At 44.3% G+C, this 144179-nt stretch overlaps 1 protein-coding gene across 2 annotated transcripts; it reads left to right on the top strand.

The window, feature by feature from the left end:
• The first annotated feature begins 22820 nt into the window (after positions 1–22820).
• EPHX4 (epoxide hydrolase 4) lies at positions 22821–140033 on the top strand. 2 transcript variants are annotated; one of them, XR_011022006.1, is made up of 8 exons: positions 22821–23070; positions 61258–61343; positions 83699–83856; positions 102186–102314; positions 114311–114414; positions 121166–121314; positions 136287–136502; positions 139742–139830. XR_011022006.1 is itself a non-coding variant. In XM_068239803.1 (7 exons), the coding sequence occupies exons 1-7, from the start codon at positions 22834–22836 to the stop codon at positions 139974–139976; spliced, it is 1098 nt and encodes a 365-aa protein (XP_068095904.1). In that variant the 5' UTR covers positions 22821–22833; the 3' UTR covers positions 139977–140033. The 2 variants fall into 2 exon arrangements, 1 of the variants encoding a protein (XP_068095904.1); XM_068239803.1 differs by lacking the exon at positions 136287–136502 and having other exon boundaries at positions 139742–140033.
• Positions 140034–144179: the final 4146 nt, after the last annotated feature.

Raw genomic sequence — 144179 nt, 5'->3', positions numbered from 1 at the left:
CTTGACCAAAGTACAGTGTTTAGAAGAAGGCATGTGCCATCAACCCCAATATTCTCAGGACGTAGTTGACTATTTAACACAGAACACCTCATCTTTCTCAGCATCCGCACGGAAGCGTGACATATCTTCCTCCTCCTGCTCTGATTCTGGCACCCACTTAACACTCAGTCAGCCGTCACCACCAAAGTGCCATCACCCCAGGGCTCAGCGGTGTGGACATTTTTTTGTGTGTCTGCCTCAGATGAGAGCAATGCCATCTGTACTCTCTGCCATTGAAAATTAAGCCGTGGAAAGACCAAGACCCGCGTAGGGACAACTACCTTACAAAGGCACATGATTACAAAGCACAAACTGCAATGGGATGACCACCTGAGGAAAAGCAGCACACAAAAGCAAAGCCACACATCGCAGTGGAAGATACCAGGCTGCAATTATTTCTCAAAAAAGGCGATACCTAAACTGTACCGTGATGTTGAAAGGCAGGTGGTGACATCTCTGGCACACAGCGTTGGGTCAAGGGTCCATCTGACCACGGATGCCTGGTCTGCAAAGCATGCTCAGGCCTGCCCGAAGACTAAGTCAGTCCCCACACACAGCATCTCTGCCTGCACGCCGTGTGACTGACTGCCCCAAGACTAAGTCACTCCCCACACAGCATCTCTGCCTGCAGGCTGCTTGACTGCCTTCTCCATCACCACCAACAGGGTCCACCAGGATTCCAGGTGGATTCCTGAATTTTTAAGCCGCTATAATAATTTTTCTGGTGCGTGTACATGCCTGCCTAATTTTTCTGGCTGCACTGCAACAACAAAACAAAAGGCATGTACATGTTATTTCCCCTTCGTGATTGTTACCTTGCCGCGGTGAAGGGGCTTGCGTATCACAATGAAGCAATGACCGACGGCTATATGAGTGTCTCGGGGGGAGGGGGCATACCCAAGATAATAAGGTCATTGCTTCATTGTGGACAGACCAAATTCAATCAGCTGGACAGTCACTGTTCCGTCATTGACCTACCTCAGCCCTGCGACCATATGGGCTTGAAAACCGCCATGGCCTGCACTCTGGCCATGGTGCCCACCAGTCCAGCATGGCCGTCACTACACAAACAGCTTTTTGCGGTGCGTTACACAGTGAGTTTGGTCTGTCAGTGTGAAGCAGTACTCTAATTACACTCCCTGATTGATGTATACACATGCAAGATGTTTTAAAGCACTTTAGGCCTCCAATTTAGCATGCAATGTGATTTCTGCCCTTAAAACGCTGCTTTGAGTCAAATCCAGATTTTTCCCGGCACTTTTGGCGTCTATCCCACTCATCCATGCAAAAACTCAGATGTTAGACCCCTTGAAACATCTTTTCCATCACTTTTGTGGCCAGCATAAATGTTTCTAGTTTTCAAAGTTCGCCTCCCCATTGAAGTCTATTGCGGTACGCAAAAGTTTGCATGTTCGCAAACTTTTGCGGAGGCTCGCGAACGCGGTTCGCAAACCAAAAAATGGAGGTTCGGGCCATCTCTGGTGATCATTGATCACAGGCACTTAGATTGGTGAATGGGAACTGTGTAAATATTGTGTAGAAATGGGCAGCAGCAAGACCGCAAGGATACACAGGCGTGTGCTGCTTGCAATCGTGGCGGCAGACATATATTTACACCACTGGGCAAGAACTGAAGTCCTGCAGGATGTAGATATATTGCCGAGGACTGTATAAGTAAACAGAAGACAAAAAATATCTCCTAGGAAAAAACTTAGTAGGAAAAGGCCCTTTTTAATCAATTTTCTCCAAAGTTTTTTCCTTGGAGATAATTTTTCGTCTTCTGTTTAAAATAACTTTTCCCCACTCTGCAATTGAAAAAGTAGGTGAAAAAGTAATGTGAAAATTATTCTGAGTATTTTCTTGCTTGGTGGTGACAAACACCTAGAATAATAAAACCAAAAAATTATAGCGATCGATACTAATTGAAAAAGAAGATAAGTGTAGGCTAAACCTTAGTGAGTTCACTGAACATAACATTTAGACTTTTATTTTGCACAACAATGGCAATGCGTTTCTTGGCCTACAGCCCCTTCATCAGGTCAATAAACAGTGCAAGGTTTGTAGTAGTGACCAGCTCTCATCTGGTGACTCTACATTTTGCTGATAAGGGCCCATATGCAATACAATTTTTCTCCTGCGTTTTCTCCTAGGTGATATTTTTAGACTTGTCAATAAAATACATTTTAAATCATCAGCAAGAAAATACTTAGAATCATTTTTGACATTATTTTATCACCTACGTTGTGGTACCTTTTCAATTGCAAAGTGCTGAAAAGTTATTTTAAATAGAAGATGAAAAATAATCTCCTAGGAGAAAACTCAGGAGAAAAAGTTAATTGCATATGGGCCTTTGTGCCTAACTCTAACCCTCCTCTCTCCATAATATTCTCTGACCTACCTAACCCGATAAATCACTGATACTTTGGGGTGGTTTGTAGCACCTTCAGATAAAATGTTACTTCCACCCACTGTAAACTCCTTTCTCCAACCATCTTAGACTGGGGTCCAATTACAGCTACATTCCCACCATCGATATCTACCACCGTTTTATCACCCTTTCTATTATTTTTCTAAGATGTGCCTTGCCTGCAGAAAAGTGTTGCTGGAAGTGGCAGTAGCGATGGCACTATACATTCATAAATATATTGAAAGACACTTAAAGCTGAACTTAAAACACAGCAGGCTGCCAGAACGTGTCTTTAAGAGCTATTTTTATAGGTTTTAGGATATTATATAGTGGATGGGAAGTAGTTCCCTGTGCTTTGTCTCACAGGCAAGATCTAATGATGTAATTAACCTCAGAGGAATCAGGACTTGATGAAAGCACTGAATACAGACTCTGGGTGACAAGGGCACTGCATCACTTGCGCATTCAATTTTTACTTCTTTAGCTTTCACAAAGAATTTTATTGAGTTTTAAGAGGTAAGAAAGGTCTTATAAATAAGTATCAAACCAGATACTATGAGATAAATAAAGGCAGATCACGTACATATAAATGAGAGCACAGCTAGTTTTTTAGCAAATTATTAAAAAGAGGACTTTCTCCAACCAACCTATGCTATATTTATTGAGTTCATAATACAGTCCTATCAAGGAGATTATGGGTCAGTAATGCTATAAAAAATGTTAAGAGGAATACATAATATAGCAGTCATTTATATTAAGGGGGGAGGAGGTGGAAAGTGAGCGAAATTCTACAGCGAGCTCAAAGTACAAAAGGCTGCAAAGGTAAATAGTGCAAAAAAGGTTTTAACCGTTGTTTTATGACACCTGTCAAGCAAGAAGTGCAGAGTCTCTGGTGAGGACCCAATAATATCTCAAACATGGATCTACAGCTGTCAAGTGGTAACCTAGTTCCCCCTTTCAGAATCTACAGCAGTAATTAATCTCCAAATATTCAGGACTTTAGTATTAAAATATATTACTGGCAATTTACTGTGTTTAAAGTGACTCAAAGCGGAAATTGAAAATAGATACATCAGTAGAGGAAAGCTTCTGGATAGTCTAGAGAGGCATGTCCTAGGCCCAATTGTCCTATGGCACACCATTCCAACACTGGGTCCCTCTAAGCATAAAGGGACTGAATCATATGATACAGGTGGTTTTGTGGTAGGTCCGCCCCTACTTGTTACTGAGTGTCCTCAGAGGAGCTCTCAATGTAACGCCTACCATAGTTACAGTCTTAGTTCCCCATCATAGTCTAAGGCCGAGTTTTGGAAGGGACCAACTAACTTATCTGTATGTTTCCTTTACATCGTATGACTTAAACTGATGTCTGCAAAAGTCCTTCCATGGGGTAGGCAGAAAATGATGAGCAGCTTGTGCATAGTTTTTCATCTTCTGGAGCTTAGTGGTTAATGTGTCAACTGTCCTTCAGTCCTCCAGCTCTTTAACTCTCTGTTCTGGACCCAACTTAAACCTCCTGCATCAGAAAACGGTATGATAATGTACCATGGCATTTATGTCCACAGGGCCTGCTGAATGCCTGTAGGTATGAACCAATTATATTCCACCTCTAGAGGGTGACATCTCCAGGAAAACATTGTCACTTTGCCTCATGGAGAAACAGCCAATCGGTTGCTCGTCACGAGCTCGTGATCATGAGTAACTCGTGATCATGAGTCATTTTTGCCAATCACAAGCTCATAATCAGCAATCGTGATCGGCTCTCGATCACGATTGCCGGTCACGAATGCACCTGTGATTGCACTTGTGATTACGAGTTACTCGTGATCACGAGGTTCGTGAGCGTAGAAGTCAGGGAAATTACGTTGTATGACGTTGTTGGGCCAATCAGAGGGCCCCCAGTCGAGGCCCTAGCAACCAATCAGAGGAGGGGAGCCTGGCCCTCCCCTCCTCTATATAATCCGGCGGCCATCTTGAGGATCTCGTCCTTGCTTGTAACTTGTGGTACTGAGAGCATCTCCAGTCTTAATAAGAGTGCTCCAGTGTAATTAACTGAAAGCCGTCACTCTAGTAAAGCTCTTTAGAGGAGCCTACAAACATTATCATTACGACTCTCTTACCAGTCAAGGATCTTCTGATATCTGTTCCTGAGTTCCACTCTACATTAACACTCAACACACAGAGTGATTTGTTAGGTATCTTTCTGTATGAGTAGGATGTCCCTGCATGGTGCGTGTTTCTAACACTTGGCACTGTTTCAAGATGGCAGCACCCATATGTAGTGTGCTGAGATGTGGCTCTATGGCAATACTGTGGCATGGCTTAGACAACTTAGGCAACGGTAAAAGTTATTACCAATGCAATTCAAATCCAATGGGCTCGATTTACTAAAGCGTGAGCTGCCGCACGCAAACCTTCACTTATCAAAGTAACGCTATTTGCAAAGGTTTGCGCGTGGCAGCTCCCGTGATAACTGCTGTGATAGCAGTTATCACACTTTAGTGAATCGAGCCCAATGAGTGTAAAGCTTAGAAAAGACTACAGTTAATATCATAAGTAGATCCATGAAAGATACAACATGGGTTAGAATTAAAGCTAATTTTTATGTTTTATCTAAATAAGTGGGAATGCGTAAGTGAGCTACCATGAAATATATGCGTACAAAGATGAAAAAATAAGGAACTAATACAAAGGGTTTGTATGTTCTCCCCATCTCTGCGTGGGTTGCCTGCATGCACTCTGGTTTCCTCCCACATTCCAAAAACGTATAAATAATTCAATTGGCTTCCCCCTAAATTGTGCCTAGAATACAAAGGACATGTGACTATGTGACATGTGACTAAAAGATGTCACCGCTATATAAATACTAAATAATAATAAACTGGCTACAATGCATAGCTTCAATAGATTTTACCAGATATGATTATGCAGTGTAGAAATATGTTTTCAAAAACTCAGGTAGGATGAACATTAATATTCTTCAGAGCACAACTTATACAAAGTGAATAAGCAAGAAGCATTTTTGATAAGATTCTAAATATGATGGCATGGGTAGATAAGAAATCACGGCATAACGTTCTTTAGAAGGGCATAAGAACATGTAGTGTCCTGTCAGACACATATACAAAGCAAGTCATTTTGGTGCTGGTGTGGTGCCAAAATTGGCAGATATTGGGGCGGGGGGGGGGGGGGGGGATTCATGTGAGGAATAGAGAGAGGATTCAAGTGAGAGTAAGGTTAAGTTTAATGAATGTAAAATATCAGTAAAGATTACCAATATTCTACGATTGTATTACCCATTGCCCAATAGTAGAATATAGCTAATGTTGCCAAGTGATTAAATTACCACAGCGCCCTTGGACTTCATATATAGATGCTTTGGAAAAGTTAGAACCATGAAAATCTAGAGAATCAGAACTCTATAAGCTAGCACACAATGTGCACAAAATGCTGAATACTCATCTAGTCACTGAGTGTGGATTTCATTCTTGGTGAGGAAGCATCATTTTGGAGCACCACAGTTACGGGAGCTTAACTACGCAACCAGGAACTAGGGAAAGCAGCACGGCGGCGTCCCATGAGAGTGAAAGCCATGAGCAGCGCGCACTGACGGCGGAACTAAGTGGGACTACAAGGATCAGCCAGCCGGTGGCCAACAAAGCGGGGGAGAGCCCGTACTGAAGAAAAAACTCTATGTGCTTATATCCTCTGGGAAAGTGTGAGTGCAATATCTTTTTATTTACAATAAATTTGAGACGGTTTTACGCTATGAGAGGCTTCTTATTGAGTTTTAGACACTGTATGCTGAGCGTAAGGATGACATCATAGAGTGGTGGAGTTTTATCCAGTATTATGCCAGAGTGGTGGGGGACGACCCGGGAACGGTCCCAATGCTGCAATAGACCCATCTGAGGGTCTTCATAGACGGTGAGTCAGGCACCCAAGGGTGAGGTGGAGGCTGTTCTATTGGATGTCTGCCTGGCACATGTGAATACCAAGTTTTGTCTCTATCTGTGGATGCAATGAGAAACTGTTTCCTATGACACTGCATTGAACTGCCTATACCACATGGACTATATGATTGAAATAGTACCATAGAGAACTATTTTGACATATGAGGTCTTGATAGAGGATCTTACCTTGCTTTTTAATATTGATGTGCAATACATGTTTTTCCAGAGTGTTTTATGATTCTAGTGCTTCGTGCATATTGTTCATTTAATACCTGAGTGCGCCACCTCTGTACATTGTTTTACTTATATATATATTTATTTTCTTTTTATGTACATTTTTTCCCCCCTTTATAAATAAAAAAAAAGTTTGGGTACTATGGGAGGTCGTGGGAGGGAAATAGTTAATTTTAACAGTCAGTGTAGGGATTTTTATTAAGCAAAAATGAAATTTGGTGAAATATACTATTTGGCCACAAGATGTCCTCAGTCATTATTTCCGATTCACGTATGTAAGCACGTGAATCGGAAGTAATGCGTACCAGTGTAACAACATGAAGATACAATGAATGCTGGCGTCTCGTAGACGCCGGTATTCATTGAATCGGGGACTAAGATTTATGAATGGGACCTGCATTCATTAACTCCCCCTCTAAGCGTCGGTAACCACGGTGCGTGGCTGCATGCCGCTGCAGATTTGTATTCACGGCCCTGGTGCATCCTGTCAATTTTGCAGGGCCGTGAATATACTGCACGGCATGCAGCAAGTAGTTAAGCAACATGTTTAAAAAAAATCAGGTAGAAGTGGTGAATAGTATACAGTGAATCAATGTGTTTTATCTGCTCGGTGGCTCAAGGTGGATAAGTGCTCAGCTATAGCCGATTGCTGGGCATTGGTTACAGCGGTTTCCCCAAATGATCCACCTGGCCAGCGCTTGGCCAAGGTCGCCCAGGCCAAAATTTATTGATACAGAAAACTGATACAGAAAACTTTCTGCATTGCAAATTATGATACATTCCACACAATGGGCCTGATTCATTAACTAGTGCCAACCTAGTTAGCGCGGCTAAAGGCTTTGGGCGTGCTAACTAGGGTGCTAAGTAGTTATCGCGCACCAAGCAAAAGCAGATCGTGTGCAAAGTATCTCACAAAACTTTGCGTGCACAAAGCCCGGTGCGTGCAAAACGTTGCAGCGGGTGCGCCGAAAACTGCGCACACGATGCGCCTATAACGGCGCATTGGGTGCGCCCTAAACGTTGCACCCATGTGACGTTTAGGGCGCACCCAATGCGGCGTTATAGGCTCATCTGATGCGCCATTTTTTGCGCGCACCGGGCAGGGCTAAACTTTGCACACGTGAGCTAATTAGCGTGTGCAAAGTATGTTTAGGTGTGATAAGAGGCTTTTCACAAGCGTGCTAACAGTTAACACCGCTTTGTGAATCAGGCCCAATATGCATTAAAAATGCAAGCCTGGACTGAGGCATTCAGCGTAAACCCAGTAATGACTCACAAACACACCCCTTAGAGACTTGGGCCGTGGTGCTACTCGTATTTGCCTAAGAAGGGCTTTATTTTAGGACTTTATTTTTCATATGGTGCATTAGTAATGGGAGTTGGGTGGACATAAAGGAGGATAAGGTATGGAGATGTCTGTCCATACTGAGGCAGGGATCATATTTGTCTTTTGGATTTTGCTTTTATTTTCCGTTTTTCTGGTGTTCTGGGATCGCGTTTTCCACAAACAATTTTCTGTCTTCATTTGCAATTTTTTGGATTGCAGGAAAAAAAATTGTAATTGGAAACACACGCGCATTGTGCTAAAAAAAAAGCAGAAGGTCGTCTGATTTTTAAATGTGGAATGAAATGCGAGAACGGAACACAGATGAACACTAGAAATCAGCGATTCCGGAATGTCCCATTGACTTTGATAACCTACGCTGTGAACCAAATAGGATTGCAGCCATGTACATATTAGCGTGTGCTACTTTGGGCCCAAGGAGAAGCCGAAAGATGCCTCTCACTGCTCTAGGTAATCTTGGGGTACATAACTAATATGTTCCCCTGCTGATTACATATTTTTTTCCTTCGACTTCTTAATTCGGGGTTTTGCTATTACCGGCACCTGAATTAAAGTGATTTTATCGTAAATGGTGCTGCGGTGCTATAGCCATAATTACCATTACAGCCTATGGTGGTACCCAAATACGGTGCAGCGTTGGCGCCAAAATGTCCTGTCTCGGTGCTTCCTGCCTTAGGCTTTGGAGCTTATGCTGTTTTCCATTTGAATGTCCAAATACTGCATATTCATTATGTATTTATTTGCGTATTGCTGTATTCCACTCAGTTTACACTTCACAAAGTAATTCTCTGATGTTTTGTCACAAACTGCAACCTAGAGTGGACATATGTATCTCTCCTTCACTCGTCCTCTGGAGAGTTCCTGAACATCTGCCATGAAGGAAGTACAATATGGGCTGTACCAGTCTGCCAACTGTACAAAACCTGCTGTACAACAGAAATATATTCTGCTGTACAGAAATCAATCTAGTTGTCCGCACTAGCTGTACTTTGAGTTGAAATATTTCTCTCGGTTCTGCAGACCCTCAATTCAGGCAGTTTTCAGAACATCATTTTAACCCCTTAAAGAGAATCTGTATTGTTAAAATCGCACAAAAGTAAACATACCAGTGCGTTAGGGGACATCTCCTATTCCCCTCTGTCACAATTTCGCCGCTCCCCGCCGCATTAAAAGTGGTTAAAAACTGTTTTAAAAAGTTTGTATATAAACAAACAAAATGGCCACCAAAACAGGAAGTAGGTTGATGTACAGTATGTCCACACATAGAAAATACATTCATACACATGCAGGATGTATACACCCTTCCTTTTGAATCTCAAGAGATCATTTGTGTGTTTCTTTCCCCCTGCATCTCTCATGCACTGAAGTTTCAGTCTGCTCTTTTCTTCCTGCAAACAGCTTTGCCCTTGTCTGTAACTCCTCAGTATGTGAAAGCCCAGCCAGCTCAGAGGACGATTTATCCAGCTTGTAAAAGATAAGAGAGAAGAGAGAAGCTGCTCTAATCTAAATAACACACAGGCAGTGTGCATAGAGGGGCCTGGAAGGGGGAGTTCATAGCAGAACCACAACACTGAAGAACTTGGCAGCCTTCCAGACACAGGCCGACAAGTCTGACAGGGGAAAGATACATTGATTTATTACAGAGACTGTGATAGTACAAAGTGCTGCAGTAAGCCAGAACACATTAGAATAGCTTTTGGAACTTGTAGGATGATAAAAAACAGGATGCAATTTTTGTTACGGAGTCTCTTTAAGGACCCCCCCCCCCCCCCCTTTTCAGCCCACCAACAGAGCTTTCTGTTGGTCGGCTCTGATTGCTGCTGCACTATGTATTTTTTTTATTATTAATTTCTTTCTTTTCTTTTTTTTTGAATAAAAGTGTTCAATTTTTTTTTTACTTATCCCTCCCCCCAGCAGCCAATCACAGCGATCAGCTCTCATAGACATCAGCCTATGAGAGCCGATTGCTCTCTGAGTCTCTAAGGGGGACAGACGAGTGTCACGGCTGTCCCCAGTACACCGCTGCCATAGATCGCAGCACTGTACAATGTAAATAGGCACCGGTTGCTGCTGGGAGTTTGAAGGCGGAGCGCAGCATCGTCAATCAAGCTGGGATGCGCGCATTGGCTCGCACGATCCCCTGCAAAACCCCGCCCCAGGACTTGGCGCCAATCGGCGTTAGGTAGTCCTGGGGCTGCCACCTTGCGACCACCAGTTAGTTAGGCGGTCGCAAGGAGGTTAAATGAATAATGCAAAAAAAAAAAAGTTTAGGAAAAAAAAAAGTTTTTTTACAAAATGGAAATGTAAATACCTGCGCACCCCTAAATACATGTTGCAATTGAATGGTTAATCGCACAGGCATACACTGCCTCTGCCAGACTGAAAAATGCATGCCCTGCATCCAAGACAAGTGCTAACATTTATTAAACTAGGAGGAACTTTAGCTTCCAATATTGTTTGCATGCAAAGTATATTATACTAGGGCATGCATTTTTCAGTCTGGCAGAGGCGGTGTATGCCTGTGTGATTAATCATTCAATTGCAACATGTGTCTAGGGATGTGCAGCCTTTCCCCCCACCTTTCCTAACTTTGTAACTATGTAACTGTCAGGTTAGCTGCTCCCAGCCCCTCCTCCCGAGTTTCCTGTTTGCATGATAAGTAGTAGCAGATTTGCATATGATTTGCATCTGAATTGAATGCGAAGTGTGCAGAAAATCTATTTAGGTGCTTCACACTGAGCTGGTGGTCATTTCAGATGCAGCCTTAGTGGTATGCGCTGGCGTTCTCCTCGCTAAATGTAAATACCTGCTGCACCAGTTTATGGATCCCTAACCCATCCTCAGTAACCTCTTTTTGCAATGTGAGGGGAAGTGTAGTACTGTGGGGCAAATTATAAAGTGGCATTTTAAAGCACAACTAATTTGTGCTAACATTTTCAACCTAAAAAGATGGTGGGTTAGAGTGTCGACTATTCACCATCTTCATTCTGCTCCAGGCCCGGATTTACAGCACAGGAGCCTATAGGCACAGATGTCTTGGCACCCTAGACTTCGCGCTCCTTAAATCCACAAACCCCCGACCGATCCGCACTGCAAGTGTGCTGGCTGGCCCAGCTGTCACTTCTGCCTCGTTTCCCTTGCCCGTCATGGGTAGCTACAGGTGCCCCTTAGTGTTAGGTAGCCGGAAATATCCTCAGTATCAAGTTGCATAGGGAAGGAGGGAGGAAGGTACTCGCAGAGCAGAGTGCACCACCTTTTTATCATTAGGTGCCTGATGATAGAAAGTGCCTTATGGTAAATCCGGCCCTGTTCTGCTCATTGTCTCCAGGGTCCCTCCCGCCAGCCATTTTAGGTCCTCTTCCCCCCGCAGCCTCCCAGATATTCACATGAGTGGTGAATGAGCGATTTTGAGCTGCACAGGATCCAAATTGCGCTGTGAAAGAAAGCGCTTGTGCACTACTTTGTTTTGTACAGGTGTGTTTCCTTCTGCTGCGCATACATAATTTGGAACCTACATATGAGCAGTTCTGAATCCCTTGTTCATGGCCATGGGCACTCACTTCCTACGGACTATGCAACTGAGGGAGCGCGTCAAATATGAAGGGGACAGGGAATGGGGAATAAGAGGGATCCAGAAGACCACCAGCAGCATGAAGATAGTCACCAGCAGATAATCTAGCCCATAATAGGCTTAAAGGACAACTAAAGTGAGAAGAATATGGAGGTTGCCATATTAATTTATTTTTAAACAATACCAATTGCCTGGCAGCCCTGTTGATCTATTCGGGTCAGTGAAAAATGGCGCCCAGCACCATTAGATAAAAATGGCGCCCCATTCACTTACATTATCAAACGATATTTATCGTTTTAAAAGGTTAAAAAATGGCGCCGACCTTTTGAACGAAATTTATCGTTTTAAAACTTTTTTTTTTGTCCTGCCTGAACGATATTTATCGTTTTAACCCCTGCTTTGCTGCCGTTTGGAAAATATCTGCCCGCCGGCTTTAATGTTTAATAGCAAAGCCCCCTTAAAAGCTAAAAACACCAAATTTGCAGGGAATGTTAAGAAGAAAATTGTGAACAAGAGCAAATTTTTTTTTTCAAAAAGACCTTATAGTTTTTGAGAAAATCGATTTTGAATATTCTTCTTCTGACCATGGGAAAATTAAACGCCCGCCGACTTTAGCGGTTAATAGCAAAGCCCCTTTAAATGCCAGAAACACCAAATGTGTAGGGAATGTTAAAAAGAATAGTGGGAACACGAAGAAAAAAAAATGTTCAAAAAGACCTTATAGTTTTTGAGAAAATCGATTTTAAATCTTCAAAGAGGAAAATGTATCTATTTAAATCACGCAATGACATTTCCGTGGAAACAATTCCCGCCGACTTTAGCAGTTAATAGCAAAGTCCCCTTAAATCCTAGCAACACCAAATTTGCAGGATATTTTAAAAAAGATACTGGGAAACATTATTTAAAAAAAAAATTGACAAATTTTATTTATTTTTGTTTTAAATTTAAATTTTTGGTATATGTTCAGAGTGTGGGAATTTTTTTGAAAAAAATGACGTGGCCCCCCCCCCCCCCCCCGAGCCTCTGTAACCCCTTGTCCCCCATGCAGGCTGGGATAGCCATAATGCGGAGCCCCGGCCGACTGGGGCTTCACACCCTGAGCTATACCAGCCTGCATGGTCAATGGTATGGGGGGCTTCGGGGGGGGGGGGGGGCGGCCAAGCCTTCCCCTCCCCCCCGGAGCCCTTGTCCAATCCATGGAGGTGGGGGCGATGATTCCCTGGGGGGTTCATGGTGGCATCTGGGAGTCCCCTTTAAGAAGGGGAACCCAGATGCCTGCCCCCCTTACCCATTTCCATAAAGGGTTAAATGAAATAAAAACGCAATAACGAGAAAGGTCCTTTAATGTTCTAAATTAACCAGAAATACTTACCTGTACCTTTAAAAAAAAATTGCCACGCCAATTAGGACCCACGACAGTATCCTCCATCTTGCGATCTTCAGAAATACTTACCTGTACCTTTAAGAAAAAAATCCCACGTCAATTAGGTCCCACGACAGTATCCTCCATCTTGCGACCTTCTGATACATCTTGATTGAAGATCTCCGCCTCCCCGACGCCACACACGCCGCCTCCGCCGCACTGCTCTCAACTATACTTAGTATAGCTAAGAGCAAAAAAGCATCTTTAAATTTTAGCTCCAATGGTCCCCATTAGTTCCTTAACAGACCAATGGGGATCAGGAGGATCCCCATTGGTCGATAAGGAACCAATGGGGAGCCTTGGAGCCAAAGTTTAAAGATGCTTTTTTGCTCTCAGCTATACTAAGTATAGCTGAGAGTGCATCTATACAGACGCATTACCACTGGCTGCCGCTGCTCTCCCTGCCTCTCTCACACCTGTCACCCTCACCCATGCTGGCACCCATGGGTGCATTGGGTGCCAGCATGGGTGAGGGTGACAGGTGGGGGGAGGCAGGGAGGGCAGCGGCAGCCAGTGGTAATGCGTCTGTATAGACGCACTCTCAGCTATACTCAGTATAGCTGAGAGCAGTGCGGCGGGGGCGGCGTGTGTGGCGTCGGGGCGGCGGAGATCTTCAATCAAGATGTATCAGAAGGTCGCAAGATGGAGGATACTGTCGTAGGATCTAATTGGCGTGGGATTTTTTTCTTAAAGGTACAGGTAAGTATTTGTGGTTAATTTACATAAATGAGACGGTTCTTTTTGTATTGAATCAAATGAATCGATTCATTTGATTCAATACAAAAAGAACCGGCTCATTTATGAGCCGGTTACTATACCTTAGGATGCGTCCTGTGCGGACGTATAGCTGCCGGCTCCGCAATCTCTCCCCACCTGCCTGCACCTGTCACCCTCACCTAGGGTGGCACCCGGTGCACCCATGGGTGCACCAGGTGCCAGGCTAGGAGAGGATGACAGGTGAGGAGGCGGGGAGGACAGCGGGAGCCGTGCTATGCGTCTCTACGCAGGACGCATTGTAAGGTATAGTATTCTAATTGGCGTGGGAGATCTTCAATCAAGTTAATTGAAGATCGCAAGATAAGAGGATGTTGTTAGTCGTTGGATCATTTCCGAGGATATATTTGCGTGGGAACATTTTTTTAAAGGTACAGGTAAGTATTTGTGGTTAATTAAGATTATTAAACTACTTTTCTCGTGGTTGTGTTTTTATTTCCTTTAACCCTTTGTGGAAATGGGTAAGGGGTACTTTGTACCCCTATACTCATTTCTCCTGGGAGGGAGGGGAGCATCTGGGGGTCCCATTCTTAAAGGGGACTCCAAGATGCCACCATGAAACCCCCCCAGGGAGTCGTCGCCCCCACCTCCTCCTGGGGCACCGGAGGTGGGGAAGAGCCCCTTGTCCATGGATTGGACAAGGGCTCCGGGGGGGGAGGGGGAGGCTTGGCCGCCCCTCCCCCCCAGAGCCCCCCCATACCATGGACGATGCGGGCTGGTATAGCTCAGGGTGCGAAGCCCCAGTCGGCCAGGGCTCCGCATTCTGGCTATCCCAGCCTGCATGGGAGACAAGGGGTTACAGAGGCTCATGAGGGGGAACCCCACATCGTTTTTTTAAAAATGTATTTCCCACACTCAGAACATTAAAAAAAAATTGATAGCAAATGTTAAAAAAAAGACGTGGGGTCCCCCCTCCCGAGCCTCTGTAACCCCTTGTCCCCCATGCAGGCTTGGATAGCCAGAATGCGGAGCCCCGGCTGACTGGGGCTTCGCACCCTGAGCTATACCAGCCCGCATGGTCCATGGTATGGGGAGCTCCGGTGGGGGAAGGGGCGGCCAAGCCTCCCCCTACAAGGGGCTTTTCCCCGCCTCTCTTGCCCCAGGTGGAGGCGGGGGCGACGACTCCCTGGGGAGGGGGGTTCATGGTGGCATCTGGGAGTCCCCTTTAAGAAGGGGGCCCCCAGATGCCCCCCCCTCCCAGGAGAAATGAGTATAGGGGTACAAAGTACCCCTTACCCATTTCCACAAAGGGTTAAATGAAATAAAAACACAACCACTAGAAAAGTATTTTAATAATCCTAATTAACCACAAATACTTACCTGTACCTTTAAGAAAAAAATCCCACGCCAATTAGATCCCACGACAGTATCCTCCATCTTGCGACCTTCTGATACATCTTGATTGAAGATCTCCGCCGCCCCGACGCCACACACGCCGCACTGCTCTCAGCTATACTGAGTATAGCTGAGAGTGCGTCTATACAGACGCATTACCACTGGCTGCTGCTGCCATCCCTGCCTCCCCCCACCTGTCACCCTTACCCATGCTGGCACCCAATGCACCCATGGGTGCCAGCATGGGTGAGGGTGACAGGTGTGAGAGAGGCAGGGAGAGCAGCGGCAGCCAGTGGTAATGCGCCTGTATAGATGCACTCTCAGCTATACTTAGTATAGCTGAGAGCAAAAAAGCATCTTTAAACTTTGGCTCCAAGGCTCCCCATTGGTTCCTTATCGACCAATGGGGATCCTCCTGATCCCCATTGGTCTGTTAAGGAACCAATGGGGACCATTAAAGCTAAAATTTAAAGATGCTTTTTTGCTCTTAGCTATACTAAGTATAGCTGAGAGCAGTGCGGCGGAGGTGGCGTATGTGGCGTCGGGGAGGCGGAGATCTTCAATCAAGATGTATCAGAAGGTCGCAAGATGGAGGATACTGTCGTGGAACCTAATTGACGTGGGATTTTTTTCTTAAAGGTACAGGTAAGTATTTCTGAAGATCGCAAGACAGAGGATACTGTCGTCGTGGGACATAACAGATTATAGCGCGGGACCTTTTCTGAGGATAATGGCGTGGGATTTTTTTCTTAAAGGTACAGGTAAGTATTTCTGAAGATCGCAAGATGGAGGATACTGTCGTGGGACATAATTGGCGTGGCAATTTTTTCTTAAAGGTACAGGTAAGTATTTCTGGTTAATTTAGAACATTAAAGGACTTTTCTCGTTGTTGCGTTTTTATTTCATTTAACCCTTTATGGAAATGGGTAAGGGGTACTTTGCACCCCTATACTCATTTGTCCTGGGAGGGGGGCAGGCATCTGGCTTCCCCTTCTTAAAGGGGACTCCCAGATGCCACCATGAACCCCCCCCCCCCAGGGAGTCGTTGCCCCCACCTCCTCCTAGGGCACCAGAGGTGGGGAAGAGCCCCTTGTCCATGGATTGGACAAGGGCTCCGAGGGGGGGGAAGGCTTGGCCACCCCTCCCCCCCGAAGCCCCCCCATACCATGGACCATGCGGGCTGGTATAGCTCAGGGTGCGAAGCCCCAGTCGGCCGGGGCTCCGCATTCTGGCTATACCAGCCTGCATGGGGGACAAGGGGTTACAGAGGCTCGGTAGGGGGGCCCCCATGTCATTTTTTTCAAAAAATTTCCCACACTCTGAACATATACCAAAAATTTAAATTAAAAAAAAAATAATGTTTCCCAGTATCTTTTTAACATATCCTGCAAATTTGGTGTTGCTAGGATTTAAGGGGACTTTGCTATTAACTGCTAAAGTCGGCGGGAATTGTTTCCACGGAAATGTCATTGCGCGATTTAAATAGATACATTTTCCTCTTTGAAGATTTAAAATCGATTTTCTCAAAAACTATAAGGTCTTTTTCAACAATTTTTTTTCTTCGTGTTCCCACTATTCTTCTTAACATTCCCTACACATTTGGTGTTTCTGGCATTTAAAGGGGCTTTGCTATTAACCGCTAAAATCGGCGGGCGTTTAATTTTCCCATGGTCAGAAGAAGAATATTCAAAATCGATTTTCTCAAAAACTATAAGGTCTTTTTGAAAAAATGTTTTTTCCTCTTGTTCACAATTTTCTTCTTAACATACCCTGCAAATTTGGTGTTTTTGGTGTTTTTAGCTTTTAAGGGGGCTTTGCTATTAAACATTAAAGCCGGCGGGCAGATATTTTCCAAACAGCAGCAAAGCAGCGGTTAAAACGATAAATATCGTTCAGGCAGGACAAAAAAAAAAATGTTTTAAAACAATAAATTTAGTTCAAAAGGTCTGCACTATTTTAACCTTTAAAACGATAAATATCGTTTTAAACATATATCGGGCAGAAGGGGGCGCCATTTTTTTGCCTACGCCATTTTTCACTAGACGCGATCTATTTGGCTGCAGTAGTGTCTGAATAACACCAGAAACAAGCATGCAGCTAATCTTGTCAGATTTGACAATTTCAGAAACACCTGATCTGCTGCATGCTTGTTCAGGGTCTATGGCTAAATGTACTAAGGGCAGAGGATCAGCAGGACAACCAGGCAATTTGCATTGTTTAAAAGGAAATAAATATGGCAGCCTTCATATCCGTCTTGCTTTAGTTGTCCTTTAACGTGAACCCATTTTTTTAGTTCAGGGTTACTTGAACATTGCCTTTTAAGTAAATGCTGGACTATCTCCTTTTTAGCAGCCTGTTTTTTGCAAATAATTTAACCAGGCAACCCTTTTTGCAAATGTTGGTCAGAAAAACGTATTATATTATAATGATACGTTCACATCAACACGTTATCAGCGCAGTGTGATGGAATCCATTGAAGTAACACGATGCATGCAGTGCGGTACATTATAACATGCTCGATAACAGTATTTAGTACCAACTATATCAGCACCAAAAAGTAATGATGAGAATGTTTGGTGCCGAAATCCAGAGGATAAACTTGAAATGGGGCCCTAGTCAAGATGCTAGTTGAGCCTCACTGTTGGTCATCTGGCTTCTTTGGTAAGGTAAGATGAGGGAGGTTAGTCAGCAAAGGTGCCAGCCAGGCCCATAGGACCCATCAGGCTCTAGGCACCTGCCTACGTTGCCTTGTGAATGATCTGGCTTTGCTAAAATCACTGCACCCAATCCTCTTGGTCTGCAGTCTGTTTGCTGCACTGTCATCATCTTTGGGGGAGATGGGACACAGAGGCATGTCATCTGCCTAATGACACGGCTCTGTGTCCCCCAACCGCCACTCTCCCCCCCCCCCCCCCCCGCTGCGCTATAGCCCCCCCCCCCCCCCCCAAGTTTAGCAACAAGATTTGTTGCTAACTCAGATGTAAACATGAGGGAGAGGAAGTCTATCAGTGATTTTGGCACCAAACATTCTCATCATTACTTTTTAGTACTGATATACTTGGTACTGAATAAGACATGTTTAGGATTTTAGAATCTAACAATATTCAGGGCAGATCAGTGTTAACACAATGAAGGGTAAAAGTCACATGACGTATTCTACATGCAGTGCAACACATGTGGTGAAGCATACAGTACATACAATGTATGCTTCACTGCAACTGCTAATGTGCACTTAATGCTGTACCACCCTGCATGCATCGTGTTACTCCAACAGATTCCATCAAACCGCACTGCTAGCTGCTTGATGTGAATATAGCATAATAACTATTACCGTATATTGTCCGAAGCAAAATGTAACTTTGAAGGTAACCTTAAAGGTTGCCTGCAGGGAAAAATTGGTGGGTACTCACCTTGGGACAGTCTGACAGACCCAATTAGGCTCGGCTTTTTCCGTCAAAGCCCGAGCGTATTTGAGCTACTGGGCAGGAGTTGTGCAGCCACTATCTTCGGGGGTCTCAGCACTGGAGCGGCCTGGCGGAGGAGGATAGGGGAAGCCTCTGGAGAATCCAGAGCCCTTACTCTCCTGACGTAAGTATCCAAAATCCCTTCTTCTGGTTCAGACAGTACCCATGATTCTTTTCTTTATGTTTCACTTTTCGATGCTCGTGCTCACACACTTTCTCTGCTCTAGGTGGTTATCCCTGGGAGAGAGAGCAAGACCTCTTGGCCTCCTTTTAACCAGGCTCTCTGGGGATGCCCTACTTAGCATGTGCTAAATCTTGGGTTTCGGCACCAATTGTAATAAATATTTGTTGGTTGCTATTGGCAACAACACTACACCTTCGTTCGGCACCATATCACAGGAAGTGTGATAACTTGACACTCATCCCAGCAAACAGCATAGGAGATAGAACTTCTTAGACGTCGTCAAAGGTTCAAGAGTTTATTTGTAAAACTAATATACAGATGTGTTCAGTAGCAATATCTTCACTACAGGTTAACCTTGGAAAAGCAAAACGGTCTGTAAAATCTTATGCATTCCTTGCATACTTGATCTATCCCTAATAGCTAGATCAGGCTTCTATTTGTTACATCTATGCTAATTGCACTTAGCCTATATACAGCATACAGATAATGTAGAATTAAAGTAGAAACAGGAGTGAATAAAGTCATCAGTCAGAAGTAGTCCCTCGGGAGCCTATATTGGCTCTTGTTATACTGACCTCTGAAGAGTTAAATGTGACATCATCCGAGCATGGAAGGATCAATAACTCATCGCCTGCTAGTATAGCTTCCATGTACTTAGAGAGTGGTTGGGGAGGGGGGAATGGAGGGTGAGCTAAGAAGGGAGGGGTTATATCACACCGTTTGTATTGGTGCATGTTGCAACTGTTCTCAGGGTGGTTCTAGACTTTTCGCTGCCTGAGGCAAAATGTGCGAGGATGCGCCCCCCCCCTTCCCCCCTCCCGAATTGGAATGATCACACAGCACCCGACAGTTTGCACTGCATGTTATAGCTGCGGTGAGTCCCCCAAAAAACACCCTCAGTATACATAGGTAGCCAGTTATAGGTGCCCCCAGTATAGGTTAGCCAGGCATTCTCTTCACTTTCTGTTTCTGCCTGGTGCTGCCCCCAGATTTCTGCGCCTGAGGAAGTCACCTCACTTGACATCATGGGCGGACCAGGCCTGACTGTTCTTTGTTAACTGTAAAAAAACACACAACTTTTTATTGAAAATCATTAAAAACACTTTAAAAAAAACAACAAATGTACTTTAATGGGGTGCCACTTCAAATGACTTAATATGAGGATCTATTTGGAAGGAAATGTAAAATAACACTGTTTCACTCCAATGTCCTTTATCTTCAGTAAATTAGAACAGACAAGTGCTGAGAGTCAATTTGCAACTGTACAAGCAGAGAGGGCAGTTTCAAAATACACTATTCAAGCAGTGAGCAGCACACACTGCAGCTTGTTTACTATCAGTATAAGCCCATTATAACACAACCTACACTGTACATCCTAGAGGTGACGAACCTTTGTTGTAAAAAGAGGACAAAAAAAAATAATTCAAGTATGCTTCATTACTGATCAGGACTCATTTTAAAGGCTCTTTTTAAGATTCAAGCACTTTATTGTTTAACACAAGGAAATTACCGTACTATTCATGACAACCCCATGGTGCATATAGGTAACATGGTGATAGTAACAAAAGTAGAAATAGAAGAAATTATACAAGTATGCCAGTTATTACGGATATTTAAACAATTTGCACACAGTGTTAATTATTTCAGAGGGGATTCAGAGTTCAACAACTTTATGGCGGATGGGAAAAAGCTGTTTTTCAGTCTGTTTGTTTGTATGCGGATTGATCTGAAATGTCTACCTGATGGAAGGAGCTCAAAAAAGGTGAGTGTGAGTGTTGTCCTTGATAAAGTTTTTGTCCTTGATAATGTTTTTGGCCCTTCTCATACAGAGAGTCTTATACAGGAGTTCCAGTGATGGTAGTTCAGTGCCGATAATGGCTTCTGCTGATGAAACAACTCGCTGCAGGGCTTCTCTAGTAGCCTTGGTGCAGCTGTTGTACCAGGCTGTCATGTAATTGGTGAAAACACTTTCTATAGTGCATCTGTGGAAATTAACCAGCAGCTTCTATGGAAAGTTAACGCTCCTTAGAAATGTATTGCTGTAAGCTGTTCTTATCTAAGAGCACCAAGATATTTTAATTACACCTTTGTATATATAAAAGTATATAAAAAGTTATTTAGACACTTTACATTTCTGTCGCCTAAAGAGATCATTACTGATTATTTCATGTGACAGTTTGGGAATGATCACTGTACAGGCATCCTGCTCAGCTCCTGTCCTATAAACACTATTTGGGTAAAAGAGGCGCCCTGGGCAGAGCATCTGTGGTTTACCACGGTTAGGATCTGCTTCCTGTGTTTCTTCAAGGAGAGCGACCGCACCCAGGTCCCCGGTGACCTCCCCGAGTGGAGTCGGGTTAATTGTCTCCACCTGCTTCTCATGGTCGGTTGCCCCTCTGCATCCCACCTTTGTGAGTAGTTCTTATTACCATTTTTCATTCATCTACTTGCTGTGATATACTACACCATTGGGCTCCCTTTTTGTCTCCTGTGCCTTTTTCTAGAGGATGCTTTGACACCCACACTTCAACACCTGTCCTATAAAGAGAGGGGGGCAAGCAAGAGGTGCCCCACTGCTGGAAGTTCAGTAGAAGTGCCCACAAGAAAAACAAAGGTTTGTTGTTAGCAAACAAATAAGTATTTGGGGGTGACAAAAAAAAAATCGAATGTTGTGTATGTAACATTGCACTTTACCATTCATTAAATTCATTAAGTAAAGCCACGGTGTTTTCTAACCTGTCTATTAATAGCAATTAACAGTCTTCTGCAGAAGCTGAATTAAAGGTCTAACACAAAAAAAATAGCACAAAAAAAAAACAACAAAATGTAAAATGCATGTGAACACTTACTTATACGAAGTGCATTTACCCCAAAGTAAAATGCACTGTACATTACTTTTCTCCTATGTTGCTGTCACTTACTAAAAGGAGTACTGCAAGGATACAAAAAAATTAGTTTAACTTACCTGGGGCTTCTAAAGATAAAAAGGGGATTTTCTTATCAGTGAGGGTCACACTGTAGTCACTTCCTGTCTGAGTCAGGACTGAGTCAGCCACTTACATACCTGATATTTAACTGTTTCAGGCAGAGAAAGTAAAAAAGGAACACAGCATAGTTATTTGTGTGCTAGGCACTGTACATACCCATGTCTATCTCATCATGTCACATGTCACTTCGGGTATCCTTTAATGTCACAAGTCATTGCACCTGCGTGGCTCTCGCTGTGCACGTCCTCTCTCCCGCTGACGTCACCTGGAGTTTACTACGCAGGCGCAGTAGTGTACTGCATCTGCACAGTACACTCCAGGTGACGTCAGCGAGAGAGAGGACGTGTACCGCGAGGGCTGCACAGGCGCAGTGACGTGCAATATTAAAGTCGCACATTCCAGAAGTGAGCCGGCAGTGTGTCCCGGAGGATTGTTTTACCCCCGCGCAGGCACAGGACGCCTGCGGGGGGCCGTTAGAAGTTAAACTCATTTTTTTAGTACCCTTACAGTACTCCTTTAATGTTGTTGTCCCTGAGAATCCTCCATGAGGAGATGGACTAGTCCAAAACACGTCATATATGTCAGAATTAGGGATATTTTACACTACATGCAAATCCAATTACATGCAATTCCGATTCCTGGAGTGATTAAAAAAAATTGTCTGCGTTTTTCTTCTTGTGTTGCTAGCATCCAGTGAAAATCACAAATAGGAATCACAAATGCGAATTGCAAATTGCAGTGTAAAATAAGTCTAATACTGCTTACTGTGACAGGAACATAGGAGGAAAGTAATGTATAGTGCATTTCGATCTGAGAGAAATGTACTTCTTTTACTCATGTATTTAATTTTTTTGTGATAGTGGTCCTTTAAATATAAACGTAGCTTAAGTAGTTTGCTGGAGTATTGCCACAATGACAACAGAACACGCAGCCAAGGTTGCATCCTCGTCATCTGTGTGTGTTCCCTTTAAGAGGCAGCATCAGCATCAGTCAGGGCGCTGAGCTCCAGTCACTCCCTCACATCCCTCATCCCTCCTCCTCTCTCTTTTCTTCCCCTTGTTTCCATGACTTCTCGCACAGCTCTCCTTGCCACTTGAGGGTGTCCTCTCCAAGCTGGATGCCTAGGCACAGCATGGCGCTGTTTGTGGCCAGCATGCCGGGCTGCCTGCGTGCTGCAGCCTTCTGGACGCTGGTGTACTCCTATTGCCTGCTCGGCGCCTGCACTGCGTTCATCAAACTTTTCTGCAGCATCCTAATCAGGCCAAGGAGGACCTTCCAGCGGATCCCCCGGGAGGTCACACCAGGCTGCCTGAATGACCCTTTCCTGGGCACACACTGCTATGTGCGGATCAAGGTAAACCCATTGTTCTGGATTGTCCACAACTTCCATCCATCCGTGCTACCCTGGCGACAGCACAGCTGCCTTAATTGGCATGCTGGATCATTTCTTACTCACCTTGTGCTTATACCTAGAAAACACTGGAGTAACTTCAAACTTGGCTTCAGCATGGCAGCAATTAATTCTCACTCCTGTAAGCAGGCTGGCCAGGGCTGCAGCCTCTAGTGTGTATTATCACACATTATCTGCAGCTGATACATATACACACACCAGACACAGGATCAGTCATCACAGGCTGTTATTCTGCAGAGCAGACAGTTACTGCTTTTACAAGCGTTGTTATTATTCAGTGCTACATTGATACATGTGACTGCTATGCTAACAAGGGTTAAATATTAATAGGTTTCCCCATACATCATTTTGGGTGTGGAATTCATTTGATGAGCATTTCTTGCCAGTTGCCATCACTGGTGACTTCAGAGTGAAATAAAGACCCTTAAAGAGAGACATGCTGTTATTTACAGAGATAGTAGCTGTTTGGGGTAATTGGGGTCTGCCTGGTTAAGGGATCACCTATTGCCTTGCTGGAAAAACATGTGGAAGCTTCATTCATGAATCGCCTATATGGCATGTTGGTCATTTACTCACTTTCTGTAGTAATTGCAGATAACTGTATGAGGGCTGCTGCTGGTGCCTCTAAAGTCAATACACATAACGAATAGGCTTGGTGCTACTTTGTGCTCAACACTCATCTATATGCCAAATAACAATGACTCTGAGTCCTGATGGTATCATTCAGCATCTCACACTGTCACACTGTGCTGTCAGATGACCATGTGCATTTTTGCATATCATCTGTCACTAGTGTGTGCGTGACAATATGTATGTGTTTGTTTATGTATTGCTTCTGTTCCCTACATCCCCTCCCCAAATAGGTGTTTATTTTCTTCCGTCTCACATCACCGACAGTAGGTAATAGTTTAACTCTTAAAACACCATCAGAACACGGTCTGTTGACCTCCGCGGCGGAGAACACAATGCCATTTATTCCGTCAGGAGTGTGTTTCCCATTTCATTGTCTCTGCCTGGCGTTTGTATTGTGTAAGATTCCCTTCTCTCCTCTGAGCACGTAGCAGTTTTGCAGGTCACCTTCTTTCCCTGTGTGTTTCATGCCACGTTAGTGGAATAACAATTCACACTGCCAAGTTGAGTGTAAACATGGAGCTAGCCTTCTCATCCAGGCAATTACTGCACCTTAATAGTAATTATCCGTTCAACTGGCATCACAAGTGGAATCTAGAGCCCATGAAATGATTAAGCACTTGAGTGAAATTATTAGAAGGCATGATAGGGCTTTGTATGGTGGCGGTTAGTAAATACACCTCATTCTTTCAAGGTTACTTGTGTATTAAAAGGCATTTCATTGTCTGCTTTTTAAGCATCCTCTGGGAGAAGTGTTGAATATGCTAAATAGCCATTCTATACATAGAATCTGTGAGCGGTTCTTTTGCCAGAAACAGATAAAATGTGGCAGAGCTACAGCCGGCGTGTATATCTGGACCCAATTATAGCAGCGTAGGATGGGCAGTGGACCAAATTATTGGGAGCCAAAATGTAAACTTTCATCAGTGTCCTCTAGGAATGTTCAGTTGTTTGCGTCCTTGAGTTAGACTCTTACATAGTTACATAGTTATTTTGGTTGAAAAAAGACATACGTCCATCAAGTTCAACCAGTACAAAGTACAACACCAGCCTGCTCCCTCACATATCCCTGTTGATCCAGAGGAAGGCGAAAAAACCCTTACAAGGCATGGTCCAATTAGCCCCAAAAGGGAAAAATTCCTTCCCGACTCCAGATGGCAATCAGATAAAATCCCTGGATCAACACCATTAGGCATAACCTAGTAATTGTAGCCATGGATGTCTTTCAATGCAAGGAAAGCATCTAAGCCCCCTTATTACCGGTATGTTGTATTTTCATTTGGATACTAGAAAGTAAAAACATTGGCAAAGTCCTCATTGTTGATAACGTTATAGTGGCTAGCCTTGGGCAAACAAGAAGCTTGGGAGGGGGGGGGGGGGGTATTCTTGGTATTGCCATGTTTATGAGTGTGTTGAAGAGGGTGTCTCCCCTATGACAGTCCTTGCCTGCAGCAGAGGAAAAGTACAGACAAGTGTTGTATAATAATACCCCCTGCATGTGTGTGGGGCTCTACATGAGAAGTAGGGGTTGTTTGACTTCTGTCATGTTTTTCCATACATTGCCTTCTGTTGTTTGTTGCTGTAGCCAGAACTTTTTTTTTTAAAATAAGGCAGCAGGCTGATTATAATGTCCAGCTTGGCAGTCTTTAAAACCATCTGCAGAGGTGACCACCCATTCAGGAGATATACCCAGTCACTGTTTACAGTAGTCATGACCTCTTCTAAATCTCTGCACATACGCTCAACCACCATCAGTAAAAAATGAGCGGTCCCCATGTGATGAATGAATGACGTCTGACAGCAACATAACGGTAGTACATCTGAATTCAGATCGGATTGTTAGCGGGAGGTCAAAACTAAGGACCCAGAAGTATGACACCAGCTACACAAAAGGTTTTTGAATGGAGTGAACATTTATCATTGTCCAATGCGAACAACTCTAAACCAACTACCATTAACACCAATCATTGTTGAAACGGATCCACCAGGATCATACCTGGATGATATTCATTGTCTTTTTTCATAGTTGTATCTCTTTTTTTCAATAATACTTGGCCAACCCATCGTTCCTCACTCATAACAGACGACAAGAGTCAAACACGTGTATGAGACCTTAAAGCGGATCTGAGATGAAAAACTAACTATAACAAGTAACTTGTCTATATAACTTATCTAAAATTTAGATAGTTTACACAGCAAATCTGGCTGCACACAGCTTCAACAGTTTATGATGATTTAATCCTGTGATACAATGAGAGCGGCCTAGTTATGTTTGTCATCATTACACAGGTAATCTGCAACTGCATCTCCACCCCTCAGCCTGGTTTAATTTTTTTTATCTAATAGCCTATTTACTTCTTCTTGCCCTACTCTCTCCATAGGGCAGTGTATGAAGCCCAGTTAAGTCAAGTGCTCATGAACTATCACAGATTGCCAGCAGACAGTCAGCTGAAACAGTCATGAGTGAACGATATTGACCAGCAAAAGTCTAAAGTCTGTACAGGACGTTAAAGCCTGACTCTGGACACGTGTGTTCTTAGAACTGTGTAGGCATTCAGTAGTAAAGCTCTTTGATTATTTTGTCAGAAAAATCAAAAAGTAACTGTACAGAAGTCCAGTCACTGTTCAATCTATGCAGCACAGACTGTTGTTGTCACTGTTCAATCTATGCAGCACAGACTGTTGCTGTCACTGTTCAATCTATAATCTATGCAGCACAGAATGTTGTTGTCACTGTTCAATCTATGCAGCACAGACTGTTGTTGTCACTGTTCAATCTATGCAGCACAGACTGTTGTTGTCACTGTTCAATCTGTGCAGCACAGACTGTTGTTGTCACTGTTCAATCTATGCAGCACAGACTGTTGTTGTCAGTGTTCAATCTGTGCAGCACAGACTGTTGTTGTCACTGTTCAATTTATGCAGCAGAGTGTTGTTGTCACTGTTCAATCTATGCAGCACAGACTGTTGTTGTCACTGTTCAATCTGTGCAGCACAGACTGTTGTTGTCACTGTTCAATTTATGCAGCACAGACTGTTGTTGTCACTGTTCAATCTATGCAGCACAGACTGTTGTTGTCACTGTTCAATCTATGCAGCACAGACAGTGTTTGTCACTGTTCAATCTATGCAGCACAGACTGTTGTTATAGGCTGCAATCTCCTCACAGAGATTCAGTCTGTGTCCGCTCATTTAATGCTGAAGCCCACTAGGGCTCATATGCAATTAACTTTTTCTCCTGAGTTTTCTCCTGGGTTTCAAACTTTTCAATAAAATGCAGTGGCGTACCTACCATAAGGCTGCAGGTGCTCACAGCACCGGGTGTAGCCATGGCTAGGGGTGCCACTGTGATGCGCAGTCACTGTGTTCTTCCACCTGGGACCTTTTTTCATAGTTTGGGCAACATTCAGCGGCAGGCAGTGCAGGGGACTGTACTACTTCCTGCACTAGATGTAGCACCCCTCCCCCTTCCTGTCCCATGGGCAATGTGTCTCCTCGCTCTCTACACACAGCCTGCAGTGAGTGACTGTGCAGAGCAGCAGGGTGAGTGGAGAGAATGATTGCTGTGCTGCAGCTGGGACAGTAGCAGGGAGAGGTGGCAGAATGTGTTTAGTGCTTCAGAAGTTGCCTGTCATTAGTAGCCATGTGCACCGGCTGTTGTAATACCAGAGTGCCCTGGACTATTGCTTATTTATCCTGATCAGAGTAATTAATCAATAAAGCGGTGCAGTCTGCTGTTGCAGAAGACATCGTCTGCAGCACTGTATAGAGTACAGAGTTTCATAACGGTTAGCTCCGTCCACATCCTGATGACCCCCTTTCCCCAAAAAGTCGGCACCCCAACTCTTCAACCCTCCCATCAAAAATTGGTTGTTTTTGGGGGTGTCTGTAAATAATCAGCACCAGGTGTCAAATTCCCTAGGTACGCCACTGACAAAATGCCCTTTAAACGTCCAGCCATCAATAAAATACTCAAAATAATTTTGATAGTACTTTTTTACCAAATTTTTGGCACTTTTTCAATAGCAGAAACATTATTTTAAATAGAAGATGAAAAATTATCTCCTTGGGGAAAACACAGGAGAAAAAGCTAATTGCATCAGGCCCCAGGAGGGATTTTCAGCAATTAGCAGTGGAACCCAATGAGGGTGATTTTACTAGAGCGCTTGCAATTTTCATAAATTGCATGCAGCATTTCGGAGCCAATGTGATTGAAGGAATGCAGGCATTCTTTCAAATCACTCTTGCTACGCCAATCGCATACACTAACGTTTGAGTTTTCTAGTGGATCCCAGGCCTTAAAGTGTACCAGAGCTGCATTACACTAAACGTTTTATACATACCTGCTGCTTCCTCCAGCCCCATACGCCCCGATCGCTCCCACGCCACTGTCCTCAGTCTGCTGCAGTGCTGGTACTGGGTCCCCGCACTTCCGTCAGTCAGAGCCAGTCTGACGTAAGAGAAGTGCGCTCTTTGTGTATCTCTCCAGCAGCCACTGGAGAGATACGTAGAGGGCACACTTCTCCTGCGAAGCAAGAGCGTCCAAGCGTAGTGCTTGCTAGGTGTATGGGGATAATACAGTCAATGCCGAATCGCAACCCCACCATGGGATTTTTAAATAAGCCAGACAGAGGACACCAAGCACTCACAATGAAGTATCCAGAGTTAGTGAGGGGTAGTGCCTAATTGCAGCACATTTCAAACTGTATCATCAGCAACTAGGCAAGTTCAAAGGAATAAAGTTCAACATGGATTGGTCCTACCAGATCCTGTAGTGACCGGTCACTCTGATATGGACAGTGTCCAGAATAGAGGCTTGTGGTTGTCCATGGAGGTGCTGACTTCAGTGTCATACGGCTAATTTTCCACATGAGGGTACAAAGAATGCTTGGTGGAGTACAGTTGTGGGTCTGTGGCAGGGTCAGGCCTGCACAGGCGGGTAGTCACTGACTGAAAGCGGTGTACATGTTTCGCCGGGATCTCCCCTCATTAGGACTGCGTAACTCTGAACTGAACTGAAAGTTCTAGTTTAGTAGCCTCAGTGTTCGGCTGTATATGTTCCAAGGATTAATGGTAAACAGTTTTTAACTTGATTACTTTTTATATGCATATAATATTGCAAAAAAGCAAAAAGTCAGCTAAACCACTGTAGAGATCAAAATCTTTATTCCTTACAATCTGCTAAATACATAAAAATAAATTGAGTCATCATCGGTTTATTTTCAGTGAGATGCAAAGCACAGCTAAAAGTACTTAAAAAAAAGTAAGGGAGCTCACTAATTTAATATCCGTTGGGTCTGTGCCAATACCAATAACTGATACTATAGCAGAAAAAAGTGTATGTGTGTATAGGAAAATCTGCCAAATAAAGAAACATGCAAACAGTTCTAAATGTTATAGCACAGTGCCCTAATAAAGTGAGAATCGTCATATATGAAAAGTCTATTCAACATGTCCTAACATAGATCATGAATAAAGTGCTGTTGTGTTGAAAATACTAGAAATACTGGTAATAAATATTACAAGTAACATACCTCAGGAAGACCTGACCACTAGTGCTGTGGATAGAGATGGAGCACCAGGCCTGATGCATATCATGGTGCATTACCGCCTCAAACTTCCATAGCTGAGAAAATCCTGAAAGGCAAAAAATCCTTACAAAGGTTTAAATAACAAAGGAAAGGGCTGGTTCACACTGCAGCCCAAATGTAACAAAGCATGTGTCTTTGGTGCACTTGCATTTGTCAGTTCTCTGGCTACCCATAGGACGTAATATAAGTTTGTAAGCAGAGGGGAAGGCTAGTGTTAGGAGAGGGGAAGGCTAGTGTTAGGAGAGGGGAAGGTTAGTGTTAGGAGAGGGGAAAGTTAGTGTTAGGAGAGGGGAAGGTTAGTATTAGGAGAGGGGAAGGCTAGTGGTAGGAAAGGGGAAGGCTAGTGTTAGGAGAGGGGAAGGATAGTGCTATGAGAGGGGAGGGCTAGTGTTAGGAGAGGGGAAGGTTAGTGTTAGGAGAGGGAAAGGTTAGTGTTAGGAGAGGGGAAGGCTAGTGTTAGGAGAGGGGAATGATTAGTGCTATGAGAGGGGAAGAATAGTGTAAGGAGAGGGGAAGGATTAGTGCTATGAGAGGGGAAGAATAGTGTAAGGAGAGGGGAAGAATAGTGTAAGGAGAGGGGAAGGCTAGTGTTAGGAGAGGGGAAGAATAGTGTAAGGAGAGGGGAAGGCTAGTGTTAGGAGAGGGGAAGGCTAGTGTTAGGAGAGGGGTAGGCTAGTGTTAGGAGAGGGGAAGGCTAGTGTTAAGAGAGGGAAAGGCTAGTGTTAGGAGAGGGGAAGGATAGTATTAGGAGAGGGGAATGATTAGTGCTATGAGAGGGGAAGAATAGTGTAAGGAGAGGAGAAGGATTAGTGCTATGAGAGGGGAAGGATAGTGTTAGGAGAGGGGAAGGTTAGTGTTAGGAGAGGGGAAGGCTAGTGTTAGGAGAGGGGAAGGTTAGTGTTAGGAGAGGGGAAGGATAGTGTTAGGAGAGGGGAAGGATAGTATTAGGAGAGGGGAAGGTTAGTATTAGGAGAGGGGAAGGCTAGTGTTAGGAGAGGGGAAGGCTAGTGTTAGGAGAGGGGAAGGTTAGTGTTAGGAGAGGGGAAGGATAGTGTTAGGAGAGGGGAAGGATAGTATTAGGAGAGGGGAATGATTAGTGCTATGAGAGGGGAAGAATAGTGTAAGGAGAGGGGAAGGTTTAGTGCTATGAGAAGGGAAGAATAGTGTAAGGAGAGGGGAAGAATAGTGTAAGGAGAGGGGAAGGCTAGTGTTAGGAGAGGGGAAGGATTAGTGCTATGAGAGAGGAAGGTTAGTGTTAGGAGAGGGGAAGGCTAGTGTTAGAAGAGGGGAAGGATTAGTGCTATGAGAGGGGAAAGTTAGTGTTAGGAGAGGGGAAGGTTAGTATTAGGAAAGGAGAAGGATTAGTGCTATGAGAGGGGAAAGTTAGTATTAGGAGAGGGGAAGGATTAGTGCTATGAGAGGGGAAGGCTAGTGTTAGGAGAAGGGAAGGTTAGTGTTAGGAGAGGGGAAGGTTAGTGTTAGGAGAGGGGAAGGTTAGTGTTAGGAGAGGGGAAGGATTAGTGCTATGAGAGGGGAAGGTTAGTGTTAGAGAGGGGAAGGCTAGTGTTAGGAGAGGGAAGGATTAGTGCTATGAGAGGGGAAGGTTAGTGTTAGGAAAGGGGAAGGATAGTGTTAGGAGAGGGAAAGGCTAGTGTTAGGAGAGGGGAAAGTTAGTGTTAGGAGAGGGGAAAGTTAGTGTTAGGAGAGGGGAAGGCTAGTGTTAGGAGAGGGGAAAGCTAGTGTTAGGAGAGGGGAAGGTTAGTATTAGGAAAGGAGTAGGATTAGTGCTATGAGAGGGGAGGGCTAGTGTTAGGAGAGGGGAAGGTTAGTGTTAGGAGAGGGGAAGGCTAGTGTTAGGAGAGGGGAAGGTTAGTGTTAGGAGAGGGGAAGGCTAGTGTTAGGAGAGGGGAAGGTTAGTGTTAGGAGAGGGGAAGGATAGTATTAGGAGAGGGGAATGATTAGCGCTATGAGAGGGGAAGAATAGTGTAAGGAGAGGGGAAGAATAGTGTTAGGAAAGGGGAAGGATAGTGTTAGGAGAGGGGAAGGTTAGTATTAGGAGAAGGGAAGGTTAGTGCTAGGAGAGGGGAAGGCTAGTGTTAGGAGAGGGTAAGGTTAGTGTTAGGAGAGGGGAAGGCAAGTGTTAGGAGAGGGGAAGGATAGTATTAGGAGAGGGGAATGATTAGTGCTATGAGAGGGGAAGAATAGTGTAAGGAGAGGGGAAGGATTAGTGCTATGAGAAGGGAAGAATAGTGTAAGGAGAGGGGAAGAATAGTGTAAGGAGAGGGGAAGGCTAGTGTTAGGAGAGCGGAAGGATTAGTGCTATGAGAGGGGAAGAATAGTGTAAGGAGAGGGGAAGGATTAGTGCTATGAGAAGGGAAGAATAGTGTTAGGAGAGGGGAAGAATAATGTAAGGAGAGGGGAAGGCTAGTGTTAGGAGAGGGGAAGGCTAGTGTTAGGAGAGGGGAAAGTTAGTGTTAGGAGAGGGGAAGGCTAGTGTTAGGAGAGGGGAAAGTTAGTGGTAGGAGAGGGGAAGGTTAGTATTAGGAAAGGAGAAGGATTAGTGCTATGAGAGGGGAGGGCTAGTGTTAGGAGAGGGGAAGGATTAGTGCTATGAGAGGGGAAGGTTAGTGTTAGGAGAGGGGAAGGTTAATGTTAGGAGAGGGGAAGGTTAGTGTTAGGAGCGGGGAACGTTAGTGTTAGAAGAGGGGAAGGATTAGTGCTATGAGAGGGGAAGGTTAGTGTTAGGAGAGGGGAAGGATTAGTGCTATGAGAGGGGAAGGTTAGTGTTAGGAGAGGGGAAGGATAGTGTTAGGAGAGGGGAAGGCTAGTGTTAGGAGAGGGGAAAGTTAGTGTTAGGAGAGGGGAAGGCTAGTGTTAGGAGAGGGGAAAGTTAGTGTTAGGAGAGGGGAAGGTTAGTATTAGGAAAGGAGAAGGATTAGTGCTATGAGAGGGGAGGGCTAGTGTTAGGAGAGGGGAAGGCTAGTGTTAGAAGAGGGGAAGGCTAGTGTTAGGAGAGGGGGAGGATAGTGTTAGGAGAGGGCACAGTTAGTGTTAGGAGAGGGGAAGGTTAGTATTAGGAAAGGAGAAGGATTAGTGCTATGAGAGGGGAGGGCTAGTGTTAGGAGAGGGGAAAGTTAGTGTTAGGAGAGGGGAAGGTTAGTATTAGGAAAGGAGAAGGATTAGTGCTATGAGAGGGGAGGGCTAGTGTTAGGAGAGGGGAAAGTTAGTGTTAGGAGAGGGGAAGGCTAGTGTTAGGAGAGGGGAAAGTTAGTGTTAGGAGAGGGGAAGGTTAGTATTAGGAAAGGAGAAGGATTAGTGCTATGAGAGGGGAAGGTTAGTGTTAGGAGAGGGGAAAGTTAGTGTTAGGAGCGGGGAACGTTAGTGTTAGAAGAGGGGAAGGATTAGTGCTATGAGAGGGGAAGGTTAGTGTTAGGAGAGGGGAAGGATTAGTGCTATGAGAGGGGAAGGTTAGTGTTAGGAGAGGGGAAGGATAGTGTTAGAACAGGGGAAGGATAGTGTTAGGAGAGGGGAAAGTTAGTGTTAGGAGAGGGGAAGGCTAGTGTTAGGAGAGGGGAAAGTTAGTGTTAGGAGAGGGGAAGGTTAGTATTAGGAAAGGAGAAGGATTAATGCTATGAGAGAGGAGGGCTAGTGTTAGGAGAGGGGAAGGCTAGTGTTAGGAGAGGGGAAGGCTAGTGTTAGGAGAGGGGGAGGATAGTGTTAGGAGAGGGCAAAGTTAGTGTTAGGAGAGGGGAAGGTTAGTATTAGGAAAGGAGAAGGATTAGTGCTATGAGAGGGGAGGGCTAGTGTTAGGAGAGGGGAAGGATGAGTGCTATGAGAGTGGAAGGCTAGTGTTAGGAGAGGGGAAGGTTAGTGTTAGGAGAGGGGAAGGTAAGTGTTAGGAGAGGGGAAAGTTAGTGTTAGGAGAGGGGAAGGATTAGTGCTATGAGAGGGGAAGGCTAGTGATAGGATAGGGGAAGGCGAGAATAGGAAAAAGGGAGGGAATGTAATAGAGATATTGCCAAAAAAAGTAATCTTGACAAAAAAAACAAAACCCATGTGATGGTAACAAATGAATGCTAGATGGAACCCCTTCCCATAGCAAACAAACGTACATGTCACCATCCTACCTAATAATCTCCTGCGTCCGTGTCACCCGAGTATGCATGTGCAGGGCTGTGGCCGTTGCTGCGCGGGGGCGTTGCCCGCCCGTCACGGGTGCAGACTGAGAGGTACTGCTCTCTAGAGCCCGTCATGCAATGGGCTAAATTACTAGTATCCTATGTTTACAGTGCACTCTGTTCACACACGTTCGTTTTGTCTGTGTTACGTGTAAAAAGAACACAAAGTCCTGACCAGCACAACTTCTCCAGATACCGGATGGAACATGTACATGCTATCTGCTGTGTAATATGTTGGCATTTATAAATACAATAAATAAATCATAAAATCTGACATCACCATTACAACAGACACCAACACGTGTGAACAGACACAGACGATCATACATGGGATCCACTATGACTGTCTATGTAGTGGTTATGGTATAGCAGTGATGGCTAACCTAGGCACTCCAACTTTGACAAAACTACAAATCCCATCATGCCTCTGCCTCCCAGAGTTATGCTTAGTGCTGTAAGAGTATTGCAATGCCTCATGGGACTTGTAGTCAGGGGAGCCTCTAGGCATAGGCAGTACAGGCCATTGCCTGGAGTGCCATTGGTCCTGGGGGGCGCTATGTTGCTGGATTAAGCCACGCCCCCAAATTAATCCCCACCCCCAGGACTAAGCCCCACCCCCGTGGTTGTTCTATTACTTGCTTCTGCTGTATTTGCTTAGCGTAAGTTGCAGGCAGCTGCCACCTGTGCCTTGTGCATCCTTCTCCCCCCCTTTGTGCCTCCTTCTGTCCCTTTTGTGCCTTCTTTTGTCTCCTTGTGCCTCCTTCTGTCCCTTGTGCCATGTCTGACCCCCTGTTTGTCCTTCTGTCTCCCTTTGTGCCTCCTTCTGTCCCCCTGTGCCACCTCTGCCTTCTTCTGGGCCGCTTTGTGCCTCCTTCTGTCCCCCTGTGCCTCCTTATGTCTCTTTTATTTGTCCCCTTGTGCTACCTCTGCCCCCTGTTCCTCTTTCAGTCCCACTCTGCCTCCTTCTGTCTCCATGTGCCTCTTCAGTCCCCATGTGTCACCTCTGTCCCCTGCGCCTTCCTCTGTCCTCCTGTGCCTCCTTCTGTGCCCCTTTGGGCCTTCTTCTTTCTCACTGTGGCTTTCTGACCCCCTTTGCCTCCTTCTGTCTACCTGTGCCTCCTTATATCCCCCTCTGCCATCTTCTTCCCCTCTTTTGTGCCTTCTTCTGTCCCCCTTTGTGCCTCCTACTGTCTCCCCGTGCTTCCTTCTGCCCCCTTTGTGCTTTTTTCTGTTCCCCATTGTGCCCCCTTCTGTCTCCTTTGTGTCTCCTGTCCCCCGTGTGCCTTCTTCAGCCTCCCTGTGCCTCCTTCTTTCCTCCTGTGCCTCCTTTTGTCCCCCTTTGTGCCTCAATCTGTCCCCATTGTGCCACCTCCTGCCCCACTTTGTGCTTCCTTCTGCCCCACTTTGTGCCTCCTTCTGCCCACCTGTGTGCCTCCTTCTGTCCCCCTGTCCCTCCTTCTGTCCTCTTTTGTGCCTCCTTCTGGCCCTCATGCCTTCTTCTGTCCCCCTGTACCCCCCGCTGCCCCTCTGTGTACCTCCTGTCCTCCTGTGCCTCCTTCTGTCCTCCTTTGTGTTTCATTCTGCCCCCCATTGTGCCTCCTTTTGTTCCCCATTGTGCCTCATTCTGTCCCCCTGTGTGCCTCATTCTGTCCCCTTGTGCCTACTTCTGTCCTTATTTGACTTCTTCTGACCCTCGTGCCTCCTTCTTTTCCCCTGTGTGCCTTCTTCCTTACATGTATTTTCTTTCTTACATGTATTTTCTGGTGAAACACTGCCACAATAAGTGTAATTTCTGGTGCAACGCTGCTGCATTACAGTTATTTCTTGGTGAAACATTGCCGCATTATGGTTATTTCCTAGTGAAACCCTGCCGCATTTGATTATTTTCATTAGGGGGGGGGGGGGCACAGGTTTTTTCGCCTGGAGTGACAATATGGCTAGAGGCACCCCTGCTTGTAGTTCCACCACAGCTGGAGTGCCAGGGTTAGCTATCACTGGTATAGAGTGAACCAAGCCTAATTAATATCAGTGCCAAGACCAATGATTCTTTATGGATTTCTGCTTTGATATTATTATACTCATATAGTCACATCATATAGTATGACAAAATGTGCCTACTGTACAATACAGACAATACTAATAAAAATACAGACTAGTGAAGATATGTATGTATTTAAAGTATACCCTCTATACAATCATTCTATATGGCAGAAATGTACTTATCAGGAGACCAAGTGCTAATGTGAGCTGATACATTTGGGAACCTTTATGTGTTTAATATGACTGACTATTCAGCAGGAACAGTTTAATGATTAGAAGCTAAATGCTCTCAAAGTGTTCTTCTAGTAGCATTTCCAATCTCTCTCTCCATGGAGTATCCAGCAGGTGGAGGATGACAGTACTGCTGACTCATCACATAACTGTCAGCTTTTTATACTGCACACTGTTATCAGAGCATCTTCCTTTCTGCCACTGTACTGCAGAGGAGGACGGGCTGCTTAGTAATTGCAGTCTCTTGTTCTGTCATCTCCTTTCTTAAAGCCCAACCAAACCACAAATTAAACAAGACACATTCTGTTAGCAGTCAGCTTGATGAGTAAATGCAAACAGTGTATAGAAGAAAGTGGTGGATGGTATGCATTACTCATAGGCTAAATGTGTTTCTCACTGAGGAACAGCTTGTTGTATCCAATTCAGCTGGTGGGTGGGTCAGTTAGATGTGACCAGAGGTGTATCTGGGTAATACGGTGCCTATGGCAAACTCTGAAATTTCACCCCCCTTCCCAGACAGGGCCGGATTACCGACCAGACAACAAAAGCAGTCGCTTGGGGCCCCATTCAGAGTCAAAGGGGCCCCATCAGCACATAAACCAGCCCTCGCCATCCTGTCAGCGGTGGCTGGATGGTATAATGGTTAAAGGGACTCTGAGCAGTGCAGTAACTATGGCATCTTTCCATAGTTACATTGTATTACACAGGACTTTTCTCCAAAGTCGGCAGCTCGATTAAGCACAATGCAATTAAATATAAGGATCCCAGGGGATATAATTACAAACATCATGCTGGTAGGTGTGAGGATGTAATTAATTAGTTGTGGGTATGCTTAAAGGCATACCTGCAGGCACTGCTCGGAGTCCCTTTAAGGGCTCTGCCTCTGACACAGGAGACCAGGGTTTGAATCTCGTCTCTGCCTGTTCAGTAAGCCAGCACCTATTCAGTAGGAGACCTTAGGCAAGTCTCTCTAACACTGCTACTGCCTATAGGGCGCGTCCTAGTGGCTGCGGCTCTGGCGCTTTGAGTCCGCCAGGAGAAAAGCGCAATATAAATGTTATTTGTCTTGTCTTGTCAAATGATGCCGTGCGCTGCTGATTGTCTTCAGAGCCAGGCTCTCCTCCTAGGTCCCACTCCTGCTACTGTGCTCTCTGCCGCTGCCCACTCCTCCCTCCCTTCCCACAGAGAACCACAGCTGCAGCAAGAATGATAGCAGCAGATGGCAAACGCTCACTCACCTATCCATGATCCAAGTGATAGAGATCCCGTCATCTGAAACCCATCTGTCTCTTCTACAGTGCGGCCGCTCGCTCTGAACTTCCTGATTCTCAGATCAGACAGGAAGTAGGAAGTAGAAATAGCAGTAGTAACAGAGCACTCTAGAGAAGACATATGGGCTCCGGATGACGGGACCTCTATTGCTTGGATCGCAATAGATGAATATGAGTCATCTGGTGCTGTCATTCTCCCCCGCTGCGGCTGCCTTCTCTGCTGGACTATTGTATTCACTGGGATGGAGGCTGCATGGTGGCTGTCTAGTTTGGGAGGAAATCGGTTGTTCGGTGGTGGGGGTGGTTATGTAAATCTGTCTGGGGAACAGCTTCCGGTTTGGCGGTGTCCAGAGCTTTCTGTTATTGCCAGGCTGGAGATGCAAGGGGAAAGTGCTGCTGCTGTGATATCTGGCGCCCTCTTCACAGGGGTGCCCCAGTCCCTGAGTGCAAATGTTTCAGCCATTCATCTCTCACTCTGCATTTTGCCGCTGCTATTTCCTGCATTGTGCACCCACAGAGGAAAGCGGGCTGTTGCCCATAGCAACCAGTAGCTCGGCTGCCTAGGTGTGTGCGGCATGTTGCTGTGCAGCTGCATCTTCTGATTCTATTACGACATGATGGGGGGGGGGAGGGCCCAAATCAGTTACTTTGCTTAGGGCCCCATTTAGCCTTAATCCGGCTCTGTTCCCAGAGGGGTGGGTGCTAGCTGGTGCAGGGTGCTGGCTGGGGCAGGGTGCAGTCTGGGGCTGGATGCTGGCTGGGGCACGGTGCTGGCTGTGGAAGGGATGCTGGCTGGGGCAAGGTAATGGCTTGGGCAGGGTGCTGGCTGTGGCAGGGTGCTGGCTGGGGCAAGGTAATGGCTTGGGCAGTGTGCAGACAGGGTGCTGACTGGGGCAGGGTGCAGGCTGGGGAAGGGTGCTGGTTGGGGCAGTGTGCAGGCTGGAGGCAGGGGGTGCCATTACAGACCTCAGATCAGAGGCAACCGCTGGAGCCCGGTCCTCGTCACTGCTGTATCGTGCCAAATCCACTGCCTGAGCCCCCCTTTCCATCACAGTAGCAGACCTCAGATCAGCGGCGCCAGCAAAGACAGTTGATGTCACAGAGGGGGTCTCAAGCAACGGCGGTGTGGGGGTGGCACTGGAAAGGCAGCGCAGCAGACAGGAGTGGCACGGGGACAGTCATGGCACACCTGGTGCAATGGCACCAATGGCACGAGCCATGCCTGCACCCTTCTAGATACGCCACTGGGTGTGAACATGTGACAACCTAAAGTGGCTAGAATAATAGATGCCTGACTACATTTACCAGAATTCCTGCATTAAGGGGCACTATGGTGAAAAAATTGTAATATTTTAAATTTGTGCAAACATATACTTATAAGAAGTACGTTTTTTTCCAGAGTAAAATGAGCCATAAATGACTTTTCTCCTATGTTGCTGTCACTTACAGTAGGTAGTAGAAATCTGACAGAAGCGACAGGTTTTGGGCTAGTCCATCTTTTCAAAGGGGATTCTCAGGGATTTATTTATTTTCAAAAGCACTAAGTGAATGGCAGCTGCTCTGTCAAACTGCCAAAAAATGGTGTAACAAGCAGGGAAGCTGGCCAGCATCATTGTTTAAATCCTTTTTAGGGAATATCTTTATAAAGAATAAAAGCCTTGCTGTGAATCCCCTATGAAGAGATGGACTAGTCCAAAACCTGTCACTTCTGTCAGATTTCTACTACCTACTATAAGTGACAGCAACATAGGAGAAAGTAAGTTATGGCTCATTTTACTCTGGAAAAAAACGTACCTCTTATTTGTCTGTTTACACATATTTTAAATTTTACAACTTTTCGCCATAGTGCCCCTTTACGATATAAACCACATGTCTAAATGAGCAGATGGGATTTGTAGTCACAGCAATTGTAAGACCTCAGTTGGGCAACATGAAGGCTAGAGGCAGGAGAGTTCTTAAGTCTGTACAAAGTTCCTTGCGCTCCCAACCAGTCGACCAGAACCTCCTCTTTGATCTTCGCACTTGTGCTGCTCAAAGTGAGGGCTCAGTACCAATGGATCTATAGAAGGATAGAGCGCTCCATAGTGCAATAATCAAAGGGTAAAAGATTTATTTAAACGATTAAAATATACTCACAAACATGAATAGAAAAAGCGCTTGTCAGCGGTGAGCCAGCCGCTTACGACCGGACAGTGGATGGCAACGCGCTGTGGCCAACAGCGCGATCTCCGTTAGTATGGGCTGCCGTCTCGCTTCCGGGTGGGCGTGGCTTACTGTTAGTGTGCAACCAACGTAGATCTGACGAAGGCGCAGAGCGCCGAAACGCGTCATGACGTTGGTTGCACACTAACAGTAAGCCACGCCCACCCGGAAGCGAGACGGCAGCCCATACTAACGGAGATCGCGCTGTTGGCCACAGCGCGTTGCCATCCACTGTCCGGTCGTAAGCGGCTGGCTCACCGCTGACAAGCGCTTTTTCTATTCATGTTTGTGAGTATATTTTAATCGTTTAAATAAATCTTTTACCCTTTGATTATTGCACTATGGAGCGCTCTATCCTTCTATAGATCCATGAGTTCTTAAGTCTGTATGGTTAGGTGTGAAGCTGCTGTCTAGCAAAGCTGTACACAGGGCCGGCGCTACCATAGAGGCAAAGGAGGCAGCTGCCCCAGGGCCCCAGAGCTTGTAGGGGCCCCCAGTGGCTACAAGAGGAAAAAACAAATTTCAAATCGGCCTTATAGTTTTTGAAAAAATCGATTTTAAAGTTTCAAAGGAAAAAAAATACACATTTAAAAACCTGCCGACTTTAATGGTTAATAGCAAATCCACCTTAAATGCTAGAAACCCTAAATTTGCAGGATATGTTAAGGAGATCATTAGGAATAAGAGGAAAAAACAATTTTTCAAAAAGACCTTATAGTTTTTGAGAAAATCGATTTTAAAGTTTCGAAGGAAAAAAGTATACTTTTTAATGCGGTAAATGTCACTTTTAGTAGCAAACCTAACGGTAGTGTAATTTTACATGCATCAAACGAAAGCGCAATAAATTTCCTGACGGGGTTTCCAGGGGTTCTATACGCAGCCGCAGCGCTTTGGCCAGGGATCGCTACACAGGCCTCAATTCACGGAGCATTATCAAACGTTTATCAAACACTTTATCAAACGTTTGATAATTTACCTCATGGGTAAAAGCTCACTAAGGTGTTATATATTTGTTGAACGTTTTATCGATAAAACATTCGATAAATATATAACACCTTAGTGAATTCAAAATTAGATTTTACCCATGAGGTAATTTATCAAATGTTTATCAAACGTTTGATAAAGTGTTTGATAAAACTCCGTGAATTGAGGCCACTGCCGCAATATGGCTGTATGAAGATCCCTGGCATTTTTTCCTATTTTCCCAATTTTTTTTTATGTTTAGAGTGTGGGAATTAAAAAACAAAAAAAAAACGATGTGGGGTCCCCCCTCCTGAAACTTTTCAACCCCTTGTCCCCCATGCAGGCTGGAATAGCCAGAATGTGGAGCTCCGACCGATTGGGACTTCACACCCTGACTATACCAGCTGCAAAAAAGGTCCCCTAATGCCGATTTTTGTTCCGGGGTATATGTTGGGGGGGCCCCCAGGTTTATTTTGCCCTGGGGCCCCATTGTTGCTTAAACCGGCCCTGGCTGTACAATGGAGGTTTTCAACTCAGACCCAATGCAGAGTGACACTTACACATGCAGGAGGCACCGCAGATTTCCATAGCTGGGCAAATATAGAGAATAACCTGCGGGTAGAAAAGGGCCCTCTTCAAGAAGGTGCCCTCCAGTTCTCCATCCTCCTCGTGGCGTAGCAATAGGGGAGGCAGAGGTTGTGACCGTACCGGGGGCCCTGAACTAGAGGGACCCACTAGGGGCCCTCCTTCATCCAACTTATTAGCTTTTCATTGGTACTATGCTGGTAATGAACACCTCTGTATATGCATTGCATAGTGGTAATCCTTACCAAACTGTTTCCTTACTCTAAACACACTTCTCTGGAAACAGGAAAAAAGCGAATGCGGCAAGTGGACTCAGTGGCGTCCCTACCATGGGGCGGCCAGGAGCGCTCCGCTCCGGGTGTCAGCTAGAGGGGGGGTGTCATCAAGGCCTCCCCAGAAGCCTTGATGACACAGGAGGGGAAGCAGCGCTGAAGGAGGGGTGGCAGCGTCGGCGGGGAGGGGGGAAATACCCCCCCCCCACATCTCCCTCACCTGGGTCCCCTCCTTCGGCGCTTCCCCTCCACGATTGCCGGCAACGGACACTGACAGGGCGGCTAATAGCCGCCCTCAGTTTACCCGAGCAGGGCTACGGGAAGATGGCCGCTGACGCCCGCACTGCAGACAAAAATAGACGGCAAGATGGCCGCCGACGCCATCTTGCTGTCTATTTTTGTCTCCAGTGCGGGCTTCGGCGGCCATCTTCCCGTAGCCCTGCACTGATGACGCAGCAGGAGACGGCGCGGGACATTCAAGAGGAGGTTTCATCTGCAGGTAAGTGAATGGGTTTTTTTTCTTTTACAGGTGCACCGGCCACCCACCGCTGCTGCCCACCTACCCACCACTGCTGCCCACCTACCCAGCAGGCTACCCAGCAGGCTACCCACCACTGCTGCCCACCTACCCACCGCTGCTGCCCACCTACCCACCACTGCTGCCCACCTACCCACCAGGCTACCCAGCAGGCTACCCACCGCTGCTGCCCACCTACCCACCGCTGCTGCCCACCTACCCACCACTGCTGCCCACCTACCCAGCAGGCTACCCAGCAGGCTACCCACCACTGCTGCCCACCTACCCACCACTGCTGCCCACCTACCCACCAGGCTACCCAGCAGGCTACCCACCACTGCTGCCCACCTACCCACCGCTGCTAACCACCTACCCAGCAGGCTACCCAGCAGGCTACCCACCACTGCTGCCCACCTACCCACCACTGCTGCCCACCTACCCACCACTGCTACCCAGCAGGCTGCCCACCTACCCACCAGGCTACCCACCACTGCTGCCCACCTACCCACCACTGCTGCCCACCTATGCACCACTGCTGCCCACCTACCCACCAGGCTACCCAGCAGGCTGCCCACCTACCCACCAGGCTACCCAGCAGGCTGCCCACCTACCCACCACTGCTGCCCACCTACCCACCACTGCTACCCAGCAGGCTGCCCACCTACCTACCAGGCTACCCAGCAGGCTGCCCACCTACCCACCACTGCTGCCCCCCTACCCACCAGGCTACCCACCTACCCACCATGCTACCCACCTACCCACCACTGCTGCCCACCTACCCACCAGGCTGCCCACCTACCCACCAGGCTACCCAGCAGGCTGCCAACATACCCACCACTGCTGCCCCCCTACCCAGCAGGCTGCCCACTAGGCAATCAGGCTGCTCACCCTTCACCACCTACCCACCAGGCTATCAGCTTGCCAACACTCAAATCTACTACCGATATTGTGTATTTTGTGGTCAGATCTGCTACCGACATTGTGTATTTTGTGGTCAGATTAACTGCCGACATTGTGTATTTTGTTGTTAGTTTAACTACCGTCATTGTGTATTTTGTGGTCAGTTTAACTACCGATATTGTGTATTTTGTGGTGAAATCTGGTGCTGACATTGTGTATGTTCTGGTCAAATGTGCCGCAAGATTGAATGTATTTTCTTGTGAAATCTGCTCACATAACGTGTAATGTCTGGTGAAATGTTCTCGCATTACGTGTATTTTATGTTGAAAGCTTCTGACATTTTGTGTATTTTCTGGAGAAAAGCTGCGCAATGATGTGAATTTTCTGGAGAAAGGTTGACTAAAACTTGGGTGCACTTTTAAATTAGCTCCGCCCCATCCGGTCATAGCCACGCCCGGTTTTTTTCGCCGCGGCGCGCTTCGTGCGCCGCAGGTGGTGTACCGTGGGGGGTTGTCTTTCAATACCTAGCACCGGGTGTCAAATGCCCTAGGTACGCCACTGAGTGGACTAATTGGGCACCACCATAGGTGCTAATATAAAATATCAGTATTTGGGAGCCGGAGCGTAAGTTTGGGTCCCCAAAAGCTGATATTTTGCTGTGCCCCACTGATTATTATATTTTTTATTTATTTATGCGGTGAGGAGCGATCATCCCACCCCGGCTAGTGGGGGGGGGGGCGCTCTGTTAGGTAGGTAGTTTGTGCGGTGGGGGGCTGTTAAGGGTTAGGGGTTGGGTAGGTAGTTTGTGGGGGGTGGTTAAGGGTTAGGGGTTAGGTAGGTAGTTTGTGGGTGGTGGTTAAGGGTTAGGGGTTAGGTAGGTAGTTTGTGGGGGGTTAAGGGTTAGGCTATCACGCTGGTGCGTGATGAGGTAACGTACAGATAATACACAACAATAGTACAAGGTATAGTCTAGATCGGTCAGAACTTGTGCACAAGTATATGTCGAAGTACAGAGTCACTGAGCTAATACGTAGTCAATAATCGAGCCGAGTCATACATGTAAATCAGTTGTCAGTTGTATTGAGAGGATCGGGCAGAACAAAGTCAGGTACAGGCCGAGTCGGTAACAAATATCAGATGGCAGCAGTACAGAAGGACTAGACAGGAGCAAGGTCAAAAATGAAAGCGAGAGGTCGGTACACAGAATAAATATACAATCAAGAATATATACGAAAATAACAAACGACTGACTAACTGGAGTACATATATATTGTGCGTCTACACAATATATTAATGTAGCTCAAAGTAGCTAGCTAGACTAAGAACCAGCGAACTGATTAGTATCAAGGTCAGCGAGCACTGAATGCATCTGGCCTTATATACAAAAATACTCAAACAGTAGCCACTCCCATTTGGTGATGTCACCTGCAGTCATCCCTAACCCTCCTCCTGAGCCTATAAGGCTCACTTGAACCCGCGCATGCGCGATTTGACCTTTCTGTCACCCGCGAGCCGGAAGACACCGCCGGAGGGAAGCCGGGGATGCCGCCAGAGGATTCCATTACGGCAGTCCCACCGCTCGCCCGAACCACGCCGCAGACGTCGCGGGACCTACCGCTGGAAGGTAAGCTCATCACATAGGCGTTAGGTAGGTAGTTTGTGCGATGGTGGGCAAATATAGCCAACTATGACCATTAAAAAATAAATGCAGCAACAGTTACCCCAGACACCAGAAAATAAACGCAATGTGGGCAACATTTCAGCAGAAAAAAACGTAATTTGGGCAATATTTTAGCAGAAAACAAACGCAATTTGGGCAACATTTCAGCAGAAAATAAACGCAATTTGTGCAACATTTCAGCAGACAACAAATGCAATTAACATTTCAGCAGAAAATAAAGGCAATTTGGGCAACATTTCAGCAGAAAATAATGCAGTGGGCAACATTTCAGCAGAAAATAACGCAGTGGGCAACATTTCAGCAGAAAATAACGCAATGTGGGCAACATTTTAGCAGAAAATAACGCAATGTGGGCAACATTTTAGCAGAAAATAACGCAATGTGGGCAACATTTCACCTGCAAAAAAAGGAATTTACTCACCTGACAGAAGTCTCCTCTCCCGGCCGGCCTCTGGTGCGCATCTCCCCGGACCATCTTGCTCCTGCATATCTCCCGCGCTGAATGGAATAGCAGGGCTACGGGAAGATGGCGCCTGAAACCCTGTACTGGAGACACAAATAGTCTCCAGTACAGGGCTTCAGACGCCATCTTCCCGTAGCCTTGCTCTGCCTGCCGGAAGACTATGCAGGCTGGAGCGGGGCTGTGGGCTATGAACTGGCGCGGCGTCTATTAGACGCCGCGGCCAGTTCATGCAATCGTACGGTGGCCAGAGTCCTGAGGCTAAAAGCGGGACGTTTCCCGGGACATAGTGCAGCCTGGGACAGGGGACCCCGAATCCGGGACCTGTCCTGGGTAAAGCGGGATGTATGGACTTAAAGAGACTTTGTAACAAATTTTACACCCTTATTTCTCCCATCCTACTTGTTCCAATACCTGTTCTGATCTGATGTGGCTTGCTGCAGTGTGTTTTTCTTCCCCCTTCTCAGTATTGTAGCCACTTTTCTTCCCTTACTGCAGCCACTTTGCTTCCATTGTTAAGCTTTGTGGTGGAAGATCAGCAAGGGGCTGCCACTGCTATAATAGGAGATTAGTTATGCAAGCCCCTGCCACGCCCTCTCTAGTCCTGTGCAAGGCTCACTCCCCTCTGCAGTGTATCTGAGTCATAGACAGTCTCCTGCTCACAGCATGTCTCTGTGAGGTTGAAGGAGCTGTAATTTGCTGAACAAACAGAGCCCAGACAAGTGGCTGTGAAGAACAGCTGAGAGGAGTTGGATTCCCTGCAGTCTTTCATGTTTGAGCAGCATAGAGCCCAGCCAGAGCAGTGACATACTTCCGGGATTGTGGCCATATTTCTTGTTTGCAGACAGTGTATGAAACTGTTGTTTTCTCTGCAGCATTGCTGCTGGGAGCAGCAAAAAAGACACAGAGGGTGCCAGGAGATCACAGGGAACAACAATGTATGCTTATTTTGACAAGAATTTTTCATTACAGATTCTCTTTAAGTGATATGACTATTACTATTATTACGTGCAAAAAACCTGTTGTAAGAATGCTGGCCAGCAGGAAAAATGATTGAAAAGCTCCAAATGTAAGGAGAGTAAAGAGTTGAATATAGCAAGTGAAAGCGTGAACAGAGAAGAGGAGTGCTATCGTAAGAGAAAAGGAAGACAAGGGGCAGCAAAGAGCTGATAAGACTGATAAGAAGTCAATCCAAAACAGTTGGATTGACTTCTTATCAGCTCTTATCAGCTCTATGAACAATAGCAAAAGAGTTTTTTTGAGGTGTTTCAACTTGTTTTATAACAAAAGTTGTGAAAGCATAAAAGACCGCTGTTGAGCATCTGTATGTAGGGGGCTTTAGTCAGTAATTTGGGTGCTGTCAAAAGACGGAGCCCAAATTACTATAAAAATAGCGTATTTCAGCTGCCAATAATACCTGGCAGCCCAATTACGTCTTACCCCAGAGTCCATGGCGGCCTGGATGGGGAATAGTAATTAACCCTGCTAGGGGTTTTGCAGGAGCAGGGTGAGACTTTTTCGGCTTTACCTAGCGCCCAAATTTACCAGCGCCTTAATGACATGTTCAGGCTGGGGATGCCATACTTTCTATAGCTAGTCGCTGTCCTAAGTTAGTTTGGACCATGAATGCATGGGATGCCATACTTTCTATAGCTGGTCGCTGTCCTTAGTTACTTTGGACCATGAGATGCATGGGATGCCATATTTTTATAGCTGCCCCATGTCCTTAGTTACTGTAATGATCGCAGGCAGCTTTTTGACCATTGTTTAGGTTTGCATGCTGCAGGACTCTGGAAAGGAGAGCTTCTGTCAGTTTTGCAGCTTGTGCTTGCTGAGGAATTTGCATTCGTTGTCATGCAAATTGCCTGGCCACATTCATTGGAGGCGTGTACTATAAGTACTATGTGTTTCCCACAATGCTTGGCTGATCATAAGGATTCCTTCCTGTGAAACACTCCTGGAGGAGTGTCAGCCTTACTCTTTGTTTGAAGTTCAGGTTAGAGTAATTTCTGAAACTGCGCTAGGCAAGTTCCCCTAGTGCAGTTAGGATTGCTTATCTGTTTTGTTCTGTTGCGATTGTCCTGTCCCAGTGGTGGTCGACAGGAAATCGTTCTGATCTCTGTTCTTTATTTATTTATTTATTTATTGTATTTATAAAGCGCCAACATATTACGCAGCGCTGTTCTTGGAGTATAGCTGGTGCAGCGGTTGCTACCAGCTATCTCTTCTGATCTGTCTCCTTGGATCGCGCTAGCCTCTTTTCGCTAGTGCTGTGGATCCTTCTGTTCTGCCTCCCTGGATCGCACTAGCATCTTGCGCTAGTGCTGTGGATCCTTCTGTTCTGCTACTCTGTACCTGGATCGCACTAGCATCCTGCGCTAGTGCTGTGGATCCTTCTGTTCTGTCTCCCTGGATCGCACTAGCATCCTGCGCTAGTGCTGTGGATCCTTCTGTTCTGCTACTCTGTACCTGGATCGCACTAGCATCCTGCGCTAGTACTGTGGATCCTTCTGTTCTGTCTTCCTGGATCGCGCTAGCCACTTTCGCTAGTGCTGTGGATCCTATCTCTCGCTTGTCCCTGTTTTCGTGTGTCTGTCTTGTCTGCTACGAACGCTTGCTGGAGGCTCGGTGAGGTATCGTTAAGCAAGCGCTCGCGTCCTCTGTTACATGTTTGTCTGTCGATGGTTAGTTAGGCGTGCTTGTCTCTATTGTGCTTATCACGTGGAGACCGCGCATGAACGCGTGCACTGTTGCGAATGAGTGCGGTGTTCGCGTTCAGTTAGCGTTTGTTATTTTCCATATCTCCTCATTGTATGATTTGCTGTGCCTTTGCTATCCTCGTATTCTGTTCTGATCTGCCTTGTGTCACTTTTGGCAATCGCCTTTCTTGCGGTTGCATTTCTGTTTCGTATCTGCTGTTGTGTGTGCGCTGTCGCGGGGTGGTGACTAGAGTGGCGCACACACATACAACCTGTCCCTTTGCTCGTTCTCATTCGCAATCGCTTCTCTTGCGATTGCGTTCTGCGCTTCGTACAATTCCTGTCTGGCATTTGTGGAGGTACAGAGGATTGGTTCCTCTGCACTCCTCAACGCCATCTGCCGACAGGAATTTCCCTCTACAGGTGCGTAGCACCTTTTGCTGGGTTCCTGCAATTATACGCTTGTGGAGGATTTCCGCCGTATCAGCGCACGCGTTGTGCGCTGATCACGGAGAAAGTTCCACAATCGTTACAGTTACTTTGGACCATGAGATGCATGGGATGCCATATTTTTATAGCTGTCCCATGTCCTAAGTTACTTTGGACCAAGAGATGCATGGGATGCCATACTTTCTATAGCTAGCCCCTGTCCTAAGTTACACCTAAGTTACATCGGACTGTGATGCAGCTCAGGAAGTCAGAAATTACTGGACCGGAGGAAGGCATATACTGTAAGATACCGGCTACTGATTATACCCTATATGGGACACAATAGAGGGAATTTCATTTTACTTACTCTGTCATAGAGGATAATGGCTAACTACAGATTAAAGGAAAGATAATTTCTAATTACATTAAATTAAAATGGCTTTTATAGAAATGATATGCTTGAAGAAGTACTTGGATGGAGGAAGTTGGGAAACATTGGTTTAGTGTAATCAGGCTAATGAATTATGATTGGTTATCTTATGGTTCCTGCACACTGGTACAGTCATTGTGTTATTATGCATTCCAGTCAAACCAGAACATTTTGCATTTTAAACTTACCAGGGGAATACAGGCTTCATGATAAGTGGCTTTCATTTTCATAATGGCATTCATCTGGTGCAGGTGTCTGCCATACTCACTGAGGCTCCCATGTATAATAACTAACTTCCTATTAAGGGCTGGAGTTAGTCACCCATAGATACCAATAAGATTCAGAAATGCAGGGCAGATTTTTATTGGTGGCTGGGGATAAATAAAGCTGGTCACATACTAGCGGTTTATCCTGTGTGCAGATCATTACGTCATTATATCTGCCTGAAATTTCTTGTTTTCCACAGAATTAGTTCATAACGTTTGCTAAACTCTGAACTGAACGCAAAGTCAACTGACTAACATCACCATTAATTATTACACATCTATATAGCAAAACAGGTATTTTTCTTCAGAGCTGTACAGACAATATTATATAGTTCACTGTTGCGATGATTATTATGTACTGTATTTATACAGAGCTGACATTTTTCCATCATGCATAGAACAGCTCATAGTGTAATCTTCCTACACTGGACAAAGTCTAATGTTGCTAACACAGTCCAATTAGGGGGTAATCCAGATAATCTAACAGTATAATTACTTACCGTACAAGCAGGTAATTTGTGTGCACAGCCCGATCAATAAATTAGAGGTTGCCATAGACCACAATGTAATTTGCGGGCAGCGGTAGCAGCGTTGACTGTAAGAGTAACTTGGGCAACAGTGTTTGGCTATTAAATAAGCAGTGTAGCCAAGCTGCAGGTAGCAGCGAAGCTAGTGATGGAAATGAGTAATCAGGCAACCGAGGTTTGGCTGTTATGTAGCCAAACTCCAGTTCGGTTGATGCGTGGCTCTTGGTTAGTGTTAGGCTTAGGTAGGGGGGAGGTTAATGTTAGGTGTAGGTAGGGGGGATTAGTTTTAGGCTTAGGTGCGGGGGAGGTTAGTGTTAGTTGGAGGCAAAGGGAAGTCAGTGTTAGGCTTATATAGGGGGAAGTTAGTGTTAGGTGTAGGTAGAGGGGCGTTAGTGTTAGGCTTAAGGTGGGGGGGGGGGAGTTAGTGTTAGGTATAGGTAGGGGTGAAGTTAGTGTTAGGTGTAGATAGAGGGGAGTTAATGTTAGGCTTATGCAGGGGGAAAGTTAGTGTTGGGTGTAAGTTGGGGGGAGTTAGTGTTAGGTATAGGTAGAGGGGAGTTAGTGTTAGGCTTTGGTAAAGGGAAAGTTAGTGTTAGGTGTAGGTAGAGAGGAGTTATTGTTAGGCTTAGGTAGGGGGAAGTTACTGTTAGGTGTTGGTAGAGGGGAGTTATTGTTAGGCTTAGGTAGGGGGAAGTTACTGTTAGGTGTAGGTAGGGGGAGTTAGTGTTAGGCTTTGGTAAGGGGGAAGTTAGTGATAGGTGTAGGTTTGGAGAAATTAGTGTAATTCTTCAGTAGGGGAGAAGTTAGTGTTAGGTGTAGGTTTGGAGAAATTAATGTAATTCTTCAGTAGGGGAGAAGTTAGTGTTAGGTGTAGGTTTGGAGAAATTAGTGTAAGGCATAGGTAGGGAAGCGTTACTGTGAGGTATAGGGATGCTGAAAGTAGAATATTGGTAACATTAGGGAGCACCTCTTTTAAATGTACACATGTTTTAGTGGGGCTTAATATTAGCCTCATCGTGCTTTAATGTGGATACCAAAACTCTTTACTTAAAACCTCTGATTATTTAAATCCCTGCTAAATCCAAAAATTATATAAGAAGTCATCTTAAATTAGGTAAATGTAAGCAGTTTAAAGAAGCAAATTGGTGAACAGAATATGTTTCATGGCCATACAAGCTTGCTGCTCCAATACAGCTTTCTCCATCTTGGTTCAACTGAGTGGGTAAGTCAGGTGTGACATCTGACACCAGTGGCATCCCTACCACAAGGCTGCAGGTGCTCACAGCACCGGGTGTAGCCATGGCTAGGGGTGCCACTGTGGTGCTCAGTCACTGCGTTCTTCCACCTGGGATCTTTTTTCATAGTTTGGACAACATTTTGAAAAATAGCAGCAGGCAGGCAGTGCATGGGACTGTACTACTTCCTACATTAGATGTAGCACTCCTCCCCCTTCCTGTCCCATGGGCAATGTGTCTCCTCACTCTCTACACACAGCCTGCAGTGAGTGAATGTGCAGAGCAGCAGGGTGAGTGGAGAGAATGATTGCTGTGCTGCAGCTGGGACATTAGTAGGGAGAGGTGGCAGGATGTGTTTAGTGCTTCAAAAGTTGCCTGTCATTATTAGCCATGTGCACTGGCTGTTGTAATACCAGAGTGCCCTGGACTATTGATTATCTATCCTGATCAGAGTAATTAATCAATAATGCAGGGCAGTCTGCTGTTGCAGAAGCCAGTGATACAGGTGCTGAAAGCCGACTTCTGTAGTGAGCAGAGAAGCAAACTCCAGGCAATTTAGATTAGCTTGATTGCAGGTAATCGTATCTCTTTTCCCAGCTCCCCCTCCCACCCTGTTGTCTTTCCCCATGACCCTTTCCTCTTTTCCGATATTAGTGGATTATTTTAACAGCATGTCCTTACCAAAAAGCACTCACTGGTGATGTCTGCAGTCCTGGTGAGAGGTCTTCCTGCCATTTCTCCTCTGTTCTCTGTTGCTCCGTCCATATGCTGATGACTCCTTTTCACTAAAAATCCCCCAAAATTTGCAGGGACATGCTCAGCGCCCCAACCCGTCTGCCCTCCCATCAAAAAATGGGGGTGGGGAGGGGTTTCTGTAATTAATCAGCACCGGGTGTCAAATTATCCAGGTACCCCACTGTCTGGCACCCAAATAGATAGAACAATAGATACCATTTCTCAGAATCCCTGTAGTAGAAACCATATGTAGAGATAAAGAGGTGGGGCCTGTAGTCACAGGAAGTAGGGAGAAACAATTGTAAGACCTCAATTTAGTAACAGGAACCTAGAGGCAGGGGATGTTTTAAGGCTGTATGGATAGAAGCACAGTGATTTTTTTTCAATTTGAAAAGTTCAGTTTTAGAGGTAATACTAAGTTCACCAATCAACATGGCTTCTTTAAGATGTTGCTTTGTTCAGTTTTGGGTATGGTTGGGTTTTAAAAACAAGAAAAGTAACTATGGTGAGCCTGAGGAGCTTGCCATCCAGTCAGTCTCACTCAGAGAAGGATTAAAGCGAAATGGGGACCAAGGCAATGTAGTAGCTTAGGCTCCCCATATTTTCTGGTAAGGTGAGGTAGGAGATGGATCAAAGAAGGTGAAAGCCAGCCTCCCTGACACCTACTAGGCCCCGGCCACTTTCCTAGGTTGCCTTCTGGAGGATCCTGCTCTGATCTCACTGCTGTTTCACTGAGGGGAGGAGTGGCCTGAGCAACAAAGGTGGCATCCAGGCACAGGAAGCCAGTGCTGGTATGGACAGGAATTTGGCATACATTCATCTGGTGCTAACTGCAGGTACTTAAAGGACATCCGAAGTAAAAATTAACTGATGAGAAAAACTTATGTATCTATCCCCCTTCTTCTAAAAATTACTTTTTAGCTATCCCACAGTTTTATTTTATATTTAAATCTAGTTTTTAAGTTTTTACTGTTTCATTGTCTCTGCTCAATGACACCTTCCTTGAAGTATGCTAGAGCTCAAATCTATAAATTATTGACCATTTTTATCTCTTTCCTGCTCTCAGAAGCCATTTACTGACAGGAAAGTATTTTATGGCTGTAATTACTTATCAGTGAGGGTTATGCTATAGTCTGACCCAGTCCCAACCCAGGCAGAAACTGTCACTTGCATACCTGATGTTTAACTCTTTCAGGCAGAGAAAGAAAAAAAGGAACACAGCCTAGTTATTTGTGTGCTTGGCACTATACATACACATGTCTATCTCATTATGTCACATGTTGTCTCTTGGTATGACTGAAAGCATCTGGGGTTGTTATCTAATGTTTGTAGTTTTGTATTGAGAATTTATGTGACTTCTATATGGAGGACGTGTCACCAGCGGAACATGCTCTGATACATTGCCATTAATGAGGTTGTGACTGTTTGTCCAGGCATTACTTATTGTTCGGTGAAGAGCATGAAATGTGAGCCGCTATAAACTTCCCAGGCACTTCACAGGCCGAACTGTAGCGTATTATGGATTGCTGTTATTATGCGGGTCACATGTGCACTTCTCCCTCATGTACTTTAAACTTCAAAGCGCAGCACTTTAGCCTGGAGGCTTCCACCACTTCTTACTCCTGCACAATCACAGTTGGGATCTGACCTACATTTTAATATGATAAAATGAATGAATTAATCTCTTTATCATATTCCCCTATATTTTACAGGACTAGCATCAAGATAAGAAAGATGAATTACTTTCTGGGATAGAAACGTATTAAAAGACATAACTAGCAATTTGATTTATTAAATTATGAACAGAATCATTAAAAAATGTAACGTTGTTCACAGTTTTCAGAGGAGCAGATGTAGAAAGCAAGCCAGGGTTTCTCACGCTTTATTAATCAGCTACCCAGAACGGATATTATTATCCTGGGTGTAAATGGTTAATCCCTAGTTTGGTCTTTACAAATAGATACTATTCTTGTGGTAATGGGAGATACACTAACATGATTATTCCTTATGTTTCATCAAGACATATCTGTATTCATTTAGAAGGAGCTGATTGAAGGTAAGCACAGAGGTATCTTCATGCTGGATCCACATACCTTGGTGTGTTGTCCGTAACTCTTCTTGTTCCCCCTGACCCCAGTAATCACTGCATAAGGAATTTAACTTTTGGCTGAAGTCACATTTTCTGACAGGAAGAGGAAGGCTTGCTGTGACGTTCCCTCCTATCATCCTCCCATTCCCTTCTCTTCCCTGCCCTATCCCGTCCTCTTGAGGGGAGGGAATGGGAGGATGATGTCACAGCAAGCCTGCTTCTTCCTGTGTGAAAATTTGAGTCATTTTTCAAGGAGTGATTACAGGGGTCAGCAGGAACTAGGAGAGGAACTGACAACACACAGAGGTATGTGGATCCAGCATGAACATACCTCTGTGCTTAGATTAGGTAGCTTTGTTGTGGGTCAGGTATCTTTTAAGTACTTTTACTCAGTGGCCTAAAAGTGAACCTGAACTCTTGCTCAGGACACAAGGAAAACATAACAGACATGCAGCCTGTATGTATTTAAAGAGTTTAGCCTGTGTAATTAGCCCTCATTTGTGTCTAATCACTAGTTGTAATTTGATCTCCCCCGTGTCACATGACTGCCTATGGCAGGTAAGCAGATAAGCCAATTTGAAAGTACAGGCTGTAAATAATATGTCTGCTTCCATGAATCAGGAAGTAGAAACTGTGCAGATTTATTTAGGACTTGTATCAGCTGTAACAAAGAAATGTTTTTTTGTTTAAAGGTTATTATGTTGTTGTGTAGCTTTTAGAGCAGAGAGGAGTTCTGAGTTCAGTTCTACATTAGGTGAAAATGTAAGCATACTCTACTGCAGGATGGAATGAAGGAAGCTCCACTAGATAGAGTGACATGTGCATCTAGGGTATCTGTTTAGATAAAGAGGCATATTTGGGGAATTACCAGTACCAATCAGCCTTACCCAATTTCATTTTTTAACAATAAATCCCAATTTCATTTTTAAACCCTAGCCGACCACGTAACACCAATTGGCGAGAACATGGAAGCAGCCCCAGGACCACTCCACGCCAATTGGCGTAAAGTCCTTGGGCGGGGTTTTACAGGAGATTGCGTGCCGATGCTAAAGCTGATCGCTGTCATTGGCTAGTGGGGGGAGGGAAGGTGGGGATAAAACAAATTAACCTATTTTAGTTCCTGGATGTAGAAACTACGTCCAGGAACCATGCGCGCTCTTGTGGCCGATCGCGCGCGTGCACGCACACTCCCGGCCGCGGTTCGTTAGCAAGGCAATCAGTGAATCGGGCTATGGTGCCCGATCACTGATTCCTCTCCCCCGCTGAAAAAGAGGCAGCTTCTGTCGGAAGCTGCGCTTTTTCTGGCTGTAGCGTCCCCCATGCGTCTCTCTAAGCGTATGTTACGCTTAGAGTGACGTCATGTAAACAAACTCATGGCCACCATCTTGTGGCCAAAAAGTAAAACTACAACTAAAAGTAAAAAAAATAAAACTCAACACACATTTACATTATATACCTATTGTTTACATCCCACCCTCCCAAAAATACCCAAATTAAATGTTAAACATAAAAAAAACAAAAAACATTACAATAAAAAAAACAAACCTGTAAATATTTACCTAAGGGTCTAAACTTTTTAAATATCAATCTAAAGATGAAATATTTCTATATTTTTTTATTTTAAACTTGTAAATAGTGATAGATGCAAAACGGAAAAAATGCACCTTTATTTCCAAATAAAATATTGTCGCCATACATTGTGATAGGGACATAATTTTAACGGTGTAATAACTGGGACATATTGGCAAATACAATATGTGAGTTTTAATTATGGAGGCATGTATTATTTTAAAACTATAATGGCTGAAAACTGAGAAATAATGCATTTTTTCCGTTTTTTTCTTATTCTTCCTGTTAAAATGCATTTACAGTAAAGTGGCTCTTAGCAAAATGTACCCCCCAAAGAAAGCCTAATTGGTGGCGGAAAAAACAAGCTATAGATCAGTTCATTGTGATAAGTAGTGATAAAGTTATAGGCTAATGAATGGGAGGTGAACATTTCTCAAGTGAAAACGACCGAACGTGAATGGGTTAAATAAAAAAGTAGTAAATGTATTTAAAGGACTCACAAGGTGACATGTGACATGATGAGGTAGACATGTGTATGTACAGTGCCTCATACACAAATAACTATGCTGTGTACTTTTTTCCTTTCTCTGCCTGAAAAAGTTAAAAATCAGGTATGTAAGTGGCAGTTCCTGTCCAGGTCGGGACCGGGTCGAACTCTAGCGTAACCCTCACTGATGAGGAATTGCAGCCATAAAACACTTTTGTGGCAGTAAATGGCTTCTAAGAGCAGGAAAGAGATAAAAAAGGTCAATAGTTCATATATTGTAGCCCTGGCATACTTCAATTAATGCGTTATTGAAAAAAGGCCATGAAACAGCAAAAGCTTAAAAAGTTGATTTAAATATAAAATAATACTGCGGGATAACGTTAAAAGTCATTTGTAGAAGAAGGAGGACAGATACGATTGTTTATCTCAGGTTTTTTTTTTCCGCCTTGGATGTCCTTTAAAAAAACCCATAAATCACTTGTGTGGGGGAATCACTTGTGTGCTGAGTTGTATGGCTCTGCAGCGAGGCCTTAAAGCTGCAGTGGCCTAATTGTTAAAAAATAGCCTGATCACTAGGGGGTTGTAAGCCTACGGTCCTCAAGTGGTAAATCATCTAAATAAACTATTAGTTATAGTTAGAAGAAACCAGATATAATTGACTTTGGGTTTCATTACTGTCTGTGACTTCATCTGGGAGATTTTCTCTAATTTCCTGTCCTAACAGGAAGGAAGGAAATCACTCCCACAGAAACAGACAGCGATAAATAAAGCCTTTTTAGTACAGTGTACAGAGTTAGACTCCCCCTCCCCCATCAATTTTCTGTTGGTGTCCCTTATTTCCTGCCAGAGAGACCACGCGGGTTTTTAAAAAGCGGACCTTTGGTGTAAAAAGAAATTACCAATTTTGCCATAAAATCTAGGTTTTGTTGTTAGCCATGGTCCTTTCTGAAAAGCTGCCATGGTGCGGCCTAATGGGTGCTCTGCTTCTACCTGTGCCACTGAGCCAGCCTATGCCATAGATGAGGGGTCAGGAGAGGAGTGCAGTGGCAGCCACAGTACGCTGCATTCCAGAGCTGCCACAATGCAAACAGACCTCAAGATCAGTGCAGCGACTGACAGACCTCAAGGTCAGTGCAGGACCCGAGGTAGAGAGAGCAGTACACAGTACCACTGACTTCATATGCGGAAGTGACATCACTCGCCACTGCTTGCATTTAAAGTGATACGCACGGTTGCTGTAGCCACTCTGCCTCAGGTCCCAAACTGATCTTGAGGTCTGTCAGTCACTGCACTGATTTGGAGGTCCGAGACAACAGGGTAGGGCACCTTTCTACCTATACTGGGGGCACCATTACACCTATACTGGGGGCACCATTACACCTATACTGGGGCACCATTATACCTATACCAGGGCACCATTACACTTATATTAGGGGCACCATTACACGTATACTGGGGGACACCATTACACCTATACTAGGGGCACCATTACACCTATACTAGGGGCACCATTACACCTATACTAGGGCACCATTATACCTATACCAGGGCACCATTACACTTATATTAGGGGCACCATTACACGTATACTAGGGGAACCATTACACCTATGGGGCACCATTAAATCTATGGGGCACCATTACACCTATACTAGGGGCACCATTACACGTATACTAGGGGCACCATTTCACCTATACTAGGGGCACCATTACACGTATACAGGGGCATAATTACACCAATATTAGGGGCACCATTACACGTATACTGGGTCACCATTACACCTATACTAGGGGCACCATTACACCTATAGTGGGGGCACCATTACACATATACTAGGGGCACCATTACACCTATACTAGGGGCACCATTACACCTATACTAGGGGCACCATTACACGTATACTGGGGCACCATTACACCTATACTAGAGGCACCATTACACCTATAGTGGGGGCACCATTACACGTATACTAGGGGCACCATTACACCTATACTAGGGGCACCATTACACCTATACTAGGGGCACCATTACACCTATATTAGGGGCACCATTACACGTATACTGGGGCACCATTACACATATACTAGGGGCACCATTACACGTATACTGTGTCACCATTACACCTATACTAGGGGCACCATTACACCTATAGTGGGGGCACCATTACACGTATACTAGGGGCACCATTACACCTATACTAGGGGCACCATTACACCTATACTAGGGGCACCATTACACCTATACTAGGGGCACCATTACACCTATACTAGGGGCACCATTACACCTATGGGGCACCATTACACCTATACTAGGGGCACCATTACACCTATACTAGGGGCACCATTACACCTATACTAGGGGCACCATTACACCTATACTAGGGGCACCATTACACCTATACTAGGGGCACCATTACACCTATACTAGGGGCACCATTACACCTATGGGGCACCATTACACCTATACTAGGGGCACCATTACATTCCTATACTGGGGACACCGTTACACCTATACTGGGGGCACTATTATACCTATACTGGGGGAACTATTATACCTATACTGAGGGTACTACTATACCTATACTCAGGTCACTACTATACCTACACTAGGAGCACTGCCATACCTATACTGGGGGTGGATCAAAAATCATACATCATTCCAAACATTTTTTACAAATAAATAATTGCAAAGTGGGGTGTGCGTAATTATTCAGCCCCCTGAGTCAATACTTTGTAGAACCACCTTTTGCTGCAATTACAGCTGCCAGTCTTTTAGGGTATGTCTCTACCAGCTTTGCACATCTAGAGACTGAAATCCTTGCCCATTCTTCTTTGCAAAACAGCTCCTGCTCAGTCAGATTAGATGGACAGCGTTTGTGAACAGCAGTTTTCAGATCTTGCCACAGATTCTCTATTGGATTTAGATCTGGACTTTGACTGGGCCATTCTAACACATAGATATGTTTTGTTTTAAACCATTCCATTGTTGCCCTGGCTTTATGTTTAGGGTCATTGTCCTGCTGGAAGGTGAACCTCCGCCCCAGTCTCAAGTCTTTTGCAGTGTCCAAGAGGTTTTCTTCCAAGTTTGCCCTGTATTTGGCTACATCCATCTTCCCATCAACTCTGACCAGCTTCCCTGTCCCTGCTGAAGAGATGCACCCCCCGAGCATGATGCTGCCACCACCATATTTGACAGTTGGGATGGTGTGTTCAGAGTGATGTGCAGTGTTAGTTTTCCGCCACACATAGCGTTTTGCATTTTGGCCAAAAAGTTCTATTTTGGTCTCATCTGACCAGAGCACCTTCTTCCACATGGTTGCTGTGTCCCCCACATGGCTTGTGGCAAACTGCAAACAGGACTTCTTATGCTTTCTGTTAACAATGCCTTTCTTCTTGCCACTCTTCCATAAAGGCCAACTTTGTACAGTGCATGACTAATAGTTGTCCTATGGACAGAGTCTCCCACCTGAGCTGAGGATCTCTGCAGCTCGTCCAGAGTCACCATGGGCCTCTTGACTGCATTTCTGATCAGCGCTCTCCTTGTTCGGCCTGTGAGTTTAGGTGGATGGCCTTGTCTTGGTAGGTTTACAGTTGTGCCATACTTCTTCCATTTCTGAATGATCGCTTGAACAGTGCTCCGTGGGATGTTCAAGGCTTTGGAAATCTTTTTGTAGCCTAAGCCTGCTTTAAATTTCTCAATAACTTGATCCCTGACCTGTCTGGTGTGTTCTTTGGACTTCACGGTGTTGTTGCTCCCAATATTCTCTCAGACAACCTCTGAGGCCCTCACAGAGCAGCTGTATTTGTACTGACATTAGATTACACACAGGTGCTCTCTATTTAGTCATTAGCACTCATCAGGCAATGTCTATGGGCAACTGACTGCACTCAGATCAAAGGGGGCCGAATAATTATGCACACACCACTTTGCAGTTATTTATTTGTAAAAAATGTTTGGAATCATGTATGATTTTCATTCCACTTCTCATGTGTACACCACTTTGTGTTAGTCTTTCATGTGGACGTAGTGGGATGTGGGTGTCAATAACACCCTCTAGTGAAAAGATACAGGAGACAAAAGTGGGAGCCCAATAGTGTAGTATGTCAAAAACAATTGAACGTAATAAAAGTAAGACACTACTCACAAAGGTGGGTTGCAGAGGGGCAACCGACCACAGGAAGCAGGTGGAGACAACAAACCCGACTCCACTCGGGGTGGTCCCTAGGGACCTGGATGCGGTCGCTCTCCTTGGTAAAAGAAAGGGGACAGATATCCGCCGTGGTCGAAGCCACGTGTGGTCTGTACCCACCCCTCAGACGGGTGAGGTAAGGGGGTATGATTGCACAATAAGGGTATAAGAGGCGCCCTGGTGTAATACTCTTATCACCCCTTATTTACAGAACAACATGGTAGAAATAAATATTTTTATATATTCCAACATCAATCTTCTAATTTCTGTAGCAACCACGACTAACTTTAATCCATTCATGAAAAAATTATATTTCTAATCCTATGCTGCCATCCAGTGGTGATAAAAATACATTACCTAGCATTTCTCTAAATCCATTCTATTTCTAATCCTATGCTGCCATCTAGTGGTGATAAAAATACATTACCTAGCACTTCTTGAAATTCAGTCCATTGAAAACATAGAAAGACTGGCAAATACATTGGGAGCCTATGAGGCGACCTCTTCCAAAATGGTGCCGCCTAAACTTCCGGTAGGAGCGGCTTGTGTGATGACATCACAAACAAGCCACATCCCTCCTCACCCTCAGCAAGTGTGCAATCCTGCAGCTGCTAATTACATTCAAAATCTATTTAGCCCAGTGAGAGATGCCTCCCACTAGAGGCTCCCTTTGCTGAATCTGTCATTTAGTTTGGTAAGTGAATCTTAACCTGCTCTTTATTACTGTCTGCCTACAAGCGCTCCCCCTGCTGCTGGACATTCAGATGATGCACATTATGTGTTTTTGTAACTTACTTTGTGACCAGCTCTTTTTAATTTGCAGATAAGCGCAGACCATAGAGTCTAGCACTGTCTGCTGTGTGTTCCTTTCTCCCTAACTTCCCTCTCTATATAGAGCTGGCCAAGTCTTCTTAGTACCACATTTTTTATCACCAATTGATTCATGTATGTAAATAATTTTATTACAACTCCTATGAATCCCCCTAGATTTTTATACATATAAACTTGCAGCAATTTTATTTTCAATGACAATGTCATTCCCTTAGGATTTTTATATACATTGATTTGCAGCAATTCTATTATTTATTCATTACTTGTTCATTTTTTATAATGGTTTCTAGAAGCATACATTTGCAGCATTTGCAGCAGTATTATTAATTTTTTTTTTTGCATTTCTATTTATGCACGCCTCCTGAACACTAATAACTGTATCAGTTGTCAATACTCCCAATTCTATTATTTATTCACTACTTGTTCATTTTTATAATGTTTCTAGATGCATACATTTGCAGCATTTGCAGCAGTATTATTATTATTATTATTATTATATATGAATTTTTTTTTTATTTTTATTTTTTTGCAATTTTGCATTTTTATTTATGCACGCCTCCTGAACACTAATAACTGTATCAGTTGTCAATACTCCCAATTGATGATAATATATATATGGACCACCATTGTAGGTGTGCACAGGTGGATATGAAAGTATGTAAATATGCAATTCATGTGATAATAACGTTATGTTGTATATATGTATATATGTATATATATGTATATTGTAATATTCTGGTATGCTAAGGAGCCTCTTTTTACTGATGTAGGCACTGTTATTGGCCTGAGGAAGCGGGCTCTGACCCGCGAAACGCGTTGCCTGTGCTACTAATAAAAACCTTTGTAAAATACAAAGATTTTTTCGTCACTGAGGTAAGCCACCTCAAATTTATTTCCCGTTTTTAAACTGTTTTTAGATGCTTTTATTACACCAGGGCGCCTCTTTCATGTGGAATTCCAATAAAATTGATTCATGTTTGTGGCAATAATATGACAAAATGTGGAAAACTTCAAGGGGGGCGAATACTTTTGCAACCCACTGTATATACTAGAGGTAGCTACTATAGTAGCCATTAGATTTTACTTTCCTAGTCCTAATAGCTGTATATTATTACATCCACAGGATTCTGGATTACGCTTCCACTACGTTGCTGCAGGGGAAAGAGGAAAACCGCTAATGCTGCTCCTGCACGGATTTCCGGAATTCTGGTACGTGTTTTAATTTGTCATAGTCCTTTGTACTTTCACTTTGAAATCGGTGTCCTGTAGGGAGCAGTGCAGATCCTGGAGGCACGCTCTTAGGAACAGGGCTTAAAGAAGTCTCCCGGCGATTGAGTGTAGAAATGAATATTCAAACATGATCACAGAGGTTTGTGCTCTAGGAATATGTGACTATCACTGAGGAATCACTAGGTTTCTTTTCTACACAGAGAAACAGTAAGGCAGGGAACATACTTGCTGGAATGGTGCGCGTTTTGACGCAGACGGCAAAATGCGCACAGCTCCACTGGCTATTGACAAGGCAGGACACAGAACATTTATATTAGATTGTGAGCCCCTCCAAGTGACAAGACAATATACCCTGTACAACGCTGAGGAAGATGTCAGCGCTATATAAATACTAAATGAAAATACAATAATTTTGTGTTTTTTTTTCCTGGCGGCATCAAAGCGCTAGAGCTACAGCCACTAGGGCACACTCCATAGTAGTGCAGTAGCAGTGTTAGGGAGTCTAGCCCAAGGACTCCTCATTGAATAGGTGCTGGCTTATTGAACAGGAAGTCAATGGCCCTGCTCGGGAAATGCATGTTGTGTTTTGAAGTGCATTTTTACAACTTTTTTGTTTTCTTTCTGCATGACGCGTGCATTTGCAATTACAATGTATTCCACCGCATCTGAAAAGTTGTGGAACGAATGTGAAAAGGGCAGAAAATGCAAATGGAAATGGGAAAGCACTGCAATGGAGACCCGGGAATAGCGGGAAAAACTCTCCTGCAAATGTGTTCCGTGCCTAAGGGCCTGAGCCCACTAACGCTGTTGTGTCCACTTCTGTCCACTTTTCAGCATCTGTAACATTGATGTGTGACTGATTAGGGGACACAACTGCATTAGTGGGCTCAGGTCCTGACTGCTGTGTTAATGAAACCTGTGTTTCAAGCATTGGAATTCCAAGGACACCACACAGTGTCATCACTGAGCTGGCCCTTAACCACTTGAGGACCGCAGTGTTAAACCCCCCTAAGGACCAGGCCATTTTTTAACAAATAGGCGACTGCAGCTTTAAGGCCTTGCTGCAGGGCCATACACCTCAGCACACAAGTGATTCCCCCCCCCTTTCTCCCCACCAACAGAGCTCTCGAGCTCTCTGTTGGTGGGGTCTGATCGCCCCTAGATGCCTAGATGTTTGTGTTTTTTTTTTTACAAATATTTATCTGATTATTTTATAAATAAATGTTACTATTTATTTATTATTATTTTTTACTCCCCCCTCCCTCCCTCCCCCCACCAGCCAATCAGTGTGATCGGCTGTCGTAGGCTTCAGCCTATGACAGTGGATCACTTCTGCAGCTACAGAAGGGACAGCCGCGTCACACAGCTGTCCCGAGTACAACGCTGCCTTAGGTCGCAGCGCTGTACGGGATAATTAGACAGCGGTTTCGCCATCTAACAGTCTCCTAGCGGTGATTGCTGCTGGGAGGCTGAAGGCGAATCTCCACCTACCAATGAGAGATGCGTGCGCATCAGCACACGCGATCTCCTGCAAAACAGGCCCCAAGGACCTTACGCCAATCGGTGTTAGGCGGTCCTGGGGCTGCCGCCGTGTCCACATTCATTGACGTGATGCAGTCGGTAAGAGGTTAAAGCACACTTAAAGTGGCGGTAAATGTGAGTACGATGTGGGTACTTTCATGCTGCTGAGAGGTTCTCTCGTACTGCACCTGTGCAGGATGCTGCCGGCGGTATGAGCGGGAGCTAGGATGCATGTGGCCAAGGCCACGCAGGCGCAGTTGCCTTCGACTTGTAAGTCAGTGGTAAAAAAAGTGAACTGCGGCAGGGGATCGGAGGATAATTTGCTCCCAGCGCGGGCAAAGAACATCTGCAGGGGGTCGGTAGAAGCCCCTAGTAAGTTAGTGTGTGTTGTTATAAATCACCTTTTTGCTTCGACACCAGCAACTTCTTAGAGTTGCACCTCACAGACTGTGAGATAACTTGACTCTCAACACAGCAAGCATTATTGGAGATAGACTGTTCTCAGACGTCTTCAGTATACAAGGAGTTTATTCACTACACAGATATACAGATACAGTTCGTCATATCTTAGCAAAGCAGATTCTCGTTTTGCGTTACAGCTCTTGACTAACCTTCCTCCTGAATGTTAGTCAGGTTATCTTCTTTCTATACTATGTTACATCCTCTAGACTACCTATGTACAGCATACATCATATGAACAGAAATGGATTATATAAAGGTCTAAGCCAGCAGGGACAGGTAGCAAGACAGAAAAGAGTGCTACCCCATACTCCGGCTGTGGGTTTTATATGAACCAGAAAGAGTTAAATGTGACCTCATCTGAGCCATCTATGATTGGTTCAGATCCCTTGTGATGTCAGGACACACACCTACTCGATTAATATTCCATGACCACTTTCACTTACATACAGGAATGTGATATTTTGTAAATATGGCCTATGTTGATTGTTCCCGTAGTCCATTTGTCTGGGGCAGTGTAGGCCTAAGACCTTGGACTAGGAACATCTTCTCAGTATTTGCTTGTATCATCTGCTTCAAGCAGACACTGAGATACTTCTGCCTGAATCTTTGAAACCTCTATTTAAAGGTATACTCTGCGAACAAGCCTTTTACCTTAAACTCAGTCCAAATAACTGAGGCCTACTTAAATTATAACGTGTGTGTGTGTGTGTGTGTGTGTGTGTGTGTGTGTGTGTGTGTGTGTGTGTGTGTGTGTGTGTGTGTGTGTGTGTGTGTGTGTGTGTGTGTGTGTGTGTGTGTGTAATTATAACGTGTGTGTGTGTGTGTGTGTGTGTGTGTGTGTGTGTGTGTGTGTGTCACACACGACACAATAAAATGATCCGATTTTACAGCAATTCAATAAAAAAGATCAGATTTCCTGAAAAAGAAATCCGATCGGATTTCCTATTTTTATTCTATAAAAGTTGATCGGGTATGGGGAATTTTTCTGATCAATTTTTATGAAAATGTAATGGTGTGTGGTAGATTGTCAATTTATTAATATATACTATATAACTATAGTTTCCAATCATTTTTATCATCATTGAGGAAAAATTGAACATAGGTGTGTGGTACATTGGTCAGATTTTTGAAATGTTACAATCAGTCTGAAAAATTGATATATTTAAAAAAATGTATGGTGTGTGGCCACTTTATGCCTATGTGCTTGCATGCTGCATGTGATGTTTTGTTGTAGGACAAGATTCTTATTGGCCTTCAGGCATCATTTAGTTGTAGGGCTTTGGGCCTGAATGTCATTAGGCTCCAGTGTGTTGTAGTTATTGAGATGTTTGTGACAATGGGGTTATATTTTCCAATAGACTGTACTTGTACCTATGAGGTAACACTGATAGCTCGCTAACTGACTTGTGAGTTAGTTAACCCTTTTCAATCTGTGTTTGAGATCATCCACTGTCCCCTCCAGCGCTTAATTTTACATTCACTGTGATGGGAACGGGACGTGAGTGCTCTCTTCATGCTGTGTCTGGGGGAGCGGTGGGGTCTCTACCTCCTTGCACTAGTGTGAGGAGGTAACCCATCCATCAAAGGGGCGTTGGGCTGGCACTGGCTCGCACGCCCTAGCTCTGCCCTACAATGCACAAATGCTGACATTATTACGTGGCACAGCGTGGTTCTGGGGGAGATGAAAGTGTCAGACCTAATCAAACACTTTGATACAAGGGGGCGGGGTGACGTCAGAGTAGATCCAACATCCAGGAGGAGCCAAATTCCCCCATGTAATATGTATATTACGTGGCGCAGTGTCACCGCATGGTGCCAGAGGAGGACCTGACACCGGGCCAAATTTGATCCGACGGTGGCGTGGCCAACTGCAGCCATATTGTTCCTTGATGGGCAAACTCTGACATCTGGACCTGGGCAGAAACCTCCACTGTAGTCCGTCTGGAAGTGGAAAGGGTCAATAGTTTTTTTTTATTTCTCATTGGCCATCAACTTTAGTGACAAATTGGTTTGTGAAGCAGTTATGTATGCTACACTACTTTTGTAAGGAAATGGCCATTCTTCAATAAGAAAACAATGTGTTGAAAGCAAGTTTACTGTGGTAGACAGAAGAAATCCAGACTTCAGCAGTTTCGCACAGAATGTCCTTTTCTAATTGATGTGACATTCCATGTGACAGAGTCACATCTGCTTTGCTACAACATGCTGAATTTCCATCGAAGGAACTGCTATTATAAGGATCAGCAGACATAAGACATTACAGCTGATGTCTCTGGGTCCCTTATTCAGCTTTTGTAATCTTACTAAAGGAATCCAGTGTTATCTGGCACATTTTATCGTTGCCTTCAACAGTGGTGTAGCAATAGGGGGTGCAGAGGTAGCAACCGCATCGGGGCCCTTGGGCTAGAGGGGCCCATCTCTCAAACACAGTATTAGCTTTTTATTGGTCCTGTGCTGGTAATAATCACTTCTATAGTTGATTTGAATAGTAGTGATCATTAACACACGTGTTTCCTATCCCCTTCTTGCACCTCTGACACTGTGGTTCCCCTTGATTGGTTTTGGTGAGTTGTATCAATTGTTATCTATAGTATGTTTGGTGGGCCCCAATGCTAAACTTGCACTGGGGCCCATGGATTTTTAGCTACACCACTGGTCAGTGCTATGTTGATTTTACATTTTTCATGTACACATACATATGAGTGCTTAACTAGTTAACCACTAAAGGTTTTTTCCCCTTAAAGCAGACCTGAACTCAGAACTTCATCTTGGCTCTAAAAGATAAGCAACAGCATAATACCAGTAACTTTTAAAGAAAAACATTTCTTTGTTACAGCTGATACAAATCCTGCATTAAATCTGCAGTTTGTCTACTTCCTGTTTTCATGGAAGCAGATATATTGTCAAAATCATGTGTTTTCAAATGGGCTCTCTGCCATGGCAGTCAGCTGACACAGCTAAGGGATCAAATTACAACTTGTGCTTGGTCACAGATGAGGGGGAATTAGACAGGCTAAACTCTCTAAATACATACAGGGTATTTCTCTATGTTTTCCTTCTGTCCAGTGCAAGAGTTCAGCTCCACTTTAGGCTGAGTCGGGTCCAGTCTGGGTCTTCTGTGCATCCAGACAGATGCGACTGAAGCAGTTACCGGGGCTGATTGCGGCTGAAAGGCAGACCGCGGGAGGACGGCAAGGGACTCAGACGTGTTTATTGGGCTGGAGGAAGCCTTGGGTATGTATCGATTCCTTGTATTTTCTGTTCTCTGGTTTACTTTAAAGACCAGAGCAATTTTCACCTTTCAGCGCTCCTCCCTTTCATTCGCCAATAACTTTATAACTATTTATCACAACTAAATTATCTATATATTGTTTGTTTGTTTTTGGCTACCAATTAGGATTTCTTTGGGTGGTACATTTCCTAACAAATATTTTATTCTAACAGGAATAATAAGAAAAAAATTGAAAAAAAGAATCATTATTTCTCAGTTTTCAGCCATTATAGTTTTAAAATAATACATCTCACTGTAATTAAAACCCATTTGGCCACTATGGGCTTGATTCACAAAAGAGTGCTAACTGTTAGCACGGCCGTTTTCGCACCAATTTTCGCATTGTGTGCGATTGCGATGTTTTGCGTGAAACGATAACGTTTTCGTGCGCAAACGTGAATTTTCACGCAAAATTGATATCGTTTTCGCATGAAAATTCGCGTTTGTACTCGAAAACGTTATCGTTTCGCGCGAAAATTCGCGATCTCGCGCAATACGAAAATTCGCGCGAAAACGGCCGTGCTAACAGTTAGCACTCTTTTGTGAATCAAGCCCTATATGTCGTTCCCCCCAGTTTAAGAGAGGAAGTAGTGTGTGTACGTTTTACTTCCACTTTATCAATGACCACGGCATCTCCTTGATGCCTGTGGTCATTGATCACAGGTACTTCAATCAGTGAATGGGAACTGTGTTGCCATTCCCACTGATATGTGCACTAACGGGTGGTGACAAGAAAGCACGCGGAAGCACGAACAGTGGCGGTAGCGGCAGTAGACAAATATCTACATCCCTGGGACTTCAGATGAAATCCTGCAGGACATAGATATACTGCACTTGGTACAGTAACTAGTTAAAATATCTTTAAATGAGGCTCTGATTAATATGTGTTAATGACTTTAGCCCTGTTTTACCATACTGGCAAACTTACAGTAAATACCCTGACTTACAACAAACAAACAAAATGGGGCTTTAAATGAACAAATCGTAGTCTTTTAATTCTTTATATCAAAAGAGGTCTTCACAGTTGTATAGTCGGTGGTGGCTTGTGGACGTCGTCCATTTGTCCTGGTCTTCATACTTCTGCAGATTGCGGCCTTTGGGATCTACGAGGATCCATATGTGATGTACATGTATACTGTATGCTTCTGAAGAAGCGATCTTTGATCGTGAAACACGTGTCAGGCAGTCGTTTTTGGTTGTGATTTGGAGTTCTGGAAACTGTGTTTACCTGTGTGTCCGCAACTGTGAAGACCTCTTTTGATATGAAGAATTAAAAGACTACTATTTGTTCATTTAAAGCCCCATTTTGTTTGTTTGTTGTGAATTTGGCATTTGATTAGGGGTGGAACTACACTGTTGGGTTTTATCTGTAACGTGTGTTAAATACCCTGACTTGCCTTTACTTGATACTCATTGGGGCATATGCACAAAAAGTTTAGTTAAGTCTTCACGCACAGGGAGAGCAAAGCCATTACGTAAACAACATAGTAACAATAACATTTCTATAGCTCTTTTCTCCCATAGGACTCAAAGCGCTTAGGCTCTCTCAGATTCAGTAACTGGTAGTAGGATGAAGTGTTAACACAACAAAATTATATTTCTGCAAATGCCAGACTGAACAGGTGGGTTTTTAGTCTGGATTTAAACACGTCCAGAGATGGAGCTGTCCTGATCTGCTGAGGTAAGGAGTTCCATAATATAGGAGCAGCATGACAGTCAGGCTCTGGGACCAAAAGTTTTTAGGTGGACTCTGGTTATGACAAGATTTTTGGAGCCTATGGATCTGAGATTGCAGGAATTTTATACGCAGCTGTAGCATTTCTTTCATGTATCCAGGGCCCAGATTATGAAGTGACTTAAATGTCAGTAGGCTGATTTTGAATAGCATCCATCATTCTATAGGTGGCCAGTGAAGGGAGTGCAGGACTGGTGTTATGTGGCAGTGACGGGGTTGGTTAGTTAACAGTCTGGCAGCAGCATTCAGTATCAGCTGTAGGCCGTATTGCTAGAGTGCAAGTTACGCTACTTGCATAGCATGCATTACTTTATGCAAAATTTGTGCTCATCACTAAGGATCACTCCAGAAAAATCAAGAAGCAATGTTACTTTAGTACAGTAACCTCTTTAATTATAGTCTGTGGTAAGACTGAAATGGTTTAAAGAGAAACTGTAACCAAGAATTGAACTTCATTCCAATCAGTAGCTGATACCCCATTTCCCATGAGAAATCTTTTCCTTTTCACAAACGGATCATCAGGGTGCTCTGTATGGCTGATTTTGTGGTGAAACCCCTCCCACAGTGTGATGTCAGCGCCTCACAGCTCTGAGGTACTGACTTCACACTGTGAGAGCCTTGTTGCATTGTGGGAAATAACAACTGTTTCCAATTGCAAGCAGTATCTCATTCCAGTGACCTCACCTGCCAGCAGTAAAAATGTTATCATGTGATAAATGTCAGAATGTAAACGAGGGAGAGGAAAAATGTTACAATGAACAAACGCTGACTAAATTATTTATACATAACTATTGTAAAAATGAAGCCCTTTTTTATTGCATTATTTTCACTGGAGTTCCTCTTTAAACTAGCCTTTCTTAACCTTTTTACCCTGGAGGAATCCTGGAAGTAAATTTTGGATCTCAAAGAACCCCTGAATTTATTATGCTGGAGGCATTGTCTTTAAAAGCCGGAGTGGCTGTTTATGTCACTACGCCCTATTACAGTGGCCTTTAGTATAATCTCCTTATTCTAGTGCTTTTTATTAATGTGCTCATTATTATCCTGAATGTTCACCCCACGATAGGGAAAAATGCCAAGGAACCCCTGCAAAATACTCAAGGAACCCTGGTTGAGAAAGCCTGGTTTAAACCTTTTGATAGATACAAAGATGCACAGCAGTGTACTGTTGGTGACAGGTAGCTGCCCTGCGCTAACTCAACTCGTCCACCTTCTTCAGCATGTAGAATTGTCACTGTTGTCCTTCTGTATTGCATGGCAACTTGAATAACCATCGCTAGTTCAGACATTTGTGCGTGACATAGATAGGGAAAGATTTCAGCAAACACTTATTCGCCTTGACTTGTGTGAAGATCAAACACAGAACCTCCTGCATGAAAGGCTCAGCAGTGGAAGTAGTAGTGACTTGAGGAGAGCAGATGACTCCTTGTGGAGCTTTGGGCACACTGCAGACTCCAATTTCATATTTGTACAAAAGTTTCAAGAGTAGCATTTAAATACAGTAGAAAGCAGTAGTATTTTTTTATATTTATTTATTTTTTTTACAAAAGAAATTTCTATGAACATAGCATATTTCTTTGTATTAAAATGTATAAAGGATTTTATGTTCATTTTTAGATGGTGCATATAGGTAACTCATCCATCTAACTCGTACTCAATTTAAAAACTACATCCGGCCTTTCTAATATTTAAGAATGTAGCCAGAGCTCAGTGGGTGATGCATCTTTTTCGCTCAAGTCCCACCTGGCAGGCTACAAAGGTGATGATTTGAGACGTGGGCATGAACTCCAACAAGCTGACTTACACCTCTGTCCTTTCCCACAGGGGGCTGTAACTTCAGGGCAAAGGGTTGTGGGATACTTCAAGGAATCCCGTACGATACAGCAGGGGATACAACAGCTAGTCGTGGGAAGGAAATGAGGTTGGCCTACAACTCTCTTTCCTTCTTGAATCTCCATATGGAAGGGAGGTGTGGCCTAGCCAACACCGATCTGGAAATAGAGGAGCAGAACAGTCCATTTGTTGGAATGTGGTACCATCCTCAACGTTGAGGACCTCTTAGGCTGAGTATTCGGTACATTTTGGGGTGCGAGAATGTGTGTGTGTGTGCTCTCTCAGTGTGTGTGTGACGTGTGTGTGACGTGTGTGTGTGTGTGTGCGCGTGTTTGTGCCTACGTGGGTGTGTGTGTAATTGGCAGGGCCGGAGCTTCCATAGAGGCAAAGGGGGCAATTGCCCCAGGGCCGCAGAGCCTGTGGGGGCCCCCAAGGTGTGTTTCCCCTCCTTTCCAGCTATGGTGACCCCATACATGCCTGTAGGAAATAAGGAAGAGAGGCACCGCGGGGAGAATACCGGAGTGTAGAGCATGGTGCTTCCTTCCTGTGTCCTGCCTGGATTAGGTAAGATCCCAATGTGTGTTCAGTCTAGATTTGTAAGGGAAAGGAGGAGGGGATTAATGAGTCCCCAATAATGCTTTTGGGGACATATGATGGACACCTAATGATATTGTGCGGCTGGGAGTGTGGTGGGAATGGTCCTAGGAGTCGGCTTGGAGGCTCCAGGGGGCATTTTTTAGCGGGCCCCCATAAGTTACTTTTGCCCCAAGGCCCCATTGTAGCTAGAACTGGCCCTGTGGGAGGCAGGTCGTCCAAAAACCACAAACTCCTAGACATGGGTGTTTATATTATTTTTCACTTGTTGGCCCATATGCAATTCATTTTTTCACCTGAGTTTTCTCCAAGGTGATATTTTTAAATTTACCAATAAAATGCATTTTAAACCACCAGCAAGCACAAAAATACTCAAAATAATTTTGTCAGTACTTTTTACCTACTTTTTGAAACGTTTTCCATTAAAAAGTGCTAAAAAGCTATTTTAAATCAAAGATGAAAATGTTTCTCCTAGGAGAAAACTTAGGTGAACGAGTAAATTGTATATGGCCCGTTATCTCTAAAGGTCATGAAGGGTCAGATATATTAGTTTAGGAGCCTATTTATATTAGCAATAAAATGGCCCAAAAAATGTATTGCTATTTATAGTCAAAAATTCCAATGAGAGCAAAGGGCTCATGCTTTACCTACAAGACTGCCCTGGCTTTCTTACCTGCTAACAGTGTTTTCCATAGTTCAATGGTGTGCTTCCTGCTCCCCTCCCTGCTTCCTGGCATTCTGCATTGTTACTGGCCAGATCTAGCTGAGTTCTAGCTTCTATAGACTAACATTAGGTGGTGCATGGACACACACAAGCTGGCCAGGGGCGTAATTAGGGAGAGCAGCCCCTGCAATCGCATGAGGGCCCCAACTACGAACCTTCCCTTCCTCCAATACCGGAAACTATACTTTAGATCAGATGTTTTTGTGGCTACACTTGTTATAGGTGTGAAGAGCATGATGGCCACACTTGTTTTATGACCCTTGTGAGATGGGCCCCGAGGCCGTGATGGACATCAAGGGGAGGCAAGGGAAGGGGTGTGAACATTGGGGGACACTATCAAAGTTTTGCTGGGGGGACCCATGAATTGTAGTTACACCATGCAAGCTGCCATTATTCTATGTGACCTCGGACTGATGCTACCGGAGTATTTAGGCAGCAGCAACATGGTCTCAGCAGAATTCCATGCACTGTGTTGGGAAACAGGTCATACCATACACTATGGAAAAGCACTGTCTACCACATAAAACTCATTTTAATATTTGCCTATTAGTGGGTTTTAAATTACCCTTCACTTTTGCTATTCATGAAGCAGCAATAAACAGCAGAAGAAGGTAAACCGTGTCATCTCTCTCCTATTTTCATCACCTCCTGGCTGTAGCCGCTATCTGACCACATCTTCAGCCACATACAAGGCAGGAGAAAGTTTTTTGACTGCTTTCATTGCTTTCAGCCTGAAGGCAGCCATGAAAATGGAAGTACGTGTCGCTCTGCTCAAAACCGCCTCATTTTTCACCAGGTTATTAGGAGTCTTACACTTCTATTCAAGCTTTTTTTTTGCCACTTTATGATTATAGCGGGAAATAAATAGTGGTGCACAGCAAAATGGCACATGTAAGGCAACATTTATCTCCATTTTTTTTAATTGGCCCTGGTGGGCATACACTATACAATTTGTACAATTTTTATCTAATCTTACCAACATATGTAATATAAGGACCATTGTGAACAGTATAGATGGCATAGTGGTTAGCACTCTTGCCTTGCAGTGCTGGGTCTGCGGTTCGAGCCCCATCCAAGGCACCATCTGCAAGGAGTTTGTATGTTCTCCCCGTGTCTGTGTGGGTTTCCTCTGGGCACACTGGTTTACCCCTACATCCCAAAAACATACAGATAAGTTAATCGGCTTCCCCATAAACTGGCCCTAGACTACGATACATACACTCCAGCATACAGACATATGACTATGGTAGGGAGCCCCTCTGAGGGACAGTTAAGCGACAAGACAATATACTCTGTACAGCACTGCGGAGTATGCTATATAAATACTAAATAATAGTAATAATAATAGCAACAACAGTATATTTAAATTAGATTCGATCATTTGATCTTCATATTAGATAGATGTTAACATTTTACTGTCAAATCTTTTTTTTTTTCAACAATAAACTGTAGTCAAATCTTTTAAGGCCAAGGACCACTTGGTTGTTTTTGCCCCGAGCCAGAATTTCCCAGAAGCGATAAAAAAAACTTTGCATTCACTCTACTTTTTACAGTATTTGAAAGCATGTAAGATCCCTATACTCGTAACAGGGAGAGGCATGTATATTTGATTGCTGTGATTGGATAGTGCTGTAAACCACCACCATTCATTGCCAGACACATCTAAGCCAAGGGGGGTCTAAAGGGAAGAATGGAGCTTTGACACCCCGGCTTACAAAGCAGTCCCCTCCCCTACCGCAGATGGCCAATGCAAGCTGCAAACTAGGGTTTAGGTGTGGCCCTATACTTTTGGGGTCTCCTTCTGTTTTTTTTTTGCCGACCTCTATAGCTGGAGAGAGGGATTAGCACAGCTCAAAGGGGGTCCCTCATGCTACTTGTTTTCCTTTCCTGGAGCTGAATGTATTCATCATCCTTGGAAAGCTTCTGCACAGCGATAATGTTATATGGATATCAGATAATGAGTAGTGCTGACTCCTATTTCACCATACTGCACATAAAATAAATTTCACACTTACATAATGATTCAAAACAAAATGCAGTTTTGTATGGCGCAATAATCTGTGGTGCCCTTATGCTTCACTCAGGATCTCTCAGGACCAACAAGAGGATATCCTCCTCTCCGTCTAATTTTCTGTGACTGTAAACCAGTTGGGATGTGTGGTTCCAATCCTTTGTGTCTGTGTGCTTTTGCAACTCCTGATCCACTCCCTGGACTTGTGACTTGCTGAGCTGGGGCGTAGAGGGGGAGGTCACCGTTACCCAGAATCCCCCCCTTGTGATGCCTGTAGTCCCGTGCACAACCCAGCAAGGCAGCAGTGCCTGCAGCAAGTATGAGCGAGTCATCAGAGATGGTGGTTCATGGTTCATTTAGCTCACTTGCCGGGATCTGTGCCTGCGAGTCAGGAGATGATCTCCTGCAGAGTAAGTGTTTACACAGGGCGGGCTGCTCAGCAAAGTGGCTAGTGCAGGGGTGCCCATTAGGTAGATCGTGATCTACCGGTAGTTCGCGAGAGACTTCATGGTAGATCCCGACCCCACTACATTTTCCATTCTGTATATACAAGTGTGCTCTTAAAATTGTACGTAGGTGGATCATTTTGACTGTTTTTTTAAAGTAGCTTACAAGTCGAAAAAGTGTGGGCACCTCTGGGCTAGTGTCTGCTAGAGGGGAGCTCCCTCCTCCCCCTCCATGAAGCAAGGTAATCTGCCTGTTCACCTCCTCCATGGAGTGATCTGAATTGCCTGTTCTCGTGCTAATCTCCCAACCTAACTGTACATGTGTTTGGCTGGCTAAATAGCAACTTTTATTAACTTGAAAGCTCCTAGTGTGTATCTTTCTCCGTGTGTGTGTGTGTGTGTGTGTGTGTGTGTGTGTGTGTGTGTGTGTGTGTGTGTGTGTGTGTGTGTGTGTGTGTGTCTCATGGGCTTCCTCTCCTCTCCATGTGGCTCTCTCCCTCTGGGTCACTACCCCTCCTCCATGTGTTTGTCTCTCCATCTCTTTCACATCTCCCCTTCCATGCAGCTGTTCCTTTCCCATGGCCAATGTCACTGTCTTCCGGTGACACCACCAGGGGTGACAGCATGTCACACCTGCAATGTGGCTTCCTCTCACTTTCTTTGTCACATGTGGTTTCCACTCCATCTCTGTCACTATCTCTGCTCCTATGGCTATAGCTTGCTCTTTGTGTCACTATGTGGCATACCCGCGTTTACCTTCCACTGAAATGTCCAAACTGAGTCTATCTCCCGTTCCTCTCTCGGGGAGTTGTTCCAGCGCTATCCTCGTTCAAATTTGCCGCTTCCAGCAGCCGTCGGAAACACTCATGTTCCAAAGATAAGCAGCTCCGTAAGACGCCCACGCACTTTTGTGCATGGGCAGTATGGAGCAACCTGTCTTCGGAAGCACTCGGGGACATAAGTGCTTCTGGACCTTTTGAGAAATCCCCCCCCCCCCCACCCCTAAAAAATCCTGGCTTTGTCCCTGCAGAGACTTGTAATTTGCCCTTTGTTTCCCTACTGCTTGTACTTACTACATCACGCTATTGAACCTTTATTCCCTTTATTCACTACAGTGGTTCTCAACCTTTTTAGCACATGTACCCCTTTGTGAGTCATCCCTAGGCAAATGTACCCCCTACCGTAGGGTGAAAAAAGTGGGCGTGGCCATTACATGATGTGGGTGGAGCCAAATACTTGCGAAATACAGGTAGTCCATGGTTAACAAATGAGATAAGGACCGTGCCCATTTAACCCGAATCCATTCTCTTTTGTCTCTGTTCTCCCTGTGCCTCTTTTGACACCTACTGTGTCACCCCTGTCCCCCGTGACTATTTTCTCCCCCTCTGTTCCCCCTGTGCCTCTTTTCCCCCCTCTAGGTCCCCCTGTGTCACCTCTTGACCCCCTGTCCTAGCTAGGTATAGGTGCCCCCCACATAGGTATCCAGGTATAGGTTCCCCAGAATAGGTAGCAAAGCATAGGTGCCCCCAGTATAGGTAGCGAGCTATATGTGCCCCAGTATAGATAGCCAGGTACAGATGCCATAGTGTAGGCAGAGAGCTATAGGTGATCCAGTATAGATAGCCAAGTACAGGTGGTTCCCCAGTGTAGGTAGCAAGCTATAGGTGCCCCAGAATAGATAAGCCAGGTGCAGGTGGTGCCCCAGAATAGATTAGCCAGGTGCAGGTGGTGTCCCAGAATAGATTAGCCAGGTACATGTGGTGCCCCAGAATAGATAAGCCAGGTGCAGGTGGTGCCGCACAATAGATAAGCCAAGTGCAGGTGGTGCCCCAGAATAGATTAGCCAGGTGCAGGTGGTGCCTCAGAATAGATTAGCCAGGTGCAGGTGGTGCCCCAGAATAGATTAGCCAGGTGCAGGTGGTGCCCCAGAATAGATTAGCCAGGTACATGTGGTGCCCCAGAATAGATAAGCCAGGTGCAGGTGGTGCCCCACAATAGATAAGCCAAGTGCAGGTGGTGCCCCAGAATAGATTAGCCAGGTGCAGGTGGTGCCTCAGAATAGATTAGCCAGGTGCAGGTGGTGCCCCAGAATAGATTAGCCAGGTGCAGGTGGTGCCCCAGAATAGATTAGCCAGGTACATGTGGTGCCCCAGAATAGATTAGCCAGGTGCAGGTGGTGCCCCAGAATAGATTAGCCAGGTGCAGGTGGTGCCCCACAATAGATAAGCCAAGTGCAGGTGGTGCCCCAGAATAGATTAGCCAGGTGCAGGTGGTGCCTCAGAATAGATTAGCCAGGTGCAGGTTGTGCCCCAGAATAGATTAGCCAGGTGCAGGTGGTGCCCCAGAATAGATTAGCCAGGTGCAGGTGGTGCCCCAGAATAGATTAACCAGGTGCAGGTTTTACCCCAGAATAGATTAGCCAGGTACAGGTTGTGCCCCAGAATAGATTAGCCAGGTGCAGGTGGTGCCCCAGAATAGATTAGCCAGTGCAGGTTTTACCCGAGAATAGATTAGCCAGGTGCAGGTTGTGCCCCAGAATAGATTAGCCAGGTGCAGGTGGTGCCCCAGAATAGATTAGCCAGGTGCAGGTGGTGCCCCGGAATAGATTAGCCAGATGCAGGTGGTGCCCCAGAAAAGATAAGCCAGGTGCAGGTGGTGCCCCAGAATAGATTAGCCAGGTGCAGGTGGTGCCCCAGAATAGATTAACCAGGTGCAGGTTTTACCCCAGAATAGATGAGCCAGGTGCAGGTTGTGCCCCAGAATAGATAAGCCAGGTGCAGGTGGTGCCCCAGAATGGATAAGCCAGGTGCAGGTGGTGCCCCAGAATAGATTAGCCAGGTGCAGGTGGTGCCCCAGAATAGATTAGCCAGGTGCAGGTTTTACCCCAGAATAGATTAGCCAGGTGCAGGTTGTGCCCCAGAATAGATTAGCCAGGCAGATAGGTAAACTTAAATAACCCCCGTGCTGAAATGAGAACAGGGGGAGCGAGCTGGATAAAATTAGTCTTCTATATGTAGAGGATGTGTTGGGTGATGGAAGTCGGTGCTGCTCTGTGTGGTCCACTTGCAGTGGCAGAGAAATCTATAAAGGACATGGGGTAGGGGAAAAAACACAAAAAGAGCGCACTCAGAAAACTGATGATAAAAGGGAGACCAGCCGGTCGTAGACAGATCTCACCTGATGTGGTGGCTGATATGCCCTTATGGGTATTATCAGCTTGCAGGCTTTTGTCCCTCTCAGACCAGGGACCAGGTCAGAAGCAGGCTATTTGTCCAAAGGGATCCTGTGGCTTGAAGCAGGATATCAGGCGCAGCTGTCTGGTTTGTAGCCGTTGGTGTCCCAGCACTGGCTAGAACACCAGAGCTGCAGGCACCTGTGGGCTGTATGAGACTCAATCCCTTAGCAGGGAGAGTCTCCTTCCTGAAAAGTTAGCAATCCACACACTGCTCTGTTCAGATACACCACAGCAGTGGCTGGGTGGTGAGCAGTAGCACTGAAGTGGCTGAAAGAAAGCACAGGAGACCAGTGCTGGAAGTAACTGATTCTTTAATTAATGTAACAAATACAACTAGTTTCAGAAGGCCAATCCTCCTTTCTTCAGGCAAAACAATCTGAGTGCGCTCTTTTTGTGTTTTTTCCCCTACCCCATGTCCTTTATAGAATAGATTAGCCAGGTGCAGGCGGTGCCCCAGAATAGATAAGCCAGGTGCAGGTGGTGCACCAGAATAGATTATTGAGGTGCAGGTGGTGCCCCAGAATAAATTAGCCAGGAGGAGGTTTTACCCCATAATAGATTAGCCCGGTGCAGGTTGTGCCCCAGAATAGATTAGCCAGGTGAAGCCACAGAATAGTCAGGTGCAGGTGGTGCCCCAGTGTAGTTAGCAAGCTCTGGCGCTTTGAGTCCGCAAGGAGAAAAGCGCAATATAAATGTTATTTGTCTTGTCTTGTCTTATTTGTCTAGGTACCCCAGTATAATCTAACGTAGCCCCCTTCCCACGCATACTCCTCTTGCTGGGCTATCCTCCTGTCGCCGGGCTCTCCTCCTCTCGCTGCGTCTTCCCGCTATGGTTACTTTCAGCAGCAACTCACTGACGTCATAAGAGGATGGTAACCATGGCAACAGGATGCGAGGCGGTGACAGGGAGAGCCCGGACAGGAGGAGAGCCCGGCGATAGGAGTCCACGCAGGAACGGGGCTAAGTAAGTTGCTGCGCCCATGCCTCCAAACCTGCCCTGCCTGACACTGACTCGACCTGGGGGCGAGATCCGCCATTTTGTTTGTGGCCCCTGGGGAACGCCCTGACAGCTGCCAATGTACCCCCAGGGGTCCGCAGACCCCAGATTGAGAACCACTGCCCTACTAATTTCTTAACAAACCTTGTTAAGGTGTTGTAATTTGTTGGTATTCCCACTAAAGAACCTACTAACTGTATATGATGGATACTAATGTATGTTGCCAGAAAAATGACAGTTCAGAAGTGCCTATTTTTTTGTACTTCCCTGGATTATATACTGATTTAGCTATATCTATCTTGTATCTTGACACATAGCTTTTGTAATTCTAACTTAGAATGCCATTATTCACATCTTCCATCATAACTGCCTGCCAAGCTTTGCAATGATATTTCTGATAATGGAAATAATACGGGCATATTGAAGGAGGGGGAGAAAACACAACTTTAGTTCCAAAACCCTGAGGGCTAGTTCACAGTGTTCAGTCGTCTTGCAGAACAATTCTGTCATGTCATCTCAAATCACTGCGCATAGTATGCGCAGTGATTTGGGATGACACCTGCGTGGGAACGGGGCTACGTAAGATTATACTGAGGCACCTATTGGCTTGCTAACTACACTGGGGCACCACCTGCACCTGACTATTCTGTGGCACCACCTTCACCTGGCTAACTCGCTGCATGCAGTTCACACTCATTATAACTCGTGCTTTATGCAATTGACCACTATACATAGCCTGATGGGAGGACCTGTCGTTATGTTTGGTGTCAGCGTCATGGTAGTACATGATTTTAGTTTTAGTTTATGCTTTTCGTAATGTCAGGTTTTTGGAGCTAGTTTTAAAGAAAAATTGTACTGAAAATAACATAATGAATACATTTTATTGGTACTTTTGTATTATCCCATCTGGAAAGTTTGGCAGCTTTTTGTTAAAGTTCTGTTTGATCCCCTAGTGCATAGCTGCGCTGCTCCTTCATCTGTAATGAGAGACCCAGGGCACTTGACATAAGTTTTGAAGACACAGATTTATGCTGCGAAGTAAGAAGAAGACCTACCGGGTGTGCTAGTGCTTATCATCATGTCGGGTTTGTCCCGTACTTCTGTAATTGCAGTTTCTGCAGCCAAGTACAGGGGACACCCCTCCTTCAAAACCCCATAACTTGGGAACTGAGCATCATACCGACTCGGGCCTCAGTGCAAAAGAAAGCCGGGACTTTCAGCTTTCCAAAAATGGCCAGATCTTCCTGGGGGAGCAAATAAAATTTAACAAAAAGCTGCCAAACTTTCCAGATGGGATAATACGTAAGTACCCATTTTTTTTAACAATACTCGTTTATAAATTATTTAGTCAGTGTTTGCCCATTGTAACATCTTTCCTCATACTGATTTGCATTCTGAAACTGATCATAGGTGACAACATTTTTAGTCCTATCAGATGAACTCTGTGAAATGTTTGTTTACTCCGTGTTCCAAAGCAAATAAATAAAAATAATCTCCCAGAATGCTCTGAGAGGAGAATTCGGCATAGCTAAACAGCCTAGGTTAACTAGTGACTAGGTTGTTGGTGGTAATATATGCATATCACTGATGTCTGCCCATCATTGCTATTATCTGCTTATCATTGCTGTGTGTTTATCATATGTGCCTGTTACCTACACTTCACTGGAACTGGAATATGGCGGACTATATATGCAATATTGGTAACTTGGAAGAAGTGTGACTCTATAGCCTGAGGAGCAGTGATGCTTGCTGGTGGCCCTGTAATCTATAAGGCAGATTACCGGTGTGTAAAAACAGTGGGGCTAGGTTTACATTAGACACAAAATCGTACCATTTTCCGTAACAGAGATCAAAGGATAAACAGACATGTCAACAGATCCATGGAAAGTATATGGAATCTGCTGCGACTATCCACATTGTGGCTGAGGTCTAGTGTCAACCCAGCCTAAGGCCTCTTTTACACGATACGCTGAAAGACTGATGCATTTGAACTTTCCATAGCAGGGCAATGAGGGCATTGTGAGAAAGCTTTCAGTTAAAATGTGTATAGTGTGAACTAAGTCATAGGGAAACATGGACATTACTTTGAAAATCAATTGTCCTTTCATTTATAACTAAGAGCAACACTGCCATTTGGGCAGCACGGTGGCATAGTGGTTAGTTTTCTAGCATTGCAGCGCTGTGTCGGGCCAGGGCACTATCTGCACAGAGTTTGTATGTTCTCCCTGTGTCTGCGTGAGTTTCCTCCAGGCACTCCGGTTTCCTCCCACATCCCAAAAAACATACTAGTAAGTTATTTGGTTTCCCCCCTAAATTTGCCCTAGACTACGATACATGTGCTACAGGATACATACATAGACATATGACTAGGGTAGGGATTAGATTATGAGCCCTTCTGAGGGATAGTGAGTGACAAGACAATATACTCTCTACAGCGATGCGGAATATGTCGGCGCAATATAAATACTAAATAATAATAACATTTTCATCTACTTTTTGGTAATTTTTCAACTGAGACCAGATACATCTCTAATACATATTTATGAATGAGTTGGGTAGCTTGCAAACTCTCACACTGCCAGTGTGGAGGATGACACAGAGAAGAAGTTGCTTCCATAATGCTAACTAAAGAAATAATAATTCACCCACACGCCCATAAATAATGAAGAGTTCAAAATTAGGTGCCTAAAATAAAACATAATGGATGATTAAAATGCATCTTACAAAGAGAAAAAAAGCAATTAGGGACTTGGGTGAACCTTTCCCCCTTTATTCATAGGAATAAAATGATCTTCTATTGTCATTAATTGTACTTTTATGCTGAATCACATTATGAGCCATACTCGCGCTTTGACGACTAGTCCAATTAGTTCAGCAGTGGCTGGCAATGAAAGTAGTATCAATAATTATGATGGACTTTACTGTTCAGGTCCATAATGAATAGTTGTGCAGTTTATTGGCTCCCCGGACACAGCTCTTCCCACGTAAATGCGGAGAGGGAACTGCGATAGGAACTAGATCTGCTGCATTCCGTCCATCTGCTGCAAATCACAGCTGAGCCTGCTGTTCTCTATATTGATTTTTTCTGCAGAAGAATTTCACTGCTGTGTACAAAGAAGAAATCTGCTAATGGGTCTAATCCTCTGATTCTCACTTTTTTTTTCTTTGCATAAGATGATCCCTATTATTGAATCAGTTTTGAGCGTAACACATGTACCGCTCTGCGTACAAACTTGTTAGATAGTTTTACTTGACACAAGCATTTTCATGTGGCTTGTTTGCTTCTACTTCCTTTGTGCATCTTCCGCCTCAGAATTTTGTGATGCTATTAATAATCACAAGGCATAGGGATGTGTTATTGCCTGCAGCGCAAATCCTGCTGGGCTCATCAGAAATTTCATACTGGCTATATAATGATGTCCCAGTTGTAGAAAGGCAGTCTTCTTTCACTAGATACAAACACCTGATTTAATAAATAATGTAGTCCTTACATTATTCCTTGCAACATCACATTAAAGGTACAGAACGTCAGGCTTTATGGCCATAGCCCTTCCACGATATGACATGTTTATGAAGGATCCCTAAGACAGGGTTCACACTTGTCAGAATCGCATGCCTTTTTCCCAGGGGCGTAGCAATAGGGGGTGCAGAGGTAGCGACCGCACCGGGGCCCTTGGGCCAGAGGGGCCCGAAGGGTCCACCCTCTATCACAGTATTAGCTCTCTATTGATCCTGTGCTGGTAATAATCACTTCTATAGATGCTTTGAATAGTCATAATCCTTAACACACTGTTCCCAATCCCCTTCTTGCACCTCTGACACTGTGGTTGTCCTTGGCAAGTTTTGGTGCGCTGTATCAATTGCTATGTATAAAGTTCTTGGGGGGGGCCCCATGTAAAACCTGCACCAGGGCCCACAGCTCCTTAGCTACGCCACTGCTTTTCCCTTTGTTTAACGTAAAGGATACCGGATTAGCTACAAAGTTACCCAAGGTAAGCTCAGAGGTATGTTCATGCTGGATCCGGTGTCATGAAATTTGGGCTCCGGAGAGCCGTGCAAGTTTGGGTGCCGCCAATACGCATCCATAGAAATATCGGTGATAGAAGGGCGCCTGATAAATCGTGAAGCCGGGGCTTCCAACTATAGAAAGTGTGGTTACAAATAGCAGGAACTTGCTATTTGTAGCCACAGCTTCCATATCAGATGGACCCGGCACCTGCAATTTCCTTCCATCACCGACATTTCCATGGGCACCTACGGCGGTGCCTGATATTTACTGATTTACTGTTCGTCTGCGATTGGCTACAACCATTATTTCCTATATAGTAGCCAACTGGCTACAATCTGCATCGGGCGTCCAACTTATTGATTGGGTGCACGATTACCGATAATTAAGACAGCCAATCCCAGACAGTCAATCACAGACTGCCAATCCTCACGTGTGCCCAAATTACCTGACCCACCATTCAGCACAGATTTCCTACAGGCTTTTTTTAGGTTACCTGCAGGCTCTATAATATATACATTAATAGTGTACCTAATGGCAATGAGCAGAAATTGTGTTTCATTTCACTAGTTCGGCCCCCTATCACTCTAGGTGACACGGCCCTTGGCCTAAAATGTTTGGACACCACTGCTCTAGACTCTGTACATTTCAGAAGATGCAAGTGCTTGTCAATAAATAATAATAATTATAAATCTACATGTGCAATTAGAAACATTAGGAAGAATGATATAAGAGCACAAGCTTAGCCCCACCTATATTTTTAGGTCAGTAATAGATGTCAACTGAGGGTTAAAAATATTTCTAGGAATTGTATTCATCTCAGTGATGGATAGTGTGGAAAGGGCTTTTATTTATGTCAGTGTCCCTGTTAGGGAGATTGGCCTCATTTCATGTCCTGTGGACTTCCATGGCTTTGATATGAACTTTGATGACTCAAAGGGAAGAAAATGAAACAAGAAACAATAATCTAAACCTGACTGAAGGATATTTTAGGGGAATATGTTAAAACTCTTAAAGCTGATAATTTTTGAAGGACAAAATAATGTTAAAAATGTACTTTCCAGAGAATTCTTTTGAAAAGAATAAAGAAAATACCTCATGAGGAGATGGGCTAGTCCAAAATCTGTCAGATTTGTCAGATTTATTCTAGCCACTATAAGCGACAACGACATAAGAAAAAAATAAATGAATCATGCTTTTTTATTCTGGGACAAATGTACAACTAATATGCTATACATGTATTTTTAATGTTAAAAGTTTTCAAAATAGTGGTCCTGATAGCTCCATTTCATCAGAGGTGGCTGCAAGGTGGTTTAGCAGATCCCAGATCTGCAACCCAGTGGTTTCAATCCCCCCCCCCCCCTTGTAGTGAATACTCTCTCTCCAGCTGGGAGATACAGAACCACACAAAACTCAAATTGGTGACAACAGGTCCTTTAAATGAAGTTATCATTCTTTAACAATAGCTTTTAACATTTGTTTATGTCTCTCACATACAGGTATTCCTGGCGCCATCAGCTGCGGGAGTTTAAGCGTGAATATCGGGTGGTGGCTCTCGACTTACGAGGTTATGGAGAGACAGATGCCCCTTCTTGTAAAGACAATTATAAACTGGACTATATTATTGTGGATGTAAAAGAAATATTGGACTCTTTAGGTAAGAAAACACAAGAATAGATTGCTTATTTTAAAATCTGTGCATTGGTGGCTTAGTGGAAAACTCTGCTTTAGGCCCCGGTCACACTTGCGGTTCGAGTCCGTACGGGTCTCTGCGGTGGCCACGAGTTGCCACCAGTTTCGGATCCGGAATGTATCAGTTCCGGCTACAATAAAGTAGCCGGAACTAGATACATTGCAGTGCCAGAAAGGCACCGCAAGCATGGGGGATACCGGCGTGTAGTCCGGGCCCCCCAAGTGGCATAGGACCGGTGCTGGAAGCATCCAGTCCTATTGCCAGTGTGATGAGAAACATACGTTTCTCATTGCACAGCATGGCCGCAGTGGGGACAGACGGCAAAAATAGAGCATGTTGGAAAAAAGCCGGATCGTCCCGGAGCTGCGTTCCCAGATCGGATCCAGATCCGGACGGTCGCACGAGTGTGAATGGATACATTGATTAACAATGTATCCATTCACCATCCGCTATGTACGGAGCGTTCCGGGTCCGGGGAAGCCGGACCTGGAACGCTAATGTGAACCGGGCCTAAGGCAGGGGACACCAGGGCCAGGCCGAGGCAGAGGCGAGAGAGGCTCCAGCCTCAGGGTGCAGGGTAAGAGGGGTGCACAACTCACTCAGGTATCATTCCTCTAATGTGTTTGAAGCAGAGAAAAACAAGAAGAGAGGATACATGGCAGTGACTGCAAGACAGATAACTAGAGATTAAGGTGTTGGGGGGCGGAGTTAGGGGCCCTGGGGTGCCTCTTAGCCTAATAGCAATCACTCAGTATGTGACGGCTGGGGTGGGAGGGATGCAGGGGCGAACTTTGGTGCCTTGGATGCTGGAGGACCTTGTCCTGGCCCTGGGGTACACTCTTGTCTTTCAGTTTTCTGCACATGTGTTTTGCATGCGTTTTCTGCACACCATGTGTGTTTGTATGCAGAAAAACAAGCATAGCAGCTAATGTAATTGATACAGAAAAATGACAAAAAGTGCAGAATTATGCTGCGGGATGTCAGGCTTTTTTCTGCGTGCCAAAAATGCATTGTGAACCAACCCAATGATTAACATGAGTTAGTTTAAGGCTTCTTTCCCACCAGGACGTTGCGTTTTATGGGACGTTATAGGTCACATAACGTGCCCGTAACGCAACGCTTGGTGGTGCTGGAGGAGGACGCTACCAAGAGCCGCGTTATGCAGTCTTGGTGCACCTTTTTTGTGCTGTGCGATGCGGAGACCACATGATCCGCATCACGTGGTCCAGCCAGCCAATCGCAGCACGCTACAGTGCAGTGAATATTAATTAGCCAGGTGGCTGGCCGCGGAGGAGGAGGGGAGACCTCCTCCTCCAACATTACTGAGCATGTGCAAACAGTCTAACATGGCTTAGCCGCGTATAACGCACAGCATGCAGCACTTTCTTTTAACCTGCTGCGTTACTATGTAACGCAACGTGGGTACTGTGAACAGCCCATTGATTTTTCAGTGCTGTGTGGTGGGCTGCGTTACAGGCTGCACTAACGTGCGCCTGTAACGTCTTACTGTGAAAGCAGCCTTAATCAGTTTTTCCCCTGCCTCATATCCTGACTTCCTTACTATTCCTAATACACTTTACTACGATATATATATCTCTGGCCATTTGCAAGGATCTTCCTACTCTCTCCTGTTAGCCCAGATTCAATAAAAAATATCTCCGGTGTTTTCTCACACTTTGGCTTCAATTCACAAAACATTAACACATGTGGTAGAGCAGGAAACTACTGATTTACTGAACATTTTGTGAAATGTCAATTTACTATGGCCATTTACTGAATAGAAAACTGACATTACGGACAGGGCCGGTTCTAGACTTATTGCTGCCTGAGGCAAACTTGTACGGATGTGCCCCCCCTTCCCCCGAATTGGAATGATCGCCCAGCAACCGACAACTTGCACCGCACATTACAGCTGCGGTGAGCCCCCCCCCCCCCAAAAAAAAACGCCCTCAGTATAGGAAGGTAGCCAGGTATAGGTGCCCCCAGTATTGATAGCTAGGTACAGTTGCCCCCAGTATAGGTTAACCAGGTACAGTGGCTCCCAGTATAGGATGGCCAGGCACTCTCTTCACTTCCTGTTTCTGCCTGGTGCTGCCCCCAGACTTCTACCGCCTGAGGAGGTCGCCTCACTTGTCATCATGATTACGGACCAGTGAGGTAAATGACCGACTTGTGAGGTAAATACCTCATAAATGTCAATTCACAAAGAAAAGAGCATGCAGAAAAAGCAAGTGGGATGTTGTGTATTTATTTCTAGTCTGGAGCTGTTGATAACTAACAAACAGCCATTCAGAGAGTTATAAAAGGAAGGAAACACAGTACAAAACAGGTGAAAACTAATTAAACTATTCAGAAAAACAAGAAAGTTAATATTAAAAACACATTTCCCAAATTTCACAATTAATAATTACCCGGTAATTATTTAAAAATGGTTAATAAGATAAAAATACTAAGGCTGAATTTACATTGGCACAAAAAAGTTCTGTTTAGCGGAACAAAACTAAACTGAATAATATATATGTTTAATCTCCAGTAAGCAAAAAACGTACTCAAATAAGTTTTACCTTAATTAACTTAAAGAGTGCCTGAGGTGACATGATGAGATAAACATGGGCACATATTGTACCTATTGTACTTAGGACTGTACCTATTGTACTTAGGACTTTGCTGTGTTGCTTTTTTATTTCTATGCTTTTTCATTATAAGGGTTTATAAACCAGTGCTTTATCTAGGCAACTGAAGACTGAGAACTGCAGCTGAATAGCAGCAGCAACTCTCCTGGAAAGTAATTATGAGCCAAAACACTTATATCTATCTGAGCAAACAATCCTGATAATAGGAGAATTTTGAAAATATAAACGTTTATTATTTCTCCGTGTAAGCGGTGAATGAACCAACTTTTACATCACTCTGAAATGGCTACTGTATGCACTTCACACTAAGGGCCCTTGCACACTGTGTAAGTTGTGTAGCGATCCAATGGCAACTCAATGAAGCCAAAAATTCACACCGCGTAGTAGAGTTGCAGTGCGACCATACAGTGGGACATACAGTACAATGAAAAGTATGCCTAACTCCCACAGTAAACGCATGCGTTGCCCTGTAAATGCACAGCATTCTGTGGATTACAGCATCGGAACTTACTGTACCATTCCGCCCTATCGGAATATCATTGTGTTCTAATGCATTACACTCTCCTCATTGTGAATAAGACTTTATGTACGTCATTTAGCTTACCGAAGTTTAGTCAATATACCCCCTGGTGTACTGTAATCCCTGACTGTCTATACCTGCCCATTGCGCCATAACTCTGCAGACTGGGAAGGAGGGAGCACAGTGACAGAAGGGGGGTCTTGAGGAGAGGGAGCAAGGAAGAATAGAAGACGGCCCCCCACCCTCGCAGTTCTATGTCCAGAAGCTGGAGCCTATCCAGTCTCTGCCTCAGGTCAACTCTGTCTTGGTATACAATTTTAAATCCATATTTAATGAGGGATTTAGGGCTATAGTTAGAGCATAATTCCCTGGTTTATGTATGGCAATGAGGGGTGCCGCTTGCATATCTTTAGGGATAGGTAATGGCCTTTGGTGGTTGTCCATAATTGAGTTTGGTGCTTTCCCCAGGTGTGGTCCTAATTCAAAATTGTTCAAAGTATGTTTTATGATAAAATATAAACCCCTCTGTGCCCGGAGACGTTCCTGATGGGGGTTGTAGGGTATGCTGGAGTCAACTGTAGTGCACACCTTGCTGGTATCTGAGTCTGGATAGCAATAGGAGATTCATTACTGTTCAGTTGCTCTGCCTTGAAAAAGGGATCTTACATGGTTCTGAGATATTGGCCATTTCCTTTCTGGTTACTTTTCTCTGAGCATGCGTCCAGTCGCCCTACCTCTCACCTAGTGAAAGGGACACAGCATGGAGACACCAGTGCGGAGGGGATTTTGGAAACACCTACCTCAGTTACAGGTCCATAGCTTTTAAACCAAGCGAGAGAAAAACTTATCTCTACAAGCTTTATTGCCCTTTCACACTAGCGCATTTCTTTGCGTTGCGTTACTCGTTTTTTTAAAGCTGGGTAACACTAAAGCATACATGATGTGATACGGCAGAAGTAGGCAAATTAACACTAGGGCAACAGCGCATTATGGCCCAGCATCTGTGGTAACGTACGTTGGCCGGAAGTCATGTAAGTCGATGGTGCCGCAGATATTTTAAAGTGTTTTGCGTTAACGTTGCGGTGCGCTGAAGCAAAATTTGTCAGTGCACTTGCTTGCAATACGTATTTCTGCCACAGGAAGTGAGCGGTAGAGAGCCTCAATTATGGTATGTTTTGGCAACATGAATTACATTAACGCAAATTACCGCAAGTATCTGCAAAGCTTGTTTTTAGCGTTGTGGTGCAATGTGATCATCTGATCGTGACACAATGAAAATGCTGGTTGCAGATGTGAAACCAGCCTGAGTGATGGTTGTCTGTGTTAAAAAATAGAAGAAGCTGCCACCCAAAATTGCTCATACTGCAGTTGCTTCACTGGGGCATATTTACATAAGAAATTAATGCGTTTAAGTGCATTGCATTGCCTTAAAATGAGTGTCTTGCGTTTTTTAAATGCAGGGAGTGAGAAGAGACCTGTCATTGTGCTGCAATACAGTATAATGCATTGGTAGGAAAAAGCTGCATTAGAAACAAATGATTTTTCAGTGCTGTGGCATTTAATGGTTTGGAAAGCAAATCACAGCTCTGCTGGTGAAAGCAGGCGCTTGAGGGTGACCCCTTACACCTAAGCCGTGGAAGGGGATTCAGTTTGTATTTTTTGTTACATTTTCATTACTGTCTGCTTGCAGGATCATAAATCTGCTGGTGCATGAAAACCCTTTTAGCACCCGTAGGGGTTTAACTGTCTGCTGACCCCACTTAATGCTTTAAAAAATGATGCTATAAATGAGTGGGTGCACAGCTTAATTTTAATACTAAGTGCTGCATTAGTATTTGCATTGTAAAAGAACTTTGTGACTTTTCATTGGTCTGGGCTCAGAATATGAATAGTATTTGTGTATAATACTCAGTACTGCAAAAGTGATCTGCAGCAAACATGTTTTATATTTGTTAAACTGTCTGTGGAGTTACCTCTATGACCAGTTCAGTGGGAATTAGACCCATTCATTTAAATGCTTCATTGACAGCTCCAGTGACTAGTGAGATGTAGAGACATAAGAATGGGTGGGTTCTAACTGGCAGAAATTGCTTATCATTGTCATTAGAGCTGCAGTCAAACTGTATTCAAAAACATAAGACAATCATGGATAAAATCTTATTGTTATGGGTCATGTATAGGTTAATGTAGTGTCTTCCTAGGGCAACGTCAAACTACTGATAAAGTCCTACTAAACCGAACTACTGCTGAGCTAGGGCTGACTAGTTCAGCACTGCACTGAAACTCTTACCACTCTCTCCCCATTTTCCCTAATTAGTGGTGTATGTGACTTCCAGATGTCCATCAGAAACGATTGTAGGCCATTTATTTTTTGCAAGCAGTCCTAACTTCCCATTGTGCAACTTTAGTGCCATGCACAAGAATCAGTTAATTTTGGTGCTTAGCGCCAAGAGGCAAAGCTGTGCACCGCCATAGCACTATTGCTATGCTGCACAGGGCGCGTAAGAGAATTCATTGAACCGGCGATCGTCAGACCCCGAATTACATTTCCCTCCGAGTTGCTACAACTCAGAGGGGGAATACTGTTTAACGCCACCGGGGACTTTAGCGGCAGCAGGAAGAGCCGTCATTCGGCTCACCCTGTTCCCAACTGCCCAGCGCCTGAATAATATGTACTCGACCAAATATCCATACTTACCTTGGTTCTCTGAGATCAAATGCTCTGAAATAGCTTGGATCCTGATTGTGGAACTTTCAGCCCTCTAATGCAGACAGCAGTTCTTTGATTTGTTATTTGCACTTTTAAATGAAAACTAGAAGTATTTTGCTTGTTATAGACAAATAGGATACTTCCAAATGTCACATATCGATTGATTCTCCTCTTGTTTACTAAATGATTGTAGTAAACAAGGATCCTTCTGCATTGGCCATAGGCCAGGCAAGTAGGACATTACCATTTTTTTTTCTAAATCCCCTTCAAGACAACCCTCCCCCCTGTAATTTAACATAATGTCACATGGCCCATGTGCCTTGTAAAAGCAGTGACATTTAAATGGTAATAGTTTCTTGGAAACATATCAGCAGTTGGCAAGCACTCTGTTCTGTTTTATCCTCAGTGGACATCACCAGGGCCATAACCATGAGAACAGGAGTCATGATGGTTGATGGTCGCATCATACCTAACCAGTAATACTCCCCGGAGAACAATTTATGATATTTTATTACAGAAGGTGGCTCTCTAAATACTGAGGGCTAAGAGTCACTATGGTGAAAATGATCTATTTACTTTAACCACTTCGCATCTAGACCATTTCCCCCTTATGGAACAAAGCAGTTTTGACATTTTAGCTATGTCCCTATTTAATCAGCAATAACTTTATCCCTACTTATGACACCTAAATAAAATAGATATATCCTTTTTTCAAGACAAACTAGACTTAGATTGCATGGAATTTTTTTCCTCGAACAATTTTGTTTTCTACGCATTTTAATGGGAAAACTAGGGAAAAATAGAAAAAACACATTAATTCTCAGTTTATCACAAAACTTCGATTATGTTCCTGTTACAATTTATAGTGAGGATATTTGATTCTGAAATAATGTTACAATGTTTATTTTTCGCTGTGAACTGAGAAAATAAAAGTAATAATTTTAATGGTGAAAATCAATCTTATTGCTTCAGGCAACATACATTCCCTTTCACTAATTAGTGCTGCAGCAGGAAGTGCCAGAGGTGTGCACAGGAGCAAGCCCAACCGTGCACAGCTGTGCTTCAGCTACAAGATGTCTATCTACATCTTTGTGGCTTAAATGAAGTCACAGAGGACGTTGATATACTGTAGCTGAGGCTAAATTAAAAGTGCAGGTATGTTATTTGGTCTTAATGTAAACTTTGGATAAAGTACCTAAAATGCTGCAAGCATCTGGTCTTCTGGAAGCAAGACTTATTAAAGCACACCTGAAGTGAAAGGGATAAGGAGGCTGCCATATTTATTTTTGCCAGGCTGTACTGCTTATTACCAACCTGTAATACTTTAAGCCATAAACCACAAACAAGCATGCAGATCAGATGTTTCTGACTGAGGTATGACTGGCGGCATGCCTGTTTCAGATGTGTGATTCAGACACTACTGCACCCGAAGAGAACAGCAGGACTGCCAGGAAACTGGTATTGTTTAAAAGGAAATAAATATGGCCACCACCATATACTTCTCCCTTCAGGTTTCCTTTAAAGTGAACCTCCAGACTAAAAATCTACTCAGCAGCACTGAAAAGGCTTGGTGTTTCTTTTACAGATTCACAGCTTCAGAACTTTGTTTTTCTTATCCAAGCCTTATTTTAAGCTGCACAAAAGCTAAGCTCTGTGTAACGATTGGTGTCAGCAACACAGATTTTTCTGATTATTGGTGATCTGCAATATCAACAATAATACAGATGCTATACTCGATTATGTGGTGATCTGCAGAATCACCAATAATACTAGTATAGCTAGACACAGGACACCCAATGTGGTATAGTGTTTGGTGCAACAGTAATTTGGAGGTTATCTCCCGAGAAGCGGGAGATATAGACACTACTGCAGCCAAGGATTCCCTGAGGAGCAGGGAAACAGACTGCACTGCAGCCAGTGGACCTCTGAGGGGCAGAGTCCCACTGACTGTGCTGCCAGGTAATGATATGTAATGGAATGAGTGATTCAGATAGACCTGCAGCCGAGGATTTCCTGAGGAGCAGGAAATCAGACTGTACTGCAGTCAGTGGATACCTGAGGAGCAGGGATCACTGACTGGAGTAATGTGATGAGGATTGGTCTGCAGCTAGGGATTCCCTGAGAGGCAGGGAATCAGACTGTACTGCAGCCAGTGGACCTTAGAGAGGTAGAGACCCACTGACTGTGATGCAAGATGGTCTCCAGAGGAGCCGGTGACCATAGGCCTGATCTTGCAGCTAGTAACTACCTGAAGAGCAAGTGTCACAGATGTACAGTAAGGCTGATCACCCAAGGGCTAGGTGACAGCCAGAAAGGTCAGACAAGCCAGGTCGGCAACACACGGACAGATAAAATACAGAGACGGAAGACTGATTCGGTATCCAGGTACAGGCAATGTTGGCAACAGATAATCAGATGGGCGGAAGTACCGAATCAGAGAACAGGAGAGTAGTCAGGAAAGCCAAAGGTCATAACAGGTAACAGTAACGTATCTCAGTCCTAGTCTTGGGTGTGAGGTCCTTGGTCTCAACACCTGGGATCTAGTCTAACAGATAAACAGTAGCAATGTAGCAATCTCCTAGTCTTAGGTGTGAGGTCCATGGTCTCAACACCTGGGAACTAGTCTAACACATAAACCGTAGCAAGCAATAGTACTTTAAAGATATCAACGGAATCTGACTCAGTGTGAATTCCCAGCTCCGGCTGGTTCTAACACACTGTGGGATCTGACTCAGGTCTGAGCGCTCACACGTAAATGTTCGCAACAGCAGACAACTTGCAACTGACAGGCAAGTCCTATATATACCAAACGCGCTCCACAGCGCCGCCCCAGTCAATCCGGAGCATATCTGGAGTCAGCTGATCGGCCTGATCAGCTGACTCCCCTTCTACTAGCATAAAGGTCCTGTCGCCTGGCGCACGCGTGTAGCTCTCCATTTGTGTGCACTAGAAGGACCAGGCAAACCAGCATCAAGTTGCTGCGCGGCAGAAGCCACCGGCTGGGACGCTTGCCCATGCGGCGGCATCTTCGCTATTCATTACAGTACCCCCAACCCCCCATCCCCCCCCCCCCCTTGAGGAGTGGACCCCGGACACTTCCTACCCGGTTTCTCAGGGTGTAAGTCATGAAACTCTTTTTTTAATTCCTCAGCATGCATGCGACAATCCGGCACCCAAGTTCTCTCCTCCAGACCATACCCCTTCCTGTGGACCAGATACTGCACAGAATTCTGCACCAATCGAGAATCCAATATCTTCTCGATCTCATACTCGGGTTGGTCGTTAATCATCACAGGGGGGGGAGAGAGGAATCCACGTGCACTGCAGGCTTCAACAGAGACACATGGAACGATCTCACACCTTTCATGCTAGCTGGGAGATCAATCGCATACGTGACGTCATTAATCCTTCTGGACACCGGGTATGGTCCTACAAATCTGGGTCCCAGTTTAGGTGACGGTTGCTTTAAAGCTAAATGCAGAGTAGATACCCACACCATGTCCCCTGGGGAAAACTTCCACTCTACAGACCGTCTCTTATCCGCCTGTTTCTTCTGAGCCCGGAAGGCTTTCCCCAGATTCCTCTTAACCATTCCCCAAATCTCCCTCAATGCCCTTTGCCAATCCTCCAGGGCCGGAAATGGGGTAGATGTCACAGGTAATGGAGCAAACTTGGGAGATCTTCCCGAGACTACCTGAAACGGGGAAAATCCTGAAGAGGAACTCTTCAGATTGTTATGTGCAAACTCTGCAAACGGCAACAACTTTACCCAATCAGACTGTGCATCTGCCACATAACATCTGAGAAATTGCTCAAGGGACTGGTTAATTCTCTCGGTCTGGCCATTGGTCTGTGGGTGGTAGCCTGATGAAAATGAAAGGTCCATCTCCAGCTGATGGCAAAAGGCCCTCCAAAATTTTGACACGAACTGGACTCCCCGATCCGACACTACATTCTCCGGAATACCATGCAGCCGGAAAATGTGCTGGATGAAGAGATCAGCCAACTCCTGGGCCGAGGGGAGTCCTTTCAGAGGGACAAAATGAGCCATCTTACTGAACCTATCTACTACCACCCAAATGACCGTCTTGCCCTCAGACTTGGGGAGTTCCCCCACAAAGTCCATCGACAAATGGGTCCAGGGTTCACTTGGCACTGGTAAGGGTTGTAGTGAATCCACTGGTGCCTGGCGAGAGGGCTTACTCCTGGCACAAACTGAGCACTCTCTTACAAACTCCTTACAATCATTTGCTAGCGTAGGCCACCAAGCACATCTGGCCAGCAAATCCTGGGTTCTGGCAGCCCCAGGAAGCCCAGCATTTTTATGGGAATGGAATAATTGTAAAAGTTGCAGGCGGAAAGGCAGTGGTACAAACATAACTCCCTCAGGCTTCCCTTCTGGAACATCCTGTTGATAAGGGCCCAGAGTAGCCGTCCAATCCTTCCCGGTCTCAGTAGCTGCCAAGACTACTTTCTGAGGTAATAGAACAAGTAGATGTGGGATCGCACACCATTAGCGAGGTGCAAGGACCAGTAGTAGTACAAGCAAAAATCCAAAGAGGTCCGCACACTCCAGGAATCAAATTCCAGACTTTTATTCAGCCAATGTGACACAATTCCATTCCATTACACCAACGAATCGTTTCGGGGCCCCGTGGGGTCCCCTTTGTCAAGGCAATACAGACAGAATGGCAACGTTGCCATTCTGTCTGTATTGCCTTGACAAAGGGGACCCCACGGGGCCCCGAAACGATTCGTTGGTGTAATGGAATGGAATTGTGTCACATTGGCTGAATAAAAGTCTGGAATTTGATTCCTGGAGTGTGCGGACCTCTTTGGATTTTTACTTTCTGAGGTAGGATGGTTTCTGGGGCTGAGGGTTGCACTGTCTCGGGCTCGAAACACCTATTTAGGGCGTCAGCTTTGATGTTCTTACTCCCTGGTGTATACGTTATGACAAATCTGAATCTTGAAAAGAACAAGGACCAATGGGCCTGTTGAGGGCTAAGTCTTTTGGCCCCTTTTATGTACTCCAAGTTCTTATGATCCGTATAGACTGTGATAGTATGCTCTGCCCATTCTAGCCAATGTCACCATTCCTCGAAGGCTAATTTAATGGCCAAAAGCTCTCGATTGCCAATATCGTAGTTCTTCTCAGCAGGAGAGAACCTACGGGAAAAGTAAGCACAGGGGTGAAGTTTGCCCTGCAAACCAGAGCGTTGAGACAGTACAGCCCCAACCCCGACCTCTGAGGCATCGACCCCTACTATAAAGGGGAAGGTGACATCCACATGTCTCAAAATGGGAGCAGAACAGAACAGTTTTTTCAATGTGGAGAAGGCAGAATGTGCCTCTGCTGACCAGTGGTATGTGTCAGCCCCTTTCTTGGTAAGACTGGTGAGGGGTGACACTACCGAGGAGAAACCCTTGATGAATCTCCTGTAGTAATTGGCAAAGCCCAAAAGTCTTTGGAGTGCCTTCAAGCCCACAGGTTGTGGCCACTCCAAAACAGCCTAGACTTTTTCTGGATCCATGGAGAGACCAGATGTAGAGATAACATAACCCAAAAAAGGAACGGAAATGACCTCGAAGAGGCACTTTTCTAACTTGGCATACAGTGAGTTCTGTCTTAATTTCTTCAACACGAACTTGACATGTTTACGATGTTTCGTCAGATTAGGAGAAAAAATCAGTATGTCGTCAAGATACACTAGCATGAATTTCCCCAGTACCTCCCTGAAAACCTCATTGATCAACTCCTGGAAGACGGCAGGGGCGTTACACAACCCGAAGGGCATAACCAGATACTTGTAGTGCCCGTCGGGTGTGTTGAACGCCGTCTTCCATTCGTCCCCATCTCTAACCCGTACCAGGTTGTATGCACCTCGTAAATCCAATTTGGAAAAAATACTGGCATTGGTCACCTGAGTGAATAAATCGTCAATCAAAGGTAAAGGGTAACGATTTTTTACTGTAATCTTATTTAAACCTCGGTAGTCAATGCAGGGTCGGAGGCCTCCATCTTATTTTTGTACGAAAAAGAATCCTGCCCCAGCTGGTGAGCGAGAAGGGTGGATGAAGCCCTTAGCCAAATTCTCTTTAGTGTAATCTTGCATTGCCACTTTCTCAGGTCCTGACAGATTATAAAGGTGACCCCCTAGGAGGCATACAACCAGATCTTAAATCGATGGGACAATCGAAACTACGGTAAGGCGGGAGTTTATATGCAGACTTGGGACAGCACACATCAGCGAATTCCGCATACTGTACTGGCACCCCTTTAACCTGAATCTTGGTAGCGCAAACAGCAACTTTCTCTAAACAATGATGATGACAATGGGCCGACCAGCTCTTTAGCTGACCTGAAGCCCAGTCAATCTGAGGAGAGTGAAGTTGTAACCAAGGCATACCGAGAATAATGGTAGAGGTTGCCATCTGCAGGACCAGGAACTGTAAACTCTCTTTATGTAACACCCCTACATTACACACCAACAAGGGGGTTTGAAAAAGAGGTTGTCTACTCTGTAATGGAGAGTCATCGACTGCAGTAACCAGAATCTGTCGGTCTAAAGGAAGTAAGGGAATTCCCAATTTCTTAGCAAAGTCATAATCTATGAAGTTGGCTGCAGAGCCAGAGTCAACAAAGGCTTCTGTGGGAACAGTCTGACCTTCCCACGTGATAGAGCAGGGAAGGAGCAGACGATTATTGTTTAGAGGTAAAGACTGCTTGCCTAGGGTATTACCTCTGACTACACCTAGGCGGCAGCGTTTCCCGACTTCTTAGGACAATTCTGAACCCTGTGACCCTCCTCAGCACAGTATAAACAGAGTTTTTCCGATTTCCTGCGATTCTTTTCCACCTGCGTCAATCTAGAGTGTCCGATTTGCATTGGCTCTGGCGGAGGTGACGAGGATGGAGAGGAGGCGTAGGAGAAATATCTTACAGCATTTCTACCCCGGGACTGTTTTTGATAGCGTAATCGGCGATCTACCCGTACAGTTAAAGCGATTGCCTCGTCAATGGACTTGGGCTCAGGATGTCCTAACATCAAGTCAGAAACTGCATCAGATAAACCTGACAAAAACAGTCTAACAGTGCATATGTTCCCCACCTAGCTGATAAAGACACTGGTAAAAAGAGTGGCACTCTTCCAAAGCAGGGATAAGGGTGCCCAAGCCTCAAAAGATCCTCGCACCTCTGGATCAAATCAATGTAGAAAACGCATGGGAGGCTGGCACTTCCAAACGTGAAAAAAGCTCTTTTATTGAAACATTAAAAAGTGGTAATACAGCGACAGCCCGCTGTTTCAGGTATCAGCCTTTCTTCAAGCTGTTTCAACCAGCTGGAAGTGCCAGCCTCCCATGCGTTTTCCCCACCTAGCTGATACAGCCCACTTCCTGAATTCTGCTGCATAAACCTCTACCGGATCTCGACCCTGGTGCAGGGTCTTTAGCTTCCGTTCAGCGGTGGAAGCAATATCCGGATCATCATATATAATGGCCATGGCTTTAAAAAATTCCTGAACTGATGTCAGAGCATCATGCTCTGCATGAAGACTATATGCCCATGTCTGTGAATCCCCTGACAAAAGGGTCTTTATAAACGTAACTCTCTGAGACTCAGTTCACGATAGGGTTGGCCTCAACTCAAAATATGATGGCACTCGATTTTTGAAATTCTGAAAGTCAGATCTATGTCCAGAAAACTTTTCAGGTACAGACATGCGAAGGTCTGTAACTGGAGGGGATCGCACTGCATTCACAGCCGTTTGGAGAACCTGTATTGACCCAGACAAAGCTGTGATTTGTGTCTGGTGACCATCAAACACCCTGATGAGATTATCCACCGAAGTGGCTAAACCGTCAACTCGGCTGTGTAGTGCGTCCATATTGTTTTGGTCTGCTGTTCTGTAACGATTGGTGTCAGCAACACAGATTTTTCTGATTATTGGTGATCTGCAGTATCACCAATAATACAGATGCTATACTCGATTATGTGGTGATCTGCAGAATCACAAATAATACTAGTATAGCTAGACACAGGACACCTAATGTGGTATAGTGTTTGGTGCAACAGTAATTGGAGAGGTTATCTCCCAAGAAGCGGGAGATATAGACACTACTGCAGCCAAGGATTCCCTGAGTAGCAGGAAATCAGACTGCACTGCAGCCATTGGACCTCTGAGGGGCAGAGTCCCACTGACTGTGCTGCCAGGTAATGATATGTAATGGAATGAGTGATTCAGATAGACCTGCAGCCGAGGATTTCCTGAGGAGCAGGAAATCAGACTGTACTGCAGTCAGTGGATACCTGAGGAGCAGGGATCACTGACTGGAGTAATGTGATGAGGATTGGTCTGCAGCTAGGGATTCCCTGAGAGGCAGGGAATCAGACTGTACAGCAGCCAGTGGACCTTAGAGAGGTAGAGACCCACTGACTGTGCTGCAAGATGGTCTCCAGAGGAGCCGGTGACCATAGGCCCGATCTTGCAGCTAGTAACCACCTGAAGAGCAAGTGTCACAGATGTACAGTAAGGCTGATCACCCAAGGGCTAGGTGACAGCCAGAAAGGTCAGACAAGCCAGGTTGGCAACACACGGACAGATAAAGTACAGAGGCGGAAGACTGATTCGGTATCCAGGTATAGGCAATGTGTGCAACAGATAATCAGATGGGCAGAAGTACCGAATCAGAGAACAGGAGAGTAGTCAGGAAAGCCAAAGGTCATAACAGGTAACAGTAACATATCTCAGTCCTAGTCTTAGGTGTGAGGTCCTTGGTCTCAACACCTGGGATCTAGTCTAACAGATAAACAGTAGCAATCCAATGTAGTAGAAAGCAAAGGAGGAGGCACCGCTTCTTTAAAATCCCTTTATTCCGGTGGGAGAAATAGCAGGTACATAGCAGTGGGGGTATCAGATGGTATAGGCATCTGATACCCCCACTGCTATGTACCTGCTATTTCTCCCACCGGAATAAAGGGATTTTAAAGAAGCGGTGCCTCCTCCTTTGCTTTCTACTACATTGGATTTCAACTGTTTTCTGGACGTGCACGCTCCGATTCCCATCTCCGGTGTGTCTGCCCTGCTGCATTTGGTGCCAGGTACTGTGTTTCTATTTCCATTCCAAGATAAACAGTAGCAATGTAGCAATCTCCTAGTCTTAGGTGTGAGGCCCTTGGTCTCAACACCTGGGAACTAGACTAACACATAAACAGTAGAAAGCAATAGTACTTTAAAGCTATCAACGGAATCTGACTCAGTGTGAATTCCCAGCTCCGGCTGGTTCTAACACACTGTGGGATCTGACTCAGGTCTGAGCGCTCACAAGTAAATGTTCGCAACAGCAGACAACTTGCAACTGACAGGCAAGTCCTATATATACCAAACGCGCTCCACAGCGCCGCCCCAGTCAATCAGCCAATCCGGAACCTAGCTGGAGTCAGCTGATCGGCCCGATCAGCTGACTCCCCTTCTACTAGCATAAAGGTCCTGTCGCCTGGCGCGCACGTAGCTCTCCATCTGTGTGCACTAGAAGGACCAGGCAAACCAACATCATGTTGCTGCGCGGCAGAAGCCGCCATGCCGCTTGCCCATGCGGCGGCATCTCCGCTATTCATTACACTCTGCCCCATCAAAGAAAACTGCCTGGGCATTTTTCTCCTGATGCTGTGCAAAGAATGATGGGATTTCCTATGCTGTTGTTCACGTTGCCTAGCAACTGGAAGGGGTGATCAGCACACAAGACAGTTGGAACGGTGTCTCATGCTCCCTTTCACCTCCTTTCAACCAAAAAGATGGCTGCCCTCATGAAATCAAACATTTGCTGTTCTTTTAAAACAGGGTAAGTAAGAGATTATATTACTCATCTATTTTAATTAACATAACTAATGTTAATTAAAATAGATGAGTAATATACAGTATGTTTGTTTATTCAAGATGAATACAGAGGTGCCCAAAGGATAAAATGACCATACGTTAAAACCTAAAAATGGGGGGTATTGGATCACTTACCTCCCCAATGAAGACAGATTGCAATTGTTCCAAAATTAAACAATTTATTCTTATTTCAAAAACACAGTATGTTTGTTTAGGCTGAAGTTTGTAACGATTGGTGTCAGCACACAGAGAGAATCTGATCATTGATGATCTGCAGAATCATCAACAATACAGATGTAGACCTGATTATGGATCTGCAGAATCACCAATAATACAAGTATGACTAACCTCTGGACACCTAATAAAGTGTAAGTGTTTGGTGCAACTGTAGGCTATCTCCCGTGGGGCGGGAGACACAGATAACTTCGGCCAGAGACCACCTGAGGAGCAGGTGGCCCTCGGCTGTGCAGGGACTATCTCTTTAAGAGAAGGGGATAGAGATAATCTTGCAGCCAGTGATTCCCTGGTAAACTAGGAATCAGACTGTACTGCAGCCAGGGGACTCCTATGGAATAGAGGCTTACTGGCTGCACTGCAGGAAGGACTCTCTGAGGAGCAGGAGGTCCTTGCGGCTAACTGACACTTGGTGGAATAGTGTCACAGGTAGTACAGACAGACTGAACACTCGAGGGATGAGTGACAGCCAGAAAGGTCGGGCAAGCCAGGTCGGCAACACACGAGCAGATAAGGTACAAAGACAGAAGGCTGATTCAGTAACCGGGTACAGGCAAGGTTGGCAACTGGTAGGCAGATAGGCAAAGGTACCGAATCAGAAAGCAAGAGAGAGGTCGACAGAGCAAAAGGTCATAACAGATATCAAGCACAATCCTAGTCTGAGGTGTGAGGTCCTTGGTCTCGACACCCGGGAACTAGTCTGAAGAATAACACAGTATCCTATGCTTGGGTGTGAGGTCCTTGGTCTCAACACCCTGGAACTGGTCTAAAGTATAACACAGCAATGACACAGTAATCCTAAGCTTGGGTGTGAGGTCCTTGGTCTCAACACCCTGGAACTGGTCTAGAGTATAACACAGCAATGACACAGTAATCCTAAGCTTGGGTGTGAGGTCCTTGGTCTCAACACCCTGGAACTGGTCTAAAGTATAACACAGTAAATAACAAGAGCGGAATCTGGCTAAGTGTGAATTCCCAGGTCCACCTGGTTCTAACACACTGTAGGATCTGACTGAGGTCTGAGTGCTCACACATAAGTATTCGCAACGGCAGACAACCAGCAACTGACAAGCAAGATCTATATATACTACAGCGCTCCGCAGTGCCGCCCTCAGCCACTCAGCCAATCAGGAGTTCCGCTGGGATCAGCTGATCATCCTGATCAGCTGATACCTCTCCTGCTGGCATAAAGGTCCTGTCTTCTGGCGCGCGCGCGTAGCTCTCCATCCGTGTGCACCAGAAGGCCCAGGCAAACCAGACACATGTTGCTGTGCGGAAACCGCCGGTCTGAACGCGGAGACCGCCGCCCCGCCACCAGACCGCGCGGCGGCATCTCCGCTATTCATTACAAAGTTCCTCTTTAAGTTATCTTCCATTTTGGTCATGGTCAGTTTTCCTCTAGAAAGTTGGTATTACTGTATCAGAGCATCCTGAATTTGAGGCTGCATGATGTTATCAACAACAATGCAAAGTCTATGCAGACTAATAAGTACAGACTAACCAGCAAGCTCATGGTGACCCAGAACTCATTGGAGTGTGTAAGGGACTAACAAAGGTTATTTTAAAGGATAATCCCATCAGAAATACAAAACAATTTAGAGAACTGACTCAAGCAAGGCTACCTAAAGTAAGCACAGAAGTATGTTCATGCTGGATCCACATACCTCTGTGCATTGTCCGTTCCTCTTCTCATACCCATCTCTCTGAAACTGTGGCCTATTCAATTCCAAATCCCATTGGCACAACATTTCCTGGCTTGTGGCTCGAGGCATTTAGCTGTCCACATTGTGCTGCTAGTGCTGCTAGTCTACCTTCTGTACCCAGACTTAATGTAAATATATAAAACTAAAGTTAGGTTCACTTTTGGTTAGACAATGGTACAATGCTGGAGGATTTATGATGGATCTATGAAGGATCTTCGAGGTAGGATCTATGATGCACATATCAGATGTGGATTATAGAATCACCAATCAATGTAAAGTGGAATTTCGTTATAGTAAACTCTGATATAGTATACTTCCAGCTGTTGGTCCCAACCATGTGCTTGTATAAATATACAATGTATGACAAATCCTGAGATAGTAAACTTATGATATAGTAAAGTATTTGGCCAGGTCCATTGGCGTTTACAAAAAAGGGATTCTACTGTACCAATCACTGTGCTATTATGGAACAACTATGTACAAAATCACAGTTCAAATCACTACTGTATATACCAATCAGTGTGCTCGTGTAGAATGACTATGTACCAATTACTGTGCTATGTAGATGTGCAATTCATTATGTGTCTGGCAATAAAGAAGCTGTTTTTTTTTCAGGTTATTCTAAATGTGTCCTAATAGGCCATGACTGGGGTGGCATGATTGCTTGGTTAATTGCCATATGTTATCCAGAGATGGTCACCAAGCTTATAGTTTTGAGTTTTCCCCATCCAACAGTATTTACAGGTGAGTTTGAAAAAGTACAAGAGAGTTTATTGCCAACAAATGAAATGTATATTTTCCATGTCTCATTCCTCTTATCAATGTTACATTACATTACTAACCTATAGAATCACCACCGAGGGTTTTTTACCCCTTTAGGACCAGAGCAATTTTCACCTGTCAGCGTTCCTCATATTCTTTGGCCAATAACTTGATGACAACTAATCACAATAACATGATCCATACCTTGTTTTTTTTTCGCCACCAATTAGGCTTTCTTTGGGAGGTACATTATACTAAGAATGATTTTATTTTAAACACCAGTGATGAGCTACGATGAAATCCGAATGGGTTTCATTCGATTTCATCCTCCTAATTACTGCACCTGAGCTGGTGTGTGCGGGGGGTTAAACTTACCCAGCAGCCTTCTTCTTTAACCCGTCCCATGGCTGTATTCCAAGCTGTGGTCACGTGACTACAAACACTTCCTCCTTCCGGGTTGAAGGAGGAAGTGTAGTAGTCACATGATGCGGCTTGGAGCGAAACGTGGGAAGCGCCGTGGGACGGGTTAAAGAAGAAGGCTGGTGGGTAAGCTTAACCCCCTCTCAGGTGCACTAATTAGGAGGATGAAATCCGAATGAAACCCATTCGGATTTCATCCAAATTTGATCCGGTGCTCATCTTTGCTAAACACATTTTAATTGGAATAATAAGAAAAAATGGAAAAAATTATTTTGTCATTTTTCAGCCATAATAGTGTTAAAATAAAACGTTCTACTGTGGATAAAATTCACACATTTTATTTGCCCATTTGTCCCGGTTATTGCAACGTTTAAAATATTTCCCTATTACAATGTATGGCGCCAATATTTTATTTGGAAATAAAGGTGCATGTTTTCAGTTTTGTGTCCATCACTATTTATAAGCCTGCAAATTAAAAAATGACAGTAATATATATATATATATATATATATATATATATATATATATATAAAATGTTTGGGTACTATGGGAGAGTGTGGGAGGGACATAGTTAATTTTAGATGTAAGTGTAGGTATCTTTATTAAATAAAATGTGTATTGATGTAGTTTTACTATTTGGCCACAAGATGTCCTCAGTCATTATTTCACGATCGTGTACGTAAGGACGTGAATCGGAAATAATGCGTGGCAGTGTAACACCCGGAAGATACAATGACGCAGGCATCTAATAGACGCCGGCGTTCATTGAATGAGGGACTTAGATTAACCACTTGAGGACCCACCCTTTACCCCCCCTTAAGGACCAGCGCTGTTTTAGGTGATCTGTGCTGGGTGGGCTCTGCAGCCCCCAGCACAGATCAAAGGGCACTCAGAGCGATCAGATCGCCCCCCTTTTTTCCCCACTAGGGGGATGATGTGCAGGGGGGGTCTGATCGCTCCTCCTGGCTGGCATTTTGCGGGGGGGGGGGCACCTCAAAGCCCCCCTCCGCGGCGAAATCCTCCCCCTCCCTCTCCTACCTGCCACCCCCGGGAGATCTGGGCTGCACAGGACGCTATCCGTCCTGTGCAGCCAGTGACAGGACGTCCCCTGTCACATGGCGGCGATCCCCGGCCGCTGATTGGCCGGGGATCGCCGATCTGCCTTACGGCGCTGCTGCGCAGCAGCGCCGTACAAATGTAAACAAAGCGGATTATTTCCGCTTGTGTTTACATTTAGCCTGCGAGCCGCCATCGGCGGCCCGCAGGCTATTCACGGAGCCCCCCGCCGTGAATTGACAGGAAGCAGCCGCTCGTACGAGCGGCTGCTTCCTGATTAATTAGGCTGCAGCTGGCGACGCAATACTGCGTCGCTGGTCCTGCAGCTGCCACTTTGCCGACGCACGGTATAAGCGTGCGGTCGGCAAGTGGTTAAGGAATGGGAACTGCGTTCTCATTCATTCATCTTTCCACTAACGGGCAATGACGGGAGCGTGCAGCGGCCACCCGCCGCTATAGACTTATTTTCATGGCCCTGGTACTTCAATTGAAGTTGAAGAAGTTGCAGTAAGTAGATAATATTAGCATATTGCATACTTTTACATACAAATAAAAGCAGCAACAACTCACACACAAAAGCAGGTAAAGGCTAACCCAGCAACCCTTTGCAGCATAAATGGTATCAATGTCATGATGCTTTAAGCAGACTCACTGGTTAATACTATTGCACATTTCAGCCTGCATGTAATCATCTTTACTACTGGCAGACATGAAAAAAACACAGACAGCACCGACTGCCATTATCACACACCTAACAGTGCGATAGGCTAAAAGGTTGAGATATATATATATATATATATATAGTATATATGCACAGAGAGAGATACTAGTTGCTTGGCAGTTGGAAACAGCTGTTATTTCCCACAATGCAACTAGGTTCACAGACAGGAATCTGTGAGGACCTAGGTCACACTGTGGGAGGGGTTTCACCACAATATCAGCCATACAGATCCCCCTGATGACCTATTTGAGAAAAGGTAAAGATTTCTAATGGGGAAGGGGGTATCAGCTATGGATTGGGATGAAGTTCAATCCTTGGTTACAGCTCCTCTTTAACTTCCCAACTTCAAAGCAGAGAACAATCACACTTATGTTACATAGGAAGCAATTATAAGACAGCAACATGTACTGTTAAATGCTTTCATCGGTTTGGATTTGGATACAAGTTCATGTTCAACTGCTATCCAAAATCATTTGCTTTAGAGACACAAGTTTTCTAGTGTCCTAGTTGTGACATCTCAACACTATAGTTTATGTGTGGTTTGAGACATTAACAATACTGTTGCACTTTTATGTGATAACTTACAGCCCTTTTGAGCTTACATAATAGAGGGAAATTGGTTGGAGACACAAGGGAAAGAGATACAGCTCAGAGGAAGAGGATGGCTCTGCCTGCATGATGTAAAACAATACAACCAATCAGCAGGTCTGGTTATTATCATGTGGAAGGCAGGAACATGCCTGTTCCCTATGTGTTTACCTTCGTAACATTTTCATACGATAAAAATATAGAAAATCATAGAACATTTTCATTTCGGTAGATGCTTTGTGCAAGGCAGGCCAGGAAAAACATGTTACAGAGTGTTTGATTTGTTTTACAGCTTTTAAGCTTGCTTATTAGTGGTTGTTCACGAACAATGATTCATGTTCTACTACCATGCATTATTTTACCCTTTGACAAGAATTAATACATGATGCACAAAACCACAGTTACAAAACCTTATTGTATGTGTTATTTAGCCATGTGGGTATATGTTATGATTGTCCCAGCTAGTTATGATCGAGTGTTATTTTGCATAATTTAATGTAAAAATTACACACACAATGATTTTAGTGTTATATATTTACATGTGTTAATACAGTAATTACAGTAACTGCATCCCTCCCATAAAAATAAAAAAAAAAGCATGATAGTTTTTTGGTAATTAAACTGGGCTTTAAAGCATAATGGTTCTTTGTATATCAACCTCATTGGAAGGTTAAGTCATGTAGTTAAGCCCAGTGGCGTACCTACCATAGGGCTGCAGCTGCTCACAGCACCGGGTTTAGCCATAGCTGGGGTGCTGCTGTGGTGCTCAGCCACTGTGTTCTTCCACCTGGGACCTTTTCATAGTTCAGGGAACATTCAGGAAAATAGCAGCAGGCAGTGCAGGGAATTGTACTACTTCCTGCACTAGATGTAACACCCCTCCCCCTTCCTGTCCTGTGGGCAATGTGTCTTCCCTCTCTCTACACACAGCCTGCAGTGTGTGAATGTGCAGAGCAGCAGGGTGAGTAGAGAGAATGATTGCTGTGCTGCAGCTGGGACATTAGCAGGGAGAGTAGGCAGGATGTGTTTGTTGTGCACTGGCTGCTGTAATACCAGAGTGCCCTGGACTATTGATTATTTATCCTGATCAGTGATTAATCAATAATGCAGAGCAGTCTGCTTTTGCAGAAGCCAGTAATACAGGTGCAGGCAGCCAACTTCTGTAGCAAGCAGAGAAGAAAGCTCCAGGCAATTTAGATTAGCTTGACTGCAGGTAATCTTATCTCTTTTCCCAGCTCCCCCTCTCACCTTGTTGTCTTCCCCATGACTCTTTCCTCTTTTCAGATTTCAGTGGCTTCTTTAACAGCATGTCTCTGCCAAACAGCACTAGTGATGACTGCAGTCCTGATGAGAGTACTTCCTGCCATTTCTCCTCTCACAGTAGGCTCCATCCACATCCCAAAGAATCCTTTTCCCCCCAATTCCCCCAAAATTTGCAGCAACATGTAACCCTCCCATCAAAAAAAATGTTTGTTTTGGGGGAAGAGGGGTGTCTGTAAATAATCAGCACTGGGTGTCAAATTCCCTAGGTACGCCACTGGTTAAGCCACATATGAGGACTGTCGCCCAGGAGTCATCTGGATGCAATTCCTCAGGTGACAGTGCAGGGCTGAGACTGTACAGACACATCCCTAGCATCTAGGCTAGTGACATGTTCTGTTGCTGTGCTGAACAGAGTGGTGCACGACATAGCTGTAAGGAGTGGTGGGGTAAGTGGGGAAAACATTGCCCCCGCCCAGAGCTTGACCAAGTCGATTTGCCGAGTCGATCGCTTGTCAACAAGCCGAAAGAGATCAGGGGTCGCTATACACCTGATAAGGTCTTGCCAGCATTGGCTAAGTTTAATTTTGCATCTGTGCGTAACTTTAGACTAGCCAGAAAGGAAATGGTCTACTATGGGGAATTTGAACTTTGGACCTTCTATTTTTTCTTATTAACTGCTTCCAGACCCCGCTGGTTGAAATCTATGCCCTGTTTGGAACCTGTTATTCCTGCCAGGGCATAGATTTCAATCATCCCCACCGCCTGCTCCTGCCACTAATGCAGATTGCGCCGCTTTCTCACCACTGCAGCTCCATTACTCTGCTCTCGGTATGACGGCAGAGACGGTCAGGAGACGATTTCATTGGCTCCTGACCCTGTGATCACAGGGTCAGGAACAAATAAAATTGGCTCCTGACTGGCTCAGGGTGCTCTGCCATCATAGGGACGGCAGAGCGAGAGGGGCTACAGTGACAGGAGAGCAGTGTGAATGTCAGTAGCGTGATGTTGGTAAGCCCCGTTTTTTTTTCAAACCAGCAGTCTCTGTTCCTTATAGGGGGCCAGAGACTGCTGATATGGAAGTGGTTAAAGACTACTTCCAATTGATAAAAACAAAGACTAAAAGTACTTACAATAGAAATAATCACAAAAGGGGCCGTGTAAGTATGTGGTGGAGCATGTACTATCTAACCAATACACAACATAAAGCTCAAAATCTCAAAATATATCTAATTTTATTAGTAATGAAAATAGTAGAAAAATTATGATAAAACATATAAAATACACATGGGATGGCCACCCCGCCACAACATCACCGCAACCACACCACCACACCACTCATACGCCGGCAGCTAACTAGACATTAGCAGCAATAGATGTAATTATGAAGGAGGTCTCAACCGTAGTATATCAGGTAAAGCAAAAGATGGATAGCCAATGAGCATGCAAAGGGAAGGTGTAAGTCTCTGCGCTGTTCCTTACAGAAAGCAGTGTTTAGGCTCATAGAGCAGCAAGCAAAATATGTGAAGCAGCGTGGGCCCCAAATGCCTGTCCAGCGCCCGTGGGCAACAACCAGCAACAGGTAACCTCCAATATATCACAGCAGTATGTCGCGTATAGCCTCCGTATGCGCCTTCAACTGCACAGCTCAACAAAAGGCATGTGTGTACAGCTTGTCTCACCAATGCGGAAGAGGACTCTCCACTGGCTTGCACGTCTCACAGGGATGTCAGGCAATCCGCACTCTACCAGGCATGGCCCCGGATTCCGGATAGCTCTCTAGTGTCCAGATGCCTCACTAATGTCCATCTGAGTGTCCGTGTCCGTATGGGCAGGTGGGCCGGGGGCCGTTGGATAGGTCTCCGTGGGTGATTGCGGAGGTCGGGGCGGCGTGGCGTCCCATGCAGGAGGTCGGCAGCTCTCCCCGACGTTTCGCCGGCTTCCGGCTTTCTCAAGGGGTGTGGCTGCCAACGTCATCTCCGACCTTTAAACTGGCTAACACCAATCAGACATCAAGCATCTCGCATTCACGTATCATCACTCACATGGATACATGGGGGAGGGGGCCAGGGCGAGCTGGACAACAGAACCCAGTGGATAGGCGGTAGGTGGAAACGGGCGGAGCGGCAAGGCTAACTGCACCGATGCAAAAACGCCCATGTGACGCCAGTAAAAGGTAGCGTCTAAGGAACCCACACGGGAGGTGAAAAGAAACCGTCTAAAAAGGTAATAAATCAATCAACATCCTCCCTATCCACCATTAGTCCATCCAGGCTTGTGTAGAGGCTAGCCCTAGACCCCATATACCAGTGATCCATATTAATAGAGTGGACAAACAGAATTGTGGTTTACAATAGAAAGCCTGCAATGTAAGGTTCTGTATTGTTGCTGCAAGGATCGGCGAGTAGTAGGGTTACTCACTCACCCACTCGCTTTTAATTCATTAATGAGAAAACTCTGCCCCCTCTAGCTGTAAGTCAACCATGGCCATATTTCCAAAGTCTTCCGAAGCTCTGTGGTCACCCCCACCTGCTTACTGTGGCTCGTCCCCATCTTGGCAGCCACCAATAAGGTTACGGTTGCTAAGCTGGGATGGGCGTAAAACAGGTGTGAAGGTCACCACAGAGTTTCAGAAGACTTTAGAAAAAGACTGCCACATCGGCTTTGTGGGGGGGACGGGGGGTAGAATTTCTGTCATTAATGAATTATGGGTCAGCGGGTGAGTAATTTACCCTACCACCCAGAGCAGGATCATCCACCAGGAAACCTAGGCAGGTGCTTGGGGCCTGTGGGTGTCAAGGAGCCCACCTTCTCTGATTTCTCTCCACTTCAGCTTACCAAAAGGACCACAAGGTTCCAAATCTACTACCTTGCCTAGGGCTCCATTACATCTTAATCCATCTCTGCTACCACCCGTCGATCCTTGCAGCAATAATAGAGAGCCTTCTCTTTATATAATAGGAGATGTACAGGATCTTTCAAAAAAATAGCATATTGTGTTAAAGTTCATTATTTTCTGTAATGTACTGATAAACATTAGACTTTCATAATCAGATGTCAGCTTTCCAGCACGTTTTGGTAGTTTGCGCGTATTGTGATCACCCGTGCTGAGTTAGTTATCCTGCTCCTGGTTCTGTTTGTGGATTGCGTTCATCTCTGCGAAGAGATAGCGAATCCTTCTGAGTCCTGTTCCCTGTATTGCTCCAGTCCAAGTCAGTGTTCCTGCTTATGTCATATATCGGTTCATTGCCGATATATACATATGTTAGTCAGACGTTACAAATAGTTTCATTGATAGCTGTAATTGTAATACGCTAGGAAAACATACTTATTGTATTTTTGTCTGTGATACATTCATCTATCTTGATCCTGCTATTTCCTGACTATACTGTCCTGTCTTTGTGAGGCACGCCATCGCTGCAAACGCATTGGCTGCCTCATTCCAGTCTGTCTTGTTTTGGACGCTTGCTGTCACTAAGTAGCGGCTAGCTAGCAAGCGTTCATTCTGTCTACCTGTCCTGATCTCCTCAGTTCTGGTTTATGCGCTCAGCGCTACTTTGCGCTGAGACGTTATAGCGAAAGTATTGTTTGTGGCTGTCGGATCTGCACTGGCTCTGTGCGCCACAATCTCCTATTGGAGTCAGTCCTCCCCTCCACTATACTAGGGATAGCCTGTTTCCTTGTGCTAGTGTGTGTACCTCCTTCACGTCAGCTCATGCGTTGCATGCTGACTGTGGAGAATACACCACCAAGCCTAACATATGCCAAAATCATCAATATTAAAACAATAAAAGGCTTGAACTACTTCAGTTGTGTGTATTTGAATCTAAAATATATGAAAGTCGAATGTTTATCAGTACATTACAGAAAATAATGAACTTTATCACAATATGCTAATTTTTTGAGAAGATCCTGTATTTCCAGAAATGTTCCTGTATGCAGCACCTGAATATAGTCTTGTATGCATGTTTAGTCAGAAGAATCCTTCTGTGAACTCCTGTTCACTCCTTCTCTGGCGGCTCATCCTGTTCTGATCTCTGCAGAGTCCTTTGTTGTGGTTATGTTTTGCAGTCGCTGATGCTCTTGCGAAATGGGAAATCAGCAGCTAAATAAGAAATGCTTCTTCTACATCTCTGGGAGCATGTTCGAGAATAAATTATATTTTCCTCAGGCAATGCTAACTGCCTGAAACCTCCATGGTTTACAATGTATTATTTATCAGAATGTCAGAAACACAGCATCACCCCCATCACTTGTAATGTAGCGCGCATCACTGGGAGATTATTATACAGAACACACTGAAATCTCTACATGCTGGAATGTAATCATGCCAGAAGGAAAGCTCTCCATCTGTACCACTCTGTACACATTACACAGGAAGAGCTGTTATCCAACACTGGCAGACATACACTCACCAAAGACGCTCATTATGGCTGGAGCACAGTTTAACAGAGTCTGTAGTAACCATCCGTAGATCCAACACACACGGCACTTAGGATGTCAATACTGGTTTAAAGGGGGAACTGGATCTATACAAACGCTAGATAAAAGCTGGTGAACATAAACAACACTACCCAGCAAAAAAGAAACTGGAAGTCATTTAACCCCTTAAGGACCAGAGACCGTTGGTACAGGAATGGCTGAATCACGACGGAATACCGACGAATCGCTGCACATACCCTTCGCAACCACCGTCACTGCCGCATGCCGGGATCCTGGGCCACCCACTCTGCCGTCTCTATGACGGCAGAGTCATGTGAGCCGGTCAGGAGACGCTTTTATTGGCTCCTGACCCTGTCTTTCAATGTAAGCCAATGGGAGAGGCTTACATTGAAAGACAGGGCCAGGAGCCAATGAAATCGGCTATTGACCAGCTCACATGGCTCTGCGGTCATAGAGACAGGCAGAGCCAGTGAGATGCGGCGACAGACTTCAGGGAGTAATCGGCGGGAAGTGGCGGAAACGGCGGATGCGCGTAGTGGCGGCTACTTGAAATCTACGCCCTGCCAGCCAGTAGTCCACCAAAACAGGGCGTAGATTTCAATTAGCTTGGTCCTTAAGTAGTTAAACAATTTTTCACACACACTGATGATATTCCAAACGATTACCATATTTTTCAACGTATAAGACGCTATAAGACGAGGGCTATAAGATGCACGTAGGTTTAGAAGGCAAAAACCAGGGAAAGAATTATATTAAACCTACTGCGTCCATGGTCCAGGGGTGTCTTGTAGATGTTCTCCACCAATTATTGTGTCCCCCTTGTACCTCATGTGTCCCCCATGTGTCCTCCTGTGTTCCCCACGTGTCTTCCTGTGCTCTGCCTCTGACGAAGCAAGGCTAGACCTTGCGAAACAGCTGTCAGGCCTTTCACCCTCACTGCTTGTAACCATTGTGTCTGCCCAACCGGATTAAAGGGCTTGTACAGCAGCAGTGCCTCGCTGTCTCTCATTTTCCCGACTTTTTTGTGTAATACTGTTAACATAACAGAGTAGAAATACATTTTACAAATGTAACAGTGTGAAGTGCCTGCACTGCATATATCTCATATCCAGCCAGTGCTTTGCCTGGCTGTGTTTACTTCTAGCACATACCGGCCCTGCTAGCAAAATTGCACTGACCTTGAGGTGAAATGCTTTTACTTTCCATCTTTCGTGCTCTAATATTGTAAGTATCGATTGCACAGAGACACCAGAGCAAAGAGAATACAGACCTCAGATTAACTGATAAACTGTGCTTGTATGCTGAAAAGAAACCATAAGAAAAGATGCAGCACTCAATACCCACAATTTTCATGTGAGAAGTATTGATTGCTAGAATGAAAACTATATTTGATTAAAGAGAAAATCCATGATAAATTGATATTTTGTGAGCAGGCTGGTGGAATAAAACAGTATCTGCCATATTCTGTTTCCAGAGACCAGAACCCTGTAGAGCAGGGATGAGTGGCATAGCAATAGGGGATGCAGAGGTTGCAGTCATACCAGGGCCGTCCTCCAGGAGCTGCATCACCTCTATATGTGCCTTGAATCAGGCCCGTTTTCAGGGACAGGCAAGACTGGTCACTCCTGGGTGAAGCAGCCGAGGGGCAAGAAGTGGTCCCGTGGGAGGGAGTGGAAGGGTGAAATCTCTCTCTCTTTAGGATCCAACAACGGGAGGTGTGCATGTGATCCATCTTCCTACTAGGCATCCCAGTGTCTATGGTTCCTCCAGCATCTGTCATCACATGACCTACCGTGATGACAGACGTCGCTGCAACCATGGAAATCGTGTCTGGAGACCTTGAGGAAACTATGTAAGGCTTATTTTTCTATCATTTTATTTACCTCGGATATCCTTTCTTGTCCGAAATGCTAAAAAAAATAATTAGAAGCAAATGAGAGGTAATTCCAACTGCTGAATCAGGTTAGTCAATGTTAAGTAAGATCTGCTCCGTACCATAACTATCAAAACTACACACACATTTTTGGATTTCCTCAGCAAAAATGATAGTTATTAGTATTATTTAACATTTTTATACCACCGACATCTTCTGCAGCGCTGTACAGAATACATAGTCTTGTCACTAACTATGTACAGAATACATAGTCTTGTCACTAACTGTCCCTCAGAGGGGCTCACAATCTAATCCTTACCATAGTCTTATGTCCATTTTAGTCTAGGGCCAATTTAGGTGGAAGCCAGTTAACATATCTGTATGTTTTTTGGGATGAGTGGTGAAACCAGAGTACATGGTTTCACCACACATCTATACCTGCATTTCAAGGGGGCTTAGATGCATTCCTTGTGTTGAAAGACACCCATGGCTACAATTACTAGGTAATGCCCAGTGATGTTGTTGTTCCAGGGATTTTATCTGATTGCCATCTGGAGTCGGGAAGGATTTGTTCCCTTTTGGGGCTAATTGGACCATGCCTTGTAAGAGTTTTTCGCCTTCCTCTGGATCAACAGGGATATGTAAGGTAGCAGGCTGGTGTTGTACTTTGTTCTCTAGTTGAACTCGCTGGATGGATGTCTTTTTTCAACCCAATCAACTATGTAACTATGAACGATGTAGCTATGGGGGAAACCCGTGCAGACACGGGAAGAATACACAAACTGTGCCGGTCAAGAGATTGGTTCCTGACCCTGTGATCACTGTGAGCCTATCATAGAGATCACATCATTTACCAGAGCCATGTGGTCCCAAAAGGGTTAAAATTATAAAATGTTCATGTTATTCAGAAGAATTTAATTTCTTTGTTCCCCTCTTTTCTTTGACCAGCAGACACTTGTATAAAACACTTGATACCTGGTGGTGGGGCTGTAAAAATATACAACTGTCTATGGATTGTACATTATTTGTACCTCTAATGATACCATGTCCACTCATATCCATGTAGGAGGGGAGAGAGAGGATGTCATTGCTTTGCTATGGCTAGGGCTGCGGCCTTGCAAAAAATGCTATGGTACCCAAGATTTGTAGTGACTAATTTATCAGCCAAACTATCAGTAATTTTATACACACCTAAAAAAATGAACTAAGCCTTTACTGATAACCCTTTACTAACCTGCCTGGATTTCCCTAATGACCAAAACTAATGGGTCTGACCTGTTGAAAACGGAATCCTGAAACCTGAGTCATCCATATACCAGGCTGAGATCTTTGCATAGTTAAAGGAATTGCTTAAATTTCAGCATGTTTTTAGTATGTATTTATCAATGATGTTTATTTTATGTCTTTAGGGACTGTCCACTGAACAAAATAAAAACCCTATTGTAAATTGTATTGAATTCTCAGTCCTTTTTCTGTTGTAATATGGTTTTGTGCTTGATAAATGATCCAGGCCCCCACCCTCCACAGAAAGAAATTCTTCCTCCCCATTTCTATATTTTGAATTACATTTTTTCAGTGGTGGATTAGAAAAATAATTAATGGGTGTTTTTGTTTCAGAATATATCCTACGACACCCTTCTCAATTGATTAAATCTGGTTACTACTTCTTTTTCCAAATGCCTTGGTTTCCTGAACTCATGTATACTGTAAATGATTACAAGGTGAGCTGACCTAGAATGTTATATTGCAGATATCATTAATAAGAGGTATCACACAAATCTGTCTAATGGTGCTCATACATGGTACTATTTTTGTTTTCGATCAGAGAAATTTGATTGATTATTCCATTTAGTCGAATAGTTTTTAAAAGTCTTTTTGAGGTACCATACATGAACGTTCGATTTTTCATGAAAATCCGAGAAAATGATCGAATAGAATATTAAGAAACATTTGGTTTATGTAGTAGTATTTTCTTATACAACCTACCATACACTATACAATTTCACAAACAATCACCCAGATTTTTCCAACATGTTCGACCAGATTTTTACTGAGAAAACTGAATAATCATTTGTTTTTTTCTTGATAAAAAAAAAAGATAATTTTCGATTTTTACTCTATTTGATCATTTTGGTTGAATAAACTGGAAAATCAAACATTTTAATTGTACCGTGTATGGGTACCATTATAAGAGAGATGTTCAAGAAATCAGCATTCCATATCCATTTACAGCTCACTTAAGTTATACATAATGTACTTTGGGCATGATGTGGCCATTATAACAGCACCTTTGCATTGTTTTTAGTCAGTTTCATAGTTAAATGTTTGTTATCACATTGATAATGGAAGATTGGCGCATGTCTCATTCTTGTTGTCTTTTGGACGTTGTTTTGATTGAATTGCTGTAACATGAAAAGGGTTGTAACATTTGGGCATCTTTCCTTAATCTATGTCCCCATTTTTTAATCTTTGTTTCTTTGGCTTCCTTGAAGTCTTTAATCATCACCTTGCAGAGCCCAAATAATCTGCAGTTCTCCATCACACTTTTAGAAGGGTTAAAGTGTACCTGAACTCTTCCTGATAAAATCAAAGTACAATAGAGCCGCATTATTGTACTATTGTAAAGTTGCATTATTACACTGTTAGGGACTGACCCAAATTCACAATTTTTCCTACGTTTTCTCCTAGGAGATAATTTTTCATTTTCTGTTTAAAATAACTTTCCAGCACTCTACAATTGAATGAGTATCAAAACGGTGAAAAAAAATACTGTCACTTTATTCTGAGTATTTTCTTATTTGCTGGTGGTTTAAAAAAAAGGCATTTTATTGATATGATGTGAAAATATTACCTAGGAGAACACTTAGGAGAAAAAGTGAATTGGAACTTAAAAGTGCATAGAGAAAAGACCTGGGCCCATATGCAATTCACTTTTTCTCCTGAGTTCTCTTCTAGGTGATATTTTCACAACTTGCCATAAAATACCTGTAAGCCACCAGCAGACAAGAAAATACTCAAAATAAATTTGATATTACTTTTCCACCAGATTTTTTGTACTTTATCAATTTTGAAATGCCTAAACTTTATTTTAAAGAGCATATGAAAATTATCTCATAGGAGATAATTCAGGAGAAAAAGTTAATTGCATATGCGCCCTGGATGGAGAGTTTTATTAATTTACTTTTTCCCCCTAAGTTTTCTCCTGTTGCCCCATATGCAATTCACTTTTTTTCCTGTGTTTTCTCCTAGGAGATATTTTTTCATCTTCTCTTTGAAATAACTTTTCAGCACTTTCCAACTGAAAAAGTACCTAAAAGTGGATGGAAAAGTACGATCAAAATTATTTTGTGTATTTTCTTGCTTGCTGGTGGTTTAAAGGCATTTTACTGACAATTTAGAAAATATTATCAAGGAGAAAATTAGGGAAAACTAAGTTATTTGCATATGGACCTAACACCCTTATTCAACGTTCTCCTAAGTTTTTTCCTACAGCATAATTTTTCATCTTCTGTTTAAAATAACTTTTTAGCAATTGAAAAAGTAGTAAATAGTAGGTGAAAAAGTCCTGTCCAAATTATTATTACAATGCAATAAATACATTTGACAGTCCTTTTTTAACAACTTTTAGTACTTTTTCAATAGCAGAATTATTTTACAAAGATGATAATAATTATCTTCTAGGATAAAACCTCACAGAAAAAAGTGAATTGGATTGGGCCCATTTTATTGATAAGGTATGAAAATATAACGGCCTTTATGCAATTAACTTTTACTCCTGAATTACTGCTAGGTGATATTTTCAGACCTTGTCAATATAATAACTTTTAAACCACCAGAAAACAAGGAAATACTTAAAATTATATTGATAGTACTATTTCACCTACTTTTTGATATTTTTGCACTTTCAAAGTGCTGAAAAAATATCCCCCAGGAAAAAAACTCAGGAGAAAAAGTTAATTGCATATGGGCCCATGGTTTTCTCCTAGAAGATAATTTTTCATCTTCTATTTAAAAAAAAAACTTTCCAGTACTATTCAACTGAAAAAGTAGATAAAAAGTACTATCAAAATTATTTCCTTGCTTTCTAGTGGCTTAAAGGGCATTTTATTGACAAGTAAAAAATATCACCTAGGAGAAAACTCAGGAGAAACATTTAATTGCACATGGGCCCATGTATCTATATGATACATTGACTATACAGTAAGACAATAGCACATCCCCTTAGAGTGCCTGATGCATGTTTTGTGGCCTCCATTACTGCTTCTTCAGAGGCTTAACAAGAACATCTAAACCTCCATTTCAGCCAAATATATATTCCAATATTCCAGTCTAGAGAATGATCCCTTCAAAAAGGAGCTGAAAGAAAAGTCTCAGAAACAAAACCGACATGCCCATGAGTAAATATGTAGTGTAAACATGTACTGTACAACTGCTCCATCCAGGACACCATTAATAATTGTAGTGCTACATACAGCCGTCCATACTGTACCAAGTCAGGAGCCATTCAAAGTAATCCCTATTCCTTAATATGGTCGTCATTCCACATGAGTTGGAATGCAGGTGGTTCCACTATGTCTTCAAAAAGTGCAGACACTTGGAAGTTTGGAAACAACCGGGTTGTGCCTTCTTCCACTATGTGACTGCTCTCTGGCCTCTGTATTGGTGCAGAGTCTAGAGACAGTACATTGGAGGTATGCCCACAATTTCACTACATGGAAGAGCAGGGACATTGAGTGGTCTTCCCTCAACGGGGGAATTTGGGGGGGGGGGGAAGCTGACAGTGAGGATGGTTAAAACTGTACCTAATGTGGTCTTTTAGGGCCTGTACACACTGAAAAACGCAAGCAAAATCGCAAGCGCATGCGTTTTTAAAGTGCATGTAGTTTTAAAAACGCATGCGCTTTTGCCTGCGTTTTTGGTGCGTTTGCGTTTTTCTTGTAATTGCTGATTGGCTAAAGAATCCTTTGTTTTTTTTCTAGTTTACACTTCAAAAGGAATCAGGAGATTGCAGAGCCTTCTGGGATACTGACTTCTGAAAAACGCAGGCAAAAACGCAAGCGCATGCGTTTTTAATGCGTTTTTCATGCGCTGCGCTTAAAGAAGCGCAGCAGGCACTGCGATTGCGTTTTTCTAAAAACGCATCGCACCAGTGTGTACAAGTCATCACGATTTTCATTCTTTTTCAAAAGACCTTGCGATTTTAAAAACGCATGCGTTTTTAAAAACGCAGCGCAAGCGCAGCAGTGTGTACAGGCCCTTACTGTATTTTCATTTTACCGGGGAAAAATTCGGGTCATTTTAAGATTCCCAGTTCAAGGAAAGCTATGGGATCGGCACAGCTGATCAATAATTTTGCATTGTATGTCACACTTTCATTATGAATATGAAATACAAGAAATTAAAAGCAAATCTGTACTGCTGAGGAGGGTCGCATAATCAGCTGAGCAGAAACAAAGCGGTAAGGTTGAGACCTTTGGGTCAGAAATCAGAAGATCAGCTTAAAGAGGAACTCCAGTAAAAATAATGTAATAAAAAAAGTACTTAATTTCAACAATAATTATGTATAAATGCTTTAGTCAGTGTTTGCCCATTGTAAAATATTTTAAATCCCTGATTTACATTCTGACATTTATTACATGGTGACATTTTTACTGCTGGCGGGTGATGTAGCTGCTGCATGCTTTTTTGGCAGTTGGAAACAGCTGTAAACAGCTATTTCCCACAATGCAACATGGTTCACAGACAGGAAACTGCCAGGAGTACCACGGTCCTCAGAGTTTCTTATAGGAGGGGTTTCACCACAATATCAGTCATATATATTCTCATGTAAAAGGGGGTATCAGCTACTGATTGGGATAAAGTTCAATTCTTGGTCGGAGTTTCTCTTTAACAATCTACATTTATCTGGACACTGACCGTTGATATTAAAGATGAAGTATATAATATGTTGCATGCATACATTTGTTTAATTTGATGAGATGAGGTGTAGGGTTTCTTTAAATCTAATTTAAAATGAACTCGAGGTGAGAGTGATATAACAGCTGCTGTCATTATTTCCTTTTAAACAATACCAGTTGCCTGGCTATCCTACTGATCTTCTGACATCAGTAGTATCTGAGTCACAACAAGCATGCTGCTAAATTAGTCAGCTAGAGCACCTGATCTGCATACTTGTTCAGGGCCTATGGATACAAGTATTAAAGACACATGACCAGGGGACCAGCCAGGCAACTGGCATTGTTTAAAAGGAAATAAAGATAAGTCTTCATATCTCTCTCACCTCGGGTTCCCTTTATGTACATGAAGTTCATCCCTTTACAATTCTGTGGCCAAAATGCACATTCAGAAAGGTTGGTACAGACCACAGTTAGTTTAAAAGCTCAGCTAAATCTCAATGGAAAAAAATCACTGTCAGGGTTTTATTTACACTTTATGGGATTAAAAAATAAAGCTGTTTTTCTTACAGTCTTACTTACCGCTGTATATCATTTGTGGATTAAAACCCCCAGTCATGAGGTTGGAAAAGATTTGGTGATGTTGCTAACACCGGGGAAGCAGCTGACGTCAACCCTTTAGAGCCACGGGCGTTACTGCGGTAATGCGCCATTACTATGGCAACCACAACAGGTCAGGAGCACCTCGTTAACAGCCACAGAGGCCAGGATGACCTGTGATTGTAGCTCCTGCTATAAGATATAAACAAAAGTATGGAAGTGATGTAATGTTCACACTGTATGTGGGACTGCCTTTGAATGGCTATGTCTGGATTGCATTCCAGTGGTTTCAAGTCTTGGTTGCCATCATTAGTTACCCCTGTTTCTTTAAAAGATCTAAAAAGGTGCTTCAACAGTGGGTGACACATTCTTAATTACATCCCTGAGGAGTATCTAAGCCCCGACTACAGTTCTGATGCCAGAGTTTAGCTGGGCTTTAAATATGAGGTACCTTTGAAGCCAACTTGCATACAACTGTTTCAGGACTTACGGTTAAATGTTAACTAACTTTTGATATCATAACTTTTATAAAAAGAAAACAACCACATAACTTTATAAGTAACAAGAGATTGCACAGAAGGGGAAGGAACATTTCTCACAACTTTCTACTTGTCTCTGGGTGGTGATTACCCAGCAACTGTTTTGAAAATTTACTGAAGATGCTCCTCTTGAATGAAATATTGATTTCCCAAGGGCCCGGCCATTCCTGATGGAACAATCACTACCCTCATGTTTGGGTACTACAGGTAGCCTTGGTCCTTCAGCACTGTTTGGAGTATGGTGCCATTTGCCATCATGGAGCAGGAAGCGAGTACCCTACCATGTGCTGTACATGGGGCATTTTGGATTAAGGAGAGGTTGTCCCAAAGTGGACCACCCCCTTCACAACATCTGAAAAAAATACTTATTGTGCCTCGTGTTTATGCAGCCTGCTTTCCAAATGTGTCTTCGGGGGTTTGCTTTGCTTTATTAGAAATCGGTATTTCAAACAAATATTTGGGATTTTACAACGTGTACTCTTTACTAAACACCTGATAACACTGTGAGCTTACCTGGACAGGCAAACGCCTCTCTGAAATAAATGAAATATGTTGTTTTGAGAAAATCAACACATTTTGAAAGTATTCTGCAGATGTAGCATGTTATACTTGGTGTGACATGATCATAGTATTGCATATGGTTGCTTTAACAATTCAATGTATGCTTTAAAGTTCTTTGGGTGCTTGGCAGGTGGTTCAGTCCTTACTTGTCTTTCATTGGATAAACAATTAATACATATTCTAGTCATGTACACGCCCTGTAGAAACCGTAGCCAAAAACAGATGTCTTCCATTACCTATCTTTGTTTTATAGCAATGTCATCATAAGCAAAGTCCTATTGATTAAATTTGTTGAACTCATAGAATACATCCTGTATCTGAATACATCCTGTAATACATCCTGAATACATCCCTGTTTGTTTACAGAGAATTCCAAAGTCAGTGAAAGTAATGCCTGGTCTCCCAGAAGGTTATGGGAGAAGAATTCCACATAACTAATCAGCCTGAGATAAGCATCACTAAGGGTGGGGCTACATACCAATATACAACAATATATAGATATAGGAAGTGTTTCTGATGCTGAAACCAGGAAAATTACCATAAAAGTGGGTATCCTGAATAATTAACTGCATTCTGCTATTTGTCGCTACGGTGCCTCTTTAAGTAGTTGTTGTTCGAGTCCAGTAGCATACAACAGCATATGAATGGAATGGAAGATGGATTGCCCACACAGGATCCGCCCAATTTCATCGTAATCCTTTTCTAGGCCTTAGTGTTACACAGTAGGACTCTGACCACTAAAATGGAACTTCTTTTCACTTAAAGTAATCGGTTTGCATATACCAACATTTAGCTGTCCTAAATTGTACTTAAAAGCATGGCTGTTGTGCATCTGTGTGCGACTTGATATTGTGTCTGTCCTTTGATTTCTTTTCTAGATTCTTAAAGATCTGTTTATTAGTGATGCCACTGGCATCAGAAGACAAAGCTGCAGATTCACAGAGGAAGACATGGAAGCTTATCTCTATGTATTCTCACAACCAGGAGCCCTAAGTGGTCCTTTAAACCATTTTCGCAATATCTTCAGGTAGGATATGTGGACAAACAGTGTTTACATTTTTTTCTGGTCTGGTATGACTAACATGTAATCAGATTTAAAATAAAACTAAACCAAAGTAAAAAGAAAGAGTGTCACTTGCCTGGGGTTTCTACCAGCACCCTGCAGCCGCCCTGTGCCCGAACTGTCCTGGAACGATTCTCCAGTCCCCTGCAGCGGCTAAGTTTCGTTTTCCCCGACTTGCCAGTCGGTGGTCACTGCGCCTGTGTGGCCCTGGCCACGCGCGTCCTTGTTCACGCTCCCGTCACTGGGAGCGTCCTGCGCATTTGCAGTATGCAGAAATCTTGTACTGCGCCTGCACAGGATGCTCGCGGCGGTGGGAACATGAACAAGGATGCACGCTGCGTGCATCCTTGTTCATGCTCCCACCGCCGGCTGCCAAGGCCGTGCAGAGGCAGTGGCCATCAACTGGCAAGTCGGGGAAAATGAAACTTAACCACTAAGATGGACCGGAGGACCATTCCAGGAAGGTGCAGGCACAGGGCGGCTGCAGGGGGTTGGTAGAAGCCCCAGGCAAGTAAAACTCTTTTTTTTAAACTTTGGTTTAGGTTCACTTTAAAGTAAAGTTAAATATTTACCTCAGATCCTCCTCGAGTCCACCAATCCACTGCTGGGCGCATATTGTATAATCAGAGGCATAGCTAAGGGCAAGGTGGGACATATGTCCCTGGGCACAGCACTGTGAGGGTGCTCCGTGTGACCGCCGCACTGCGTGATAGGTCACTTGCTGGTTGCCCTAAGATAGCCCCCCTTCTCTCCCTCCCTCTGCAGAGGAGTGCGGCAACATTAGTAACAGCAGGATAGTAAGGTAAAAATAGGCGCCAGTAGGATAAAAAAAGGTAAAATGTTTAAAAATAGAGGTGGCGGAGGTGAACTTACCTCCTCCAAGTATACACAAATTAGTAATGATGTTGTATCAACAAGATAATTTATTTATACACTCCCAAGATTCGGTACAACGTGTTTGGCAGGAATGACCCTGCTTCATCAGGCAATAGGGATGGAGTATACAGCAATGCAGGTTTAGGACTAAGCCAAGCACCTCTGTTAGTAACAGCAGAAGAATCACCAGCTCCGAGGTTCCATCGAAGATGTCATCTGTCCTCTGCAGCGCGCCCAATGTCCTCTCTCCTTGGTTACAGCGGCGTCATGTGACAAGAGACGCGGCAGTTATCAAGGAGAGGACGCTAGGCGCGGTGCAAGGGAAAAATGATGTCAACGCCAGAAAGTTGGAGCCGGGGAGTCTTCTGCTTTTACATCTGGCTTTTTTTTCTGTGCACGAGTGGCTTTGTGCTACTGGGCATGTGCAGATCGTACTTGTGCACCTGCAGTATGGCCATGTTCAAACACAGACAGTACTGCGGACATGAAGAAGAAAAATGCACCTGGTCAGCAGCGGTGGGATCGAGGAGGACATGGCAAGCTTGTGGACCTTCCAGAAGGTTCCCACCACATACTGTAAGTAACAATAACTTTACCTTTGTTTTACTCCTCACAGATGGATCACCCCTTTTCCCTATATCTTTTTATGTTTGAGAATATTATTGCCCTAATTGGAGATAATATAGCTTCAGTTTTGTTTAATCTATATTTATATTTGATTAACATAATATGTGCTTTGTGGCCGAAGTCACACTTTGTCACTGTGTACAGGAGGGACTATATGTAAAGCAGTGGGAAAACAGGGAATCAATGTTCCAATCAATGCTGCAAAAGCATAACAAGTCTAAGGCCCCATTCACACTTGAAAGCGCAAAACATTTTGCGGGAGTGATTTTTCCGCGATTTCACACGGAAAAATCACTGGACACTGCGGCGATTTTTCTGCGATCGCGTTTAGCGTTTCTATTGCACTGAAACGCGTTCTATACCACTGAAACGGGAAATCGCCTGAAAATGGTGCAGGCTACGAGTTGGGCGATTTGCATTAATCGCCGGTGATTAACGCAAATTGCCCAAGTAAGAACGGGCCCATAGGGTTTTATAGCACTAGCGCTTTAAAAAGCGCTAGCGCTTGATCGTTTTGCCGAAATCGTTGGCAAAATGCTCCAGTGTGAATGGGGGCTGAGGGCTGGAACCCACTAGAGCAGTCATGGCTAACCTTGGCACTCCAGCTGTGGTGGAACTACAAATCCCATGAGGCATTGCAATACTCTGACAGCTCTAAGCATAACTCGGGGAGGCAGAGGCATGATGTGATTTGTAGTTTTTCACAGCTGAGTGCGAAGGTTAACCATCACTGCGCTGGAGCAATTTTTTGAGCATTTAGGGAGGTTTTCAAAACACTAGCGATTTCCCTAAACGCTCAGCTAATGTTAATGGATGGGCTAAATTCCACTGGAGCGATTGCGATTACCAAAATCGCAAATGCAGGACATGCAGCATTTTTGAGTGTTAGCATTTTGCGTTAGCGTTTCTGCAATGTAAAGTATATAATCGCTAGTGTAATCGCTCGTTAAAACCTACACAGAACGATTTGCTAGCGTTTTTAAATTACTGCACACTGTACAAAATAGGAAAATTAATTGAAAGGACCCATCAGAATTAAAATCGCTAACAGCAAATCGCTACACAATCACTGGCAAAAAGCTACAATTTTTACGTCCAGGTGAGACCCAGAAAATTAGAATATCGTGCAAGTCCATTTATTTCAGTAATACAACTTAAAAGGTGAAACTAATATGTGGAACAGGAACCCTTTGCATGTTTTTAGATTAATTATCTGATTAGTGTCAGACATTTTAAAGGAGTTATCAGGCATTTATATGGAAAATAAGTCCTACTTACTCGGGGCTTTGTCCAGCACCAAGCTCACAGCATGTCCCTCACTGCAGCTAAGCCGTCAGCCGTTCGCCACCGCTGCCTCTCGGTCCCCGGCGATGATGTCAGGCCAACCTGGAGGTCGGTCTGTACTGTGCCTGCGCGAGCAGCGCTGTCAATCACCGCCACGTGTTTCGGAGCGTACTGCGCAGGAACATTTTCACAATATTCTAATGGTCTGAGATTTTGATTTGGGGGTTTTCATAACCTGTAAGCCATAATCATCAAAGTTATAACAAATAAAGGCTTGAAATATCTCAATTTGCATGTAATGAGTCTATTTCATATATTAGTTTCACAATCTGACGTGGAAATAAAAAACAGATACCTAAGCAGAGGAAAGGCTCTAGGTCCTATAGAGGCTTCCCAGTCTCTTCATGGTCCCTGTGTTCCCCTGTTAGCAAACTCCGACCGATCGGTTGGAGAGTGCTCTCTTTTGCTTCTGGTAGGCTTCGGGAGTCTTCGGAAGCAGTCGGGCTACCAAAGACGGGCCACTCTGTACTGCGCACTCACGACTGCACTCTCTTGCGCACTCGCATGTGCGCAGTACAGAACTGCCCGCCACGGCAGGAGATTTGAACCAGGGATCCAGTGCTGGAACGTGGGAACCGTGAGGAGAACGGGAATGCTCTATATAGCATCCAAAGCCTTCCCTCTCCTTACGTGAGTATCTGTTTTTATTTTTATTTCCACTTCAGATTCTCCTTAAGTTTAATTACTGAAATAAATGGAATTTTGCAATTCTAATTTTTTAAGTTTCACCTGTACAGGCAGTGTGTTTTTAGGCTATCTGGTATGGAATACAACTAGGCCAGGGGTTGAAGGAGAAATGGCCTAAGTTACAAGGTATGCTTGTCGGACAAAGTGAGTTTTGTGGGAGTGTTTAAAGATTTCAAAGGTTGGAAAGTGATGGATGTGATGTGGAGGGGGATTCCAGAGGAGGGGTGAAGCACGTGAGAATTCTTGTATACGTGAATGTGAGTATGTGATTCTGGAGGAGAAGAAAATAAGGCGCAGATCTGAGATTGCGGTTGAGTTTGTATCTGGAAACTAGTGAGGAGATGTACAGAGGAGATAGATTGTGGAGAGCTTTGTAGGTTACAGTTAATACTTTGAAATAGATCCTCTGGTTAATTGGCAGCCAATAAAGAGCTTCACAGAGTCGAACAGCTGAGTTCAGTACAGATTGAAGTGGTGCCAGTCTGTTAGTTGGTAGTCCACAAAGTAGTATATTACAAAAGTCCAAACAAGATATTATTAGGGATGCTCGGAAAATTCCGCGCAATTATAAATTCCGTGATTCCGGTAGTCAAATCAGAATTCCTATACCTCTCAAACGGAATTCCGCGGAAATTTTATAATTCCGACGGAATTTTCTTTCTCTCTCTCTCTCTCTCTCTCTCTCTCAATGCAGTAGGGAATTGCAGATTTTCAAAACAGCTTATATACCATAGCTGGGATTTGAACCCAGAACCTAGTGTGTAGTAGGTATCTGTCTTACCCTCTAGACCATGACCCACACTACATGCTAAAGCTGCCGGTAGCATAAACCATACTTCCATTATGATCAATTTGATAGAAAAAGTAGCATGATTAAGGATTTGTACTTTTTGAAAAGCATGCTTATTTATATACCATAGCTGGGATTTGAACCCAGAACCTAGTGTGTAGTAGGTATCTGTCTTACCCTCTAGACCATGACCCACACTAAATGCTAAAGCTGCCGGTAGCATAAACCATACTTCCATTATGATCAATTTAATAGAAAAAGTAGCATGATTAAGGATTTGTACTTTTTGAAAAGCATGCTTATTTATATACCATAGCTGGGATTTGAACCCAGAACCTAGTGTGTAGTAGGTATCTGTCTTACCCTCTAGACCATGACCCACACTAAATGCTAAAGCTGCCGGTAGCATAAACCATACTTCCATTATGATCAATTTAATAGAAAAAGTAGCATGATTAAGGATTTGTACTTTTTGAAAAGCATGCTTATTTATATACCATAGCTGGGATTTGAACCCAGAACCTAGTGTGTAGTAGGTATCTGTCTTACCCTCTAGACCATGACCCACACTACATGCTAAAGCTGCCGGTAGCATAAACCATACTTCCATTATGATCAATTTGATAGAAAAAGTAGCATGATTAAGGATTTGTACTTTTTGAAAAGCATGCTTATTTATATACCATAGCTGGGATTTGAACCCAGAACCTAGTGTGTAGTAGGTATCTGTCTTACCCTCTAGACCATGACCCACACTACATGCTAAAGCTGCCGGTAGCATAAACCATACTTCCATTATGATCAATTTAATAGAAAAAGTAGCATGATTAAGGATTTGTACTTTTTGAAAAGCATGCTTATTTATATACCATAGCTGGGATTTGAACCCAGAACCTAGTGTGTAGTAGGTATCTGTCTTACCCTCTAGACCATGACCCACACTACATGCTAAAGCTGCCGGTAGCATAAACCATACTTCCATTATGATCAATTTGATAGAAAAAGTAGCATGATTAAGGATTTGTACTTTTTGAAAAGCATGCTTATTTATATACCATAGCTGGGATTTGAACCCAGAACCTAGTGTGTAGTAGGTATCTGTCTTACCCTCTAGACCATGACCCACACTACATGCTAAAGCTGCCGGTAGCATAAACCATACTTCCATTATGATCAATTTGATAGAAAAAGTAGCATGATTAAGGATTTGTACTTTTTGAAAAGCATGCTTATTTATATACCATAGCTGGGATTTGAACCCAGAACCTAGTGTGTAGTAGGTATCTGTCTTACCCTCTAGACCATGACCCACACTACATGCTAAAGCTGCCGGTAGCATAAACCATACTTCCATTATGATCAATTTGATAGAAAAAGTAGCATGATTAAGGATTTGTACTTTTTGAAAAGCATGCTTATTTATATACCATAGCTGGGATTTGAACCCAGAACCTAGTGTGTAGTAGGTATCTGTCTTACCCTCTAGACCATGACCCACACTACATGCTAAAGCTGCCGGTAGCATAAACCATACTTCCATTATGATCAATTTAATAGAAAAAGTAGCATGATTAAGGATTTGTACTTTTTGAAAAGCATGCTTATTTATATACCATAGCTGGGATTTGAACCCAGAACCTAGTGTGTAGTAGGTATCTGTCTTACCCTCTAGACCATGACCCACACTACATGCTAAAGCTGCCAGTAGCATAAACCATACTTCCATTATGATCAATTCGATAGAAAAAGTAGCATGATTAAGGATTTGTACTTTTTGAAAAGCATGCTTATTTATATACCATAGCTGGGATTTGAACCCAGAACCTAGTGTGTAGTAGGTATCTGTCTTACCCTCTAGACCATGACCCACACTACATGCTAAAGCTGCCGGTAGCATAAACCATACTTCCATTATGATCAATTCGATAGAAAAAGTAGCATGATTAAGGATTTGTACTTTTTGAAAAGCATGCTTATTTATATACCATAGCTGGGATTTGAACCCAGAACCTAGTGTGTAGTAGGTATCTGTCTTACCCTCTAGACCATGACCCACACTACATGCTAAAGCTGCCGGTAGCATAAACCATACTTCCATTATGATCAATTCGATAGAAAAAGTAGCATGATTAAGGATTTGTACTTTTTGAAAAGCATGCTTATATACCATAGCTGGGATTTGAACCCAGGACCTAGTGTGTAGTAGGTATCTGTCTTACCCTCTAGACCATGAACCACACTGCATGGAAGTAGGTATCTGTCTTACCCACTAGTAAGGCTGAGGCTGGAGAGGCTGCAGCCTCAGGGCGCAGTGTAGGAGGGGGTGCACAATTCATTCAGCTGTCATTCCCAATTGTGTTTGAAGCAGAAAGAAATAAGAAAAGGTGATACATGGCAGCGACAGCAAGCCAGATAAGTAGAGATTAAGGTGTTGGGGGTGGGGGGGGGGGCTGGGGCACCTCTTAGTGTAATAGCAATCAGTGTGTGACAGCTGGGGTGGGAGGGATGGGGGGGCGCACTTTGCTGTCTCAGCCTTGGGTGCTGAAGGACCTTGTCCCACCTCTGACCACACTACATGCTAAAGCCTGGCCCTGAGTGTGGTTGATGGTCTAGAGCAGTGGTCCTCAAACTAAGGCCCGCGGGCCGAATGTGGCCCCCTAAGGCTTTCTTACCGGCCCCCCACACAGAAAATGTATTGCTTATAAATGCAGTCAGCTACATCTTTAAATATTGGTGGTCCACATATGGAATAGCAGTGCAGCACCCCCCATCCACATGGAAGCCAGAAAGCAGAAATTTTGCTGGTTTCCAATCAAATTCCACATCAGGTGACACTGCTGTCCAATTGGCTTGCAGATTGTCACCTGGGTATGCTTCACTGTCTGGTCCGCAAAGACTTCTACATCATTTTATGTTTACTCCGGCCCACCAGCGGTCTGAAGTATGTTGACCCGGCCCTCAACCCAAAATGTTTGGGGACCCCTGGTCTAGAGGGTAAGACAGATACCTACTACACACTAGGTCCTGGGTTCAAATCCCAGCTATGGTATATAAGCATGCTTTTCAAAAAGTACAAATCCTTAATCATGCTACTTTTTCTATCGAATTGATCATAATGGAAGTATGGTTAATGCTACCGGCAGCTTTAGCATGTAGTGTGGGTCATGGTCTAGAGGGTAAGACAGATACCTACTACACACTAGGTTCTGGGTTCAAATCCCAGCTATGGTATATAAATAAGCATGCTTTTCAAAAAGTACAAATCCTTAATCATGCTACTTTTTCTATCGAATTGATCATAATGGAAGTATGGTTTATGCTACCGGCAGCTTTAGCATGTAGTGTGGGTCATGGTCTAGAGGGTAAGACAGATACCTACTACACACTAGGTTCTGGGTTCAAATCCCAGCTATGGTATATAAATAAGCATGCTTTTCAAAAAGTACAAATCCTTAATCATGCTACTTTTTCTATCGAATTGATCATAATGGAAGTATGGTTTATGCTACCGGCAGCATTAGCATGTAGTGTGGGTCATGGTCTAGAGGGTAAGACAGATACCTACTACACACTAGGTTCTGGGTTCAAATCCCAGCTATGGTATATAAGCTGTTTTGAAAATCTGCAATTCCCTACTGCATTGGATGGAAGAGAGAGAGAGAGAGAGAGAGAGAGAGAGAGAGAGAGAGAGAGAGAGAGAGAGAGAGAGAGAGAGAGAGAGAGAGAGAGAGAGAGAGAGAGAGAGAGAGAGAGAGAGAGAGAGAGAGAGAGAGAGAGAGAGAGAGAGATTTTTCCGACGGAATTCCGTGTAAATCGGAATTCCGCGGAACTGACCCGGTATACCGTCGGAACGGTAACGGAATTTCTATATGGCGGAATTGTGCCGGAAATCGGCTATTCCGACCATGCCTGGATATTATAAGAGCATGCACTAACATTTTAATTTTGTCCTGAGAGTGAGAAAAGGTCTGATGCAAGATATGCTTTTGAGTTGGAGATGAGAGGACACATGCTAGATGGTTCTTGGCTGAGGCGAAAGGGTTGAAGCCAACTCTCTCAAAAGTGTACAGTTTGTATGGTGGCCCAGATGCGTCGGGTAGAGATCCAGCTTGCCCGATCCTCTCGTTTGGACCCAGGCCAAGGCTATTGTTCTCCTCCTTACCCCTCTCGCTCCATCATCTGCCGCGCTGTTATACCTCCCCCACCCCCATATAGCTACAGCCTGTAGGGTCAGGGGCGCTGCCAGCATACAAGCATGCCAGGCCCCCTCTTGGGGCCTCACACTGTGGGGGGCCTCGCTCTGCTGCTGGCAGCGGGTGTGCGGGCACCAGGCGGAGCGGCGGGGAGAGAGAAGTTTCAACTTACCTTCCTCGATCCTGACAGCTTCTATCTACTTTCTGTCCCGGCGTCTGTCCCTATGGTAACAGCGCCCCCTGTGATGACGTACCGCATGTCATCACAAGGGGAGCTCTTATCGATGCAACGAGCGCCGGGAGAGGCTAGAAGCTGCATGCAGGATGAAAGCAGGTAAGTGGAAACTTCTCTCTCCCCGCCGCTGCGCACACCCTCCTGGCTATAGGGGGGGGATCTACCTATCTAACCTATACTGAGGGCATATACCTATCTAACCTATACTGGGGGACATATACCTATCTACCCTATACTGGGGGACATATACCTATCTAACCTGTACTGGGGGCATATACCTATGTAACCTATACTGGGGGCATATACCAATCTAATCTATACTTGGGGACATATACCTATCTAACCTATACCGGGGGACATATATCTATCTAACCTATACTGGGGGACATATACCTATGTAACCTATACTGGGGGCATATACCAATCTAATCTATACTGGGGGACATATACCTATCTAACCTATACTGGGGGACATACACCTACCTAACCTATACTGGAGGCATATACCTATCTAACCTATACTGGGGGCATATACCAATCTAATCTATACTGGGGGACAAATATCTATCTAACCTATACTGGAAGACATATACCTATCTAACCTATACTGGGGGACATACACCTATCTAACCTATACTGGGGGACATATACCTATCTAACCTATACTGGGGGCATATACCTATCTAACCTATACTGGAGGCATATACCTATCTAACTTATACTGGGGGACATATACCTATCTAACCTATACTGGGGGACATATACCTATCTAACCTATACAGGGGCATATACCTATCTAACCTATACTGGGGGCATATATCAATCTAATCTATACTGGGGCATATACCTATCTAACCTATACTGAGGGCATATACCTATCTAACCTATACTAGGGGACATATACCTATCTAACGTATACTGGGGGACATATACCTATCTAACCTATACTGGGGGCATATACCAATCTAATCTATACTGGGGCATATACCTATCTAACCTATACTGAGGGCATATACCTATCTAATCTATACTGGGGGACATATACCTATCTAACCTATACTGGGGGACATATACCTATCTAACCTATACTGGGGGACATATACCTATCTAACTTATACTGGGGGACATACACCTATCTAACCTATACTGGAGGCATATACCTATCTAACCTATACTGGGGGCATATACCAATCTAATCTATACTGGGGGACAAATATCTATCTAACCTATACTGGAAGACATATACCTATCTAACCTATACTGGGGGACATACACCTATCTAACCTATACTGGGGGACATATACCTATCTAACCTATACTGGGGGCATATACCTATCTAACCTATACTGGAGGCATATACCTATCTAACTTATACTGGGGGACATATACCTATCTAACCTATACTGGGGGCATATATCAATCTAATCTATACTGGGGCATATACCTATCTAACCTATACTGAGGGCATATACCTATCTAACCTATACTAGGGGACATATACCTATCTAACTTATACTGGGGGACATATACCTATCTAACCTATACTGGGGGCATATACCAATCTAATCTATACTGGGGCATATACCTATCTAACCTATACTGAGGGCATATACCTATCTAACCTATACTGGGGGACATATACTTATCTAACTTATACTGGGGGACATATACCTATCTAACCTATACTGGGGGACATATACCTATCTAACCTATGCTGGGGGCATATACCAATCTAATCTATACTGGGGGCATATACCTATCTAACCTATACTGGGGCAAATATACTGGCTACCTATATTGGAGGCACCTACCTATCTAACCTATACGGGGGCACCAACCTATCTAACCAATATGGGGGCACCTACCTATCTTACCTATACTGTGGGCAACTATATGGGCTACCTATACTGGGGGGGACCTATAGCTGGCTACCTATACTGCGGGTACCTATACCGGTCTCCAAGCATTTTACGCCCTTGGTGCAATTTAGCTTAGAAACTGCTAGTATGTGGCTCCACCAACATCACGTTTTGGCCACACCCATTTTTCCATTTGTTTTGGGGTGTGGCTATCCATGCCGCTTCTTTCGTGGATGGGGGCCTCAAGTTATGGACTGCTTGGGGCCACCAAAACCTTAGCTGCACCCCTGTGTAGGCTGGCGACACATCTCTAAAGCACTCGGCCCCAAAGGGATCAAGAACCAATCCCTGTGAGTTACAGTCCTTGTACATGTGTGTGAGGCATAATGGTATTTGGGGGACCACTGCTGCCAGATTACATGTATTTTGGGTGTTACGTGTATTTTGGGTGATCTGCTGCCAGGTTTCGCGTATTTTGGGGAACTGCTTCCAGATTGTGTGTATGTTGGGGTAACTGCTGCTGCCACATTGTCTATTTTGGGGGAACCACTGCCATATTATTTGTATTTTGCAGGAACTTCTACCAGATTACGCGTATTTTTGGTGAAATGCTGTCAGATTACATCTATTTTGGGGGATACACTACGGCAGAGCTCAAACTTCCCCGGCAGACAATTTACACCACTGCTAAGGTCATGTATATTTGGCCCCACCTATGACCACGCCCACGTTATGCTTGACCACACCCACTTTTGGCACGCTCAGTACAATGTCCTCCTTTTCAGGGTGTGATGTCCTCCTTTTTGGGGTTCTGCAAGTGGCCACCCTAAATGGTAATCACACAAATGTGAGGGTATTTAACAGAAATCGAATATGGGTAGGATAGGAGTCTCCACTGTATAACGTAATATTAGAACTTGTGGTTTACATCCAGCATATCAAATGCAAATGTAAGAGTGTGATAAAAAGCATGAGTTACTTATGCAAGAGGCCACATATATTACCTTGATGGGACACATAACCAGTTGCTAACATTACAGCAAGCTTTATATCAAGATGAAATGATGTGCACCACAAGGATTAGTTCCTATGAAAGCTTCTTTAATAGTGTGTGTACAAAGGATCAAAATGCCAAACCATCTGTACACGGCTCAGGGATAGTTTGCAGGATCTGTGATATCGCCGCGCTGAGGGTAGAGGAGAGTGGGTGCAAAGAAACACGTGGCTGGTCACAACGGCCGTTTCTCGTACAGTATGCTTGTTCACATGGAGGCCAGGCGCAGGAGGGTGGTAGGCGGGGACATTTAAAGCCGTTTGTGCCACGCAACCTCTCTGTTGCCTAAGAAACAATAAACCAAGCCTCGTTGACATGGCTGCCGGAACTCCGTCCCTCAGCTTCCGCTCTGTGGCCTGCAAGGAAAACTTTCCTGCATACCAACACCAACGATGTGACCAGGAAAACCCGCTGAAATAGCAAGGTGGTAATAACCGTATATAAATAGCAATGCCATCTATCTTAAGAGCAAAATCTTTGCAAAGTCATACGTTTTTTAAATTTTAGCAATATTATGTCACCCAGTGTTATAAACAGCAAGCAGGAGCTGATGTTAAGGAGCTACCGTGATCACGCTATTCCTATCGTAGGCTGGAAGAAATAATCCAGGATAAAATTGGTCCCTACATGGGTAACCAAAATTTACAAATCCTACATAATTTATTACAAAAAACCTCGATTAAGATTAAAACCGGTTCTGGACAAGTAGTGGTAAACTCCTAAAAAGGAAGTACCAATAGAAATAATCGTTAGTGGTAAACGGGTGCAGCCAATTGCATACACTGTTTGTAAATCTGAACGTATTGTTCAATAAAACTTTTTGAAACTAAAATTGCGAAGTGGCAAAATGACTTGCCTGAATACAATAAGCTGTACCAAACTGTGGACTAGACTAAATGATGCCCACAAATTTACAAGATACCTGACATTCTGTACAGGCACCTCTAGGTGCCACTGTATATCTGCAATGCATAAAGAATGGCTTTATCTATAGCCATCATGGATAATTATCAGCACAATACACAGTGTAAATATGAACTACCGGTACTATGGAACAGCCAGCATTCTGAGAGCACAGAAAAACACAAAAAAAGCACAAAGTGCATGTATTACACAACAGCTGGCTGTTGTTCTAAATCTAAACCATTACATTCTAATTAGGCCAGTGTACCGTGGCATGAGGCACTGAAATGGGCAAAAGTTTTAGATGAGCTACTTACTGTGTAAAATCACATTTTTAAATAGTGTTTGATAATATTTTAATTACGGTACATTTATTAGCATTTATGGATGAAAATTACAAAAACACTATTGTGAAAAGATGATATCATGGGGTGTACGCCCTAAGCTGCATTAACCCTCTGGGCGATACAATTACATCGCCCAGGAGGGGGCGCAGCACTTTTCTTTTAAATTTTTATTTTTTAAATCATGTAGCGAGCCCTGGGCTCCCTACATGATAGCCGCTGCGCAGCGGCATCCCCCCACCCACTCCGATCGCCTTCGGCGATCCGAGTAAGCAGGAAATCCCCCGTCGCCATGGCGACGGGGCGGGATGACGTCACCGACGTCAGAGGGAGTACCAATCCACCCCTCAGCGCTGCCTGGCACTGATTGGCCAGGCTGCGCAAGGGGTCGTGGAGGGGGGGGGGGCTGCGCGGCACGGCGGGTAGCAGCGGATCGGCGGCAAGCGAAAGTTATTATGCAAATTATGCAAATCGGCCCACCAAGGCCTGAGAACTCCTCCTGCGCGACATACCCCGAGCTCAGCTCGGGATTATCGCCCAGGAGGTTAAGCAGAATTACGTGCATGATAAGTAGAGTGCAATGCATTGGATTCTGCTCTACTCATTGTGCGGTAAGACGCAGATTAGTGCACACCCCCCCAGATGTCTACACGTAGGTTTGTATCATTTTCAGGTCAGCCACTTATTTACATAAGTTACAGGAATATAAAGTGGACCTGGACTGACGTGACATGATGAAAAGGTGGTCACTGTGGCACAGACCAGGAGCCAAATGGTGCAGTATTGTCGGGTATAAGATTTTGTTAGATTGTAGTAAAAGAGTATTTATACTCACAAAGGAGGGTTGCAGTCGTCTACGGGGAAATAACTGTCCCTGCTCGGTATTCCAGGCCCTACTGGTACTGGATGGTTGCACTCCTGGACCTTCTTGGTTGTAGATAACACCACACCCAGTGAACACCTCCAAAGGAGATGTAATGTATAATACTGGGGGGTGGAGGCAGCCAAACATTTTCTGGCGTTCATGCTTGTGACCATATTTTAAAGGCACTTTTATTGACCCAAAGAAGCAGGCTGAGACCCGTGAAATGCGTTGTCCTTTTAATCTTGCTGAATAAATCATTTAACCTTTTCACATTTGTCCTGTGGTTTGGGTTCTTACATTTGGAGTGGTAAAGACACCTCCCCCCGTTATTATTTTTGTTATATTGCAATAACTTTTTGGGGGCTCTTCCACCCCCCAGTATGTGACATGATGAGATAAATATAGGTGTACCAAACCTACTAAGAACTTGTCTGTGTTCACTTTATTTAACCCAGTGCTTTATGTATGCAAATGAGGTGTCCAAACTGCAGTCGAATGCAGTCCAGATTGAATGGAAACAAAACATTTTTATCTGGCTGTCCAAACAATGCTGATAACATGAGAAATGCTTAAAAGCATAAAAGCCATTTATTTATTTTCATTGGGAGATGAATAAACCAGGTTTTAAAATGTAAGCCCTAACATAACTCCAGGACATTTCTATACACCCTTGGTATTACACAGTTCCGGTTTGAGTTAAATAATAGTTTTATTATGGAACACTAAGAAGGGGAGGATAAAAAGATGAATGAAATTATTCCAGCCGCAGAGAAATAGGAAAGTTTTTCAAAATGACTTTTTTCAGGAAGCTGCATTGTCTTCTTGCGCTGTGCATTTCTTCTGCCTTCCCCATAGAAAGCCTCTGAGCTGTTGCCCAGGGGATCGAGGCCCACTCCCTTCTGGCGACAATTGTGCTTCTGTAGCAACAACACTGCAGACAAATGTAGACCAATAACTTTAATGATAAACAGTAAAAAGGAAACTAGAGGCACGTAGGTCTCTGTAACAGCTATTATTTTAGTACTGTACAACAACACATGCAGGGATTTACACTCAAGCATCATTTGGTGAAAAGAAGACATTGTTTGTATTAAATTGTTTATTAATGAAAACTTGACTCTAATAACACTTACAACCAAGATTCTTCATTTTTTTCCAGATATCCAGATAACCACTTCATCTCTAAGGGTGCTTTCACACAGTATTTTTACCACACCCCACCGCAGCCCAATGAAAGTCTATGGGGCCGTTCATACTGATGCGGTGCGTTACGACGGAAGTGACGTTTTCGCCGCATCCCCGACGCAAGGACAGATTTATGTTACCTCTCTGTTCTGCGGCAAAATGTGGTGACATGCGGCGGACAGGAAGTCATGTAAGTCTATGGCGATGCAGGGATTTTTAAAAAAATGTACACGGTGGGGTTGCAGCGTGCATGTGCGGAAACGTGTTTTTACAATACGCTTCCGTGCCCTTCCATATTTCCTGAACAGGAAGTGAGCGCAAGCAAGCGTCACTTCCTGTTTGGCTGTGATCTAGAAGGGCATTACCGCGTATAAGTGAGGTAATCCCCGAAGGCCTGTTTTTGGTGGTGCTGCCCCTGTCTGAAACCAGCCTAAGGGATTTTTCCCTTAAAGTGTACCTGAGCCAGTGCAGGGGGAGGGGAAGATGGTACACAGAGGCATGTTCCATACTCTATGACATACCTCTATGTCCCCTTGCGCAGTGCTGTGACCCCATGAAGTTGGGGACAAGCTGCTTGTCGGCAATCTACAAGGGGAAGGCGTCCCTTGCAGGAGAGGCACTCCTGCAAAAACCACCACTCTGTCGTTAGGAACGCCCTTTCCCCTGCTCTAATTGGTCAGCTCAGCCTCTACCCTGTCTCTTCTAAGCTTCTGCATGCCTCTCCCCCCGCCTTCCTGCTCTGTGCTCAGAGACACAAAGAGCCAGAGCTGCAGCATCGTGACCATAGGGGGTTGTGGCCATTTTTTTTTTTTTTGGCGATTGTGCGACGTAGGAGCACCAGGGAGCGGCCGTAATTGATGCTACCTGATTCGGCTAGATACCGGATCAGGTGCTATTTTTTTAACAAAACTTTCCACCTCAAGTTCTCTTTAAAATCCACAGCAATTTTCACATTTCAGCGCTGCTTCCATTCATCCAGCAATAACGTTATCACTACTTATCACACCTAAATGATCGATGCATTGTACTACAAATTAGGCTTTCTTTGGGTGGTACTTTTTGATAAGAATTATTTTATTTTATTTCCATTCAAAAAAATTTTTTTAAAATCATTATTTCTCAGTTTTCAGCCATATATAAAAAGAAATTAAGGTATAAAGGGCTTGAAGGGAAGGTACGAGGTGATTAAAAAACAAAAATCTACTTATCTGGGGCTTCCTCCAGCCCCTTGCCGCCATCCTGCTCCCTCGTCACAGCTCCCCTCCCCGCCAGTGGCCCGAGTGCCTTCCGGTGCAAGATGCCTACTGCCCCTGCGCGAGAGGCTCCTGGAGTAGCTGCTTGCTGAAGCGCAATAAATGCCGACCTGGTGAAGTTGGCATCTGTACCAGAGGGGACCGGGAGCCACCAGACCTGCGGCAAGGGCACAGGATGGCTGCCAGTGGCTGAAGGAAACCCCAGGTAAGTTGATTTTTGGTTTTTAATCATTGGATCTTCCCTTTGAAGAGACCCAAAAAGCCCTTTATAAAGCAATACTAAAATGTAAATTTCTCCTCTTTGAAGATCAACTTTAAAGGAGAACTGTAGTGAGAGGTATATGGAGGCTGCCATATTGATTTCCTTTTAAGCAATACTAGTTGCCTGGCTATCCTGCTGAACTATCTGCCTGCAGTAGTGTGAATCACACCAGAAACAATCATCATCTGCTGCATCCCTGTTCAGGGTCGAGAGCTAAAAGTATTAAAGGCAGAGGATCAGCAGGATAGCCAGGCAACTGGTATTGCTTAAAAGGAAATCAATATGGCACCCTCCATATACCTCTCACTACAGTTCTCCTTTAAAGGTTAAAATAAGTCAGGTATGATCAAATAATTAAAAGGAGGCTTACCTCCATTAGTGGCTGGCAGTTTTAGTTTGGCAGGCTTGCACACAATGAGCACGATTCAATTCACATTTTTACCTAAGTTTTCGTCTAGGAGATAATTTTTCATCTTTTCAGCATTCTGCATTTGGAAAAAGTACCAAAAAGTAAGTGGAAAAGTACTGTCACAATTATTCTGAGTATTTCCTTGCTTGCTGATGGCTTATAATGTGAAAATATAACCTTAGAGAAAAGATAGAAGACAAATTACATGGAGTTGGCTTCTACTGCTGACTGAGATCAAATCAACAAGACAAGACAAATAACATTTATATTGTGCTTTCTTCTGGTGGACTCAAAGCGCTTGAGCCACTAGGGAGCACTCAGTAGGCAGTAGCAGCGTTAGGGAGTCTAGCCCAAAGACTCCTTACTGAATAGGTGCTGGCTTACTTAACAGGAAAAGACAAGGTTTGAACCTAGGTCTCCTGTGTCAGGGGCGGAGCCCTTAACTATTACACTATGCAGCCACTAGACAGGCAGGCAGGGGCAGGCAGGGGCTGGCTGGCTGGCAGGCAGGCAGGCAGACAGACAGGCAGACAGACAGGCAGACTAAAGATATTATTACCCTGTCTCAGAGGGGAAGATAAAAGCCCAGGTCAAGTCCAGGCTTACTTAATATTGTATCCTTTAACAATTAATAACTATCCTTTAACAAGACACACTTGTAATTAATTACACATTTTGTTTCAAGGATACTTGTAAGTTTAGAAAAAAAAGGTTGATATATTCACCAACACAGAGCGAGCTTGTCTGATATGTTCCCTACTGCATAGATGCGTCCGAACTTGCGCACGCGTAGTATGGCCATGCTTGTACACGGAGGGTGCGTCTGTGAACTATAACTGGGTCCCAGCCGGTGGTGGTGGGGTCGATGAGGACACAGGAAACCTCTGGACTGTTCAGGGGCTTTCCTCTATTTGGGTAAGAATCTAATATTTTTTTTCTTTGAAACTCACAGGTTCACGTTAAATACTATATACCGATTAGACTCAACAGTAACACTACTGACTGGTGATGTGTATCTTTTTACAATGGCACCTGAGGAAGGTCATGTGTTGGAAATGGGAAGAGCGGGCAAATGTAAGGATCTGAGAGACTCAGATATAGGATGAATTGTGATGGCCAGCTGACTGGGTCAGGCTTTCTCCAAAACAAAAATTCCATGTCTTGTGGAATGTTCTTGGCATGCAGAGCTTAATACCTACTAACAGTGGTCCAAGGATGGACAACTGATGACAGGATCATGGGTACCCAAGGTTTACTGATGCACATGGGAAAAGTTGGCCTTTCTGCTCAGAAGGGTTGTGATGTAAAACTGATCATGAGAGAAAGATTTTGAGCTGTGTAGCAAGAGACCATTCAAGGCTCTCGTGCTGACCACCGTCCAACGCTCAGAGTACCTGCAATGGGTACATCTATGGCAGAATGTTTTGGATGATCAGTGTATATACTTTATACAATATTTAGTGGAAAATAATAACTTCTGCTATCTCTTTTTTCTCTTAATAAAGCTGCCTCCCTTTGAAGCACCACCAGGTGACCATGCCAACTCTCCTCCTCTGGGGTGAAAACGATGCATTCGTGGAAGTGGAGATGGCCGAATTGACCAGAGTCTATGTAAAGAATTACTTCCAGTTATCAGTATTATCACAAGCCAGCCACTGGCTTCAGCAGGACCAGCCAGAACTGGTCAACAATTTAATATGGACCTTTTTAGAGGAAGAGAGATTCCGAACAAAGGACTGATTTTGTGCACTGTTATTTATACATACGATAAAAATAAAGGTCTACTTTTGCTTTTAACCTCTTCCCAGGTAGATAATAAAATCCATCTAACAGGAAGCTGGTTAATAATAAGAAAAAAAATAACAGCATTTATAAAAAAGGGCCATATATAGCTTGTCTCAGTGAACATGGTCACTATACTGTGTCTCTTCTAATGTCACTGTGTATTTTAAACAAGAGCGGATTGTCCCGTAAGCTGTGTCAGTCGTTAACGCCAGTCTGAATTGTAGTGTTATATTTTGCACATGCACATGCCTTAACATCTCTAAGTTTACACTGTACAACAACAAAAAGTCATGGAGTTCTATGATATCTTGTGTTCTCTACAATTGTTGTGTGGTGCCTTGTAGAACTTTATAAATTGACAATACAGGGGTGCCATTGGCCAGTAGGTCAGATGGATATCATTTGATTTTTATTTTTTTACTGCATTTTGTAACATCACTGAAGTGTTGTCGCTTGATGAAGTGACCTGTCCTGATGCTGTGAGTCTTTGTATTGGAATTAGTTATGGTGGTTATGTGTTCATTTGTGCTCTTTGTCCTTGTCCAGTAAGAGGATGTAAAATGCAAATGTTTGACCTCATCCTATAAGTAAGCACAATGTAAAATAGAACACAATCCTTTCAATAGTTGGTCCATTGCTTGAAGGCAATTGCGCTAAAATGCCAAACAACAACAAAAAACAACAACATAGTTTGCAGCCATTGATTCAATTAAGAAAACTTATTTTATGTGAGAATTAAGTATGTCTATGAAAGATGACATCTTAAAGTGAACCTGAGATGAAGAACACCTTAGGATTTATACTTACCTGGGGCTTCCTCCAGCCCCCTATAATCTGTCTGGTCCTTTGCATTCTGTTCGGTCCTCTTCATCCCCCCAAAAGTCCCAAAGAGTCCCCTGAATGGCTCAGTCATGGACCAATACACGTACGCGGTCCTGTCCTCACTCACCCCCTGATCGCGATCCCGTAGCCAAGAGTGTTGTTCTGCACATGTGCAGAATGCTTGCGGCCACTGGAGCGAGATCGGATGGTGTGCACAGCCAGGATCACGCATGGCCTCATAGCAGAGCAACAGTGGGACCAGATGGACTACACTACAGGGTACTGGAAGAAGACTCGGGTAAGTAAAATCCTTTGGTGTGCTTCATCTTAGGTTTCCTTTAATGATGAGCGTTTTGCTGTACGATATGTCTCTATCCTGTAGCAAGCATTCTGATCAGGAGTCAGAAGATCTGTATACTAGCTTCCTTTAGGGGATTTACTAAGTATTATGTCCAAAAGATCAGCACTGCAGCCCAAAAATTAACATTAAAAAAAAAAAAAATCAAGATGGAAGCCCCCATACTCTCAAAGGTTAAATGCTTTCAAGAAACATTCAACCTTTTGCACATTTACATCTACAATGGCTTTCACATACAGAAATAGAAGGCTGTCCACTGTTTAAAAGACAACTATCGAAAGCAGCTTTCATTTTATAACTCATATATAGTTCTAGTAACTGCCGGTAAGTAAAAAAAATAAGTCTTTAATTCTGCTTTCCATAACGTGTAAAGAAAATTAATACGAGTTCAGATGTGTTCACTGTGGGCATTGCTATGGAAGACTGTACCATACATAGATAGGGGTCCATTTGAAAGTAGTTCTATAAGCATATGTTATTTACAGAATTTCATTTTTTGATAGTTGTCCTTTAGGCCTTGATTCCATCTGTTCACCTCTATCCGCTTCTGTCCGCTTTTCAGCAACATGTATAAATCTGTTGGACATAATTGATAATTATGAGAGTTGCCTGCTTGCTGTTTTCTTTCTTTCTTTCTTTGCTTGTAGGGTTTATAATTTATGTTTAAATAACTGAGTGCTGGAAGTCTGTGCCTTGCTTTTGCCTTCCCGAGTGTATATGGGATTGACTAGTATGACTACTGCTTCCCTTGAAATGTTTGTTTTGCTTCGAACTGTCACTGTTAAGGTGGCCACACACAATACAACCAACTGGATTAATTTTTCGGTTTAGGTTATGAAATGATGCATTTTATAATGATGTTGAACAAAATATTGTGGAAATATTTGATAAATGCCTCATAAGGTATGATGGAAAAAATAAATTTGTTTAATCTATAAAAATTATTATTTGAGTACATTTTTCTTACGGAATGTATGAGCAAATAAAAAAAAACCATCTACTTGCCCGGGGCTTCCTCTAGCCCCTTAAAGCCAACATGTCCCACGCCGCAGCTCTGCTCTCAGCCTCCAGCCCGGGGTCCCCGCTGGTGCAGAGGCCGACCTTGCTAAATCGTCCTCTCCTGCGCGAGCGCCGCTGTCAATCAAACCAATGTGGTCCCGAGGGCCGGCGGCTGAGAGGGGAGCTGCGGCATAGGACATGTCAGCTGCAAGGGGCTGGAGGAAGCCCCGAGTAAGTAGATGGGTTTTTTTTTTATTATTTGCTCAGATATTTCCTTTAAAAAAAAAATCATTGAACTGTGTGTTTCCCCCTTCACAGTGCTGGTTTGCAAATAATGTTGATTGCTGTGTTCAAACATAAGTACTCTCTGCACACAGAGCCCTGGGATACAGGTTTATCTCTCTCACTAGAAAAGGTATACAGTAGAGTCTCGGTTATCCGCAGGGCCGGCCCGCCCATGAGGCGGGGTGAAACTTTTGCCTCAGGCGGCACTTCTGGGGCGGCGGCACCCGCCCGTCCATGTGTGTGGGGGGCCGCCCGAGCTGGAGGGGATAGCGGGCAGGAAGGGGGTAGTGGGCCTAGCGGCGGGGAGGGGGGTCACCGCAGGAAGTGACGTCAGTGGAGCGCACGCTGGCCTGGAACGAGGAAGAGGTGAGTAATCCCCGCCCGTTGCCTCTTACGAATAGCTGCAGCCACAGCACGGACCTTTTTAAAGCTGGAGGGGAGCGGAGGACGGGGGACCCAGGCGAGGGAGGGGGGGGTCTGACCCCCTCCCCGCCGCTAGGCCCAATACCCCCTTCCTGCCCGCTATCCCCTCCAGCTCGGGCGGCTCCCCACAACAACGGCTTTGGGGGGGGGGGGGGGGGGGCGGCGGCGATTTCACTGAAAATTGCCTCAGGCGGCAAAAAGTCTAGGGCCGGGCCTGGTTATCCGGCACAGATGACGATACACTGATGCTGGATAAGTGTGCTTTCTAGTAGTTTGAGAATGAGACCAATTTTATACCTGGCCAGAGTTGCGGTGCAATGCTCCCCCCACCCTCATCGCACCACAACACCTAAAAATCGATTCATATGATCCTGTGGAAGAGTGCACTGACAGGGTGATATGCATAGTGCATATCACCTTGTCAGCGTCCTTCACCGCCCCTCACCCAGATACATACTCCCTGCTGGACAGGAAGTACGTCACTAGGATTCCCGGATTCCCCATAGTATCTGCACTGTTCTGCACATGCACACCACTGCTAAAAATTTAACATTTCTGCATCGCGCATTGACTTTCTGCGTGGCCGCAGAAGTTGCACGGAAAGGTGCTGTTGATTTTGCAGCTGGCCGGCAGCAAATCAGAAGCTTCCGGCACAACGCATTTAGTGTACTGGGCCCCGTACACTTTCTTTGTTATTGCATTACCCTGCGTGCAGAAAGGGTAACGCAATGCAAAAAAAGTGTTCAAGTGTAAAAGGGGCCTCAATGTTAAAAAAAGGCATAGTTAATAATATACATACCATGAACTTTGCATTAAATGTTAAAATACAGTAATTGGAAGTATAGTAACCTTGGGTGAGCTGTGGAACCCAGTCTTTAAAGGACATTTGAGTTGAATATAAACTGATGAGAAAAACTATTGTATCTATCCATCGTCTCCTAAAAATGACTTTTTTTTAGAGAACTCACAGTTTTACTTTATATTTAACCTCCCTGGCATTCTATTAAGATCGCCAGGGCGGCTGCGGGAGGTTTTTTTTTTTAATAAAAAAACCTATTACGTGCAGCCAACTGAAAGTTAGCTGCATGGAAGCCCACTAGAGGGCGCTCCCGATGCGTACTTCTGACCGCCTTCCTTGTTTCGCTTTCCTCGTCGCCATGGCGACGAGCGGAGTGACGTCATGGATGTCAGCCGACGTCCTGACGTCAGCCGCCTCCGATCCAGCCTTTAGCGCTGGCCGGAACTGTTTGTTCTGGCTGCGCTGGGCTCGG

The sequence above is a fragment of the Hyperolius riggenbachi genome, chromosome 6 (genome assembly GCF_040937935.1).
Source record: "Hyperolius riggenbachi isolate aHypRig1 chromosome 6, aHypRig1.pri, whole genome shotgun sequence".
NCBI classification, from domain to species: Eukaryota; Metazoa; Chordata; class Amphibia; order Anura; family Hyperoliidae; genus Hyperolius; species Hyperolius riggenbachi.
This window is presented reverse-complemented; position numbering and strand designations above follow the sequence as displayed.

Excerpts from the sequence above, each read along its gene's own strand:
- EPHX4 (XM_068239803.1), top strand. The coding sequence starts at position 22,834 with ATGCCTAGGCACAGCATGGCGCTGTTTGTGGCCAGCATGCCGGGCTGC. Across the intron at positions 23,071-61,257 it reads ACTGCTATGTGCGGATCAAG|GATTCTGGATTACGCTTCCA; the intron begins GTAAACCCATTG and ends TTACATCCACAG. Across the intron at positions 61,344-83,698 it reads CACGGATTTCCGGAATTCTG|GTATTCCTGGCGCCATCAGC; the intron begins GTACGTGTTTTA and ends TCTCACATACAG.